Source organism: Lepus europaeus, chromosome 2 (genome assembly GCF_033115175.1).
Source record: "Lepus europaeus isolate LE1 chromosome 2, mLepTim1.pri, whole genome shotgun sequence".
In the NCBI taxonomy this organism is placed as follows: Eukaryota; Metazoa; Chordata; class Mammalia; order Lagomorpha; family Leporidae; genus Lepus; species Lepus europaeus.
Window position 1 is genome coordinate 13,141,946 of NC_084828.1, and position 143,584 is coordinate 13,285,529.

At 45.0% G+C, this 143,584-nt stretch overlaps 2 protein-coding genes and 1 long non-coding RNA gene across 6 annotated transcripts; 2 read left to right on the plus strand and 1 right to left on the minus strand.

Moving 5' to 3' along the window:
- Positions 1 to 12,781: 12,781 nt before the first annotated feature.
- On the plus strand, positions 12,782 to 79,040 carry SCAF4 (SR-related CTD associated factor 4). Of its 4 annotated transcripts, none has more exons than XM_062206137.1 (20): positions 12,782 to 13,204; positions 37,765 to 37,848; positions 38,457 to 38,501; positions 40,063 to 40,224; positions 42,100 to 42,235; positions 42,572 to 42,711; positions 43,321 to 43,497; positions 48,499 to 48,692; positions 49,004 to 49,112; positions 50,265 to 50,429; positions 50,914 to 50,987; positions 51,752 to 51,942; positions 55,027 to 55,127; positions 55,506 to 55,619; positions 56,630 to 56,786; positions 59,720 to 59,877; positions 61,713 to 61,878; positions 61,965 to 62,051; positions 62,210 to 62,401; positions 76,088 to 79,040. In XM_062206137.1, exons 1-20 carry the CDS (start codon positions 13,175 to 13,177, stop codon positions 77,038 to 77,040), a joined length of 3,435 nt encoding a protein of 1,144 aa, XP_062062121.1. In that variant the 5' UTR covers positions 12,782 to 13,174; the 3' UTR covers positions 77,041 to 79,040. The 4 variants fall into 4 exon arrangements, with proteins under 4 accessions (XP_062062121.1, XP_062062140.1, XP_062062112.1 ...); XM_062206156.1 differs by having other exon boundaries at positions 62,276 to 62,401; XM_062206128.1 differs by having other exon boundaries at positions 12,783 to 13,204; positions 50,914 to 50,999.
- Positions 79,041 to 79,169: 129 nt separating this feature from the next.
- On the minus strand, positions 79,170 to 86,151 carry SOD1 (superoxide dismutase 1). The gene is made up of 5 exons (XM_062206171.1): positions 86,016 to 86,151; positions 82,998 to 83,091; positions 81,238 to 81,307; positions 80,390 to 80,507; positions 79,170 to 79,487 (listed from the first exon to the last, which is right to left on the minus strand). Exons 1-5 carry the CDS (start codon positions 86,085 to 86,087, stop codon positions 79,380 to 79,382), a joined length of 462 nt encoding a protein of 153 aa, XP_062062155.1. The 5' UTR covers positions 86,088 to 86,151; the 3' UTR covers positions 79,170 to 79,379.
- Positions 86,152 to 86,326: 175 nt separating this feature from the next.
- Positions 86,327 to 94,352, plus strand: LOC133747188 (uncharacterized). Its single transcript, XR_009864288.1, has 2 exons — positions 86,327 to 86,429; positions 94,110 to 94,352. It is a non-coding gene; the product is annotated as an uncharacterized LOC133747188 (long non-coding RNA).
- Positions 94,353 to 143,584: the final 49,232 nt, after the last annotated feature.

The following is a 143,584-nucleotide window of genomic DNA, read 5'->3' on the forward strand; positions in this document are numbered from 1 at the left end:
TGGATTATCAACCTAAATACGAGCAGTAAGACTGCAGTGCTTCTATCTTAACACACACCAAGATTCCTCAGAACACAAAAAAGGCTTTAAGTAGAAAACAAATTAATAATTTTATTCCATAATAATTATGATCTTCTGGGAACTTTTGCTTCTGGTCATAAGGTAGTAACAGGGTCCCCCCCAAAAAAAACTAGAAACCTGGAAAACACATGGGAAATAACAATTTTCAGACATTGGAAAAAAGGTTAATTATTGACAAAAATTAGAATGATAAGGCACCAGCATCTCATATGGGCGCCGGTTCTAGTCCTGGCTGCTCCTCTTCCAATCCAGCTCTCTGTTATGGCCTGGGAAAGCGGCAGAAGATGGCTTAAGTCCTTGGGCCCCTGCACCCACATGGGAGACCCAGAAGAAGCTCCTGGCTCCTGGCTTCCAATGGGCACAGCTCCAACCATTGCGGCCATTTGGGGAGTGAACCAGCAGACGGAAGACCTTTCTCTCTGTCTCTCCCTCTCACTGTCTATAACTCTGTCTCTCAAATAAAGAAATAAAATCTTAAAAAAAAAAAAAAGTTAATTCAATACACAAAAGATCTCCCCAGAACTTGAACTCTCAAAAAAACCCAATTTGAAAAGCTTCATAGCGGCCGGCACTGTGGTGCAGCACATTAACACTCCACTTCTGATCCAGCTCTCTGCTACGGCCTGGGAAAGCAGTAGAAGATGGTCCAAGTCCTTGGGCCCCTGCACCATGGTGAGAGACCCGGAAGAAGCTCCTGGCTCCTGGTTTCCGATCAGCGCAGCTCCAGCCGTTGCGGCCAATTGGGGAGTGAACCAGCAGATGGAAGACCTCTCTCTCTCTCTGTGTAACTTTGACTTTCAAATAAATAAATCTTAATTAAAAAAAAAAAAGAAAAAGAAAGAACAAAAACCAGACTAAAATGGATGGGGTACTACATTGTACATCGACGGTCGGGACAGGGGCTGATCAAGTCACTGTTTCTCGTGGTGTCCATTTCACTTCAACAGGTTTCCCCTTTGGTGCTCAGTTGGTTGTCGCCGATCAGGGAGAACGTGTGATGTTTGTCCCTTTGGGACTGGCTTGATTCACTCAGCATGATGTTTTCCAGATTCCTCCATCTTGTTGCAAATGATTGAGTTTCATTGTTTTTGACTGCTGTGTACTGTTCTGTGGAGTGCATGTCCCATGATTTCTTTATCCAGTCTACTGTTGATGGGCATTTGGGTTGGTTCCAGGTCTTGGCTGTTGTGAATTGAGCTGCAATAAACATTAATGTGCAGATGAAAAAAAAAAAAAAAGAATGATAAGGCGTCTCATGAGAAACTATGCAAGTCAGACAATGATAGATGAACACACTTAAAGTACTGTGGGGACAAACCTTGTAAATGTAGAAATCTGTACCCTCGAAAAACAGCTTTCAAAAATACACAGGAGGGGCTGGCACTGTGGCGTACTGGGAAGCTGCCGCCTGCAGTGCCAGCATCCCATATAGGTGCTGGTTCAAGTCCAGGCTGCCCCACTTCCAATCCAGTTCTCTGCTATGGCCTGCGAAAGCAGTAGAAGATGGCCCCTGCACCGGCATGGGAGACCCAGAAGAAGCTCCTGGCTCCTGGCTTCAGATCGGTCCAGCTCCAGCCATGGCGGCCACTGGGCAGTGAACCAGCAGAAATGAAGGCCTCTCTCCCTCTGCCTCTGCTTCTATGTAACTCTGCCTTTCAAATAAATTAATTAATTTAAAAAAAAACAGATGTACAAGGATACTTCAAAAAAGTTCATGGAAAAATGGAATGAAAGGATAAATTTATTTTGATGCCAAAAATTTTGAAATCTATGAATACAAAAGGACTTCAAAAAGTTTGTGGAAAATGTGTATTAGAAAAAATGCATGGTTTTCAAAATATTTTTTGTACCAAAACAATCATTTAATTTTGTGTTTCCACAAGCTTCTTGAAGTGCATGCATAGAAACAGAGAACAACAATAGGCACAATGATTACAGAAGACATAAGGGCATAATATACATTACATGTGAAGTGGTATAAATTTATTTGAAAGTGGATTTGATAACTTAAAGCTGCAGAGTGTAAGCCTTAGATCAATGACTAAAAAGGGAGATATATGTACTAAGCTCATGAGAAAAACTTTAATACTAGGAGACAGGCTTTTGGTGTGGCAATGAAGATGCCAGTTAGGATGCCTGTGTCCCATATTGGAGTTCCTGGGTTTGAGTCTGGCTCCTGATTCCAGCTTCCTATTAATGCACACCCTGGAGGCAGCAAGTGATGGCTCAAATAACTGGGTCTCTTCTACTCACATGGGGTAATGGTGTTGAGCTCCTGGCTCCCAGCTTTGGCCTGGCCCAGCTCTGGCCATTTTGAGTATCTGTGGAGTGAACCAGTGGATAGGAGATCTATCTGACTGTCCACATCTCAAATAATTTTTTAAATACTAAATAATAGAAATTTCTATGCCAAAAGAAGACATATAGGAGGAAAAAAAAAAAACAGTGAGGAGCAGATAGGAAAAATAGGAAACATGCATCAGAACAGTAGATTTAAACTCAACCATCGGGGCCAGCGCTGTGGCACAGCAGGTTAAATCCCCGGTCTGCAGCGCCAACATCCCATATCCCTGTTCGAGTCCCAGCTACTTCACTTCTGATCCAGCTCTCTGCAACAGCCTGGGGAAAGCAGTAGAAGATAGCTCAAGTCCTTGGGCCCCTGCACCTGCGTAGGAGACCCGGAAGAAGCTGCTTGCTCCTGGCTTCGGATCAGCTCAGCTCTGGCCATTGCAGTTATTTGGGAAGTGAACCAGTGGATGGAAGACCTTTCTCACTTTCTCTGGCTCTGCCTCTCTCTGTAACTCTGTCTTTCAAATAAATAAAATAAATCTTTAAAAAAAAATGAACTCAACCATACTGATAACTACATTAAATGTGAATGGTCTAAATAATTCAGTTACAAGTCAGAGTTGTTAGATTGGATTAAAATCCAAGGCCCAACTGCATGCTGCCCATGAGAAATCCATGTTGACTATAAAGACTCAGGTAGGTTAAAAGCAAAATGATGGAAAAAACATACCATGCAAATACCAGCCACAAGAAAATCAGAATGGTTCTATCAATAGAAGACAAATCAAATTTCAGGACAAAGAATAATGTTGGAGATACACAGAAAATTACTCAACGATAAAAGGGTCAGTTCATGAAGGAGAAATGATAATCCTAAATTTTTATGGACCTAACAACAAAATATTGACAGAATTTAAAGGAGAAATAAATACATAATTACAGCAGAGATGTCAAATCTCCTCTCTAAGTAATTAGCATAATAAGTAGGCAAGAAATGAATAGGGATAGAGAACTCTTATATGCTATTAACCAACCTGATCCAAGTGACATTAATAGAACATTCTACCTAACAAGACCAGGGTAAACATTAATTCAAGCGCACACATAGAACAACCCACTAAATCACAGGCTGAGCCACAAAACACGTCTCAATTAGTGATCAACCACAGAAAGATATTTGAGAAATTCCTAAATGTTTGGAATTTAAAGAATATACTTCTAAAAATAATTAAGAGTGAAAAATCAATAAACTAGAAAGTACACAAACAGCTAATCAATTAAACTGAAAGTTGTTTCCCTGAAAATCAGCAAAACAGATGAATCTTTAACTAGACCTAACAAGAAAATAAATAAAAGACAGAAATGAGGACAAAGAAATGAGGAATCTCACCACAGACTAAAAGACAACATCATGAAAAACTTAATGCCAAGACATCAACAACCTTTAAATAGACAAATTTCTCAAAAGATAGTAATTATCAAAACTATCTAAGAAATAGAACACCTGGAGAGCCATATATTGATTTTAAAAAGATTATTAACATGAAACCTTCTTGTAACAAAAACTGTAGGCCCAGGTGGTTTCACTGGTGAATTTTAACAAAGTCTTAAGGAAGAAATATCAGTTCCACAAAACTCTTTCCAGAAAATAAAAAATGAAATACTTCTCAAATCAAGCTACCATGACACCAAACCCATTCCAAGAAGGCACAAACTACAGACTAATATCACACATGAACATAAGAAAATATTTTTAAAGGAATCATTGCAAATTAAATCCAGTAATACATAAAAAGGGAAATATCTCATGTCCAAGTCAGTGTATTCCAGGAATGCCAACTGACTTAACTAACATTCTAAAATTAAGCACTATAAGTCATCATGTTAACAGAATAAAATACAACAATCATATGATCATCTCAATGTATATGGTAACAGTATTTGATAAAATTCAATATTCATTTATGATTTAATAGAATAAAAATATTCCCAGGGAACTACTTGAAGGAAACTTCCTCATCCTGTTACAGGGCAGCTAAAGAAAACCCTCAGTGAACAACACAAGAAATGGTGTAAGAATGTTTTGCTTTAGAGATCAAACACAAAATAAGGAAGTCTATTCTCACTGCTTTTATTTGTAACACTGTAATGGTGGACTGGTCAGTGCAAACGAGAAAACTAAACAACAGACTTACACAGTGGCTAGCTGTCTTTATTCCCAAAAGACATAATCACATCCATAGAAAGTCTTAAAGAAATAACTTAAAAAAAAAAAAGCTCCTAGGACTAATAAGCATATACAAGATTGCAGAACACAAGATGAATATACAAAATCAATAACATTTCTCTATTAGAAACAAATAACTGGAAATAAATTTTAAAAACAATATAGCACACCAAAGCATGAATTATCCTGGGATAAATTTACAAAATATGTGCAAGACATGTTGAGATCTCAGCAAACACTGCTAAGAGAAACTGAAGATCTAAATAAATAAAAAGATAAATTGTCTTCACAGATAAGAAGACTTAATATCTCCCAAACTGATTCATAAATTCAATGGAAACCCAATCAAAATCTCAGCAGGCTTCTTGTGTTGTCTTGTTTTCACTTACCATTAACAAGATGATTCTAAAATTTTCAAAGAAATTCAAGATTATGGAATCAAACAGATTTTTAAAAATTTTTATTTATTTTTATTTATTTATTTTTTTTGACAGGCAGAGTGGACAGTAGGGAGAGAGACAGAGAGAAAGGTCTTCCTTTGCCGTTGGTTCACCCTCCAATGGCCGCAGCGTGCAGGAGCCAGGTGCTTATCCTGGTCTCCCATGCTGGTGCAGGGCCCAAGCACTTGGGCCATCCTCCACTGCACTTCCGGGCCACAGCAGAGAGCTGGACTGGAAGAGGGGCAACCAGGACAGAATCCGGCGCCCCGACTGGGACTAGAACCCGGTGTGCCGGCGCTGCAAGGCGGAGGATTAGCCTGTTGAGCCATGGCGCCGGCACATAAACATAAACAGATTTTTTTAAAAGAAGAACCATGTTGGAGATTTACACTAATAGATTTACTTGAATTACCAGAGAAATTAAGACATGTTGCATTTATATGTGAGATGGACATATAGATGAAGGGACCACAGTACAGAAACAGATCCACACATGCATGACCAATTATCAGCTTTTTCAACAATTGTTCTGGGACAACCGGATATCCCATTGGTGGGGCTGGGTGGGGGACGACCAAGCTCGACATTTACTTCACATCATATGCATAAATTAACTCAAAATATGATGCAGACCTCAACATAAATGCTAGATCATTAAGACTCAAGAGGAAAAATGAGAGGGAACCATTTAGTACTCTGTGGCTAAACCAAAATTCTTCAGTATGACAGAAAAGCATAAACAACAACAACAAGTCATCTATTCATCAAAATTAAAAATATATGGCAGGGCCGGCACCACGGCTCAATAGGCTAATCCTCCACTTGCAGTGCCGGCACACAGGGTTCTAGTCCCGGTTGGGGCGCCGGTTCTGTCCCAGTTGCTCCTCTTCCTGTCCAGCTCTCTGCTGTGGCCTGGGAGTGCAGCAGAGGATGGCCCAAGTGCTTGGGCCCTGCACCTGCATGGGAGACCAGGAGAAGCACCTGGCTCCTGGCTTCGGATCAGCGTGGTGCGCCCGCTGCAGCGGCCATTGTGGGGTGAACCAACGGAAAAAGGAAGACCTTTCTCTCTGTAAAAAAAAAAAAAAAAAAATACATATATATATATATATATGGCAGTAGGTGTTTAGGCTAGCAGATAAGACACCCACATCCCACTTCAGAGTAGCAGAGCACCTGGTTTCAATTCACTCCTTTCCCAACCCTGCTAATAAGCACCCCGGGAAGCAGCAGGTGAAGGCTCCAGGGGTTGAGTCCCTGAGGCCAATGTGGCCAATTTGCATTTTTGCCTCCAGATTTCAACCCCAACCCAGATTCAGTCATTGTGGCCATTTGGGGAGTGAACCAGTGGATGGAATTGCTGTCTCTCTGTCTCAAATAAATAAACTATTTTTAGAAATTGAAAACATCTTTTCAAAAGAAAATGAAAAGGCAAGTCAGACTGGAAGGAAATATTCCCAATATGTGTACCTAACAAAGGGTTGGATCCAGATAAATAAAGAACTCACACAATCCAATTAGATGACAAATGATCCCTTTTTTTTTAAAAGGGTAAAAGATTTGAATACACATTTAAGAAAACAAAGTGTATAAATAGCCAACAGACACTTGAAAAATACTCGACATCAACACAGGGTGTCAGACTCTGGGGGTGGGGGCAGCTCCAGGAGGAAGGAATTTACCTGCTTTTGCTCACCCCACAGTGCCTGACCATAACAGATGCTCATATTTATTTTGTGAATGAACAATGGGCAAGTGTTGGATTGGGATGCCCCAGTTCCAGAAAGACACATTTTTACTTAAGACTGGATTTTTAAAGCTTATTTGTGTATTTATTGATTATTTGAAAGGCGGAGCAAGAGTGAGAAGATATTTCATCCACTGGTTCACTCCCCAAATCCCTGCAACAGCCAGGTGGTGGGTGGGCCAGGCTAAAGTTGAGAGCCAGGAACTCCATCAGAATCTCACACATGGGTGGCAGCGACCCAGGTACTTGAGCCATTATCTGCTGCCTCTCAGGGTGCACATTAGTGTGAAGCTGGATAGGAAGTGGAGGTGGGATTCAATCTCAGGCATTCAGAAATGGGATGTGGGCAAAATAACCTGCTGTACCACAATACCCACAACATCCCCCCCGCCCCGCTTTTTTTTTTTTTTTTTTTTTTTTTGACAGGCAGAGTGGACAGTGAGAAAGGTCTTCCTTTGCCATTGGTTCACCCTCCAATGACTGCCACGGCCAGCGCGCTGCTGCGGACGCACTGCGCTGATCCAATGGCAGGAGCCAGGTGCTTCTCCTGGTCTCCTATGGGGTGCAGGGCCCAAGCACTTGGGCCATCCTCCACTGCACTCCCGGGCCATAGCAGAGAGCTGGCGTGGAAGAGGGGCAACCGGGACTAGAACCCGGTGTGCTGACACTGCTAGGCGGAGGATTAGCCTATTGAGCCGCGGCGCCGGCCACACATCCCCCTTTTTAAAGTTTATTCTTTTTTGAAAGGAAGAGCAAGAAAGAGCACCCTATCCAGTGGTTCACTTTCCAAATGCCCTCAATTGCCAGGGATGGACCAGGTTAAAGCTGGGAGCCAAGAACCCAGTCCAAGTCTCTCTTGTAGGTGGCAGGAACTCAATTACTTGACCCATCACCTGCTGCCTCCCAGGGTCTTCAGTAGCTGGAAGCTGGAATGACTTCCTAGAAGCAGGAACTCAAACTTGAGCACTCAGATATAGTAGGTGGGCATGCCCAGTTCCTTCCCCCATCCTCCTTGCCAATTCCTATTCTTAGGTAAGATAGGAAATGGTCAAGATAAAATGTTTTCCTTTATTACTGACTCATAGGCTCACTGTTGTACTCATGACCACAATTACCAATCCAAAGCATTTTAGGTTTGCTGCATACTTACTTGCATGATTTTTGTAATGAGTTTACTTACTATAAAAAGTAAAATATCTTCTACAGGGAGTCTGAGAAGTACTGAAAATTTAAGGAAAAATGAAGAATCTCTAAAAGCCCATCACTCAACTGCCACAGGCTTGTCCTTCTTGGAATTCCTGTTTTCTTCATTGTCCCACTATCCTGGCATCAACATAAGGGGCATGAGACAGAGGTTGTCAAGAAAAAGAGGTGGGTCCCTTGGAGATGGAAGGGACATATGTGGAATTTTCCAGCAGGCAGTTGGGAACACAGTTCCAAACCAACAGAGTTGAAGTCCCTACGTGTGAAGGCAGAGGAATCACAGAAGTGTAAGGTGAGCAACAAAGAGAGGAGAAAGCTGGTCAGAGAAAGCAAGCAGACCAGGGAGAATGATGTCTCATTCAACATATTTTTATACTTATTTTTATTCAAAGGATATAGGAAATATTAAGAAGAACTGATTTTCCCCTGGATCCTGATCTATACATGTTCTCTCTCCATGTTCTCTATACCTGGGGATTGTAGCTAGCTCCTTTCAAGAAAAGGTTCTGACATGTGAAGGGCACAGAATTTACCAGAATATCACTTCTTGAAGGCCATCTTTTCCAACTTCTTGGAAAAGGCCATCTTTTTGATCAACTTCTTTTGAAACGTCGTTGTTTACAGCAGCTCTTCAGTGCTATTTTCACATTCACATCATGAACAAATGGATCTGTTTAATTCCATGTTCTTTGGAAGAAGGTAAGTTTGCAAGTGGATAAAATATCTTGCTGATTTTTGTCAGTCACATCCATTTATGATCCTTCTTTTCAATAGGCTGCATCCCTACTGGTTCAAGGTCTCTAATCACAAAGGACAGTTTTTCACAAGCTTTTTCACTTGCCAAAAATTTCCTATGGGAAGATCTGACTCATCTGCCTGGAGAGGTAGAGGTGGAAGTCCAGCAGCAGCTGTGCAAATGGCTGCCAGATGTCCTAGAGCAGGTAGAGGTGCAGCTGTCTTCAGAACGGAAAAATGCTAGAGAAAGCTGTCCAGGTGCCCGAAGTCTCGCTGATAACACATAGTCTCCAATAGCTTGTAAAAGCTTCCTCCTCAGCACTTTCAACAGAAAAACAAAACCACTTTACCCAGAAAAGAGCCTCTTACATCTAAGTTATCTACCTTAAACACTTGGATCTTAGAAGTCAAATCTTGTTCTTTGTGCCTTCAAACCTTAGCAGGCTGATACCCAGAAAAATATCATTCCCTCATTCAAAGATCATTGCAGAGCTCAAAACTCAACACCTTCCCCAAAGACCTTTTCCAACCTCAAGACTTTACCCTGGCCTTAGGCCAAATGAACTCCCTGATGCACAGCAGGAAAGACTGCTTGTGTGAACTGGGGAGAGGGGGAACATCTCATTGGTTTGTGGGTCCCTTTTTAAGTTCCACCATGGTGCACAGAAAGAGGTAGGAGTAGGCAGGGCCACATGGTGTGAAAATGCTGCAATGCTTTTTTTCAAATAGCAATACAAGCTACAAGGTAAGAAGCACCACATTTTAGTGAGCATCATGGGAGCATTTAGTGGGAAATGTTCAGACCAGCTGGGAGGAGAGCAGGAATGTTCTTTAGCGTGGATCCTGGCAGGAAGCAGGTTCATCTGAGACAAAAAGGTAGTAATAAGTGATGAGTGAGCAAAACAAATGATGTCCCAACATCAACTAGGTGCAAATCACGCCTGCCTACAGGGAGAGGCAGGGAGGGGTCTTCTGTGAGAACAAAGGCCCAGTGTATTCGTTTCTTTAAGAATTATTTATTATTATTTATTTGAAAGGCAGAGGTACAGAGAGGCAAAGGCAGAAAGAGAGGTCTTCTATCCACTGGTTCACTCCCCAGATGGCCACAACGTTAGTAAAATGGTGCCATCTTCCCAAGCCCAGCCTGGCTTACTAGAAGTCTGTTGACCAGATGGCCCAATCACAATCAGCAGCTCCACCCCTACCCTAACGGGATTCACCACTCCCACTTCCTTACCTCTGCAAAGCTATATAAAACCTGTTTTCCCAATACAGGCTGCTGCCCTCTTGTGCACGGGGAGGCAGCCTGTCAGGTTTCCTCCACCCGACAATAAACCTTTTCCCTTACTCCAGTGTTTGTGTTTTGTGGGGGCCTTTCCTTTCACACAACAGCCAGAGCTGGGCCGGTCCAAAGCCAGGATCCAGGAGCTTCTTACAGGTCTCCCACGCAGGTGCACAGGCCCAAGGACTTGGGCCATCTTCCTCTGCCTTCCCAGGTCATTAGCAGAGAGCTGGATGGGAAGAGGAGTAGCCAAGACTTGAACCAGCACCCCTATGGGATGCCCGCACTGCAGGCAGTGGCTTTACCCACTATGCCACAGTGCTGGGCCCCCATGTTAGTTTCCAGATATATCCAGCTAACCATACAACTTAGGTTGTGCCCTGGCACTAGGCTGGAAACATGCTGTAGGTATCTTGGACTGCAACTGGTAGACCACAGGGACCCAGCTCTTTGAGCCATTACCACTTCTTCCCAGGGTCTGCATTAGAACGAAGCTGGAGTCAGGAGCTGCAGCTGGGGATCAAATCCAGGCACTCCACCAGAGGATGCAGGCGTCTTCAGCAGTGCCTTAACCGCTCGGCCAAGGGCATGGTCTAACGCAACATGGGTAGTGCTGAGGATGGCAACATGGATTTGGAAAACATCCTATCTCACGGGAGAGAGAGAGTAATAATGTAGAGATAGAAAGTGAACCTTGGGGCCAACGCTGTGGCATAGTGGACTAAACCTTTGCCTGTGCTGCCAGCATCCCATATGGGAGCCGGTTCTAGTCCCGGCTGCTCCACTTTCAAATCAGCTCTCTGCTATGGCCTGGGAAAGCAGTGGAAGATGGCCCAAGTCCTTGGGCTCTTGCACTCGTGTGGGAGACTGGAAGAAGCTCCTGACTCCTGGCTTCGGATTGGCATAGCCAGTTGGGGAGTGAACCAGCGGATGGAAGACCTCTCTCTGCCTCTCCTGTGTAAACTCTTTCAAATAAGTACATCTTAAAAAAAAAAAAAAAAAAAGTGAACCTGAGCATAACCATCTGGGATCTGTTGCTCTGAGAAATGATTAAGGGTATCTTTCTTTCACCTTAAAACAAAACAAAACAAAACAAAAACCAGCAAAGTCTTGCAGCTTCCTGGTGTCCTGACAGCCAAGTTTCTGTCTAACGTCTCCTGCCTGCCTTCCCCTCTGCAAAGCACAGCGGTTCAGCTTCAGCGCCTGCCCTCACCACTCCAGCCACAGTGCAGGACGAACTCCACGACTAAATGCAGCAGGCACCTTCTCATTCTGATCTTGCTGTGCGTCTCCCAGGCCTTTCCCACCTCTTCTTACCCCTTACCTACCTGCCTTCCCACGGGGACACCCAGATGTCCACCTCCTCGAAGCCATCTCTCCTCACTCCACACCTGTTTACTGCCTCCCAGACATCCTCCCGTATGTGTCCCAGGGGCAGCTCAAACTCCACCGGCCCCAGGCGGAAATCACCAGGCTGTGTGACCTTGGGCAGGTTACTTAACTGAATGAGGACTCACTCCCTCAACTATAAAACCAGGGCGGGACTAATAGCCACCTCCCACAAAGCTGGAGGCAGAGATCAAACAAAAGACAGAATAGCATGCCAGGTAGGCCCTGGCACCGGGCAACCGGTCCACAAGGAGTCACCATTACTCCGCCTTCCCTCAAACTCACGTCCTGCACTCCATCAATTCCTTAGGTGGCCGCATATACCACCACCTCCACCCAGAAGCCCTTGGCATCCTCCTTGACAATCCCACTTCCAGGGGCCAGGGCCGCCCCCCCCCCCCCCCACCGCTCCCCTGCGCCTCTCCTCTGAGAACATTCAGCACAATCCCATCTTTCTCAAATCTTTCAGTGACACCCGCCCCCCACGGCCTTGGGGATAAATTCCAAACTCTGACGAAGGGCAAAGACCCCCTTAGGGCCTCATCTCATGGTCACCCTCTCTCAGTCCACCTGACAGATCTCTTCCCTCCTCCTCCTCCAGGTAGCCTAGGTCCGAGCTACCTCCTCCGGGAAGCCTTCCTGGACTTGCAGTCGGCTATCTTCTTTGTTCCCCAAGGCTCTGTTAACCACTCTGGTAATTATCTGCTCGTTAGCCTGCTACACTGAGGTGTCCGTAGGCAGAAACACTCATTCAAGTCCAATCTCCCAACACCTACGGTGCCCGGCCAACAGCAAGGAGAGCGAATTAAGGCCCTGTTTCCGCCAGCGAGGAACCCACTCGGCTTCGCGAACCCACTCGTCCCCGCGTGGCGCACGGCCGCCCCGGGGTCCCCTCAGGCCTCTGTGGAAGCCGAGCGTCGGCGCCTCAGCCGGAGCACAACCAAGCGCGCGGACAAGAGCGGCCGCGGGGCCGCCCCGGCGCGGGCCGTTCCTCCGGCGGAGCGCACGGGAGCCTGCCCGTGCTCGCCCGGCGGGCCGGCCTGAGGTCCCTGCGCCCTTTGTTCGAGGCCGCCGAGCGCCGGCGGCCCCGCGTCCGCAACGACCGGCTCACAAAAACGCACCCCGGCGGCGCCGCCGCGCGGACGCACCAGCTCGTCCCCGGCAGCCCGCGCGCTCGCCGCCGCCCCGCAGCCTCCCGGGCCGCGGGCACCGCCGGCGGGAAAGCGCCCGGCCGCCCGGCGTCACGCGCCAGCGGCCGGGCGCGCGGGGCGGGGCCAGCGCGGGCGGGGCGGGGCGGGAGCCCGGCACAGGAAGCGCCGGGAGGCCCGAGCCGTCCCAGGGTGCCCCGCGCGGCGTGGACTCGGGCCGCTGCCGCCATCCCGCTGGCGAGAGGGGGAGCGAGAGAGAGAGAGAGAGAGAGAGAGAGAGGCCCGCCCGCTCGCCGGCCGGGCCAGTGTGGGCCAGTGCGTGAGGGCGCGGGGGCCGTGTCAGCGAGACGCAGGGCGCAGCCGCCGCCGCCAAACGGACATGTTGGAGCCCAGCGCCGCCGCCGCCGCCGCCTGTTCCTCAGCCAGCGAACGGGACTGAGAGCGGGCCCGCCACCCTCCGCCTCTGCCTCGGCCGCAGCCCCTTCCTGCCCAGCCTCGGGCTGCGCTCCGCTCGTCGCCTCCCCCCCAAGCCCCTAGGCCCGGCCGGTTCCTCTGCCCCGCTCCGCCGCGGCGCGAGGTCTATGTGACCGGCGGGCCCGGAGCAGCCGCCGCCGCCGCCGCCGCCGCAGCGCGAACATGGACGCCGTCAACGCCTTCAACCAGGAGGTGAGGGGTGTTCGGGGGCACGGGGTGCCGGGCCTGCTGCGGAGCCGGGGCCCGTGTCTCCCGCCGCCGGAGGTTTAAAGCTTTGGTCCGGGTGGGGACGCTTCCTGTCCCGGTTCCGGGGCGTCGGGGCCTGCGCGGAGCGGCCTTGTGGCCCGGGAGCGGTCGGGGCGACCACGGGAACTGACCCCACGCCCCTCCCCCACCGCCCACCCCGAGGGGGCACCGACCTGGGGCTGCCCTCCCTCGCCCGGCCCCGGCCCCTCCAACTTCTCCCTCTGTGGGATCCCGGCGCGCTCGCTCGCTCGCTCGCTGTGCCCCGCTCCCCACCGGGTGAAAGGCTTCGCGGTGCCGGGAGCCGGCCGGAGCGCGGAGCGCGGGCGGGCGTGTGGGGTTGGGGGCGGGGAGCGGGAGCATCTGCCGGTCGCGGGGCCGGCGGAGCGGCGGCCCGGGCTCTCCTGTTGCTCTGGCCGCGGCGCGTCGGCGCCTGGACTCTGATCCCGGGCGGCGGAGGGCGTGCATCCCCCTCCTCCAGGAATCACACACTTGGGAAATGGAGTTGCTAAACGCGGGGTGGCGGTGGGGGGAGGCTCCGTATCATTCCGAGTTGTGAGCATGACCCTCTTACAGGCTCTTTGGCCCCAGCGTGACACTTAAAAAAGTTGAATGGGAGAGTGCTTGCTCCGCCTTAGTCGGCGGGAAAGCCGGCGTTGGCCTCCTCTTCCCCACCCTCGCACCTTCTCCCGAGGTAGTTAATCCCAGCCCCCTCCTTCGGGAACATTTGCATGTGAAAACCTCCCCAAAGCGGGAACTAAGCTGCCTGCCCTTTTTAAAGTTCTCCGGTTGGATTCCTAATCATTCCAGGTGCTGCTTTTGGAGGGCAGAGTCGATCCGACCCGTTTATCCGGATCGATTTGGGAGGAGAGGGCTTGACCATTGATGCTTTAAAATGCGGTTGCAGAATGGGAAACCATCGTCAAGGGTTGAATTGGATTATCCTCCTTTTTCAAGTACTAAAGAAAAATCAGATGTAGTAGTTCGAGAGGTGTTGATGCGGCCTTAAAACCTTGCTGCATCTTTAAGTGAGATATATTATAGTTCCACTTGTGACAGCTTTCGTGCCGTAATTTTCCTACCGATTTGCAGTGACATAAGAAGGGACCCTTAGTTGTGAGCAGTTGAGACCATTTATTGCCATACAGATTATACAGAAAATGCTTCTTCTTCCGTTGATGGGTACATGAAAAGTCTTAAAGGTAATAATTGGGACTGCTATTGGATAGTGTCTTGTAGAAGGTGAATAGGGATGATTTTCAAAATATATTTCCTGATTTTTGACCGCCAGGGACTTTGGGATAATGCTGCATATATTTCAGGGTTCAAAGTTGAGTTTGTTTCCTAAAGGTAAAGTTTACTGGGATGTTGGTTCATTGAGGTCAGGGAGACCCCCGTCTCCTCCCCCCCCCCCCAAAAAAGGCAGCACCTATCTCACCGTAGCAGGTGCCTGACAGATACTTGAATGAGTGAGAATTAATGCAGATAACACAAGGATTGTTAAATGATTTCAAGCAGATTTTTCTCACAGGTTAGAAACTTAACTATTGAATGTTTTTAAATGAGTGAGGCTGCTTTTAACTGTATCCTTAGGAACAGAAATGTTTAGTTCTGGTTGAGGTATTTTTGAGGTTGATATCAAGCACATTAAACAAAGTATCTTAATCCTGAAAAAGTCAGTTTTTACTTTTGAAAAGCCAAAGTTAGGAATGGTATTGGCTCCTTGAAAAAAGAGAAATGCTACTGTGACCTTTCTTTTAAATGTCCGAAATTAGCGTTTTATTGTTCATTTTTCTCTTTAAGTAATTTTCATTTCTATTCCTAGTGTATATTAATTCAGATTGCTTTTACTTTATGTGTATGCTGCCAGTGCACCTCTCTTTTGCTAAATTGAAAGTTTCTTTTAGAGCAATTATTCTAACTTTACAACCCATCTTTTTGTACCTGTTTGAGTTGTTGTGCTTTTCTGCCCTTTATCAGATATTATTGGTCCGTTCCCAAATCATTTTCATTTGACAGACTTTTGAGAGCCTGCTCAGCTGTACAGCTGTATCCTGAATACTGAATACAGAGACTGCAGGTCCCTGTCACTGAGGTGTCTAATCTAAGGACTGAATGCATAGGCAAATAACTTTAATAAGTGATAGAAGAGCTTCCTTTGGGACCCTTGTAATGTACTGTGGCATGAACATGGGGGATCAGTGAAGACTTGGGGAGAGAATGTATCAGTTTCCCAAGTTTTCAATAATATTTTTGTTGAGGCAGAATGAGAGGGAGGAGGGGAGACAGCACACAGCCCCTGTCCCCCATCAACTAGTTGAGTCCCTAGCTGCCCACAGTGGTTCTGGGTGTTGGTTGGCTGGCACAGAACTGGGAACTCAGTTAGGTCTATCACATAGGTGGCAGGAACCTTCAACCACTTGAGAGTCTGCATTAGCAGTAGGCTGGGGCCAGAAACCAGGCATCCTAAAAACCAGAGGCTTAATTGCTAGGCCACCATCCTCTATCAGTTTTGGCATTTTCTATCAGATATTGGCAAGTTAAGAAACAGGGATTGAAGGGCAAACTGAGAAATAACTAGTAGTTTGTTTCCTGAGCCTGCTGGAAAGTAAAGGTGGTAGTTTGGGGCCTGACAGTTTCAGATCTATCTCATGTGTTTGAATTCCTTCTCCTTTCCTCCTCCCCTCTTCCCATCTCCTCCCCCTTTTCTTCCCCCTCCCCTCCTCTCTCCTCCCCTCTCTTTTAGATTCATTTATTTGAAAGGAAGCGCCACAAAGAGAAGGAGAGAGAGAGAGATCTTCCATCCTGTGGTTTGCTCCTCAAACGGCTGCAATGGCCAGGGCTGGGCCAGACTCTATCCAGGTCTCCTGTGTGGGTGCAGAAACCCGAGGACTTGGGCCATCTTCTGCTGCTTTCCTAGGCACATTTGCAGGAAGTTGGATTGGATGTGGAGTAGCAGAAACTCAAACTAGAGTCTGTATGGGATGTTGGCATTGTAGGCTGTGGGTTAGCCCAGTGTGCCACAGTGCTAACCCCAAAGGCTTTAAGTAGTGGAGTAATATCAGAACTGCTCGATTTATAGTGTTGCAGGAGGCAGAGACTTGAGGAAGATGAGCAGATTGGGGACTGAGGTAGGAGAGGTTAGTAAAGCCTGAACTTGACAAGTCTGTAGTGGAAATGGAGAAGAGGGAATCCTTGGTTTGTGGTAGGGTGTAGACACCTTTTGCCCCTAAATACTAAGTCCCAAGAGAATAGTGATACCATTAATGCAAGTCAGGCAGTCATTAAAGGTATATTTAATGGAGAAGAAAATATGTTTGATTTTTGAACAGGTTGACATGTATCAAATAGTCATGTGGAAATTTTTGGCAAGCTATTGGATATCTAGAATTCAAACTTGGAAGCAGCCAACAGATAGAAAGGAGATGACCAGGAAGCACTTGGATGCACATGGGAGAACATTGAGAAGGGGGAGAAAAAGGAAATTAGAACATTTATAGCCTGACACTTTGTATATCCAAAACATTAACTGCAGATTTGTGTCTGCTCCATTTCCAATCCAGCTCCCTGATAACGGGCTGGGAAAAGCAGCGGAAGATAGCCCCACAACTCTCTAGATACCCAGTTATAGATGAGGAAACTGATTTCCAAGGAAGTTAAATAATAATTCACCTAAGGACATACTGCCAACTGATGATAGAACTAGGATTTGAGTGCAAATTTCTCCATCTCAGTTGCCCTAAAGATAGAATTTTGCATGATACCAGAGGAGTCATTGTAAATTAAAAACTTCAGAAAAGGATACTGAAGATTTTGAGATTAATATAGTTTTAGTTGAGAGATGATGGGCGATGAGGAAATATGAGGTAGCAGATAATCTCTTTGGAAGTTTGGTTTTGAGGGAAAAGTTGCTACAAGGATAAAGGGAGGAGAGAGCAGGTAACAATGTAGAGTGCACTGGTGCCAGGCAGTTCATGGGCTTTTACTGTGTATGCAAGGATACATCATAAAGTTCATGGAAAAGTGGACTTTAAAGATCATTTTGATACAAAAATTTGAAATCCATCCATAGGTTTTGTCATAATACACATTTTGCATTAATTTTTTGGGATACCCCTTATATTGTAAGGTTTTAGCTTTAGTGATGTTCAAACCTTGGTCTCTACTAGATTGAGAGTAGAAGCTTGAGCATTTGGAGGGAATGGGGTTTAGAAAAGCAGTGTCAAACAGCAAAGAGGCTATGGTTAATTTGGAGCAAAACTGGATAAGAGGAAAGAGAAAGATCAGAAGCATAGGTAAAAGGAAGTCTGTCTTTGATACACAATAAGAAAGGTGAGATTTTTTAAAAAATTATTTGAAAGAGTTGCAGAGAGAGAAATTGTCCATCTGCTGGTTCACTGCCCAAATGACTGCACTGCCAGGGCTGAGCCAGACCGAAGCCAAGAGCCTCCTGCAGATCTCCACCATGGGGTAGCAGGGGCCCAAGCACTCAGGCTATCTTCTGCTGCTTTTCCCAGCCCATTATCAGGGAGCTGGATTGGAAATGGAGCAGACACAAATCTGCACCCATATTGGATGCCAGCAGCTCAGGCAATGGCCTCACCAGCTATGCTACAAGGCTGGCCCCAGTGTGTTTTGTTTTGGAAGATTATTTATTTGAAAGATAAGAGTGACAAAGGTAGAGACACAGAGTGATCTTGTGTCCTCTTTACTCCTCAACGTGCCCACAACAGCCAGGGCTGGACCAGGCTGAAGCCAAAACCAGAAACTCAGTCCTGGTCTCCTACATGTGTGGCAGGGACCCCAGTTTGGGCCATCCTCCAGTGCCTTTCCAGGTACATTAGCAGGGAGCTGGATTGGAAGTGGAGTGGCCTGGACTGGAACCAGCATTGCCAAGTGAAATGCTGGTGTCAAACAAGTGGCAGCTTAACCCACTGTATTGTACCAGCCCCAAGAAAGTTGAGATTCTTAAATATTTAACAGGATATTTGGAGAATTTTTGCAGCAAGGCATTATATTAAGTGTTGTGAAAGATCAAAAGATGAATGAAACAGAATCAGGGATCAGTTTCGCAGTTAATGTTTTTGGTCAGTGACTGAGGGTGGTCTCAAGATTGTATTGCCTAGTAGCATTGTAGCTGTTTGTGTTAGTGTGTTCTGTGGTGTTCACACAACAATACAATAAACGTTGAGTCTTTGATTCTGTTTATATACTTCTTAATGTGAAGAGTGGTGTTGGTAGAATGAACAAAAGTTATGGATTGGAACTCATTGTATTTTTAGCCTTTATTCAGTGTTCCCTTAATCCAGAAGAATGTCTTGCCTATCCCACTTTTTTGCACCACCTATAATTTTATTTTAAGCTGTTAATTAAAATGCAAAAATAGTACAGAGGAAAGAATTGACAGTTGTCCTGCAATGTGCTTTTTGGCTCAAACATTATTAACACTTTAGATTTAGTTCCTCTTTTGCTGACAGACTACAAGGAACTTTCTCAAACGTTATCTCCTTGTGTACATGTAAGAATTTCTCTAGGACAGGTCTTTTCAAACTTAGTTTTTTGACCCCTTTAAATTCATAGACGTTCAGGAGCACAGATTTTTTTAATTACTATTTGTGGGTTTTATCTACTATTGCATACCTTAAATTGAGAAATGTACTTAATTCATTAAAATATTAAAATTGGTAAAATATTAATTATTAAATAATTACAGATTATAATTACACATTAGCATAAATATCATTTTTAATGAAAAATAATGTTCCAAAACAAAAAATTAGAAGAGTGGCATTGTTTTACATTTTGCAAGTTTCATATAAACTTTGATTTAATGAAACCTTTACACTCACATCTATTTTTTCATTCATTCTCTTGTAATAACACATATCAGGTAGCCCTTGGAAAATACTATTTTATAATATACTTGTGAGAAAAATTAATTAAAAAGACAGGAAGTGCCTTAGTTACATTATAAAAACAGTTTTGACCTTAGAGACAACTGAAAGGGACTCAGACTCTGAGGGTTCCTTAGATTACTTTTTGCAGTTTTGAGGTGCTGAAGTGATACACATTTAAAGCTGTGGTGAAAAAAAAAGAAGAAAACATACATAGTAATTTACCTTTAAAATCAGACATAAATTATACTTTGTAAATATTTAATGTACTAATCAATTCTGGAACACTTATCCAATTGGACTTTCAGTCTTGACCCATCCCCCTGACCAAAAGGAACATTTCAGTGGGGGATTTGCTGCCCTCTACTATTTTCACTGTAAATTGTTCTGTGTGGCTATTAACATATTTGACTTGTGATGACTGTCTTGTAGAGTTTAGATAATCTGATGAGGATGCCTTGTTAGATAAATTTTTTAACCTGTAATTTATTTATTTTGAACATTTCTTCTCTAAGAAATGCACAAAGAATTCAGAGTTCTTATTGTGGAAGAGTGTGGAAGAAGACTAGGTGAACAGTTAAAGTAAAAATTGGAAATTGTTCTTGTCACATTTGACCATGTTGTGCTGTTATCCTTGGAATTTTTCTTTTCTTTATTTGTTCAAGAGACAAGAGAAAGTTCAGGAGACTCCCAAATGCCTGCAATGGCCAGGACTGAGTCAGGCCAAAGCCAGGAGCTGGGAGAGTAATCTAGGCCTCCCACAAGGGCAGCAGGGACCCAACTACTTGAGCCATCACTTTTTGTCTCTCAGAGTCTGCATTGGCAGGAAAAAGGAATTAAACCTAGATGTTCCAATATGGTGTATAAGCATCTCTCTCTCTCTCTCTTTTTTTTTTTTTTTTTTAAGAGAGAGAGAAAGGACTTCCATCCACTAGTTCACTCCTCAAATGACCATGATGGCCAGAGCTGAGCCCATCTGAAGCCAGGAGCTTCTCCCAGGTCTCCCATGCAGGTGCAGGGGCCCAAGGACCTGGGCGATCTACTGCTTTCCCAGGCCGTAGCAGAGAGCTGGATTGAAAGTGGAACAGCTGGGGCTTTAACCCACTGTTCCACAGCGCTGGCCCCAAGGCATCTTAACTACTAGACCAAATGCCTACCCTTCAGGAGTTTTTGGATGGTTAAAAGTTACAGTTTTCTTCCTCTTGAATCTAAGGAAATTCTTAATCTCTGCCAACATTAAGTCTTTTTTTGGTTTGTTTGTTTTTAAGATTTTTTTTTTTTTTTTTTTGAGAGATAGAGTTACAGAGAGAGACAGAGAGAAAGGTCTTCCATCACTGGTTCACTCCCCAAATGCCCACAGGAGCCAGAGCTGTGCTGATCCAAAGCCAGGAGCCGGGAGCTTCTTCTGGATCTCCCACATGAGTACAGGGGTCCAAGCACTTGGGCCATCTGCTGCTGCTTTTCCAGGCCATAGCAGAGAGCTGGATGGAGAGAGGAGCAGCCGGGACAAACCAGCACTCAGGGGATGCCAGTGTCACAGGTAGGCTTAGCCTACCACACCATAGCACCAGCCAGAAATCTGGTTTTATAGTGAAGTCTGGTTTTATAAAGAATTAGCTGGCTCTTCAGAGCTATCTGTAGCAGCATTTATTCCTGATGTTCTTTGTGAAAATATCCCTCTTTTTAGATACATTTTTGTTGAATATTTTGTATCAGAAAAAATGACATGCACAGTTAGCAAGGGATTGAGAAAGAGATGGGGGGTGGATTTGGTTACTAAATTTTATGAAACAGAATTCAGGGGCTGGCGCTGTGGCACAGTGGGTTAAAGCACCAGTCGGCAGCACTGGCATCCCACATGGGAGACCCGGAAGAAGGTCCTGGCTCCCAGCTTCGGATCAGCACAGCTCCAGCCGTTGCAGCCAATTGAGGAGTGAACCAACGGAAGGAAGACCTCTCTCTTGCTCTGCCTCTCTGTAACTCTTGGCTTTCAAATAAATAAATAAATAAAATCTTAAAAAAAAAATTGAAGCTAAAACTGTGTGTAATAATAGGAAATTGTATTGGTTTGTTTTACTTTTCCCCAAATTGTAGGTTGTTCTCTGCTATTAATCATAAACCAGTGTAATTTACCTCAGCACTCCAGGTAACTTTTCTCTAGATATCTGCACACATTCACATCTCATTTTAAATAGATCTTGGTAATATATGAAATGATGAACCTTTAGTTTTACTCATAACATTTGTTGAGACAATAGGCTAAGTCATTTTTAATGCTACTTCAGAGCAACAACATACTGCTTTAATGATAAGTTAAAAACAAACTGTATTAGCTTGTCAGGTAAATAGAATAAGCACCATACCTGTTAACAGTTCAAAATTTTGATAACATTGGTGGTTAATTAGTATTGTATTCTTGCCAAGCCACAGAAAAGGTAGAAATGGGTAATTATTGAATTTGCTTTAGGATAGGTCTTACCAGGATCTGTTTTGAACTTAGACTAAGAACTACATTTATGTGTTTAGCAGTGTATTGTGATTTGTTTGAGAACTAGAAGAGATTTCACAAACAGTATTATAATTGTACCTTCATCTTGTTCGGTATTTGGTTTATTGATTAAATTTCAAATAGCTCTTCATTTGTACTTGTAAAGACAGAGATAACTTGCATATAGAAATCTTGATACTCTAATGAAGCACTCAACACAGTAGTGAAGAATTAGAAGCTAGGGTATTTGCAGGAGTGGAGCAGGTTCTTTTTTTTTTTTTTTTCTTTTTTCTTTTTTGACAGAGTGGACAGTGAGAGAGAGAGAGAACGAGAAAAATCTTCTTTTTCCGTTGGTTCACCCCCCAATGGCCACCGTGGCTGGCGCACCGCGCTGATCCGAAGCCTGGAGCCAGGCGCCTTCTCTTGGTCTCTCATGCGGGTGCAGGGCCCAAGGACCTGGGCCATCCTCCACTGCACTTCCGAGCCACAGCAGAGAGCTGGACTGGAAGAGGGGCAACCGGGACAGAATCCAGCGCCCCGACCGGGACTAGAACCCGGTGTGCCGGCACCGCAGGCGGAGGATTAGCCTAGTGAGCTGCAGCGCTGGCCTTGAGCAGTTTCTTGATATAAATCTACATGCACCTGTAATCCCAGTTGAAAGATACCATAGAACAGTGGTGCAATAAATATGTTTGACATCCAGAGCTGATTTTTTTTCAAATACACCCCCCTTCAATAAAATTGTCAGAAATAATAAAATGAATAATAAAAGTGTCCAGAAAAGAAACTTGATTTTTTTATACATGTAAATACACAGAATAATACCAATTACAAAAAATTATAATGGGGAAAAAGTAGTTAATACTTGTGAAATGCATTAGTATGTTTTTTCAAAAAGTAAAATAGTATTCATAACTGGTCTGTCAGAACAATGAATAAAAATAATATTACAGGTTTTGTTGTGTTTTTTGTTTTTTTTTGTTTTTTTGTTTTTTTGTTTTTTTTTTTGCTTGACAGGCAGAGTGGACAGTGAGAGAGAGAGAGGGATCTTCCTTTTTCCGGTTATTCACCCCCCAATGGCCGTTGGGGCCCACACATCGCACTGATCTGAAGCCAGGAGCCAGGTGCTTCTCCTGGTCTCCCATGGGGTGCAGGGCCCAAGCACTTGGGCCGTCCTCCACTACACTCCCAGGCCACAGCAGAGAGCTGGACTGCAAGAGGAGCAACCGGGACAGAACCTGGGACAGAACCCTGGGTGCCGGTGCCGCAGGCAGAGGATTAGTCTATTGAGCTGCGACGCCGGTTTATTTTTAAGCCTTAACTTAAAGAGAATTGTCAGTGACCATTAAAATAGATCTTTACATAGTTGTATTTCCATTCAATAGACAGTTATAGCTAGGTTTTTAAATCTGCCTTGTAATTAAAGAGCACTTTTTGTTTTAATTATAAAAATTTGTACGATGAAGCAACAGATGTACAAATGATGAGGAAGGCTTCGGCATAAGGTTACGTTTGGCAGGCATTTATATAGCAGCCTGCTTCACAATACATTCTGAAATCACAATGTTACCCACCATGTTTATGATTCTAGTGACTTTGACATATTTCTTCCCTCAAAAAATTTCTCTGAAATGATTTTTCACTCATTCAATGTGAATTTCTACTATACCTAGTAAACACTGTTTTTGTAAATGTCTACTTCCGTGCACTTTGTTGTTTAGTAATGAAATTCTCTATTTTTTTTTCATGGTTCTTTGCTTTTACAGCTTTGTATTCTACTTTATATTTGTTCAAGGTTGATTCTGGCTGTTGGTAAATATTTGTGCCAGGAAAAAATACATCAGGGAAGAAAAATGGCACCCAGCTATCATATTTTAAATGCGCTGTTTATCACAGGATATATACTGCAGTGTCAAGTACAGGCGGAGCCTGAGGAAAATTCAGACTGTCCTGAAACTTTCTGCCCTGACTCTCCAAATGAGCAGGGAATCCGCATGAGTGGGGAACTGACCATGTGACTGGGGAGTTTCCTAACGAACTTCACTCAGAATTGATAGCTTATTAAAGGATATGTAATAAAATGCAAATTTGACATTTATGACATTGTTAAAATTCAGTAATAACCACAGCAATAGTTTAAAACTTAGTCTCGGCTGGGGCTGGCGCAGTGGTACAGGGAGTTAACGCCCTGGCCTGAAGCGCCAGCATCCCATATGGGCTCCGGTTTGAGTCCCGGCTGCTCCACTTCCTATCCAGCTCTCTACTATGGCCTGGGAAAGCAGCAGAAAATGGCCCATGTTCATGGACCCCTGCACCCGCATGGGAGATCCAGAGGAAGCTCCTTGGCTCCTGGCTTCGAATCTGCGTAGCTCTGGCCATTGTAGCCAGTTGGGGAGTGAGCCATTGGTTGGAGGACCTCTCCCTCTCCCCCTCTGCCTCTGCCTCTCCTCTCTCTGTGTAACTCTTTCAAATAAATAAATTTTAAAAAAATAAATAAAACTTAGTCTCTCAGTCAACAAAATATTTTTGGGGAAAGAATGTTTTATCCCTTATATTATTTAGAATTGTCACTGCTTGATGATAAAAGAACAAACTGGCTAAACATTTTATTATAGAGTCCCAAGCCAATTTACCTAGTTGCTGCCTGCAGACATTACCCTATGTACATGTGCTGTGAATAACAGCAGTAGTTGCCAAACCATACTGTCTAAGTCTCCCTCTAGAATAGCACCAGTGTATCTCTGTGCACTTTACCATGGGTTTTCCGCTTTGTTTCTTGCTGCCGACTTTGTAAGGGCTAAGTCTTAGCTAAAGTAGAATTATAGTACTCTACTTAAAAGAAATGAGTTGGGGCTGACATTGTGGTTTGGCACATTTGCTGGCATCCCATATGGGCACCCGTTCGAAGTCCAACTGCTCCACTTGTGATCCAGCTCTACCTGGGAAAACAGTGGAAGATGGCCCAAGTACTTGGGTCCCTGTCGCAATGTGGGAGAGCCTGATGAAGCTTCTGGCTTCACCCTGGCTCAATCCTGGCCTTTTGCAGCCATTTGGGGCATAAAGTAGCAATTCTAAGATCCTGCTTGAGGCTGGCACCGTGGTGCAGTAGGTTAATCCTCCGCCTGCAGTGCCAGCATCCCATATGGGCGCTGGTTCTAGTCCTGGCTGCTCCTCTTCCAATCCAGCTCTCTGCTGTGGCCTGGGAAAGCAGTGGAAGATGGCCCAAGCCCTTTGGGCCCCTGCACCCACATGGGAGACTGGGAAGAAGCTCCTGGCTCCTGGCCTCAGATTGGCACAGCTCCGACCGTTGCTGCCATTGGGGAGTGAACCAACGGATGGAAGACCTTTCTCTGTGTCTGTCCCTCTCACTGTCAGTAACTCTACCTCTCAAATAAATAAATTTTAAAAAATTTGCCTTCCATGTAAGTAAATAAATCTTTAAAAATAACAGAGAAACTTTCAGTAAGCAAATAAAATCTTTAAGTTTTAATGGCCCTGTATTACCCAGTTCACTCTAAATTAAAATATGCTGAAGATAAGTCACTTTAGAAAGGACAGCCAAATTTGGGATTCAGTTGGAGATATATCCAAGTCTTTCTAAAGGGCTGTTATCGTTGTCTAAGTTTAAATACATAAGGATGTATTTGATAAAATTAATGTAAATTTTTAAAAATTCATTTATTAAAAATATATGAAATGTCCTAAATAGCCAAATCCGTGGAGACAGAAAGTAGATTATTGGTGATTAGGGAGTTAAGGCAGGAATGGAGTGTGACTGATAGTAGGTATGTAATTTCTTTTGTAGGTGATGAAAATATCCTAAAATTAAATAGTGTTGATGGTTGTACAACTTTCTATATTACTAAAAACCACTAAATTGTGCACTTTAAAAAGGAAAATATTATGGTGTATGAATTTATCTCAAAGCCGTTTTAAAAAAACAAAAATGTTGTGTTGTGACACCATTTTTCTTGTTTTTCTTATTTGGTGTTTTTTGCTATCAGATTGAAGACAGTCTCCTGTAACTGCTACCTGGCTATGTAAATTTTGTTGATCTTGAATCTTACAAGTTATCTTTAGTTTTGAAGTGCTATTTTAAGAAGTGATCCAGTAGGGAATAGTTCAAGGGAAGGACAGGAAAAGAATCCTGCATGTGCTCATCAAACAACAACCAGGTGCTAGCTAATGGGTTAGGGTTTTGCATATGTCTTTATGTTCTCTGTATTTTAAAGGTAAGAAAACTAGATGAGCAACTTATCCTTAATGTTAGATTTTATAGAAAGGAAGATGGCTCAATGAGTATCTTATACATTTGAAGTTGGTAGTCCCTGATACCATCGAAACAGTACTTAGGGAAGGATTTGTCAAAATTCAAGAAAATACTTTGGCTAAATTTTTAAGTCATCCACAGTAATAGCATACACAGTTTTTTTTGTTTGTTTGTTTTTGTTTTTTAAAGATTATTTATTTGAAAGGGTTACAGAGCAAGGGGGAGAGAGTTCTTCCATCTGCTGGCTCACTCCCCAGTTGGCTGTGAGCCAGGAGCTTTAACTGGGTCTCCCACAAGGGTGGTGGGGACCCAAGCACTTAGATCATCTTCCACTGCTTTTCCCAGGCACATTAGCAGGGAGCTGGATTGGAAGTGGAGCATCCAGGACTCAAACTGATACCCATATGAGATGCTAGCTTTATAGGCAGTGGCTTTACCTGCTGTGCCACAGCACCAGTCCTGATAGTTGATGTGGGGTATTTTTTTTTTGAGTGGTTATACTCAGCAATTTGAATTTTTAATTTATGGATTTTAGAAATGCTAACTTTTAAAATTTCCCTCATATCATGTGATTTTATATTCTGGAACCAATTTTTATTCTATTAAAATCTAGAAGGGAATATTTATTTCACAAAAATATTTCATAGCCAACTTTGAGGGGACACAGAAGTTCACTATCCAGCATGATAAATGTGATCTTGAAATCTGGGCACCTGTGCTAGTGAATTAAAGCAATAGCAAGGATACAACATTGGGCATTTCCTAAAATTCCCATCTGCTTATTTCTTGAGTAAGGAGAGGGAGGAGCTATGGGCTGATTGCAACTCAGTGTACCTAAATGGAGGTAAGGAATGGAAAATGACCCACTGCTACATACTGGAGCTAAATGGGTTAAAAGCCCTGGTAAGGCGATTGCAACCTTGGGTCTCAGAGTGAAAAGTTTGGAAATTGTAGGGGAGGAACCAATGATTACATTAGGCTTACTTTATAGAGTAAGTCATAAATTAACCGCCTAGAAAATTAGATCAGCAAATGGTAACAGGTCTTGGGTAGAAAGAGAAATAATGCTGATGAAGTTTAAACTGTTTGCCATATTCCATTTTCCTAAAGCACATAGAAATTTAAGTAGTTCACCTAAAATGGTTTCATTTCTAATATTATAATTTTGCCCATAGTATGTATTTGTTTTGTAAAACATTTCTCTACATTCTGAAACTAGAGTAGTATTAGCAATAACCGTTTAATGTAGTTGTCTCCAGGCAATAATTAGATGGAAAAAGTATCTTTTCAGAAGAGATGATCATTGGCTTTTGTTAAAAAATTTAGTGAAAGGTCACATAAAGTGTTTATGTGTCACTAATAAACATTAAAGTTGTGTTGAATTTAACTCTTTGTTTGATTTAAGCTAGTGTGTCTGATAACATTAAATCAAATGGTTGAAACTCTTAATATCTGAATGTAATAAGGAGATTTGGGTGCCTACCAACCTGTTACAGTAAGTATAGTTTTGGGAAGAATCTCTATTTTTTTCCTTTAAATTAAACTTTGTAATTAAATATTAATAACAGAAGCTTAAGGGAAAATTGCTTTGTCATCTTAGAGGTCATAATAGCAAAAGAAATACTGGTTATAACTAGTATTATCCATTACAAAGTAAACTTAAAGACAGCAAATTTTAAAGATTCAAGGGAAAGAAAGATATAGATAAGTATTTCATTGGGAGGAATTTAAAAAGGAAATACTACTTGAGGAATTTAAACAAAAAAAAGTACGTAGCCTTTTACTTTTTGTCATTACCTTGAAATCCTAATTTCAAAAACAGGAAAAGGCATATTCTAGAATATACCAGTTTGTGATTTTCTGTCAGTTCTGTTAAATGGTTTGTTTTATGAATTTCAAGAAATTGCTTATCGCTAAGAGCCAAAACAGGCTCACAATTTATAATAAGTTAAGCTTCTTGCTGTTGTAAAGTGTATTATGTCTTTTGAAGAGTATATACCAGAAATTTCACTGATAGTGGATATGGCTGCAATGTGAGTAAATCAGAAAAATATAGGCAGGATGAGAGTACTGGGATTTAGCTGGCAGTAAATCTCCAAGGAATATCAGTTAAAATAATCCTACAAGTAGGATTTTTTTTTTTTTTTTTTTTTTTTTTTTAGTTTTTGCCTGTTGTTTTGATTTATTTATTTTATTTGAAAGGCAGAGTTAGAGAGAGGCAGAGGCAGAGATAGAGAAATCTTCTATCCGCTGGTTCACTCCCCAAATGGCCACAGCGGCCGGAGCCTATACTGATCTGAAGCCAGGAGTGCCTTCAGGTCTCCCACATGGGTGCAGGGGTCACTTGGGCTGTCTTCTGCTTTCTCCCAGGCCACAGCAGAGAGCTGGATCGGAAGTGGAGCAGCCAGGACTCAAACCACCACAGGGTTGACCCCTCATATTCTTTTGATTTTTTTCCCTAATTTTATGACTTGTAGGAAGGCATACAAGGTGAATGCATGAAATTTATAAGATGATTGGAACAGATACACTATCAAATAGCAGAAAATTATTTATACACTACATGAATAGATTGAAGGGGCTGTCAAAAACCAACACAGACAATATGAAGATGTAGTTTGATAGAGATCCCTGTGAAAACAATCTGATGATTTTTGTTGATTACACATGTGAGTAAACAAAGAATAAAGTGCTATTTAAAGAAGCAATACATAATACTACCACCCCCTCCAAAGACGTCCATGACCTGGTTCCTAGAAGCCACGAGTATGATACCTTATATGGAAAAGAGACTTTGGGGATATGATTAAGTTATGGGTCTTGAGATGGGTTGCTTAGGTTGGGTTATTTGGATGGACCCTGTGTCATCCCAAAGAACTTTATTTATACAAAAGAGGCAGGAGTCAGAGAAGGAAATAAGACAATGGAAGAAGAGACCAAAGAGGGGAAAAGATGCTATTCTACTGGCTTTGAAGATGGAGCAAGAGACCATGAGCCAAAGTTAGGTAGATACCCTGTAAAGGCTGGAAAGTACAAGGAACGATTGTTGCCTATAGCCTACAGAAAGAAATTAGCCCTACAGACACCTTGATTTTGGGTTAGTGAGATTCTGACCTGAAAATTTTGTTGTTCTTAGCCATGTGATCTATCATAATTTGTTACCATAAAAATAGAAAACTGATTAAAAAGCCAGTTCATTCTTAGATCACATTAACACCAGAGTACATCTGAATCCTGCGCATATTGGGATGTCATAATTCAAAGAAATTAATCAAGATAATCAGATCGAGAACCCTTCATGTTTAAGGAAGGCAGGCTGGTTTGGGTCCCAGCTGCTTCATTTCTGATTCAGCTTCCTGCTGGTGTACCTGGGAAAGCAGTGAAAAATGGCCCAAGTACTTGGGTCCCTGCCACCCACGTGGGAGAGAGACCTGGAAGAAGCTCCTGGCTTTCGGTTCATCCCAGCCCTGGCTGTTGGGGAAATGAACTAGCAGGTAGAAGATATTCTGTCTGTCTCTGTCTTGCAAATAAATAAATCTTTTTTAAAAATATTCAATGACGATGAGAGGAAAACATGCTAGTTACATTCAAACATTTTACCATAAAGAAAGATGTAGTTCTCAAGGGATAGAATTAGAACAGGAAAGGTAAGATATCAGAAGGAAGATTTGGGATCAGTAAAAAGAATACTGTAGGGACCAACGCTGTGACATAGAGGGTAAAGCTGCTGCCTGCAGCGCCACATCCCGTATGTGTCCTGGCTGCTCATCTTCCCATCTAGCTCCGCATTGGCCTACGAAAACAGTAGAAGATGGCCTGAGTCCTTGGGCTCCCACATCCTTGTGGGAGACTGCAAGAGGCTCCTGGCTTTTGGTGTCAGATCAGCCCAGTTCCAGCTATTTCGACCATTTAGTGGAAGACCTTTTTCTCTCCCTTCTCTGTAACTTTCAAATAAGTAAGTTCTTAAAAAAAAAATACTGTCACCACTAGAGCTGAGCAGTTGGAAATTATTAAGCCTGTACTGCTAGAGGATCTCTGCCAGATACAGTAAAAGCAGTTCTGATTTTGATTCAATACAAAGATCTCATTTTTTAAAAATTTTGATACTGCAGAGCCAGCGCTGTGTCATAGTGGGTAAAGGTGCTGCCTGTGGTGTCAGCATCCCAAATGGGCTCTGGTTTGAGTTCTGGCTGCTCCATTTCCGGTCCAACTCTGCTATGACCAGGGTCCTTGGGCCCCTGCACCTAAGTGGTGAACCCAGCGGAGGCTCCTGGCTCTGGACCAGCCCAGCCCTGGCAGTTGTGGCCATTTGGGGAGTGAACCAGCGGACATAAGACCTTTTTCTCTGCCTTTCAAATAATAAATAAATAATTTTTTTAAAAGAAAATTGATAGTGTCATTTTGCTGTAAAGATATCTCTGGCATTTGAATAGTAGATGGAATACAAAAAATTTATTAGTAAACCATAAAAGTTTCTGCATGTGTATGAGAGAGTGTATGAATATTGCTTATTTACTGTTATGTATCAGTACTGGGCCAAGAGATTTATATACAGTCATTATTTAAATCTAACAACTAAGGTGAAGTGAGAACTGTTAATCCCCACTTTTTCAAATTTAAAAAAAATCTTAAAAGGTGAGAAGTTTCTTACTGCTCTGGATTGAGTTTGTCTCCCAAAGTTCCCATGTTAGAAATTTATGCTGGAACTTTTTTTTTAAAAAGATTTATTTATTTGAGAGGTAGAGAGAAAGGTCTTCCATCTGCTGGTTCACTCCCCAAATGGCCACAACAGCTGGAGCTGAGCCGATCCGAAGCCAGGAGCTTCTTCCTGGGTCTCCCATGTGGGTGCAGAGGCCCAAGGACTTGGGCCATCTTCTACTGCTTTTTCAGGCCATAGCAGAGAACTGGATCGGAAGAGGAGCAGCTAGGACTAGAACCAGCGCCCATATGGGTTGCCACGCTACTGAAAGTAGCTTGGACCCCTATGTTGGAAATTTAATCCCCAACGTAACATGTTGAAAGTGGGTCTTAATAAGAGTTGATTAGGTCATGAGAGTTTTGTTTCTCTTGAATGAATGAATTCTGGCATCAAGAGAGTTGGGCTGTCAGAAAAGCTTTTGGCCTCCTTCTACCATGGGATGGCGCCACAGAAAGGCTGTCACAAGATTCAACACCTTAAAATCGGACTTCCCAGCCTCCAGAACAGGGAGATCTGTTTTCCTTGTTAATTGCCTAGTCTGTGGTGTTCTGATATAGCAACACAAAGCAAACTGAGGCATCATCAGGATTTACGCTACTGTGAATAAAAAGCAGGGTGGTGTGTTACTTTGACTAATCCCCAAACCCAGTCCACAGGTGTCAAAGGCCAAATGTCCTTATTCCTTAATTTCTCTTGAAATTCTTTTCTAGTATAAGAGATCAGACTGGATGCTTTCTCATAATTTTTAGAGTATTTTTAATCTTGGTCTTCTATATATTGTGCAGCAGGATGGCCGTTGTGTTTAGACTTTCTTAGAGTCATTCAGCTAATGATGAGGTAAAAAGCCAAACTCAAAACTACTGGCAAGTATTAGCTTTTCCTAGTATACTTAGGCCTTCTAAGAGGTTCTTGTACATTTTGGGGGCTGCTGTTGCTCTGTACAGGGGCATTTCATAGTTTCCTCTGGCTGTGATGGTAAGGGGATGCTGCAGTGTATTGCATTGTACACATGCCCTGTGCTGGGTGACGTGCTAGGAGTAGCATCACTTGCCCAGAGTCATTCACGTGGCCAGGCCCAAATTTGAAATCAGTTCTTTGGGACTCTCCAGAATATTACAGAGTCACTTGTTTTTCACTAGTAGATTTAGTTGAGATTATGTTAAATTTTAGGATTTTCAGACCTGATATATAAAGCTGATAATTTTTCCCCCTTAGTTGTGGTTTGTTAGCTGAACTTCAGTGTTGGTCAGAAATAATTAGAGCCTGAATTATCACTGCGTCTTGTGTCTACTCTGTGTATACCACTGTGTATATTGTAAACCTGATGAAAAAATGGTTTTTTTCCAGTGCGACAATGCTGCTTTTCTGTTTGTGCCTAAGAAATATGTTAACGGTTTAAAGGAATTTGCACGTTATTGAAAGGTGACTGGCAGTCAGTTTGAACCTTATGTTCCTCATTTCTTTCTTTTTTTTTTTAATTTTTTTTTTATTTTTGACATGCAGAGTGGACAGTGAGAGACAGAGAGAAAAGTCTTCCTTTTTGCCGTTGGTTCACCCTCCAATGGCCGCCGCAGCCGGCCCACCATGCTGATCCGAAGCCAGGAGCCAGGTGCTTCTCCTGGTCTCCCATGGGGTGCAGGGCCCAAGCACTTGGGCCATCCTCCACTGCCTTCCCGGGCCATAGCACAGAGCTGGCCTGGAAGAGGGGCAACCAGGACAGAATCTGGCTCCCCGACCGGGACTAGAACCTAGTGTGCCGGCGCCGCTAGGCGGAGGATTAGCCTGTTGAGCCACGGCGCCGGCCAATGTTCCTCATTTCTAAACTAAAACATTTTTCTCTTGACTCAGTGGCTTTCATATTTTTTTACTACAGTCCATACAGTAAGAATTATAATTTACAGAGAATTTTATAAAACAATACAGCCCTTTATAAAACAAATCAGCCCTTCTTACCCAAGGACTCAACCAGTGGCAGATTACCAGTGGTAGATTATAGATATTCAGGAAAAAAAATCAGCAAGTTTCCAAAAGCAAGACTGGTGCTACTCCAAGCAGTATGTGGAATCCATTTGAATATGAAATTGTAAAGATGGTTTACCATTTCACAGATCCTCTGTCTTAGTGCTTGTCATTTGGGCATTGTTCATTCTAAGTCTCAACTGTGTGCAGTGTAGTTAAAGTACACAGGAGAATGTGCATAGAGTTATGCAAAAACCGTGACATTGAATATAAGGGACTTGAGCATCTACAGATTTGGCTACCCACAGAAGTTTTTATTTGTTTTGTTTTTGTTTTTAAGATTTATTTGTTTGAAAAGCAGAGTTAACAGAGAGGAGAGACAGATCTTCCAGCCACTAGTTCATTTCCCAACAGCTGGGGCTGGGCGAGGCCAAAGCCAGGAGCCTGGAATTCCATCTGGGTCCTCCATGTGGGTGGCAGGAGCCCAAGCCCTCAGGCCATCTTCTGGTGCATTTTTTTTTTAATTTATTTTTTATTTATTTATTTGACAGGTAGAGTTATAGACAGTAAGAAAGAGACAGAGAGAAAGGTATTCCTTCCATTGGTTCACCACACACACACACACACACACCCCGTGGCTGCTACGGCTGGCACTGTGCCGATTCGAAGCCAGGAACCAGGTGCTTCTTCCTGGTCTCCCATGCGGGTGCAGGTGCCCAAGCACTTGGGCCATCCTCCACTGCCTTCCTGGGCCCCAGCAGAGAGCTGGACTGGAAGAGGAGCAACCAGGACTAGAACCCGGCACCCAGGTGCATTTATAAGAAGCTGGATCAGAAGTGGAGACGCCAGGACTCAGACCACAGCGCATATGGGATGTTGGCATTGCAGGTGGCAGCTAAAGCTGCTGAACTACAACGCTCCCCACAACCCACCATGCTCTCTAGTAGATCTTGGAACAAGGATACCAAGGGACTACTTACCTGCTTTTACTGTGTACAAAGCTGTTTTATTTTTTACTCTACACTAAAAGCTCAGTTACCACACAGAACTTATTTTTACAGCTTTTTAATGGATTTCAACTCAGTTTGAAAAACACTGCTCTGGAATGTGTCTGGAATTCTTTTTCAGCAAAATTACATGTCATGGTAGTACCAAGGTTTATCAAAAGTTTGTGGAAAAGATGTTTATTTTATTGCAAAACAATTTTAAAATGCATGCGCAATTTTTGTTCATAATACACACTTTGTGAGCTTTTTAAACATTTTTAACTTAACTACATAGTCCATATTACCATCTTTATTATCTGTACCATTCTTTGATAACATAGTCTAGGTAATTTCTTTATTGTTTGTACTTGAAAGAACTCAGATTTGAAAATTGGTCGATTACAGATTAAATCCTACCATTTAGTTTTATGACAGAACAGGTTCTTACATCCTAGTACCTTCATCTGTAAAATGGGCTTATAACATGTAACTCACCAAAAAAGCTGTTAGTATTTCTGTCCAAATGGGCAATGTCAGTGTACATGGTTACCAGTAAAGTGTATCAATTCATATCCGTTTCAACACCATGTTTAGGTCTGTGTCCAGTGAAGACACTGATGAATTTGTGCTCAGAGAAGTCAATAAAATACTAGTAACTAGGGCCAGTGCTGCGGCATTAGCAGATGAAGCCACCTCCTGCAATGCTGGCATCCCATATGGGCGCCGGGTTGAGTCCCGGCTGCTCCACTTCCAATCCAGCTCTCTGCTATGGCCTGGGAAAGCAGTGGAAAATGGCCCAGGTCTGTGGGCCCCTGTACCCATGTGGGAGACCTGGAAGAAGCTCCTGGCTTCAGGTGGATGCAGCTCTGGCCATTGCGGCCAATTGGGGAGTGAACCAGCGGATGGATGACCTCTCTCTTTATAAATAAATCTTAACAACAACAACAACAAAAAACCTAGTAACTTTGAGGGCCATTCTGTGGCACGATGGGTTAAGCCACTGATTGCAGTGCCAGCATCCTGTATCAGAGTGGCAGTTCAAGTCCCAGCTTCACTTCTGATCCAGTTTCCTGCTAATGCACCTGGGAAGGCAGCAAAGGACGGCCCAAATACTTGGGCCCGTGCCACCCATGTGAGAGATCAGGATGGAGTTCCTGGCTTCTGGCTTTGGTTGGCTGCCATTTGGGTAGTGCATAGTGGATGGAAGATCTCTCTCCCTCTCCCTCCTTTTCTTTGTGTGTCTGCCTTGCAAATAAATAAATCTAAAAAATAATTTTCATTGAACTTTAAAAGTTAGTTTTTTTTTTTTTTAAGATTTTTATTTATTTATTTGAGAGGTAGAGTTGCAGACAGTGAGAGGGAGAGACAGAGAGAAAGGTCTTCCTTCCGTTGGTTCACTCCCCAGATGGCTGCAGTGGCCGGAGCTGTGCCGATCCGAAGTCAGGAGCCAGGTGCCTCTTCCCGGTCTCCCACATGGGTGCAGGAAGGAGCCCAAGGATCTGGGCCATCCTCCCCTGCTTTCCCAGGCCATAGCAGAGAGCTGGATTGGAAGAGGAGCAGCCAGGACTAGAACTGGCGCCCATATGGGATGCCGGCGCCATAGGCAGAGGATTAACCTACTGCACCATGGCGCTGGCCCCAAAAGGTAGTTTTTTACAAGTGTTGATAAAGAACAGAGAGCATCTCAAACCTAAATATTGTGGAAGCTTTATAATGGTAACAGGTAAAGGACACAAGAGTAGTCGGCTATAAAGCTTTGAAACATGGCTCTGTCTATGGATCAGACATTGAGCTTGCCAGTTATGAAGGTCTCATACTTGTTGAATGAATGAAAAAATAAGTCAAAAATGCATTTCCGCTTCCCTACTTGCTATTTCCTTAACCAGCTAGAATTCAGAATCATTTTTTTTTTTAAACTGTTATTTGCAGCCACCAAATTACACAGTGAATAAATAAGGTTTGGGTTATATACTGATTACCCTCTTATGACACTGCCAAGTTTTTTTGTTTGTTTGTTTGTTTGTTTGTTTGTTTTTGACAGGCAGAGTGGACAGTGAGAGAGAGAGAGAGAAAGGTCTTCCTTTGCCATTGGTTCACCCTCCAATGGTCTCCGTGGCCGGCGCACCGCGCTGATCCGAAGGCAGGAGCCAGGTGCTTCTCCTGGTCTCCCATGGGGTGCAGGGCCCAAGGACTTGGGCCATCCTCCACTGCACTCCCGGGCCAGAGCAGAGAGCTGGCCTGGAAGAGGGGCAACCGGGACAGAATCTGGCTCCCCGACCGGGACTAGAACCCGGTGTGCCAGCGCCACAAGGCAGAGGATTAGCCTGTTGAGCCATGGCGCCGGCTTGCCAAGTTCTTTTAATTTCTAGGATTCCACTTGGCCCTATGTTGTGTTTATATATGTGGCCCCTTTGCTGCATTGGCAATTTTGGTATATACTAGGTAATATACTTGTATGTTCCTGGTGCTCCTCCTACAAGCTCCTTTTCACCTGTCCTCATGGCTTTGATTCTACCACCTTTTAGTTCTACTCTGGGCCTTTCTTCATGTCCATGGTCTCTTCACAAATTTGATCAATTGAGCAGCATTGTATGAGTGCTGTTAGTAGTGTGAGCTTTAGAACCACAGCTTTTTATTTCAGATCATTCTTGGACATCAGCTAAAATATTTAAATGTTTTTGAATATCATCTCAAAGCAGATACCTCTTCAGATACCTTAATCTGCATGAATGATTAGATAAAATAATACAGTGTACCACTTAACTCACTGCTGCCTGGACATAGTAGGCACTCAAATCTTGGTTCCCTCTTCTCAAAGTCTTCTTTTTTAAGATCTATTTACTTGAAAGGCAGAGTTACAGAGAGAGAGGCAGGGAGACAGAGAAAGAAGTCTTCCATTCACTGGTTCTCATCCCCAAATGACCACAGTGGCAGGGGCTGGGCCAGGCCAAAACCAGGAGCCAGGAACTCTTTCAGTTTTCCCATGTGGGTGCAGGGGCCAAAGTGCTTGGGTCATCTTCCACTGCTTTCGCAGGTACATTAGCAGGGAGCTGGATTTGAAGTGGAGCATCTGGACTTGAACTGCCACTAATGTGGGATGCCAGCATCAAAGAGCCAGCTTTAGCTGCTGTGTCACACACCAGCCCCTTCTTTTTTGAGATTTATTTGGAAGGCAGAGAGAGAAAGAGAAGTCCTCCATCCATTGGTTCATTCCCCAAATGACCACAATGGCTGGGTCTGGGCCAGGTGGAAGCCAAGAACCTAAAACTCCAGTCTGGGTCTCCCACGTGGGTATCAGGGGCCCAAGTTCTTGGACTGTCCTTTGCTGCCTTCCTAGTGCATTGACAGGAAGCTGGAGGATCAGAAACAGAGCAGTTGAGACCTGAACCAGTGCTCCAGTAAGGATGCCAGCCTGGCAGCTTGACCTGCTGCACGATGCTTGCCCCTACAGCTTTCCTTAAGGGATTGTAATAATACCCTTCAGCTGTCTCTCAGGTTATAGCACCTCAACATTTTCTTGCTGGTCTTTGCCTGAGTGATAGTTGTGCTTCTGTATGGTATAGTATATAAAAATTTTTTTAGGCGCTAGTTCAAGACCTTCCTGCTGCACTTCCAGTCCAGCTCTCTGCTGATGGTCTGGGAAAGCAGGAAAAATCTCAAGTATTTTGAATCCTGAACCAACCATGTGAGAGACCTGGATGAAGCTTCTGGCTTTGGGCTGCCTCAGCACTAGCTGTTGCAGCCATTTGGGGAGTGAACCAGAGGATGGAAGATCCTTCTCTCACTGTCTCTATCTCTCCTTTCTCTCTAACTCTGACTTTCACATAAATCTTTAAAAAAATTTTCTTCCCTGGTTCTATACATGTGTTTATTCCAGTGGACCTTAAAATTACTTGAAGTTCTGCAAAATTTCAGTGAGATTTGGTTTGAAATTACATTAAATGTTGACAGAGCCATACTGTTGCTACATTCAGCCCAGAAACCTGCTATATTGCTTCCGTTCAAATTATTTGTAAGTTTTTGGGCAAGATTTTGTCTTTTCTTAACAGTTAACAGTTTTACATATGTTTTATTCTAGGTTCATGACTTTTCTTTGCTATATTTTCAGTAATATGATTTTTCCAGTTTTCTAAGTGGTGATGCAAGTATGTAGAAAAGCTTGTGCAGATTGTTAAGCTTTTAGTTCAAGTCTTTTTGTTTTTTGTTTTTTAAGCTCTTCTCACTTATGGACATGAAACCTCCCATCTCTAGAGCCAAGATGATTCTTATCACTAAAGCTGCTATTAAAGCTATTAAGGTAAGAATAAAATAAATGTATTTATATCTGAATGTTTTTGACATTTTGAAAATGTTGTTAAACTTGAGAATTAATCTTGTAAGTTAGTTCATACCTGAAGCAGAGTACTAACCAGCTTCTCCTGGCATCCCAGTGATAATACTATGCATTTGTACTGTGCTGTTGTTTTACATTTTTTTTCTCTACTTCGTTTAATTCTTGTAGTAGAGTATTGGTTTCATTTATATAAGAAGAAAAAAAAGAATTCAGGCTCCATGGAATTAAATGTTACAGAAGGGCCAAGAACAATAGAAACTGCATTGCTTAGTTCCAATTCCATTGTTCTTGGCCATTCTGTAACATTGCCTAATATCTTGCTTTATGAAAGCCTATTAATTAAAAAATCCAAGGACCTTGTATTTAAAGCAAGTTTTGTGGTTTTGTATTGTAGATAAATCAGATTTGTTATTTAAAATATTTTTCAACTGTTGATTATAAATTGTTTCTCATGGTTCATTCAACACTGATAATTATTCAGACTACAAATTTCAAGGCTTTGAGTATTTTCTGATTATAGCAACTGTAGACATGTGTATGCTGGAAAGTAACTGTTTTTTCATTCTTTTCAGCTTTATAAGCATGTAGTTCAAATAGTAGAAAAGTTCATCAAAAAGGTAACTATTTCATGATTAACTATTTATTATGAGTATTTCTAATTTACTTTGTAAGTTGTAATTTGGTTACTTGCTTTTAAAGGCCACTCTATAAAAAATTAGTCACTAAAGGTTATTTTAATCACTGAAATTTAAACACAAATTTTTAGCAATACCATTGATGGAGTACTTACTTGGAGCTTGGCACACCACAGAACATGCCTCACAACTTTTATTTCTATTGGGCAAGACATTTCTCTGAGCCTCACATGCCTGCTCTACCCTTTGTCCCATTTACTTTGTTGACATTTAACTCACCTTTGACTATTTTATATAAAGTTACCTTGGGAAGTAACTGCTTCCATCAGAATTAGGCCATTGTTCAGTTCTTAGTATGTTGTTCTATAACTGATCAGCTCATGTAGGTCTTAGTAGAGGACTGAGAATGGAAACTTAGAGAGCTTGGTCCCTGAAAAAGAGTTGTGCCATGCAGTACATTCTGATAAATGTTGTGGAGACATCTCTAGTCCATGGCCTTTGCACACTGACTTGGGGATACAAGTTAGAGCTCCAGCAAAAAGCAAATGTCAGTAGAAGAAAATCAAGGTATAAATAAGTAAAATGGAAAACACAAATTACTTCCATACCACTGTATATGATGGGCCTAGACTGACCTTTCCTTTTATTTATTTTATTTTGAGTTTTTATTTATTTGTAAAGCAGAGTGACGGAGAGGAAAGACAGATCTTCCCCTGGCTCAATCCCCAAATGGTCGCAGCATCCCAAGCTGGGCCATAGGCTGAAACAAGGAGCTTGGAGCTCCATCTGCCATGTGCGAGGTAGAGCCCAAGCACTTGGGCCTTCTGCTGCTATTTTCCCAGGAACATTAGTAGGGAGCTGGATGGAAGCAGAGCGGCAAGGACACAGCCAGTGCTCTGAGAATGGATTCTGGCATCCTAAGTAGTAGCTTAACCTGCTGCATGTGACGCTCATCCCCTTTTTGATTTTTATTTCCTGGGGCTAGCATTGTGGCACAGCAAGTTAAGCTGCCACCTGGGGTGACACTATCTCATGTGATCACCATCTCCTGCAAGTGCCTGTTCAAGTTTCCACTGCTCCACTTCCAATCTGGCTCCTTGCTAATGCGCCTAGGAAAACAGCAGAAGATGGCCCAAGTGCTTAGGCCTCTGCTATCCATTATTTTCTTGATGTGATGTTAAAATAAGTTTTAAAGGTGAAAATTGTCTTTTTGAGCAGGATAAATTGGAATAGAGACTATTATAAGTGATTTTGTATGAAAGTAGCTTAGGGGTTGATAATATTGTATGTTAGGTTGATAATATTGTATATAGAGGGATCAGAAAAGTAAAATGTTGGGGGTCTAGAGTATCTATCAAGAGGATGATAGAGTGTGTAGACCTGTGGGGTATTTAGCAGGTTACCCAGCTAGATAACTGAAATATTTCAGTAGTTTCTAAATAGTCTCTGGATTAATACATAAAGTTGTATACATATGAGATTGATAGGTGTCAAATTGTGATTTTACTTTTCTTATATTGATTTTGTGTCTTTATCTTTGCAGTGTAAACCAGAGTACAAAGTTCCAGGATTATATGTAATTGACTCAATTGTGCGACAGTCTCGTCATCAGTTTGGAACTGATAAAGATGTTTTTGGGCCAAGATTCTCTAAAAACATAACCGCCACATTCCAATATTTGTATCTTTGTCCATCTGAGGATAAGGTATGGTTTATAATGTTTAATTAAATCTTGTATTCTTAGGGGTGTTTTTTTTTTGTTGTTGTTTTGTTTTTTCTTAAGAGTTATTTGTTCATTTGAAAGTTAGTAAAGTTAGTATTACACAGAGAGAAGGAGGGAGGTCCCCCATCTGCCGATTCACTCCTCAATTGGCTGCAATGGCTGGAGCTGGGCTGATCCAGAGCCTCGAGCCTCGAGCTTCCTCCGGGTCTCCCTTGCTGGTGCAGGAGCCCAAGGACTTGGGCCATCTTCCACTGCTTTCCCAAGCCACAGCAGAGAGCTGGATTGGAAGTGGAGCAGCCGGGACTCAAACAGGTGCCCATATGGGATGCCAGCACCACAGGTGGCGGCCTTACCTGCTATGCCACATGCCAGCCCCAGTTTTTCATATTTATCTATTTTCTTACGTTGTCCTTCAAGGATGTTTTACTGTTGAGACAGGAAAGGAACCAAAAGTATAAAATCAAAGAGTGGAGTTGTAGTTGCCAGGAGCTGTTAGGAAGGGAAACTGGGGACTTGGTAATCAATGGGAATAAAGTTTTAGTTAAGGAAGAATAACAAGGCAGGAGTGTTGATCTTGTGTTGAATGTTCTTACGATAAAATTTTTAAAAATTAAACATACGAGGCCGGCTCAATAGGCTAATCCTCTGCCTGCGGCGCCAGCACCCCGGTTTCTAGTCCCAGTCTGGGCGCCGGATTCTGTCCCAGTCGCTCCTCTTCCAGTCCAGCTCTCTGCTGTGGCCTGGGAGTGCAGTGGAGGATGGCCCAGGTTCTTGTGTGCTGCACCTGCATGGGAGACCAGGAAAAGCACCTGGCTCCTGGCTTCGGATCAGCGCGGTGTGCTGGCCACAGCAGCCATTGGGGGGTGAACCAACGGAAAAGGAAGACCTTTCTGTCTGTCTCTCTCTCTGTCCACTCTGCCTGTCAAAAAATAAATAAATAATAAATATACAAAAGGAGCATCATCTTGCTTTAAGGAGGAAAACAGTTGAAAAGAGGCATTTGTGTAATTGACAAGGGCATTCTGCAGAATAGAAAGTCAATGCTGATCTCAGATTGTTGCTTCTTCTGGAAAGGGGCCAGGGATTGATTGTGAGGATTAAATGGTGTTCATTGCCAATTAGGTCACAGTATGTAATTCTTCAGTACACATGTAGCTGGTTTGACAGTTTGCTATAGAGAGGTAGAAAAACACGACACCTATAGCAGCTGGCAGGAGAATCACACTGGCACACATACTCAGAATGTATCTTAATTGTTAATATTCATCACATTTTTCTTTTAATTCTTGAAGATAACTTGTTTTGTTTGTGTTTGTGTGTATTTTAAATATATATTTACTTGAAAGGCAGAGTAATAGAAAGAAGGAAAGACAGAGACACAGATCTGCCATCTGCTGGTTCATTCCACAAATAGCTGCAAAGGCCAGAGCTGGACAGATCTTAAAGCCAGGAGCCAGGAGCTTCTTCCAGGTTTCCCTCATGGGTTCAGGGGCCCAACTTGGGCCATCTTCTGCTGCTTTCCCAGGCTTATTAGCAGGGAACTGGATCCGAAGGGAAACATCTGGAACTCGAATGGACACTTATAGGATGCCAGCACTGCAGGTGGTGGCTTAACCTGCTATGGCCGCAATGCCAGCCCCAAGATAACTGTTTCTTGTTTGTTTTTAATCAGTGAGGGAGTTTCTTTGTAACCATAAATACAATGAAAGTTTCAAATAATGTATTTCTTTTTATTCTCTAGGTCTGTATGTGTTTCTTAGTTATAATTCTGATGTATATGTTTCCTTTTTTGGTAAGAAGTATAACAGGAAATATGCAGTATTTACTAATGTTTTTGTGTTTTCTCTCACACAATAGAGTAAAATAGTCCGTGTGCTGAACCTTTGGCAAAAAAATGGAGTGTTCAAAATTGAAATTATTCAACCACTTTTGGACATGGCAGCAGGAACCAGTAATGCCGCCCCAGTAGCAGAAAATGTTACCAATAATGAAGGTATAATCACATGTATCTGTGAGCTTAGATGATACAATTATTGGTACATGAAAGGTTTTAGAGTCTATATTGGTGGAATTTTCCCATTATGAAGGAAACTTGAGTTTTCATCTTGGATGCTGTGATTTTCTTTCTATAATTGTATTTCTAATAAAAACATTCCCTTCTGGTTCTTGTTATAATATACTCCAGGACCACACACTATATATATTATATATTTTATTGTATGTTAAATTGGGTGAAATTTTACTTAACAAAGACACTTAATGGGGTTTTAAAACGAGAAATTTGTAGATTAACATTTTCTTGGGCGTTAATGCCATTCTCTTTTTTTAGGCTCACCTCCACCTCCAGTAAAAGTTTCTTCTGAAACCCCACAAGCCACTCCAAACTCCTTACCAACTGTCCCACAGTTGCCCAGCTCTGATGCTTTTGCTGCTGTGGCTCAACTGTTTCAGACAACTCAAGGTCAACAGGTAAAGCACCTACTCAAAGGTTAAGTTGTTAAAAAGGCTAGGAACAGTTGGCAGTTCTCGTTTTCCATTTCTCATGGGTGAGCACATTCAAGGTAGAAAATGTCTACTTTTCAACTAGAAAATCTTTCACTAGGGAGGCAGTAACAAAGATAATAGTGAAAATGAGAAAGTGAAAAACAAGGGAATAACATGCTTAGAAATAGCAATACTCCTTTGAAGAGAAATTCAGAACTACGAAGTGGCCAATGTTGTTGTTCATAATTCTAGTATTTCTGATTGATTTCAGAGTTGTTTCAATTAGAAAGGTTTTTTTTGTTTTCTAGAAAACATACTTACTTTGTTCACAATTCAGTGTGTTTTCTCTTCTCTTTGACCATCATTTTATATCACTGGGGTTGTCAAGATGCGTTTTTAAAGTTGTTCTGTGCAGCTTGTATCTCTAATGTATTCATTCACAACAGACTTAACCATTAATAAAAAGTTGATGTTTTTTCCCAGGTTTACTCTGTACCTATGCGATTTGAGTCACCTTTTTTTTTTTAGTAAATTAACTTTTGATACTATGATTATACTTTGTTGTGTGGTTTATCAGTTTTCCCGTTCTTTAAGCTTCAGCAGATCCTTCAGACTTTTCAACAACCTCCAAAACCACAGTCTCCCGCCCTTGACAATGCTGTGATGGCTCAGGTTCAGGCTATCACAGCTCAGTTAAAGACAGCTCCTACACAACCACCTGAACAAAAAGCTGCTTTCCCCCCACCTGAACAAAAAACTGCATTTGACAAGGTACGCTTCTCTCACATAACCCACCCCACTGTTTATATCACGCAACTTGGATTGTGGGAGTTAGCCCTTCTTTGTGGACTGTTCATTTTGTTGTTTGTGATTTGAGGGATCTCCCCCACCCCTTGACATCAAAGCATTGATTATTTTTTCTAGTTGGAAATGTAAAACATGCTCATTTCTGCTATTTTTCAGAGTAAAGAAAATAAACAAGAAAACTCTTTGTTAATTCCCATACTTGGAGATTACTGCTAACATTTTGCTTTATATCTTTACAGATTTCTTAGGATATATGCTTTTCTTCAGTTGGTCATAATCTGTACTTGCTTGTTTAGATCTTAATACTCTTGTCTCTTTTTGATATTGAAGTTAATGGATTTAGATCTGCATTGTCACTGAATGCATGTTAATGGTATTCCATTATCTGGACATGATATGGTTTAAATCTCATTCCCCTGCTGATAAACATTCAAGTTGTTTCCAGTTTTTTGCTGTTAGAAACATTTCTGTAGTGGGTTGGTTCGGTATCTTTCAGCTAATCTGTAGGGTCTTCTGATTCTTTTTTGTTCATGAAACTGCCATTAAGGAAATGGGTAAGCATGAACATGCACAGCCCAGATCATCTTCCTGTTAAGATTTTAATCCAAACAGCTATACTCTTGTTGATTTTATGTTCTTTCTGCTTCTGGGATTTTATGGTTATATGAAGTTCATTTTTCAAGTTTTACTGCAAAAATATATAGAAGTAGGAAATTCATAGAACTGTATCTTTCATTCATCGTCTTAAAATTTGCTTCTTTCTAACATTCTAAGATAGAAGAACCTTATTACCAGTGGTCCCAAAATACTAGTTTTCATTATATCAGTGATTTATGAAAACTATTTATTAAAGATTAGATAAGTTTGTTGCATAAAAAGGGAATGCATGCTTGTAGAGTATATAAAACAAAAGTACAGAAAGGTATAAAAGAAAAAGAAATAATTGTAAACTGCTTTGAACAAATTTGTTTATATATGTTCTTCTACACCTATTTCCTTACACATGTGAAAATAAATTCTTGGATATATAGATTTATTAGTCTTTTGTTCTGTGCCATAATTAGAAGAACTCTCACTGTATTTAAAAAGAACCATATTTTCTTCTTGTAGCTTCATATTTTTGTTTATGTTTGTTTAGTACCTCTGGACTTTTAGAATATGGTTCAAGATAGTTAAATTTTAGTACTTTACAGCCAGTTCTTCCATGCTACTTTTTCATATACCAGATTCCGTGTGTTTATGTCTATCTGGAAGTTGTTCTGTTCTACTTACATATTTATTTATGCATCATACCAGATGAAACCCTTAAATACTATCTTGCATTTCCAGATATTCCCTCCCACTTGCTCTTTTTTATACTCTCTTTGGCTTTTTCTTGATCATATGTATTAGTCAGGGACCTACAAGGGAACAGGACCAGTATTTATATCTAAAGGGAGGTAGGTAGTCAGTCCATTAGTAAGAGACCACCAGGGAAAGGGAACCAATATTTACATTGAGAGAGGGGTGTCCAGGGAAGCAACCATTGTTTATATCTAAGGATAGAATGAAAGGATGGAAAGATGGATAGTCAGGAGGAAAGAAGGTAAGAGATTTTTTGTTCTTAAGGAATTGACTCGTAGTTTTCAGTTCTGGTAAACTGACATTTATAGGACAGGTCAGCAGGCTGGAAATGCAGGTAAGAGTTTACATTATAGGCCTAAGTCTCAGTTCCACACGGCAGCTGACTGGAAACTCAGGCATGATTTCCATGTTTTGTAGTCTTGAGAGATGCTTCTGTGGAAAACCTAAGTTCTTGTCCTCAAGGCCTTCAGCTGATTGGTTGAGGGCCTCCTGTAATGACGGGTAATCTGCTTTATGTAGAGTCTGCTGATTTAAATGTAAATGTCATCTAAAAATTACATTCATAACAACATCTAGATTAGTATTTTCCAAATAACTGTCATATGAAGTATGTGGAACAGGCATTGTGGTGCAGCAGGTTAAGCCATCACTTCAGACACCTGCATCCTATATTGGAGTGCTGGTTCAAGTACTGGCTATGCTACTTCCACTCTAGCTCCTTGATAATGCACAGGGGACTCCGTGGATGATGACTCAGGTACTTGAGTTTCTTGCCATCCACATGAGAAACCTGGCTGGAGTTCCTGTCTCCTGGCTGTTGTACCCATTTGGGGAGTGAACCAGCTGGTGGAAGATCGATCTCTACATTTTTCCATGAACTATTTACAAACCCTTGTGTAACCTAGCCAAGTAGACACAAAAAATTAGTCATTGTAACACACTTTTTTCAGGTGAACTTTAGCATAAATGTTAAAATTACTTTTTTTTTTTTAAGATTTTTTATTTTTACTTATTTGAGAGGTAGAGTTACAGACAGAGAGAGGGAGAGACAGAAAGGTCTTCCCTCTCTGTTGGTTCACTCCTCAAATGGCCGCAACAGTCAGATTCGTGCTGATCCGAGCTGGGAGCCAGGTGGTTCTTCCAGGTCTCCCATATAGGTGCAGGGGCCCAAGCACCTGGGCCATCTACTACTGCTTTCCCAGACCACAGCAGAAAGCTGGATTGGAAGAGGAGCAGCCGGACTAGAACTAGTGCCCATATGGGATGCCGGCGCCGCAGGCGGAGGATACTGTACATGGCACTGGCCCCATGAATTTGAATTTGAAGGTTAATTTGGGAAGCACTGGTAGCCTCACATGCAGGCTATATTTTTATAATTTTCTTTATGTGTGTCATATACATTTCATCTTTCATGCTTAGATTTCTAGTTTTTGTTTTACATTTTAATTTTCATTTTCTTTGAAAAACAAACCCACAGAGATCTCCCATCTGATGGTTCCTCAAGTATTCATAAGTGCCAGGGCTAGGCTAGGCCAGGCCAAAGCCAGAAGCCAGTAACTCCTTATCTGGGTCTCTGTGGGGCGGGGGAGGGATGTGTGGGATGTAGGCTATCACCTCCCACCTCCCAGGGTGTACATTAGCAGGCAGCTGGACTAGAACCAGGTAGTCCATTACAGGTTGCAGGCATCCCAAGTGACATTTTAACTGCTGTGCCAAATGCCCACCCTCCTTGTTGTTTTTGTTTTTATTTTTAATTTATTTGAGAAAGACCTCCTATCTGCTGGTTCATTCTCCATATTTTGGCAGTGGAGCAGCCAACTGCCAAAGCTGAGAGATAGGAATTCATTTTGTCTTCCACATTTGTGGCAGGAACTCAATTTCAAGAGTCATCACCACTCTGTCCCAGAGTCTGCATTAGCAGGAAGCAGGAATTAGGAGTTAGAGGCAGGCATCAAACCCAGGCACTTCGATATGGGGTACAGGCATCTTAACTAGTGGCTTAACTGCTAGACCACACCCATGGTCTGTTAATGTTTCATAGTACTTTTCATGTGGCTTATGATTCCATATAAAAAGACTATTAATTTTTATTTTATCTTTCAGATATTAATGTTGATTCTCTTGAATTTTCTAGGTAGCTATTAAATTTGAATTTTTGTCTTCAACATCTGTGCCTATTTGTTTTTCTTTTTTTTTTTTTTTTTTATTGTACTGGTGGCCAAGACTTCCAGAGAAAAATTGAGTAGAAGCCATGATAGTAGGCATTTTTAGCTTGTTAATTTGAATTACAGTTCCTTTAGTATTTCACCTTAAAGAATTGACCAGTATTTGTTAGTTATACCAGCTTTGGGGTGGAACGGAATATGTTTTTCATTTGACTAAAATGGTCTCTTTTAAGCTAATTGCTGATAATAATTTTTCTACTTTAGCTGCTTTACATATTTTCAGTTACCTCAAAAAGCAACTAAAGGGGCTGGTGTTGGAGCATAGTAGATTAAGCTGCCCCTTGCAACACTGGCGGCCTATATCAATGCTATTCCACTTTAATCCAGCTTCCTGATAATGTGCCTGGGAAGACAGCACAGGATGGCCCAGGTGCTTAGTACCCTACCACCCATGTAGGAGACTAAGATGGAGTTCTGGCTTTGCCCTGGACCAGACCTGGCTGTTGTAGCCATTTGGCGAGTGAACCAGTGAATGAAAGATCTCTGTCTCTCCTTCTTTGTCTTCCATATAAATAATTTTTTCCAAAAACAAATGTCCTGATTTTCATTTTTTAAGTTAAAGTTTCTAGCCATTCGAGGTTAGCAGTAAAGTTCTAATAAAGAAGCTAGTGTTAATGGGCATGAAATTCCTTTGTGCCCTGGTTCTATATTCATATTTTTTTAAAGATTTATTTATTATTTTATTTGAAAGGCAGAGTTACAGAGAAGCAGAGAGAGAGAGAGGTCTTCCATCCATTGGTCCACTCCCCAGATGGCCACAATGGCCGGAGCTGTGCTGATCCAAAGCCTGGAGCTTCCTCCAGGTCTCCCACGCTAGTGCGTGGACCCAAGGGCCTGGGCCATCCTCCATTGCTTTTCCAGGCCATAGCAGAGAGCTGGATTGGAAGTGGAGCAGCCAGGACTCGAACCAAAGCCCATATAGGATTCTAGCAGTGCAGACGGCAGCTTTACCTACTATACCACAGCACCAGCCCCTTATTAGTGTATTCTTGAGCAGTTATATATGGACATTTTTCTTTATGCACTCATAGTGTTGAATAAAGCAGTTCTTTTTTGTACATTTTATAGATGGCTGAAAATGCACACACCCATTGGCACCCATTTTCATGCGCACAGAATTTATACTCTAGGTAGATGAATATTAGAAGAAAGTATTAGTTAATTATGAAATAAGTGGAAAATAAGTAAAAAATGATGCATTTATATATCTTTCCTAAAATGGCATTTTTGTGAAATTTATTTGTGAACCAAGGTTCTCAGAGTCAAGTAGAAAAACAAGATTGTATGCAACAGTGTGGTGGGTTATAGATGATGGTAAACATCTGTTGTTTAGCATTTTCTATGCAGTGAATCACAGTCTGAATTATAAAATGAAACATTGACGTCCCTATTCCAGAAGCTGCTTGATAGATTTGATTATGATGATGAGCCAGAGGCTGTGGAAGAATCAAAGAAAGAGGAAACTGCTGCTGTCACCACTGCAGCCCCTGCTGCCGTTGCACCTGCTGCCGTTGCACCTGCTGCGCCTGCCACCACAGCCCCTGCTGCCGCTGCGCCTGCTGCTGCCTCTCCTCCTCCACAGACACCCTTGTGAGTTTCAGATTTTTTTCTTTTTTAAATTCCTGGACAGATAGGAACTTAAGTAACTTAAGTTAACATTTAAAATTTTCAGTGGAGTCATTGTTTTGTATGACGGTGGTGTTAATGATCTTTCTTATGAATGGGAAGAGGATCCTGTGAGAATTAGAATAAAAAGTGACTTTTGCATTTGAGATAATACTGAGTATATGAATTAATTATTGGCAAATGCATGATTCAGCAAAATGTTGATTACTTATGATGCCTGAATAATATTCATTGTACGTCTATAGTATACATTTTATCATTATTCACATTTTCAGCGGATTTCCTGGAGATGCCATGCAGCAGCCAGCATACACACAACATCAAAATATGGATCAGTTTCAACCTCGAATGATGGGAATGCAGCAGGATCCGATGCACCATCAGGTACAGGCATTTTTGTTGTAACTCAGTTTTAGTTTTGGTTTTGGTTTTTTTTTTTTTTTTAGATTTATTTATTTATTTGAAAAAGTTACATAGAGAGGCAGAGAGGTCTTCCATCTGGTTCACTCCCCAGATTTCCACAACGGCCAGAGCTGTGCCAATCAAGCCAGGAGCCAGGACCTTCCTCTTGGTCTCTCATGTAGCTGCAGGGTCCCAAGGACTTGGGCCATCTTCTACTGCTTTCCCAGGCCATAGCAGAGAGCTGGATCGAAAGTGGAGCAGCCGGCACTCAAACCGGCACCCAAATGGGATGCTGCTACTGTACGCGGCGGCTTTACCTACTTTGCCACAGCGCCGGCCCCGTAACTGAGTTTTATTAAGTCGATCTGTTCATTAGAACACACGTTTACACTTCACAGATCTCTATTACTTAGCTATATGATCAGCCAAGTAGCACTATAGTGCTGCTGCAGTAATTACATCTTTTACAACAACCCATGGGAAATAGTCTAAGCAGCCTTACCTTACTGAGAAAAGCTCTTTAAATATGTTCATTTTTTATTCATATTGTATTTGATTAGTTCTGTAGAGTTGGTAATGTGATAAGATGATTTTATTTCTTGTTGAATGAAGTTTTAATAGTTATTTTATGAGCCTCTTTAAAATATAAAGAAAACCTATTAAGATGTTTCCAGACAGTTACTGAAAGTTTAATAGTAATTTAGAAAGAATAGTTTGTAACATTGTAATTACAGTTTTCTTTGTTTTGATGTTTGAATTGTACATGCAGAAATGTTAGGTTATAATTTGCTTTCATTGATATTTTACTTGAAACCTAGTGAAAACAGACCATTTGCAATTGTAGTTCTAAGTTCAGCCTGTTGCATTGCATTCTTATGTAAATGAAACTGTCTAAGTATATAAAATAAAACCTGTATATTAATAATTTGGAAATTATATAATTTTTAACCATATACTTGGGTATGTAATGGTTTTCTGGACAAAGATTGTACTTCTAAAACTTTTTAAGCAATGTTGAATAACCTTGATCAGAGTTTATTGAAGATATTTTAGTTTTACATAAACTAGAATTTTTCCAGATTATTGGTAGCTGCTACTTAAAATCAGCTCATTCACTTTTTTTTGAAACAAAAGGTTCCACTTCCTCCTAATGGACAGATGCCAGCATATGGACTTCTTCCTACAGCATTTCCTCCCATGGCTCAGCCTGTGATTACTCCACCTCCGCCGGTGCAGCAGCCTTTCCAACCTACTTTTCAGGCACAAAGTGAACCACATACGCAGAAGCCACATCAGCAAGTAAGATTTCATTCTGATATTGATGATCATTATGGTTTCCTTGTCTTACATGCAAATTCCTGTTTATTTGCTTTCTGTTTTCATTTCATTTTTTTACTATGAAGAAAGTCCTTGGACTTTTTCTGTGCTCCAACTTTTTACCTAGTGAATAGATGTACTACTACCAAAGTCCATAGAGTTCTAAAAGGATAGTGATGCGTATAAAAGACTCAACCAGTGCCAGTTCCCCATGTTAGGTGTTGATTTATTAGAATTATATGCAATTTACCTGATATCCAGAGATTTCTTCTAATCCTCTGAGCTGTATTAAAAAAATTTTTTTTCAATAATGGCCAGGATGTTACTAAACTAGTTATTTGGTCCTAGGTATAATATCAAAAGGCAAGAGGTGGTGTGTTGGTTGGTTTGTTTCTTGTTTTTTTTTTTTTTTTTTTCTCCTCTTTTCCACATTCCTCATTTCATGCTTGTTTTTGTTTTATTTCAGGAAATGGAAGTAGAACAGCCTTGTATTCAAGAAGTTAAACGGCATGTGCCTGATAACCGAAAATCAAGATCTAGGTCAGCATCCAGGTAATTTATAGAAAATGTTTTTCCAATCCTGTAGGTCTTAAAGACATGGAGAATTAAAACAAATAGTATTCTTTTCAAAGATTTGAAGTGTTACTATATAAAGAATCCAGGGTTAGTCCTTCTAAACCACATTTTTTCCTTTCATTTGAGTGACATACATAGTGTTAGAATTATATATTCAGAGTTTCTTTACAACTAACAAAAGTGGAAGCATAGCAGTGCTGCTGTGGATTATGCTTTTCAGTTGTTTAGGTATGAATGGAAGCAGCTGATGTAGTTGGGTCCCTGCCATGCACATGGAGACTGAGGTTGAGGTTTTTTGGTTTCGTTTTAAAGATTTATGTATTTGAAAAGCAGAATGACAGGAGAGATGAAGATATCTGCCATCTCCAGGTTCTTTCCTCAGATACTCACAAATGGCGGAGGTGGGGCCAGGCTAAAACCAGAAAGATACCCCAGTGATGGAAATTAGCATCTTAAACTGCAAGGGCGTAATTTAGAGTAGTACCGGGGATACTAAAGACAAAAACAAGAGATGCTTTTATAAATTGGCAGTGTTACTTATTTCAGCTATATTCTATAATGCTTTCTAACTTCATAAATTTTTTAAAAATCTTTTAGGATTAATTTCCAGCTATTCATGTCTTATGTAAACAATGTTACTTTCCTGTATTTTCATACTAATTTATATGCTTATATTTTCTACTTTATCTCCATGTGTTATCTGTTCTCTGTCCTCATGAAAATATCAGATCACCAAAAAGGAGGCGATCTAGATCTGGTTCCAGATCTCGGAGGTCTCGCCATCGACGTTCTCGATCTCGCTCCAGGGACAGACGCCGACATTCTCCTCGCTCTCGATCCCAGGAGAGACGCGATCGAGAGAAGGAGAGGGAACGAAGACAAAAGGGCCTTCCTCAGATCAAAGCAGAAACTGCCAGTGGTAAATAAACCTTGATAGTCAAACTTTCTGCTTGTAACTGTCAGAAAAGCCATAAATGAAGTATTGTGTCTGTTGATTTTTACTCTAAATACTGCTTTATTGAGTCTTACTTGTTGATGCATTCATGTATGATTTTTTTTTTTTTTTTTTTTGAGGGGTGAGGCCAGCTATAAGGCTTAAGGAGAGGACTGAACCAACAGTAATGAGTGATAGCTTGTCTTACTTTTGTATACTAAAACGTCATTACCTAGCTCTGCTGTATACAATGGATAGGTTGTCTAAGATCATTATTACTGAGCAATTTACCATTTGCAGAATATACTAGCTTGCAGTATCTCCTGAATCTTGCTGAATGTTTTCAGAATATACTTAGTACAATGTGTTTCTCTTGATAGAAATATTGTTAAAAATTTCGTGATATGAGGAGTCTTCAAAAAGTTCATGGGAAGTCTGTGTTATGAAAAAACTGTGCATGGATTTCAGTTTTTTGTGGGGTTGGGTTTTTTTATTTATTTATTTATTTTTCTTTTTTGGCACCAGAATAAACTTAATGTAACATATCTGAATAGGGATCTAGTTAGAGGCATTAAGACATCAATTTGAAAATAATTCATATCAGAGCAACATGAATTCTGCTAAAATTGAAGAACAGACATCAGATTTATGTTGTAAAACTTCGGTGAAAGAAAAGTGAAATCATTGATATTTTACCAAGTTTATAGGGTCAAGGCCCCCAAGGAAATTGGCCATTTCCAAATATATAATTCATTTCAGCTATGACATCAGTTTGTAAGGAAAACATAAATATTGTGTGCTAATTGAAGATTGACCATTAACATCAGAAACATGAGCCGACACTGTAGACATCTCAGTTGGTTCAGCTTATGCAACTGTGACTGCAAAATTAGAGTGGAACGAGCCTCTGCTCAATGGATGCCAAAACTATCTTGGGCAGATCAGTTGTGGACAAGAGCAGATCTTGGAGTGGAAATTTTCAATAAGTGGGGTCAAGATCCTGAAACATTTCTTTGAAGAATTGTAGCAGCATATGAATCATGACTTTACAATCAGTAGCTAGCAAGAAGTGGAAGTGGTCTTGTCAAAGCAAAAGACGACCTGTCAGGAACAGATGTCATGATAGTTATTTGGGGAGAGGGTCCACACGTTTTGCTTGTTGGCTTTCTGAAGAGCCAAAGAAAAATAATATATGCTCGATTATGAGAGTATTTTCAAAAATTTACCTAGAGCCTTCGCAGAAAAATATCCAGGAAAGCTTCCCCAAAGAGGACCATGGCAATGGTCCTGGCTCAGTATCCAACTCTTTTTTTTTTTTTTTTCCCATATTTGTTTGAAATGCAGAATTGCAGAGAGAGAGATGGCAAGACAGAGTTTCCATCTGCTGGTTCACTCCCCCAAATGACTGCAGACAGCCAGCGTTGGGCTAGGCTGAAGCCAGGAGCCAGGAAATCCATCTGGGTCTCCATCTTGGTGGCAGGTACCCAAAGCACTTGGGCCGCCATCTGCTGCTTTCCCAGGTGCATTAGCAAGGAGCTGGATCAGAAATGGAACAACCAGGACGTAAACCAGTGCCCATATGGGTTGCCAGCATTGTGGGAGGCAGCTTAACCCACTATGCTATGGCACCAGCCCCTTTTCCTAATCTTTACACCACAGTGATGGCTCCTAAAGACTTTTAAAGAGGTGTAGTGAGTAAAGCCATTGTCTGTGGTGCTAGCATCTGTATGGGCTATGATTTGAGTCCTGGCTGCTCCATTTTCAATCCAGTTCTGTGCTGATGTACCTGGGAAAGCAGCAGAAGATGGCCCAAGTCTTTGGGCCCCTGTACTAACATAGGGAATCTGGAAGAAGCTCCTGTCTCCTGGTTTGGATCAGCCCAGCTCTGACCATTGCAGCCATTTGGGGAGTGAACCAAGAGATGGAAGGTCTCTCTTTCTCTCTGTAAATCTGCCTTTCAGATAAATACTTAAATCTTTAAAAAAGAAGAAACTCCTGGCTCTTGACTTCAGCCTGGCCCTGACCCAGCCCTGCTGCTGTGGCCATTTGAGGAGTGAACCAGCAGAGAGAAGATTCCTCTGTCTCTCCCTCTCTATAAATAACTCTGACTTTCAGATACATAATCTAAAAAAATTTTTGTTTAAGTCTTTAAGGGCACTCATTTTTCATCAGCGTAAAAAAAAAAATCATGCATTAACATGATTAAATTCCTAGGCTCATCCATTCATTAGGAATACACTGAATGGCTGGTACCGTCACTTACAAAAGTGTCTTGGACTTTGATAAACTTTATGTTGAGAAATAAAGTTTATATTTTTAATTTGTCTTCTTTTAAAATTCAACTTGTTCATTTTTTAAAATATATTTTATTTTTATTTGAAAGGCAGAAACAGACCTCCTATTTTCCAGTTCACTTCCCAGATGCCAACAACAGCCAAGGTTGGGCCAGGCCAAAGCCAGGCCAGGCCAAAGCTAGGAGCCAGGGACCCAGTCCAGATTTCCCACATGGGTGGCATGGAACCAACTACTTGAGGCAGCACCTGCTCCCTCTCAGAGCACATGTTAACAGGAAGCTAAAATGGGGAATGGAGCTAGGATTCAAACCCAAGCAATCACAAACGGGTACAGGTATCCCAAGCAATGTCTTAACCACTATACTAATGCCTGTTCCTGATTTTTATCTTCAATTCCATTTTCCCCCAAACTTTGTGAAGTCCCCTCATATTAAGGCATGTGTAAAATTTGTAACTCTTTTAAGGCCTGTTACTTAGGTGCTTCTACATAAGAGAAAAGCTACAAACTCATGAGTTAGAAAAGGACAATTGCATATAGTGAAGAAAGCAGTGAAATGTTGGTAATCGAGAGATTTGGGCCCACATCTACTTCTGCTGTTCACTGACAGGGTAACCATGGATAAGTTCCTGCTTCTCTGGCTTCAGTTTTCATGGATGAAATCTTTAAATCTTCATTAAAGTCCAGTTTTTCCAACTCATGTATAGCTTTCACTATCATGTACTCTGTTACTCATTGTCAAATGTGAACATTTTTATGATTACAATTTATTTTAAGTTTGCAGTACTACACTCTGGGTAGGACAGCTGGACAAAAGGACTACTCAGCAGGATGTTGCCAGTCTCTTAGAAGAGTTTGGTCCAATTGAATCCATTAACGTGAGTATTCCATAACTGGCTAGATGTGATATATGTCATCTCACTTGAGATTCAAGTATCAGTTTATGCAGCTTAATAGAAGACGTGGCTAGACGTCAGGTATTCTGAGTCCATGTTCAGTATTTTCTGCATTTAACTTTTCTTGGATAACCAGGTTTAAATTAAAACCCTTTTTGTAGGAATATCTTTACATAACCAAGTTTGGAAGACTCAACTGTCAGTTGAAACCAAAACTGAATTGCCCATTTATAACAATTTTTTAACCTTAGCTTTTGGAGCAGCCAGTGGGTAGGAGGGTATTCACACAAGTCACTTTGTATTATATCTTATTGCTCTTTGATTTTGTTATCTTTCGTAATGCTAATTTTTTTGGAGCAGATGATTCCTCCCAGAGGTTGTGCCTATATTGTAATGGTTCATAGGCAAGATGCTTATCGTGCGCTGCAGAAACTGAGCCGAGGAAACTATAAAGTGAACCAGAAATCCATAAAGGTATGGTTTTATAGACCTTGTTGCTAATTTTTAAAAAATATTTGGAATTATTGTATTTATTTTTAAAAATTGTAATTTGAGGCTTAGAAATAGGTTTTTTAACACTGAGGTGTTTTATAGGCTTTTTTTTTTTTTTTTTTTTTTTTTAATAATGTTGACCTGACCCTTTAAGACTAACAAAATCTCTTGGTCTGGCCCTGACAAGGTTTCTGCAGGCAAGACTTAAAATTTAGTAAATCTGTAGCAGGCTAAATTTGAAGTTGATAAATTTTGCATGGCCCGCAAATGATGTTCCCCACGCCTGCCCTACAAGAACTATGTTTAATTAACATGAAATTTTAAATGTCAGTTAACATGGCAGAATTTTTGTGTGTGCGTGCATGGATTCCTCAAGCATAGTTATCAGTGCTTTAAATATTATGTCGTTTAGTAGTATCTTAAAAATAAAAAATACTTGGCTGTACCTCATTTTATTTTTAAAGTTTGCCCCCTAATCTTAGAATTAAGTGAAAAATAGTTACCAGAGAGAAGGCAAAGATAGAGGTACCATGGGTGGTATTCTCATTAGGAACCCAAGTCTGTGCTTCCTCAGTGTCCTTAATGCCCCATTCTGCTCTTGGATTGCACCGCAGAAGGATTTTATCTGATGTTGAGATACCACAGAACTTCAGCAGTAGTCCTCAAAGTATGGGGCCATAGAAGAAACTTGAGCCTTTCACTGATAAATTTCTTCCTTTTCTCTGAATTTTATGCTACCTGATTTTAGGGTAGGTGGTGGTGAGGGAGTTGTTAAGGAGCAGATGCCAGTGAAATTTTCATCCAGAGTCCAAATGGAAATAAAAGGGAACCAGTTCCATAGTGAAAATAAGACTTTGAGTGAGATTCCAGGATAAATCTGGCTTAGATTGTTACCTGTTGCCAAAGTTGGAGAAGAATCATCGAGAATAATGAAATCTCAAATCTTAAAAACTTCTCTCTTTTGTTTTATATTTTCATAAATGATGAAATAGATTGCCTGGGCCTTGAACAAAGGAATAAAGGCAGATTATAAGCAGTATTGGGATGTAGAACTTGGTGTTACATATATTCCATGGGACAAAGTCAAGCCCGAGGAATTGGAGGGATTTTGTGAAGGAGGAATGCTGGACAATGACACACTTAACCCAGGTAAAACACTGTTGTTATTTCTCTTACAACTTATTTATTTGCTAAGTGTAATGCATGTAACAAATCAAATGTCTTACTTATTCTTTGCATTAAGAAAGTCTCTCCATTTTAAAATAATGGGAAAAATAGAGTAAGTTAAAAGCTGTCTTTAACCTTATGCAATTTAAATCTATAGGAAGAGATGCAAACACAGGTGAAATAATTACTGATTATGTGCTTAACTGTTCATTTCAGAATTAAGTAGGGCTTATCTGAACTCCCTGAGAAAACTAAGCAGATCCAATCAGTCTTAAAGTCACTGGTGTCATGTTTTAAATCTAGCAGTTAATAATTATTTCTTTCACAAATTTTCAGTGTCCAGAGAAGCAATCATAAAAAGCTGTGTAAGATGAGGAGGTGCAGTTATTTGTGGGCATGGATATTAAAAATGTTAGATTGGCCGGCGCCGCGGCTCACTAGGCTAATCCTCCGCCTTGCGGCGCCGGCACACCAGGTTCTAGTCCCGGTCGGGGCACCGATCCTGTCCCGGTTGCCCCTCTTCCAGGCCAGCTCTCTGCTGTGGCCCGGGAGTGCAGTGGAGGATGGCCCAAGTGCTTGGGCCCTGCACCCCATGGGAGACGGGGAGAAGCACCTGGCTCCTGCCATCGGATCAGCGTGCTACCGCGGCGGCCATTGGAGGGTGAACCAACGGCAAAGGAAGACCTTTCTCTCTGTCTCTCTCACTGTCCACTCTGCCTGTCAAAAAAAAAAAAAAGTTAGATTGACAGATTGCAGTTTGAGAAATGGCATCAGAGTGTACAGGAAGGATCTGGAGAGTTGATAGCAGGAATAAGGAGGAGTATAGGGTGGCATGGAAAAATAGATGAAAATAAAGGAAACTTCAAGCAGCAGTTGGTGGTTTGGGAGCCAAAAGGAGGTAAAGCAGTGTCATACTATTCCCACATCCTGCCTCCTCCCTCCATAAAGCCTTTGCTTAATGATAGAGCCAGGGTTCTGTTCCAGCAAACAGGAATCAAGGGCCTTCAGTGTGCCAGTCATCTGAGGGGCTCTAGACCAGGTTAATAAATAAGACCGTGCAATCGTGGACCTTGTGGTGCAGTGGAGGGTTTATAGAAGTTGGGAATATAGGAGAATCTGATGGAAAGCAGCCCCAGAGGACAGAGCAGACCTTCTGTTTTCACTTGAATAGATGATGATGTGAAAACAGATTGAAGTTTATATGTTATTCTTTAATATTAGGGAAAGGTTATTCAGGAAGTGTTAGGTATCTTTTTAAAAATACCTGTGGCAGGCCGGCGTCACGGCTCACTAGGCTAATCCTCCGCCTTGCGGCGCCGGCACACCGGGTTCTAGTCCCGGTCGGGGCACCGATCCTGTCCCGGTTGCCCCTCTTCCAGGCCAGCTCTCTGCTGTGGCCCGGGAGTGCAGTGGAGGATGGCCCAAGTGCTTGGGCCCTGCACCCCATAGGAGACCAGGAGAAGCACCTGGCTCCTGCCTTCGGATCAGCACGGTGAGCCGGCCACAGCGCGGCGGCCATTGGAGGGTGAACCAACGGCAAAAGGAAGACCTTTCTCTCTGTCTCTCTCTCTCACTGTCCACTCTGCCTGTCAAAAAAAAAAAAAAAAAACCTGTGGCATAGCAGGTAAAACTGCTGCCTGTGACACCAGCATCCCATTTGGGTGCTGGTTTGAGTCCCAGCTGCTCCACTTCCCATCCCTCTCCTTGCTAATATACCTGGGAAAGCAGCAGAAGATGGCTCAGGTGCTTGGACCTTTGCACCCACATGGGAGACCTGGAAGAAGCTCCTGGTTTCAGTCTGACCCAGCTCTGGCCGTAGCGGACATTTGGGGAGTGAGCCAACAGATGGAAGATTTCTCAAAAAAACTTAAATCCAAATAAGACATACTTGTGGTAGAGAACATAGGCTGCAAAGATGGGTTGAATTCATCCCTGCCACTTACTAGGAAAGTGACCTTTGCCATACTGTCTTTGCTTTCCTCATTTATGAAGTGGGAATATTAATGCTATCTACTTAGAGGTCATTAAGAGAATTGACTAAGTTACTGTGTACAGGTGGTTATGAAATCGGAAAAGACCCCCTAAAATTCACACTGAAATGTGGCCCCTTAAAGTTCCCTAGGAATTCTATCTGGGGCGCCACATGTGCTAACAGAATTTGGGGTGCCTTACGATTTCAACACGGGCTTATTACTAAATCCCCGATATTAATAAGCCCGAGACGGTTCTTGCCTAATATTTAGACAAGAATCTAAATACCGGCACAGATAAATGAGGCAGCATGGTACGTTTTAAGCTTTTATTTAGTAAGAAAGAGGCATAAGAGAGTGAAAGCTTTGTTTAAGAGAGAGGGGTAATTAGGGGTTCATACGGAGCACCAGGAACCAGCCACGTGGAAGAGCATCTAGGCCAGGAAGCCTAGAGCACATGGCCCGAAGGCCATGCGCCCTGGAGGCGCGGGGCTACAGCAAGCCCCTTCCTAGCAAGAAGCCAGGGAGAAAGAGCAGGCCAGGCACACTGTGCCCCAGGCTTTTAACCCACTCCAAAGGGGAGTGGTCAATTAACCTGATTGGTTGGTTGGCACCCCTGTGCAGCCAGGTGGGGGAATGAGGCCACACAGGGACATGGCAAAGGCATCAGGTAGGAGCATGAGGTCACACGGGGCGTGGTTTTCCAGTTCACAAATCTGATCAACTCCAACCTGTATGCCTTCCTACTTCAGTTTGGGCAGTGCCTGACACAAAGTAAATGTTCTTTTATGTGTCTTATAGTGTTAATCATTAAATAACTGCTAATTATAACATTAGCATAGGAATTTATTTAATATGTGAAATAAGCATTTTTCATTTTTGGATTTAAAGTTGTAAACTAAAAATGGTAAACTCTTATTGTCACATTTCGTTAATTCTTAATAGATTGGAAAGGAATTCCCAAGAAGCCTGAAAATGAAGTTGCTCAAAATGGAGGTGCAGAAGCATCACACACAGAACCAGTGTCACCCATACCTAAACCTTTGCCTGTGCCTGTTCCTCCTATTCCTGTTCCTGCACCTATAACTGTACCACCTCCACAGGTGAGGATATTTAAATTTAAGTGAAAGATCCCTTTATAAATCTTACTGTTGATGTACACTTAGATTAATAGTCAACACGAGCACGTGAATGCCCATACAAGCTTTTCATATTTTGATATCCGATCTATTACTTATAAACTCTTAAACAGTTCTTTTCATAAATGTTAGTAAAACTGGACTATATTACTGTTTTATTCCGTGTATTACCGTCTGATGTCCTAGGCATGAGATGTGAATTTAGGAAGAGTGGGGTTACTTCCCTCCCCTGCACCACCCCTCAGCGACAGCTACTTTTTTGAGGGAAAGGGAGTTTCTTAATCTTTATTTCGAGTGGTACCATCATGAAATGTTTAATGGATGATTGAAAACTAATTTAGAAGACCAAGTAACGTAAAGGTGTATTTATATAAAGTCTTTGCTGTCAGGTCAACCAACCAGTTTCTTAAAGGGGGAAAAGTCCAGATTCTGGTAAATCTGGGTTTGATTCCCAATTCCATTATTTTTATTCAGCAGTTTGGTTTTGGGTGTGTCCTATCTGTAAGTGTGTAAATTCCCTTTGCTGATATTGGCTTTAGTGTTTATCCAGTGTCAGTTGTTTTGAGGGTAAAATGAGATAGTGTGCTCAACATGTTTCCTGCTGAATAATGAAGAACCTTTTGGTGAAAATTATAAATAACTGTCCCATATTACAATTCTGTGTGTGTTGTTCTAGAATTTTCTTGACTTTCACTACCTCACTTACTCAGGTACTCAGATTTTTATCGGGGAGAGGATGTTTAACCTAGCAGTTAAGGTGCCTGCATCCCACATCAGAATGCCTGGGTTCAGCTCCTGCCTCCCACCAGTGCAGACCCTGGGAGGCTGCAGTGATAGCTCAAGTAATTGGATTCCTGCTACCCACATGGGAGGTCTGGATTGCACTCTTGGCTCCAGCCCCAGACTAGTCTCATGCTGTGTGGGCATTTGGAGAGTAAACAAGGGAATAAAGGTCCTCTCTTCTCTCCTTCCCTCTTCCCTCTCTTTGTGTCTGCCTCAAATTTAAAAGGAATCTGAAACAAATCTGAACTGTCATAACACTGAGTTGCCTGATCTCTTGATTTTTCTCCAGTGGAAAATGATATGGTTTGGTACCTGCTTAGCTGTGGTATTTTTAAAATAAACTCCCCAAATTGGCAAACTCTTTAGTTGACCTTCTGGCTATGCCTTTCCAGTGCAAGTTCCAAGGAAAATTCTACACATAACAACATTCATTTAAAGTAGCCTGAATAATCCTTTCAAATCGATCTCTTTTTCCTTTGTAAAACAATAGGTAACATTTTGGGGGAATTTGTGTCAGTGTATGTGTCAGGAACTAGCATTTAGCATGTATTAACATTTAAATCCCCATCATTATGTGAGGTTGGCAACATTTTCAAGTTTAAATCGCTTGCTCAAGGTCACACAGGTAGCTGAGAGAAGGGACAGGCAATTGGGCTGCAGAACCTGTGATCCTGGCCTCTGACATAGATTGTCAAGTAGCCATTCTTACAGATATGTTTTCAAAAGTTACTTGAGTAGAGGGTAGAATTTTAAGGTGTAGTGTGCTTTCAGAACACCTTTGAATTCTGACACAATTCTGAAACACACTGCAAATTTGCTACCAAATTTGGTAGCTGAACTTTGATTTCTATCATTTGAAGCAGGTACAAGTTTACTATTATAGGTATAACAAACACAAATTTAGAAGCATCTGTTTTTTCAGTAAAAAGATACTTTCTTCCTCTCTCCTCACTGTATGGATGGGGGGAGGATGGTTAGATACGTGGCTTCATTTTTTTCTCTTCTTCACTTTCTAGGTCCCACCACATCAGCCTGGTCCTCCTGTAGTTGGTGCTCTCCAGCCTCCCACATTCACACCTCCTTTGGGAATTCCCCCTCCAGGTTTTGGTCCTGGTGTTCCTCCACCCCCTCCTCCTCCACCATTTTTGCGCCCAGGATTCAATCCAATGCATTTGCCACCAGGTACACTAAGTTGTTTGAGAAAACATTCTTTTAGAGCCTGAAGTGTAGAGATAAAGCAAAAGGTTGACATTATTTTCTTATTCTAGGTTTTCTTCCTCCTGGACCCCCACCTCCTATAACTCCGCCAGTATCCATTCCTCCTCCTCACACTCCACCAATAAGCATCCCAAACTGTAAGCATGTTCTTCCTTTGTGTTCACTGGTCCTCTTGAGCTGGGGGTAGGAGGGAACTCCACGAACCAGGAGTAGGGTCTGTAGTATGGCAGAAGAATGTTGACGGGGGCATAAGTAATTATTCAGCTTCACATGTTGATGTAATTATATTCCTTAGCTACTATCGCTGGTATAAATGAAGACACTACAAAAGACTTATCTATTGGAAATCCCATTCCAACAGTGGTGTCTGGGGCTAGAGGAAATGCCGAGTCTGGTGACAGTGCGAAAATGTATGGCTCTGCTGTGCCACCTGCTGCACCCACGAATCTGCCTACCCCTCCTGTCACTCAGCCTGTTTCACTTCTGGGTAAGTTAATTCTGTTTTTATCATTTTTGTTCCTCCCTACCTCCCAGTTAGGTTTTCAAAAAGCAGTGCAAATTTTGGTAAAATGTTTTCCAAGGCCAATATTTTTCTTTGAGGAAGATCTTAAATATGTACACTTGGTCTTTACCACGATACAGCCTCAAAGACGAAAATATGTTTGTTTTGAATAGAAACTTGGATTTGCATTTTTAATTTGATGTAGAATAATGCTGGATATCTATGCAAAGGAAGTGCTATAGAATCCATGATTAATGTAACCCCTGACTCTTGCCAGCTTTAAAAGAGATATCTCTTTGACAGTGTTAAATTGGTTTGGGTTTTTTGGTTTTTCTCTCTGTCTGGACCAGTTTTTTTCCATATGAAAACCCTGGGCTGGCAGAGAAGTCATCTTTGCATTGCAGTAAATGGCTTTGTTTTCTAACTGACAGTTGCAAGCCTGAGAAGCCACTTTCCCCTGGTCCCTCAGGTTTCTCCTGCCGGCCTTTTTCTGTTGCACTCTTTCCCCATACTCATTGCTGCCAGCAAGGGAAGTGTAGGTTAGGTTGTTTACACCTTTTAAGAAGGCTTTCCCTTACTTGCTTAAAGAACACCGGATACTACAGTAGACCATCTTTTACTTAATAAGTTGTTATATTTGAGATTGTAGTAATTAACAGTTGATTCTCCTAATGGAGAATTAATACTTCCTAAAAATTGGAACATTCTAATTCTCTGAGCCTATTGTGTCTTTTCAGAGGTGTGTGTGTGTGTGAATACACATTTGCTTTCTTAATTTTGCGATTTTTGAGGAAAGAATCTATTAGTTATTCTGAGATGTAGGACTGTGGGATGGGTGTTGCTTTGTAATAGGGGGTGTTTACTTTTCACCTGTACTTTCAGTAATGTTGGAAATTTTTTTTATTTTGTGCATGTACCATATTTATAATAAAAATCAATTGGATTTGAAATGGCACACTGTATTGCTGCCCTAAGACTGAAATTAGTCTGATAATAAACTGTTTTCCTTAATGCACAGATTGGGCAGTGGTAAAAGTGACTTGAACTTAAAATTGGTCAAAAGTAATACACAGTATTTGTAAGATGGAAAATAACGTGATAAATGAACAAATTCTTTACAAGGTCTGTGTTAGTAGGACGAAATGGGCTATGAGCTGCAAGCACTAGCATCTTTGTCATGCCTTTTTTTTTTAAATATTGATAATAAGATTGTTTTACCAGAATCAGAATCTGAATCAGGTAGAATTTTGTGATCAATGCGTTTCCTCCACATCCTTTCTACCCCACATCCCCCTGATTATGATTTCACTTTCAGTTGAAAGTTGCTAGTTTAAGGACTATTTACAAAGTTGCATGCATTTGTACTTTTTCTCTGGCTTACTAAATTCATTGAGTGAAGATTTCATGATTTCCAGAGTTTAATAAGAAGACCCTGCCTTTTGTTTCTTACTACTTATCATAAATTTAACCTCTGCTTCAAACATCTGAAACAAAATAAAACACAGGTAAAAAATTATTAAGCTTTAAAAATAGGTTAGTAAACTAAACACTGCTAGGAGAATCATTAAATTACAAATCTTTCCTAACATTCATTATTACCTAGCACACCTAGCCAGGTGTCCTTCCTCTCCACACTAGATGGAAGTTCCATAAGGGACATTTGCAAGATGTGTTAAGAGAGTAGATGGACAGTTTTCAGTGTGGGACTGTTTATACTCTACCTCTGATGATTATCTTTTTTTATGACAAATTAAAATAAAATTCTGAAACCTGAAATTATCACAAATCCAAAAAGTAAAGTTTGGTATAAGGTAAAACTGAAAACTGATTAAAATAAATGCTTTAACTAAAATGCAGTTTAGTTCCAAACATATGAAAGCCTTCTGTTTGCCTTCATTTAAAAACCTTGAAAATACTTACTACATAAATTTTGACCTTTTTAAAAGAGATTAGTTTTTTTAAATGTATATGCAGATAAAAGTGGATTTATCCGCCACTGACCACAGTCCCCCCCATTTGATGAGGGAGTGTGGTGGCGACTGTGCAATGGTAAAGGGTCAGTAGTAATGAAGGGGTTTTGTTGCTGTCTCCTGCTCGACGGGTTCTAGCACTGCACTGCTTGATGTCCTGCTGGCACACTCATGTTTTTTTTATGATAATAAGAGGTTCTGTTAGAGTAGCCATTAAGTCTAGAAGTTGATAAGAAACTTCGGTTTCCTAAGCTATGAAGGGGAATAAAAATGAGGCTGACACACCAGGGTGTCGTGGTGACTCAGTGGGCAACACATAAAACACCAGACACAGAGCCTGTCCCAGGGTAGGCACTTAGTGAACAGTGGGTACCCATTTCAGGTAAGAAATGTCCTGGGATATCCTTAGAACTAAGAGAAGACTGCCTATGCCTCACAATTTTAAAACCGTATGACTGTAGCTGGGATTCATTTTAAACAGTATTTGTTGGCAGACAGGAAGCAAACTTACCAGGAAAGGTGTCTTGACATACTTGCCTCAGATGTTTTCAGGGTAGATTAGACCAGATTGTAAGTTCATACATGTTAAAGATCCATTCACTGGCTTATTGAAAATACTTGAGTGTTAGTCAAGGTGCTGTTTCATTGTATCTATATTTTTCCCATTAATAATATCCAGTAGTTTTCTTATAAAGGAGAGTAAATGTATCTTGAGACGTGAGTTCTTGGATCTTAATTTCTGAAATATGGCAGTATTTCTAAAGTAACAAAGGTCATATACACGTTCAGCACATTTCTAAAAATCTGGTAGTAAGGCCTGGTTATACTGGGAAGAGGCAGTGGGATGCCTTAAAGATGGTTTGGTTTAAAGATTTTTCAGTATCATCAGACTTACGTATGGGTGTGAGTTTGGGAGTAATGACTGCCAGTTTCTGGAGGTGGGCTGGGCTGTCCTTTGTTGAATTTAGAGAGAACTCAACTTCTTTATCTTAGAGATTTTAATTCTTTTATTAATACTGATAATCTGAAAATATAAAATTACTTATAGAATATTTGTGCAATAAGAACTCACTTACTTGATTTTAAAGAAATCTGTTCTTACTACCTCACAGGTCAAAATAGCTAGAATAGGTGGTGGCTCATAAAAGCAAAAAGTAACATTCTCCAGTTGGTCCTTTAGGGGAGAAAGAGTATTAAAGATGACAGCAATTCAGTTCATTCTCTTTACTATGTAAGTGTCTGTAAGTTCTCTTTTCAAATGCGTTTGTATAATATGTATCTCTAATATGTATACAGTATATTTTTATTTAAAAGTTCATTGTAAATGTGAATTTTGGGTTACTTTGGTGTTGAAAACAATAAAAAATTTTAAAAAATGTTTGTTTGTGTTACCTATATCTACTCTATTACCAGGATGTCCAAAATATATTTTCAAGCAAAAATTGTTCTAGCTTGAACTCGCACCTTTTGTGGGGCCTTAAAACCCCTCTTGACAAATACACTTAGTATGAAGTGACTTGCCTGACATTTATTGCTATGTTACCATAGATGATGGTATAAATAAATAAGAATTGTGTATTTTTAAGATCATTTCCTATTTATTGGTAGTTTTTATAACCACAAATTAGTGGACTCTGTGCCGAGTTGTTATGCACTGGTGTGATGCACTGTAGTCCCTGAATGGGTGCAGTAGTAGGCATTTGAGTTGGTGATTCCAGATTCACATACCTTAAAAAATGATTGTGCACAGAATTGGTTGTTTAAACAGGTGTGGTTTTTGTCCTTTGTGCTCAGCTAAGTTGATCCCTAAAAATGCCTAGAAAATTAAAAACTGCATTGGCAATTTCAGTAGTTGCATTAAACTAAATATTTGATTTTTGGTCATTTCAGTTGACTTTAATTTGTATGCCCTATTTAAAATTATATAATTTTTAATAGTGATTTTTAACATTTACCTTACAACATTAGAGTGCCAGTCTACTAGTGTACTAGTCACTGACATTGAAAGGAAAATTCTGAAAAGTAGTTTCAAAAATATGACTAATACCTAATTTTTATAAAGTTTGTATTTTAGTTTTTTTATTCTGAATTTTATTATAATGTTTGGTTACATTAAATTATAAGCAGGAGGGCAGTGTACTTGGATTTGGTTTGGTATCAGAAAATTTGTTGGCTCTGTCTTATGAAAGTGTTCTTTGAAAGCTTTAGAATATTTAAATTAGTTCTCCATATATTGCATCATTTTGTTGCACTAGTATTACATAATAGAAACAGTTCTTAAACACATTATAGTTCCTTTAACTTAGTTTTACATAGTTCGGTGGATACGTTGGATAATTCAAAATCGTGATCAGCTCACAGCAAATGTTTGCTTTGGGTATGAGTTCCTATATGAATACATTATATTACCTCAGAAGGTGAAGCACATCAAGCAAAAGGTGGAGAGGAGACTTGAAAAAGCTTGAAAGTGCTTATCCTCTTCTCTCCATGTCCCCTTGATGCAACTATAGAATGCAACTTGAAGAATTGTTTTTTAAGAGTTATTTTATGAATCTGAAAGAGATATATATAGGGAGAGAGGTCTTCCATCTGCTGGTCCACGCCCCCAACTGTTACAACAGATCCCCAATGTGGGTACAGAGTCCCATTGCTTGGGCCATCCTCTAGCACTTTGCAGGCATCTTAGCAGGGAGCTGGAGCAGAAGTGGAGCAGCAAGCTCAACCCACTATGCCACAGTGCAAGCCCTGAAGAATGTCTTGTAAATTTAAATCTGAGGGACATCTTGAGGAAGATGGGAGTGGCAGGAACTTTAAACTCTTGATTGAGTTTGGGTAGACAAAGATACTGTGGTGATGAATTTCAGGTAAGATTTTTTTTTTCCTTCCAGCAAACATTGAAAAAAAAAAGTTGACTACAGATAACCAAATTCAGTGATAGAAAGTTAACTGTACACTTCTTCACATCTTCAGTGTTATTGAAACGTAATGTATCCTTATACTAAAAATAGATGAGACATCTCAGTATACCTCTATCATATATTACTGAAAATGCAAATATCTCTCAAAGATTTGCTGACATTTTAAGCCTGATATTTCTGTGTATAATCTGAAAGTATAATGCAATCTGAAATATGCATTCTGTCATTATTTGAAATGTGTACTCCCCAGATCTCAGAACACAGTACTTTTTACTATAAGAATCATTGGAAAAGATTTCCAAAATAAGTATGCCTAAGTGTTACTAATTGTTCAAACTAGGCAAAGGAAATACACGTGATGGTTCTAGTGGTTTTTTTTTTTTTTTTTAAGGTCTGAAATGAGAAGAGGAAAAACACTTTTTGCTGATTAAAAATTACATGTTTTGCCTAAGGGTTTTTGGGCATTGGTGGAAGAGATATGAATGGTTGATAGATCTTTTTCTGCTTGTGAGAAATTTCATTTTAGATTCATGTAAAATGCCACAGTGACATTGTTTTGGAGCTGCAACTAGGAGCAGAAAATGGAAAGAAAAAGGCAACCTTCCTCAAAATTCAGGTCCTCCTAGATTTACTCTGGAAGAACTCACCCTGGGCAGGAGACCCGGACCTGTAGCTTCAGTGCTGGAACTCTCCTTGATGAGTGCGCTCATCACCTCTGCAACCACAGCCCATCCATTCAGAATATATCCGTTCAGTACCTGCTGGGTACCAGACAGGTGTCCTCTGAATACTAAAGACATGCAAGTGAACAGAATGAAATCTGCCTTCCTGGAGTTTATACTCTTGTAGGGACTTAGATAATAAAAAACTCACATGGAGATGCTTCCATGGAGACGCTAAAGCAGAGCATGGTTAGGGGATTTAAGGCTGTCAGGTGGGATGTGCCATTTTAATTAAGACAGCCTGGGAAGAGTTAACATGGAAAAAGAAATTGAATAGAGAAGAGGGGAAGCCATGTAAATACAGAGGAGAGGCATTTCTGTAGAGGGGAGGACTGAAGTAAGGAAGCATGAATTCAGAGGGAACTTGGCTTGTTTGGCTACAAGGGGCTGGAATGGAAGAGAATAGCAGGAGATCAGTATAGAGGTTTTCAAGGGCACAAGTGTGAATGCAATGGGAGGTGGTATAGGGTTTGAATTGTACTGTGACCTGATTGACATTTTTAAGGCACTACTATGGCTGTTCTACAGAAAACCTTAAGAGTTGCTGAGAGAGGGCAGGGGAAGCTGTGTTTGGATGCTGCTGCAGCAGATAAGATGTGAGCTAACACTTCCAGTTGGGCTGGTCAGTGGAGGCGGTAAGTGGTAGGAGCCTGAATGTCTTAAAGGGTAGAGCTTTCAGAACCACTTTATTACTTAAATAATGTGAAAAAAAAGAATCAAGAGTGACTTCTGTACCTGAGCAGTTGGTAGAAGAGCATAATTGGCCATTCCTGAGATGGCACAAATCTGTAGTAGGAGAGAGTTTGGGGAAAGGATATCAAGTTAAAATATTGGATATTTTATATACCAAGGTGTAAATGTCATGTAAGCAATTGAACAAAATCTAGAGATGGAAATTCTGGTGTCATTAGCAAATAAGGGAAACATGTAAAGCCACACAGTGCCAGCCTGTGAGGTTATCTAAGGAGACATACATGAATCATGAAGTGATCCTCATTTTACAGCTGGGGAAACTGGAGGATAGGAAGATGAAGTAACCTTCCTAAAGTCACATAGCTGGAGTTGCACAGCTAGAACACAAGGTAGCCTTACTCCGATGGGAGCCCCCTTAACCACACCCTATGCTGCCTGAGCCAACAGAGGGTAGTGAGAAGGCACAGGCAATAGGCTAGGATACAAATGTAGAGGGAGATGTTCTGGAAGCCACTTGAAGGGAAATTCTGGGAACATGGGAGAGATGACATGACATTTGTAGGTCAAAACAGCACCGAGACTTGCCAGCTAGGTTTAATAAAAGTAAAGGTACCCAGTGAGCTTGAGGAACTGGGAAAAATCTCACTGGAATGATGGTTCTAAAGCCCAATTCTACAGGGTTAGGAGGGAGTGAAAGATGAAGAAATGGCTATGATTATGATTTTGAACACTGCTGAGATGTGCTGGGGATGAAAGGTGAGGGAGGTTTTTTAAACATGGGAAGAACTACAGCATTAGAGAGTCGGTAGTGGGCAGGGTTTGGCTGCAGGAAAGAAGGGGATATATAAGCTTGGTTCTGTGGGGAGAGGGGGAGGTGGAATAAAGGGTTTGGAACACATGGTCACAGAAGGAGTGATATGGAAGCTGATGAATAAAACATATGTTCCTGCAATGGAAAGAAAGTGCTTACACATGCTACAACATGGATGAACCATCAAAAGAAGCCACATGAATGAAGCAAGTCAGAGGACCACATACCATGATTCCACGCGTGTGGAATGTTGAGGATAGGGAAGTTTGTGAAGACAGACCGTAAGACGATGTGGCTGCCTGGTTTGGACCTGGTGGGGATCTAGAGATGATTGTGATGGCTGAACACATTTAGATATACTAAAAACCATTGAGCTGAGCAACATTCCTGGGTGAATTACAGGCTGTGTGTGTTCTACCTCACCAAAGTTGTTAGAAAACAAACCAGTTAAGAATAGACAGGATTAAGAAACAGGAATATATGAAACATCCCTACGATGTGAGAGTGAGTTTGCTAGGAAAATATGAAGTTGCTGGCCAGAATTAAGGGCGTTCTTGTGCTTGTAGTTAGAGAAATGTCAACAGACCAGTCAGTATGTTGGAAGACCAATCCCCAGCCATGTTCAAGAGGAATTTTATAGAAGCACTGCATTCCAAACCTGTTTTGAGGTTTTTCCAGACAACTATGGTGAGGGAGATCCGTGGATTCCGAGGCAGGTAAGGAGGAATGCAAGGACACTGGGTGTGAGTCTGGTGGGATTGAAGGTTGTCCAGGCAAAGGGTTCCAACAGAGGAAGGACTTGGAAAGGGGGTGGGTGTGGGAGAGTAGCTCCTAGCAATCAAGAATTTGGAAGTCATACAGTCACTGGTGATGAAACAGGGCCTAAGGCGGGGGCAGAGTGAGGCACAAGCTCATTGGCCAGAAACAACTGACTCCTTGCCTTTTCTCTACCCTCCTTCACCTTCTCACAAAGCACATCCCTCTTTTTTTTTTAACACTGCTTTTAAATCAACTTTATTAGCAACTGTGACCTTTCATGGCTACATGGCGCCATTAGTTTGTGTCAGTATTTGTCCAGCTGTCAGCGCTTCCCCGTAGAGATGCAGAGTGCCAACCCTTCCATTCCTTTGGTACATTTAATAGTTATGTGTGTTTTCATTTTCTAATTGGAAAGGGGTAAAAACAGGCTTTGCGTAAATCTGTGTTCAACTAAGTATGTGTTAAAATCTCTGAAAGAGGATATTACTTTCAGGTCCTATACGTTAGAGGGGAGTTTTTTTCCCCCCTTAGACACATTTGGCTGCTTTGATCTGATTTTTTTAAGTGACACACAACTATACATTTTATGAGGCATAATGTGATAATTTGATACCCGTGTTCAATGTATAATGATCAAATCTGAGTAATTAGCATTTCTCCTTGAATGTGTATCGTTTCTTTGTGTTTGGAATCAATGAACTTTTGCTATTTTTGTAACAGTTGTCTTTTCTTTATGAAATCTTCCAATGAACTGATAAATTGGTTGCTTCCACAGTCCTAGTGTCTTAAATTTTGTCTCCCATCTGCATGCACTCTTCTTGACAGAAAGCAGCCCTATTCACGTGCTTTTTGTATTGCTTATTTGCATGCTGCTGAAATTGCAGGTTCCTGCAAGACTCCAGCCTAGAGATCTCTCTCTCACACACCCAACACCCCCTATATCTATTTAACTTGTTCTTCACGTAATCCCAAATACCTTTGCTAATAAATGGCGATGGTATCCTCCCACCCTTATTTTAAAATAGTATGTATTTGAGAGAGAAAGGAAGCTTCATTAATTCACTCTTCAAAAATCCACAAGAACTGAGGCTGAAGGCGAGGGTTGGAACCACAAATGAGGTCTCCCATTTGGGTGGCAAGAAGCTCAATCACTTATCTGTATTAGTAGGAAGTTAGAGTTGGGAGCTGGAGATCAAACCCGAAGTACTCCTGTGTGGGATGCAAGCTGCTTAACCCATCAGGCTAAATCCCCACTCTAATTCCTGAGATCCCCTTTTTCGATCATTATAGGAAATAACCTGTTGTTTTGAGCTATAAGCCTAGTATATTAAGCTGTTCAAATTTGAATTTGGACATTTGGGACTATCACTTCTTTGGTCTGCCCCGAAGCCTTGCTGTATTAGGAATTTCAAGGTCTTCTCAGATATGTTTCCCAGGTCTGAGCTTTTGGGTTTTGTGTGTACACTGGTGAGTTGGCATGCAACTCTTCCCTTCTGAGGGCATGGCAGCCCAAGCCCCTGTGACTCAACTCATCTCCCAGCCCTGCACTGGCACCTCCATCCACTCACTTGCTAAGAGCTGTGTTCATCTCTTCAACCCTGTCATCCTGCCCACTCGACATCTTAAGTCTATTGCTAGTCCCTGGCACTTCTGCTGGTCCTCTTGTCACTGTCTGGATTAAGAGCCCGGATGCCCTCCAGGCTCCTCCCCCTCCTTGGCTCACTGCACAAACAGGACCATTCATCCCTGCTCAGAATTCATGAATGCTTTCCCCTGCTTCAGAGTCCAGGTTCCTTGTCATGCCATAAAGGCCTTTGAATCGCTCTGGCCCACCTCATTAGCCACAAAAACCTCTTCATGTTTTGCCCAGTTTTCAGCCAAAGTCATTCTGTCGTTTCTGTGAACACTTCACTGCTTCACCTTGCTAAGGTTTTTCAGAAGCTGTGACGAGCAGCATCCACCTGTACTCACAGTGGCCTAGAATGTTATCCCATTCCTCTGTAGCCCATCTCCCCTCTGCCTTGGCACTCTGGTTCACACACCAGCTTGTGTCGCTTCAACCTTTGTGTGGCCACACCAGCCTGCACCATATCCGTCAGCATTTGGAATTTGCTTCTACTAGACTGTCTTTGAAGAGAACTACGAGGTTTTATTTGAATCCCCAACCTATTATGCAAAAAATGTTAAGTCATATTAACTCTGGAAAACTTGTCAGTGATATTGCATATCCATCATGCTTCCAGAGAAACTGAGTAATTACTGTGAATGCCCATTTGACTAAATAACTCACTGTATTCCACTGGTATATGCATAATGCCAGCTTCCCCAATATTTCAACTAGCATACCTACCAAAGGCTTCTGCCACCTGGTATATTTTTAGTTAACTTATTAGAAAAGTAATATGTGTTCACTACAAAAGGGTAAAAAAGAACTACAGAGAAATCCATAATCTGCTTTTTAAAAATTATTCAGATAAGTTTTTAAGTAATTTCGTAATCGCCGTTGGCATACAGATAATTCTTGCTATAATCCAAAACTATTGCTAATTTTATAGCTTTTTTTTTTTTTAAGACTTATTTATTTGGAAGACAGAGCTTCAGAGAGAAGGAGAGACCGTGAATGTGAGGTCTTCCATCTGCTGGTTTACTCTTAAAATGGGGGCAATAGCCAGGGCTGGTCCAGGCCAAAGCTAGAGTGAGGAACTCCACCCAGGGCTCTCATGTGGGTGCAGAGGCCCAAGTATTCAGGCCATCTTTCCCAAGTACATTATCAGGGAGCTGTATCATGCAGCCAATAGGACTTAAACTGGTACTCATCTGGGATGCCAGTGTCGCAGCAGCACAGCGCCAGCCCCTATAATCTGTTTCTATGGTCTGAAGGCCACTTGGGAATACAGGAATATTAGGGAATAAACTTTGGTGGTCCGTAAAGGGTTTAAAGGTAAATCTAGCCTGATGCATCTTTCATGCATGACTTAAAATGCAAAAGAGGGTTTGTGAGTGCACAGTATTTTAAGCAAACCCCAAATACAAATATCCACATATGTGGAGTAAATGAATTAGACAATTTTTTCTTTGTGAAAAATACTGTGCTTTGTGGAAGGTTCAAGTGTGTGACTCCTAATAATATTCAACCCTGTTAAATCAGTCTGTGTATACCAGTGGAATATAGTGGGTTACTCAGTCAATAATAGTCATTATGTATATATATAAGTGTGTGTATACCCTCAAGCCAGGCGAGATGGCCTTGCGTCCTTAGGCCACTGTCATCGGTAGTTGAAACCAGGGCATCATGGGGAGATAGGACTGCCACTCTAACCTATTGCTCTGCCAAATTTGCTGTTTCCTTTTGAAGACTCCTAGACTCAATTCTCATAAGATACATTGAAATCCTCTGACCCCATTTTTTTCCTGGATTTCTTGGATAACTGGCATTGGCACCAGAATGTGCCACACTGTCCTTCTTAATAGGATACACATATTGCACTTCTAATACAAGATTATGGGAAAGTGAAGTTCAGTTTGTGTATTGGGACTTCTATTGAAAGGTTGTACCCAGCATGTATAATGTATAATGTTTGTTTTGAGGTAAAGTCCATGAATGCTGGGACTCTTCCCTTAAAAAGTGGAAGCAGGGACATGTCTTGGCTGCTTTGGTTGTCCAAGTTTATGCGATAGACTCGGGAAATATTCACTGAACATGATGAACAGTGTTCCCCTTGGCCACTGAGTTCATTTTGATCAGAGGAACGGGGTAGGTGGTGGTCCCTTGCTGGGAGTTTGTGATGGGCTGAGCCATTGCCTCCTATATCCATCTCAGTGGCTGGCGCTGTGCTGTGCTGATCAGCAGTACTCAACCTTGGACCTGACATTCACACGCTCAGTGGCTATACGACAGGATAGTGGATATTGAGGGAACAGGGGGAATTGAGATGTTAATAATCAGAAATGGAAAATGTTCGTTTTTGTAGTTAAGTAGTTAGTGATAGAGAAGATGTATCCTGTTCTAAACAGATGTGTGCAGTATTCATTGCAGCAGTTAGCCAAGCTGTACGTTGAGCTCACTCTTAGGAATTTTATCCCATTTGACCTCAACAAGCGACAGGTATTATAACTGTGATGATTTTATAAGCCACAAATACTGAGGCACATACCCAAGATCACTCCTGAGTAAGACTATATCACCAGGTTGGTTTTGGCATTTTTAAAAAGGGTATTTTGTTTAATTCAGTGCTGAGGCTGGTGACCCTTCATGACAAAGTTACAGACTGGTGTAGAGTACTTTTCCAGGTCCACTTTAGTGGTTACCGTTTGACAGAACAGTATTGAGCCAAATATTATGAACAGTGAAACTGAAATAGAAATTCTTGTTTATCAAAGTAGTATGAACTTTTTATCCAGAAACTAAGGAAGCGTACAGGGTTTGTTGGTTTGGTACAGCAGGAGGGAGGAAGAAGTTGTAAAATCCCGGAATAGTAAGGTGCTGGGGAAGATGAAAGTACTTAGAACTAAAGTCCCGCATTGCTTTTCTGTCAGTGTCATGCAAGTATTTCTCTCAAGTTGCCGACTGGTCGTCATAACCCATCTCTCGCCCAGAGACCCTTCTGCAGTACCTGGATCAGTAGCACATTCTGACAATATCTGGAAGGTTTTCCTTTACCATAGAATATGTACATTTGCAAAGAAAGAAATCGAGACACGCTGGCGCCTTTCTCATTTACCTGGTGATCCGCAGCATCTTTCCCTCATAGCTGGCAGTGATGGGTTGTTGAACCTGAGTGACCTTCATGTCAAATGAGCAAACCCTTGGGGAGTGGGAGAATAAAACCAGGATATCACTGTTACTTTGAAGAATGAGTGGAAGGTGAATGGCTGAACACTCAGCATTATTGCGCAGTCATGTTGGCCTAGGCAGGTTACAGGTTGTGCCATGTGTTGAAAAAGGAACCATAAAACATTTGTATGGGGGTCTTTGTTTTATAACTTATTTAAATGATGCCTTGTAACTGCATGAGATGCTTTAATAATGCAGACTAAGTGTAACGTGGAATTAACCCTGGATTTTCTAGGTCCTTGACCTAGTAGTCAAGACAGAACCAGAGTGGGCATTTGACCTACTGGAAGACTTGATGCAGGTTAGGATGCCCACATAGCGTATTGAAGTGCCTGGGTTGAGTTCGCAGCTTTAGCAGCTCATTCCAGCTTGCTGCTTTTATAGACCCTGGGAGACAGCTATCCCTGCCGTCCACGTAGGGAGCCTGGATTGAGTTACCAGCTCCCGGCTTCACTCAGGTATAGCCTGAACCATTGCAGCATTTGGGGAGTGAACTGGGAATTGTCAGCACCCTCTCACTCTCAGATTTAAAAAACCAAACCAAACACTTGGAGTCTACGATTTTGTAAGAGTGTAGCTGAAATCCCATTCAGTTGATTGACATAGTTATGCCAGTCCCTGGAGTGTGGGGGACCTGGCACCTTCTGTTTCTCAAGTGTGTCAAGTGTCAGGGGCAGGAGAGGGGGGAATCGAGGGGCAGAGCTCCCAGTGAAGGTACCAGAATTTGCCATACTTTTTGCAAAAATTGGTATAGAAAAGTTTTCAGCTTGTTAAAGTCCTCTACCCATAGAAGATACTTGAAAAATGAGCCCTGGGCTATGACTGGGTCTGTGCTAGGCTGGCAAACATCATGGAATTGGAAGAGTCTGGGTTGACTTTCATGTCTTTGAACTCCTCCACAGGAAACAGCTCAAAGTAGAATGACACCTTGCGTGGCGCTTACATTTTCACTATTGTCTTGCAGGCACTCAAGGAGTGGCCCCTGGTCCTGTGATCGGACTCCAGGCCCCATCGACTGGTCTTCTTGGCGCCCGCCCCGGCCTGATCCCGCTCCAGCGCCCTCCCGGGATGCCGCCGCCTCACCTACAGAGATTTCCTCTGATGCCCCCGCGCCCCATGCCGCCACACATGATGCACAGAGGCCCACCTCCGGGACCGGGGGGCTTCGCCATGCCTCCACCTCATGGAATGAAAGGCCCCTTCCCACCACATGGCCCCTTCGTTAGGCCTGGGGGAATGCCAGGGCCAGGCCCAGGGGGTCCTGAAGACAGAGATGGAAGGCAGCAGCAGCAGCCGCAGCAGCAGCAGCAGCAGCAGCAGCCGCCTCCGCCGCAGCCGCAGCCACCGCCGCCGTCACAACAGCCGCCCCCAGCCCAGCCGCAGCAGCCGCAGCCTCAGCCGCAGCCGCAGCAGCAGTTTAGAAATGATAACAGGCAGCAGCAGTTCAATTCAGGTAGAGACCAAGAAAGGTTTGGAAGAAGATCTTTTGGAAATAGGGTGGAAAATGACCGGGAACGGTATGGGAACCGTAATGATGATAGAGATCATAGTAATCGTGATAGGAGAGAGTGGGGAAGGAGGAGCCCTGATCGGGACAGGCACAGAGACTTGGAAGAGAGAAGTAGACGCTCTAGCGGGCACCGAGACAGAGAGAGAGATTCTAGAGATAGGGAGTCTCGTAGAGAGAAGGAAGAAAGCCGAGGAAAGGAGAAGCCCGAGGTGGCAGACAGGGCAGGTGGGAACCGAACCATTGAGCCCTCCGTTAGCCAAGTGGGAAATGTAGACACTGGTGCAGAACTTGATAAGGGCGAGTGCGAGTCGGCAGTTGTAAAACCTCCTGAAGAGTCACCTGCTGAGGCTACCTCATCCGTTGAACCTGAAAAGGATTCTGGCTCAGCAGCAGAGGCTCCTCGTTAGAGACTGGAACTTGTGGATATGACAGTGGCGCGTGGAGTGTAGAGCTTGGGGTGTACAGATGCTGTATTATATTTGCTCCTGCTACATCACAGCCCCACAGTAGCCGGTGGGGAACTGTAAGCAATTTGATTGCTTCCCTTCTATTTAAAAATAGCCACAAAATAACAAAAAATACTGAGAATATGAATAAAATATTACCCCTTTTGCTGTAACTTTTTAAAAGTTTTGACTTTAAAAAGTTTACAAATCGTAATTAGAAGTGCTATTTTTTTTTTTTTTTAATTTAAGACAAGGTAATGGTGAAAGCTCCTCAAAACAATAGGGATGTTTTTAATAAACTCTATTTTCGTAACAAACTTTAATGTGTGCTATTCTTCCTACACTGCACTAAGGTGGGGAAAGGATTGTTCACCATCAGTTTGAGCTGTTAGACTTACCTGATGGAAGTAGACATTTTTTATGTAGTTATTTTCAAAATTCGTTTGTGATGCTTTTGATTCTTCGCATTGCAATCATACGGTGAAGGCTAGTGGTTTTATGTTCATTGAAAAGCTTGTGTTTGCAGTTTAATCAAGGTTTCCCGCCCATTGGCTTTATCATAAATGTTGTCCTTGTAAAGAGTTTGTTGGGGAAAAGCTGGACCCCCACATTACACCTTGTACTTATCTGATCGCCTGGGTATTATGTAGACAACTGGTTTTTTTTGTTTTTGTTTTTGTTTTTTACCATCCCATTAAAATCTTCAAAAGGGTAAAACAAAATCAAGGTTAACATTTGCAACTAAAAGATTTTTGTCTGATATTCTGAATGTTTAAGGACTTAAATGTAACTGTTTCCTGTGAGCCTTGCCTGTTGCCTTTCTTTGCCACCTTTGACTGCACTGCTGGGGAGAGGTAGACTGGACTTTCTGCCCCGTAACATGCCTTTTACCTGTTTTGGCGCAAATTTAGGGGGTTAAACTAGGAGAGAGAGTTGTTAACCTAAGAACTATCACACCAGGACATCCAAAGCCAAATCAAGCCTGACAATAAAGCAGCTTCATAAACTGCTGTTCCAATGCCACCACCTGGTGTCACACCTTCCCAAGGATTTATGGCCTTTCTGAAGCTTTTTCTCCAAAACTGTTTTTAAAGCTGTCTTGGTCTCAGTGTACTGCTGAGCAGTTAACTCATTTTTCACCCTCACCCCCAGGCTGCTTTATTGCTTTGATTTTAAATAGTGCTGTGCAGTTTTTCCAGGGAAAATGTTCTACCTAGGGCACTGTTCCTGTACTCCTGACTTTAGAAAGTAAGGGAAGGTGTGTGGACTGAAGTGCTAAGACCTCTCCTGGAGAAAGTGTTAAAAGTCCGAACTGAAACTGGTTCTGAAGAGAAAGTCTCATCCGTGGTGTGGAGACCGAGGATCCAAGGCCGCCATTTCCAACTGAAAAGTATTGAGACCACCCTGTTTGTAACATACTGGTAGTGTACAGGCCTTACCTGTGCAAACAGTAGTGAGCCTGCTACTGTTTGTAAATACCCATTTTAACCACTCACTATGAGCACATTATTCAGCAGTTTAAAGAACTTGAACATGCTACTGTCAGTCTACCTTGGGTTTTTCTCTCCTAAGCAATTTGCTATATTGCATAAGGTACATGGTATATTTCTGAACAATCAGGATGGTCGCTTGTTCCTGGAGCAAACCTCTAAAATAGAACATGTGCCATCTGGCAGAGAAATTAACCTCATAAATCTTGCTTGCAAACCAAGGCTGCCACCCACCTTTCACAGGTTCGCTAAAGACTGTGTACTTTACAGAAAAGTTTGTAAGTCCTTTACATGAATGGAAATGCGAAGTGACTAAGCATTTAGGACTAAGCATTTTAGGTTTCCCAAAGTAAAGCTAGCAAAGACAGCCTATGCGTCTGAGCTGTGCCTTTGGGGTGCTATCAAGCAGTATTACAAAATCTGTTCCACTCAAGCTCCGAGTAAATGAGGATCAGCACTAACTCGAGTTTTCAGTTTGGATTCTTTAATAGGCTCAAAAGAAGTGCCACACAGTGTTTATTCACAGGGCTGCAGGAGAACTGAATGCAGACAATCAGTGTATACGCACGGGTAATTAAGTCTGGCAAAATACACACATCATTCAGACAGACATTTTAATTATGAGTTTTATAAAACCATACAAATCTTCCAAGGATTCAGAAATCAGTTTCATCACAGGTACTGAAAGCAACTGAGGAAACGCCACTGCATGACACTTGCAGGTGACTGTTTAATGTGCATCAGGTTACAGGTCTACAACCAGCAGGCAACAGATGAGCTCTTGGGACTTAGACCACATGGCAGGAATGTTTAGGGGGCTATCCCAATGACACCACAGGCCAAACGACTGCCGGCGTTCCCGGTCTTTGTACTCTCGTCATTTCCACCTTTGCCCAAGTCGTCTTCTTTCTCGTGGACCTTTAAGAAATATTAAGAACGTGTAAGTGGGCTATAAGGCAATTAACACCTCTGTCCAACGACACCCAAAGACTGAACATCAAGGTCAAAAATCATCTGCCAAGCAGAGGAACCACTAACATTTAATTCAGCAGTTTAAAAGGAGCAACTACTACTCCAGGCTTGCTCTGGGCGGAGCAACGACACACCAAATGCTAGGTAAGCGTTGCGCTCTCACAAAACATTGAAAACCACCATTTATCACAGGCTACAACAGCTCCTACTCCTCCATAATAAACTTAATAACCTTAGCTACACTAGTCACAAAAGTACAAATTGCTTTAAAAAAAGAAAAAGGCAAATGAAAGTAAACATGTCAAAATTTCATGCCTAATGAATGTCACAAGTCTATAAGAATCCTAAAAAACCATGCAGCAACAGTACTTTAAATTTTCTGTTCATCTAACATTTTTAAGTGATTTCCCACTTCACAACTACGGCTGAAGAAAATCCTGAGAGTGACCTGAGGTGACAACAATGTCCCGCCCTCAGGAGCAGGCGAGGTGCTACAGATGGCGACCTCATGCTGACGTCCATCCCAGAGTGTGGACCTAATGAGATGTCCTCCTTAACTACAAGGAAGGAGACCCAGCTGTGGCAAGATGTGGCCATTTCAAAACTAATGACTAGTTCTGCTTCCCCATTCAGGTCTAGGATGACCAGTGTAATCCACATCTTACCACTACAGTGTTATTAAATGACCGAAATAAATTACTTCTAGGCTTTCTTCCAGTTTTGTAACCCACACCAAAAGCACAATGTATTTAGACCTTTAGAAAACAAACTATTAGGAATCTGTGGAAAAATACACGACTGAGTGTTGGAAGAAACTCCATGCCCACCCGTACTACACGCAAACTTACCACCAGCGTGCGGCCAATGACGGACATAGCTCCCGAGAGTGAGATCACAGGATCTTCAATTAATACATCAGCCACACCATTGCTGCCTGCAGTCACATTACCTAGGTCGCCCACGTGCCTAACGTTGAAGAAGCATCAGAGCAATCAGGACACCTCATGGGCTAAATTAAAACTTTACTAAGTACGTGAGGGCTGGGCTAAATGGTGTAGACAGCATGAAAGACCCACTTCCCCAGTTTGATATAATTTTGGAAACTAAGTAAGACATTCTAGACAGTTCTTCAATCAAGGCTTCAAGTCTACAAAGTACCTCTGATCTCAGTGGTCAGTTACCAAGGGGTAAACTCAGTGACTGAGTTATGTTCAGTAACTATTGCCCTCAGGCCTCTTATAAATTAATCCTTGTCTTGTTGCATCTTCCCGAAAGGCGTTCGGAGGACATTTATGTACAAATGGAATCTCATCAGTTTTCACTGTCACATTTTTACCTGCAAAATCTTCCTGTGTTTCAGAATGCTGATTTATTTTGCTACTGGCTGACAGTACTGTTACTCATGGCATTTCCTGTATTAGTTCCCTTTGGCACTTGTATTAGTTCTGTATTCAATAAATGCTACAAAACCAAATTGCTTTAAGTGTCCCCATTTGTCAACTCCTTAGCCCAGGGCGCCGGCCGGAAAGTGTCCCCATTTGTCAACTCCTTAGCCCAGGGCGCCGGCCGGCTGCTGCAGGAGTAGGGTGACCACTTACTTATCCCAGCATGCCATTTCCTAGCAGTGTACCCGACCAACCCGATACCCATCTCCGTGGACATCAATGCATTAATAACCATGCATCTTGCTGCTCACCTCTCTTCATCCTTCGGTCCCCCATGTTTTTTGGACAGAGGATTAAAGTGAGGGCCTGCACTGGTACAGCCTATTTAAAAAAGAAAGAAAAACAGCTAACTTATGCGTCAACATGCCAAACTCGTAATCATCACCACTGCTGAAATCTCCAATGGAGAAAGCACCAACCTACATCCTGACTTCAGGACTAACAAGATAGGAAGCAGCACTTTAGCGTAAACAATGTGAGCACGGAGCAGAGAGGTTTTTGTTGTTGTTTTTTTAAAGATTTAGTTACTTGAAAAGCACAGTTACAGAGAGAAACAGCGAGATTCCATCCGCTGGTTCACTCCGCAAATGGCATCAATGCCAGGAGCTTCTTCCAGGTCTCTCATGTGGGTGGAGGAGCCCAAACACTTGGGCCAACCTCAACTGCTTTCCCAGGCCATCAGCAGGGAGCTGGATCACAAGTGGAGCAGCTAGGACTTGAACCAGCACCCATATGGGATGCTGGCATCATAGGCGGTGGTGTAACCCACTATGCCACAGCACTGGCCCCAAGAGACCAAGTTCTAACTACAGTCTGACACTAGTAAAGTTAACACCCTTTTCTGGACTTTGGCCTCTTTGGTAAGGAGGCCATGTTGATCTTCAACAGCCCTTTTATTGTTAAAACCCCAGGGTCATGACCCTAGCTTTTAAGAAGGTAGCATACCCAAACTCCAAAAAATTCACTGCCCCCACAGCATACTATCAAGCAGCTCTCCTATCTGTGACTTGGTGCAAAACAGCGCTTTGTGGCCAAGGGCCAAGGCTGCTGTTGTCACCCACCTCCAGGGGGCAGCGTTCTGGCTGTATCCAGTGTAAGTGGCACTCCTGTGTACCAGGGGATGCCGCTCACACAGAACACAACACTGCAGTGTGGCAGGTCCTTCAGGTCCTTTCTTGACATGGCTTTACTTAGCAGCCAGTGGCAAGTTTCCATTGTACACCCCACAGCTCAGACCCACAGAGACTTAGACAGGCAGCTTGTAGGAAGCAGCACAAGTCAAAGCTACACAGTACCTTACCAAACCAGGAACAGGAACCAAGGTGGAGATTTTTAGTAATTACTCAAATAGGTAAATCAGTATGTGGAACAAAATTATGTGACAATAAAAGCAAATTTTAGCAAAAAAAATCAAGTTCTCATACTAAGTCTGTTAACCTCAGAGTACTCAAACATGTCAAAAAGTCACTAAATGAAATTAAACACAACAGACTTTTGTTCACTTGCTTCCAGTCTCCAAACAGGGAAACTCACTCCCCAAAGCACCAACAGCCAACATTCTAAGTTACTCGTCCCACTCAGGTCCTTGTGTCAGGGGGTAGAGCTATTCTTATAAATGTAATGCAACCAAATGCAAACCCAGGACTTGAAGCACCCACCCTGAAACCCAGCTCATGAATCACCTGGGACCGTTACCAAAGGATAAGAAAGGAGCCTATTTTTCTGTTTGTTTTCTAATTTTCCATTGCATTGTAAAAAACAAAAAACAAAAAAATCTCATGAAGCTGTAACATACTCATGACTTTAAAAAAAAAAAAAAAAAACAACTTCTTCCCCTTCCTTTCTATACTTCAGGAGTCAAAGAACAGCTTGGGAGCTGATCTCCTTAAAGTACTTTAGCAGCATTTAAAAAAATAAACCTGTTGCAAGCTCTTACTGCTCAGGCGGACTCTACTGCGTCCTGTGTATCTTACAGGTTCAGCTGGCTGGGTCGCCAGAGCAGCACACTCACCTTGCGTATTATCTCCAAACTGGTGGACATGGAATCCGTGCAGGCCTTCAGTCAATCCTGTTATGCGTCCCTTGACCACCACGGGCCCTGTTCCCTTTATTCAAAAACAAAAGTGTGGCAAGTCAGAGAAAGCAGCTGCTTCTCCACGGCCGATCCACTGTTCCCAGACACAGCAAGGGAGAAGTCTGTCCTCTCCGTGGCCCGCCACTCTGTAGCCTGTGGGCCTCCAGCAGGTTGCTTACCTGGAGCACGCAGTGCGTTCTAACACTGACTGCCCCGGAGTCCTGTGGCCAGGTTGGCATGATACAGCAGATACAAAGCTCCCAACAGAACGTACCCCAAGGTCAGACTTACACTGGGACTGAGTGCTCTGCAGGGCCCCCTCCCGATAGGCACACGCTGATTTACAAGATACCTTTGGGTAGGCTCTATGTGCGTGTGATGAATCTACATGCACCTATCAGACTTTTCAATCCAAAGAGTCTATGTCACCATACGCTCAACTCCTGGCTTTCTTCACGGACACGCTCTTCCCACATACAAACACTGCATACAAACATGCCTTTGAAAAAGAAAAAAGGACCCAGCAAAGGTCCAGCTGGCTACCCTGGGACCCGTTCTCCACTCTCACTTGGTGGGTATTGTCAATTTCCATCACAGTCATTTGTGATTAGTAGCCAGAAAATACCCTACCCCACAGCCCCTAGAGAGAACAGGTCTAGTCTAACCAGAGAGACTGTTTTAAGTATTTTTAGGCAATGGAGCCTAGATAAAAACTCCAACACAGGAGAGAATGACGACACGCTAAGGCAGGTGGGAAACCTGCAGCATGATTTCCATGCAGGCCACGGTGCTGTGTGGCCAGACACAGAAAACCAGGGAAGCTGCTGTTACCGCTCGCTCCCCAAAGATCTCGGGGACTATACACACGCACAGCACCAACTCCACACCGTCACACACACACGGCTCTCCTTGTTTTTAGCTTGGTTTGCTTTCCATTAGCCCAAGTCGACAGTAAGACGAGGCACGAGGCCTTGAGCTCAGAAGAGACCCTGGCTCAAAGTGTCTGTTGGGAAGACTGCTTCCCTTCGTTTTCCCTTGGGGGAACAGTAACTGTGCTTCTCCCCAGCACCACCTCTGGCTGTGGCCGCACTTTGAACAGAGAACGCTGTCCACAACAGGCAGACAAGGGCAGATTCTTCCAGACCGCTCTGCACAGGCAAGGCAGACGGCACACGAAGTCGATCCAGAGCTGTGGGGTTACAATCCTACAGGGCACAAGCTGCTGCCCTAAGCAAGGAAGAGGGCTGGGAGGCAGACAGGAACACAAACGGTCCAGCAAGCAGGGCAGCCCTCTGCGAAGACAGGCACGGCTGAGCACACACCCAACCCTTTCAGGAGCTAGGAACCTGGACACCCCCCACACACACAAACTAACCTTGAACACGGAATAGGCCAAACCAAATACAGTTTATAGCCAACTGACTACTTCTGCCTATCTGTAGTGCTGGAAGACTAAACCCTCCAAGGGACTTTATCAAGTGCAAAGGGCAGCACCCAAGTGAAGTCTGGAGCTGAAACCAGGACCCGTGCCAGACACTGGGGGAAGGTGCAAGACTGACAAGAACCCAGGCCCACCCCCAGGGCCTCTTCCCGCTTCCCGGGGCCCGCTCCCAGGGCCCCTTCCCGCTGCGAGGCATCTGAGGCTCTCCAGACCTGACTTCCCTGCAGACCCGAGGGACCCAAACAAAGCCAGGCAAGAGAAACGCAGCCAGACGCACTCAGGCCAGAGCCCCTTCCTCACAGTGTGGAGCCAGTTCATGAAAACACAGGCACTTGAACCCTCACTCATCCCTTAAATACTCTCTCTCTCACAACGCCTAGGCTCAGTGCAGGAGTTTCCCACAACCTGAGCTTGTGGGGACAATCTTATCACAAGCACCTTTCTCGTGGAGTTTTCTGATAACGAGTATCTCTGCAAAAATTTCTGTAGAGTCTTTATTTCCCACGATTTGAACCCACTCAGCAACCTCAATGTCAAAGCCACTCTGCAGAGAATTTGGCCAAAGGAGTGCTCCAAAAACAGGTAAGTGCCGATCTAAGGTATAAGCTCCAGGTTGCTGCAACTTCCAAATCCCCCGGCCTCCGGAGAGTAATTCTCCACCTTAGGTGCACGGTCAAATCACCCTGGAAATTCAAAATAGTAACGCTCAGCGCGCACTAGAGCAAATTAAGACAAAATTGGTCTGGGGCCGAGCCCTGGTATCTGGGTTTTTTGTTTGTTTGTGAGAATCTGCGCTCTGGAGAATTCCCAAGTCAGATGTCCGACTTTTGCAGTTTTGAAGGCAAAATCAATCAATCAATCAATCAATCAATCGTTTTCCAAGGCCATCCTCTTGGCCTCTGCCGCCTGACCACGACCTGGCTCTCAGGCGCCAACACGCTGCCGTAAATAAAGTCACGTAGGGCCGCTGCGGCGTGTTCGACCAGTCAAACCTGTAGACCTGGGGCAATGACCCTGGGACTGAGGGGACGCCGCGGGCCGCAGACCCCGGGCCTACAGCGCGGGAGCCAGAGAGGCGGCCCCAAGCGGGTAACGGACGCGGCGACACCCACGCGGGCCCGGCCGCACGCGCCACGCCTGGACCTCGGGGTGGCGGCGGGTGTGTGTGTGTGGGGGGGCGCCCACGGACCCCCCCCCCCCGGGCGGCAAACCAGGGCCCCGCGCGGGTCTCCTCCGCCTCGCCCTCACAGACCCCGCGGCGGTCGGCGCCCGCGCGCCAGGCCCGGGCGCTCCAGGCCCGCACCCCCGCCCAGGCCCGGCCCGGCCCGGCCCCGCGACGCCGCCGCCGGGGCCCGCCCGGTGACTCAGCAGTTGGCGGGCGGCGGTGCGGGGCGCCGCGCGGCCAGGAGACGGAGGAGCCCGGCGGCGCGGACCCCGGCCCGGCGCGGCGCCCCCAGCCCCGGCCCGGCCGGCCGCCCCGTCTCCGGCCACAGGCGCGTCCTCCCGGCCCTTGCCTTCTGCTCGAAGTGGATGGTGCCCTCGACCGGGCCGTCGCCCTTCAGCACGCACACAGCCTTCGTCGCCATGACTCCCGAGCGGCGCGCTCCGGTCCGGGCAGCGAGGGCGGCGGGAGACGCTGCAGGACGCGCCGACGCCCCCCCCCCCCGGCTGCTTTATAGGCCGCCGCGCCGCGCCCCGCCCACCCTGGCCCTGAACCAATCGCCACCCGCGCGCTCAGCCCGCCCCCTCTACGGCGGCCTCGGGGCGCGAGTGGCCCGGGATGACCGGGGGCGGGGCCGGGGCCGAGGCCGCGCGTGAGGGAGCCGCCGGGACCCTGAGGGGAAGCCGGCTCTCCGCCCCGAGTGGTGTGGCCGGCGGTGGCGACGGCCGGAGCCGGGACACCGAGGAGCACATGTTATGCCGTGAAGGTCTGAATCGCTCTGTCTGGAGACGTTAGCTGCGGCGGCTGGCGCTGTGGCGCAGCAGGCTAAGCTGTGGCCTGCAGCGCCCCTGGGAGTCCCGGCTGCTCCGCTTCCCATCCAGCTCCCTGCGAATGCGTCTGGGAAAAGCCGCGGAGGGTGGCCCCGGTGCCCGGGCCCCTGCACCCCTGTGGGAGACCCGGAGGAAGCTCCTGGCCCCTGGCTGCGGCCTGGCCCAGTACTGGCCATGGCGGCCATCTGGGGAGTGAACCAGCAGATGGGAGAATCCTGTGTCTTTCCCTCTCTCTTACGCATGACTTTCAAATAAATAAATCAAAAAAAGAAAAAAAGGAAATTGGGACTGACTTAAGTGGATGATTTCTGTAGTTTCCTTTTTTTTTTTTTTTTCAATCTTGGTGTTTTTGGGTTTTTTTGTTTTGTTTTTTTTTTTGCTTTTTAAGATTTATTTATTTGAAAGACAGGGTTAGAGTGAGGTAGAGAGAGAGAGAGCGAGAGCGATGTCTTCCATCCGCTGGTTCACTCCTCAAATGACCGTAATGGCCAGAGCTGGGCTGATCTGAAGCCAGGAGCCAGGAGCTTCCTCAGGGTCTCCCACGCGGGTGCAGGGGCCCAAGGCCTTGGGCCATCTTCTACTGCTTTCCCAGGCCACAGCAGAGAGCTGGATCAGAAGTGGAGCAGCCAGAACTGGAACCGGCATCTAGGAATGGCGGCCTTGCAGGCCGGGGCTTTAACCCACTGTGCCACAGCGCTGGCCCTGTAGTTTCTGGTTTTTGTCTGTTTTTAGTTGTTGTTTTTTTTTTTAAGGTATACTTATTTATTTGGAAGAATGAGTGATCTGCTGGTTCACCACCCAGATAACCACCAGGAACTCCATCAGGGTCTCCCTCATGGGCGGCAGGGTCCCAAGCCCCCGGGCTGTCCTCTGCGCTTCCCCAGTGTGTTAGAAGGGAGCTGGATAGAAGGGAAGCAGCCTGGACTTGAGCCAGCGCCCCCTTGTTTGTGGTTTTGTCATGGTCAGTACAGCCTGACCTGGCTCATAGTGCCTCTGGTGTGGTTAGAATTCTGCATTCTTAGTTGCCCTGATGGCAGGACCACACAACCCTAAAGACAACAAAATGACGTCTGTTTGGCTTCCACATAGCTCCCCTGTTTCCTTCCATCTGGCTAAGGCCACATCACACAGGCAAAGGGTAGAGGATTAAATGACTTAACAGTGCCTGCATGCAGTAGGAGAGGTAAATAGTACATACACTTTTCATGCAAAACATTTCAAAAGCATGAAGTGAGGAGACCAGTGTTGTGGGACAGCAGGTTAAGCCGCAGCCTACCACGCCAGCATGCCCCATCTGAGCACCTGTTAGAGTCCAGGCTGCTGTACTTTCAGTCCAGCTCCCTGCTAATGTATCTGGGAAAGCAGCAGAGGATGGCCCCATTACCTGGGCTCCTGCCAGCAACGTGGGAGACCCGGATGGAGTTCCTGGCTCCTGGCTTCTGCCTGGTTCAGCCTCAGCCACTGCAGCCATTTAGGAAGTGAACCAGCAGCTAGAAGATCTCTATTTCTCTCTTTCTCCTCCTTGTCACTCTGCCTTTCAAATAAATGCTTTAAAAAAAAAAAAACTAAGCAAGCAGAAACTAGTTTATTTAAGAATCAACATATGTTTACTTGTGCACTTAAAATATTTATATAGGAGACTCTGGGTACTTCACAAGAGTGTGAATTAAACTTTTACTAGTGTTCTTCTTTTAGAATTTCACATGGTGGAAATATGTGCAACAATATGGCTTAGATTTTCTAAGAATCTTCCCCATCTGGGCCAGCATTGTAGCAGCGCTGTGAGCTGAGCTACGGCCTGCAATGTGGAAATCCCATATAGGAATGCCAACTGAGTCCCAGCTGCTCCACTTCCGATCCAGGTACCCTGCTGATGTCCCTGGGAAAGGGAGCTGGATCAGAAGTGGAGCAGCTGGGACACGAACCGGCGCCCACGTGGGATGCTGGCATTGCAGACGATGGTTTAACCTGCGCCAGTCGTCAGCCCTGGATTTACTTTGTTTTTTTGTTTGTTTGTTTGTTTTTTAAGATTTATTTCTTTATTTGAGAGGCAGAGTTACAGACAGAAGGAGAAACAGAGAGAGGTCCTCCATCTGCTGACTCACTCCCCAAATGGTTGCAACAGCTGGAGCTGGGCCCATCTGAAGCCAGGAGCCAGGAGCTTCTTCCAGGTCTCCCATGGGGGTGCAGGGGCCCAAGTATTTGGGCCATCCTCCACTGCTCTCCCAGGCCATTAGCAGAGAGCTGGATCGGAAAAGGAGCAGCCAGGACTGGAACAGGTGCTCATGTGGGATGCTGCCGCTGTAGGCAGAGGTTTAACCTACCACGCTACAGTGCTGGCCCCAGGATTTACTTTTGAGCCAGACAAAATCCTGAGGCCTAATTTCAGCCCGCTGTGAAAGAACCAAGAACAGGCTGCTCGGGCCATGTTTGGGGTACACTTCTGTGCATTTGTTTTATTTATTTAGACCGTTGGACTCTCCACTAGAGAAACATGATTTGCATATTTTGTCATCCTCTAGAAAGTGTGCATATTATTTGTAATTTTGCCTGTGGTTCTTTCTGGTGTTCTGCAGGTGCCTGGAACATGCTAGGCCCTTGCATACTTGCATAAGCACACAAATGCCTGCCAAAGGGCCTTTGCCCTGGGCCAAAGGTTCTTAGGGTTCCAGGAAGTTCGAGAGGGAGATTTCGGTTCATTGTAAACGTGCCAGGAGAGCAGCCCGCCGATACAAAGCAGTGCAGCAAGTCCCTCCTATGTTGAAACATTCAGACCAAGCTGGGCTGCCCAGTGCTAGGGTCCCCAAGAGGCTTTACAGCCTGCAGGATCCCAGGTGCTTTCGTGGGTCTGCCCTCATCCCTGGCCAAGGAGGTCCCTGGCCTTGCCCAGCACGCTTCAAATAGTGCTTCTCCGTCCTTTCTGACACAGCACAGCCAGATTCCCACCCAGAACCTTGCCTCTGCTCCAAAACCACGGTCATGGAATTTAGCTCTGAGATATTTCACAGTGCGGTGGCTCTTAGTGTTCGTGGGGGCTTGGGTCCAGGACCCTACTGATAGAAAATTCCATGCATGAAATATAAATACAAAATACTTATGAATATAACATTACTTAAATATTATAGTACTAATAATATGCTATTATTTTAATACTAAAATAAATATATTTATTATTTTTAATTAATTTATTTATTTTAAAGAGTTACAGACAGAAATCTTCCATCACTAGTTCACTTCCCAGATGGCTACAATGGCCAGGCTGGGCCAGGCCAGAGCCAGGAGCCAGAAGCCTCCTCTGGGTCTCCCACATGAGTGCAGGGGCCCAAGCACTTGGGCATCCCCTGCTGCCTTCCCAGAAACATTAGCAGGGAGCTGGATTGGAAGCAGAGCAGCCAGGACTCGTTGAACCAGCTCCCATATGGGATGCTAGCACTGCAGGCAGCAGCTTAACCCACTGTGCTACAGTGCTGGCCCCATTAAATATATTAATATAAAATTCCATAGAACTTGCCCATAACCTTGGCACATCCCTTGTATGCTTTAAGTCATCTCTACATTACTCAGAACACCTAATAAACTTTCCATGCTATGTAAGCTGTTGTTACACCGTATATTGTTTAGAAAATAAGGGGTAGAAAAGTCTGTTTGTATTCAGTTCAGATGCATTTTTTTTTTTTTTGACAGGCAGAGTGGACAGTGAGAGAGAGACAGAGAGAAAGGTCTTCCTTTTGCCGTTGGTTCACCCTCCAATGGCCGCCGCGGTAGCGCGCTGCGGCCGGCGCACCGCGCTGTTCCGATGGCAGGAGCCAGGTGCTTCTCCTGGTCTCCCATGGGGTGCAGAGCCCAAGCACTTGAGCCATCCTCCACTGCACTCCCTGGCCACAGCAGAGAGCTGGCCTGGAAGAGGGGCAACCGGGACAGGATCGGTGCCCCAACTGGGACTAGAACCCGGTGTGCCGGTGCCGCAAGGCGGAGGATTAGCCTGTTGAGCCACAGCGCCGGCCCAGATGCATTTTTCTTTCCTGAATTTTTTCCATCGGGAAGTCCGTGGCTGTGAATCCACGGATTGTGTCCTCCTGGTGCAGGGGACGTGGCCTCAGCGCTGCTGTTTTGTGCCGGATAGCTGCTTGTGGCAGAGGCTGTCCTGCACATGGGCTGTCTCATAGCTTGCCTGCTTTCTCCCTGAACGTGCAGTAGCACCCTTCCCCATGCCCCCCAAGCCCTGACAATCAAAATTGCCTCCAGATGTGGCTGTCACCCCCTAATTGAGAACTGTTCTTGTAGGACCCCAGAATTCCCTGCCCAAAAGGCTCTGAGCCTGAATGGGCCAACCAGGAACTGTGCCCTACAGTCACATAGCTAGGCTTGCCCCCAGGCTCCTCCCCAGTGTGCCAGGGGGCCAGCGCCAAGGAAAAGGGACAAGGCCAGGGCCAGGCAGCCACCTCCCCCCACGAAACTCAAAGTCCAAGAGTTCCAAATCTCAACCTGCCTTCTGGGACTTAGTGGACGTGTATTTGTGAAAGCAGGAAGCTAGAGTCTGTTTTATTTAACTGTGTTACCTGGATTTGTGACATCTAAATATTTAGCCTGTGGTCTGAGGGCCTCTGTGCTCTTGTCTCAGCCTTGCCAATGTCAGGGTGGGTTATTTAGTCCAACCGTGATGTTGTGTGATCCTGTGGCTTTGGGGAGCTCCTGCTCCGTAATCCAGCTGCAGAGTCCTTGTGTTCCAAGCTGTGATATCAGTGACCAGAGCACTCAGACATGTGTTTCTGAGACGTTCGCTCTTGGGGCCCACGTTGTGGTACAGTGGATTAAGCCACTGCCTGTGATGCCAGCATCCCACATCCAGGCACCGGATCGAGTCCCAGCAACTCCACTTTGGATCCAGCTCCCTGCTAACGTGCCTAGGAAAGCAGCAGAGGATGACCCAAGTCCTTGGGGCCCGGTTACCCATATAGGGGACCCAGATGGAGTTCCAGGCAGGTTTTAGCCTGGTCCAGCCTCAGCTATTGTGGCCATTTGAGGAGTGAACCAGTGGATGGAAGACCTCTTTCTCTCTATGTCTTTCTCTCTCTTTCTGTCACTCTGCCTTTCAAATAAATAAAATAATTTTTAATAAAAAATATTTCTAAACCACCTAATCACTTCTTAAAGACCACTCCTCCCAGCATCACTACAATGGCAACCAAATCTCAGTGTGGGAGTGGGCATTTGGCATGTCAAAGTGCCTGGGTTCCAGACCCAGCTCTGCTCCCACTTCCAGCTTCCTGCTGATGTGACACTGGGATGGCTCAAGTAGCAGGGTCTTAAAATTGTGTATATATTTTTAAAGATTTATTTTATTTATCTGAAAGACTTACAGAGAGAGGTAGAGACAGAGAGAGAGGTCTTCCATCCACTGGTTCCCTCTCCAAATGGCCACAACGGCCTGAGCTGAGCCTATCTGAAGCCAGGAGCCAGGAGCTTCTTCCAGGCCTCCCATGTGGGTGCAGGGCCCCCAGCACTTTGGCCATCCTCTACTGCTTTCCCAGGAGTATTAGCAGGGAGCTGGATTGGAAGTGGAGCAGCTAGAACTCGAACTGGTGCCCATAGGGGATGCTGGCACTGCAGGCCAGGGCTTTAAGCCACTGCACCACAGCGCCAGCCCCTGACCTTGTGTATATTTTTAATATATGCATTACATTGCTATAAGATACCTAAGAAGTGACAACCATGATTATCATCGGAAATGGACGGCTTATCTTGGCACTTTGCATCGCATGAGCAAAATGAGCCTTTGTTTGGATAACTGTAATCACGTTTTTGTTAGATCTGGTCAGGGGCAGTTCCTCGCTGAGAGACCAGAAGCCCCACAGGAGGTTTAGCAGGGACAGGTGTGCTCCTGTGTACCTGCAGGAGTGGTAGATTGGGAGGGAGTGGGCGGAGCCAGAAGGAGAGGCCATGTGGGAGACAAGGTAAGGGCCTTGCCTGAGACTCTCACCGCAGGGAAGAGAAGGGAAAATGGACAGGACCCCACGCTCTAGATGTGCGGGGTGAAAAAGAAGAGGCCAAGGGCAGCCCGCAGGCTTCTGGCTTAGGTGACTGGTGGACTCCGGTGCGATTCACCAGGGGAAGCAGGAACAAGGAGCTGGGTTCAGGACACACAGCATCTGGGGCTCCTGAGGAACCTGGGAGGGTGCAGCAGATACAGAACTGAACCTCAGGCTCATTCCTGAATCTGAGCTCCATGCTAAACTTCACACACATGCCATTCAGATTCGTAGTGAAAGGTCGTTCTCTGTTCCCTTTAAGGGACACAGCTTTCGTTGTGGTCCTCTACCACGCTGGGTGGGCGGGGGCCTTGCCAGCCATGTCACCCTGAGACTGTGTGGTGCAAACCGTCCCGTTAGAGCAGTGAGTCATCGACTTTACTGTACATCAGAATCCACCCCGCAGGCTTGTTAAAACACAAATTGCTTCCTCACCATCACTAGTCATCAGGGAGGTGCGTATGCAGATCACAGCAAGATAGCACTTCACACCTGTTAGGATGGCTACTCTCAGAAAGCTAAGACATAACAAGCATTGGCAAGGATGGAGAAAAACGGGAAACTTCATACACCTCTGGCAGGAATATATACCCATGCAGCCATGATGGAGAGCGATCTGGCAGTTCTTACAAGAGCCACCACAGAACCCCGTAACCCCTCTGCTGGTGTGCACCCAAAGGAAATGATATCAGCACTTTGTAGAGATGTCTGCACTCTTATGTCCACTGCAGCATAGTTCACAGCAGCCAAGATGTGCAAACGATGGAAGTATCCACGGACAGATGAATGGATAAAGAAATTGTGGCATATAGGAGTCCACTTCAAAAAGTTCACAGGCTGGCACTGTGGCACAGCAGGTGAAGCCGCCGCCTGTGATGCCAGCATCCCATATGAGCGCCGATTCAAGTCCCGGCTGCTCCACTTCTGATCCAGCTCCCTGCCAATGTCCCTAGGAAAGTAGTAGAAGATGACCTGAGTACTTGGGCCCCTGCCACCCATGTGGGAGACCCAGATGGAGTTCCAGCCTCCAGCTTCGATCTGGCCCAGCCCCCATCTCTTGGAGGCATTTGGAGAGTGAACCAATAGATAGAAGATAGTCTCTCTCTCTCTTCTTTTCTCTCTCTCTCTCTCTTCCCATCTCTCCTGTCTCTGTAACTACCTTTCAAATAAATAAATAAATTTCTTTTTAAAAAATGTTCATGGAAAATAGAATTAAAACTGTTTATTTTGTGCAAAAAGCTTTTGAAATCCATGCACGTTTTTCTTTTTTTTTTTTTCTTTTAAGAGTTACCCTTTTATTTTTAAAGAGTTACAGAAAGAGAAAGGGAGATACAGAGAGAGAAGGAATCTCCCATCCACTGATTCACTCCCCTAGATGGCCCAACCGGTGCCCATAAGGGATGACAGCACTGCAGTTGGTAACTTTACCCGACACATTTTTAATAATATTCATTTTCTATGAACCTTCCGAAGACCCTCATATACACAGATTTCAAAATATTTTTGTGGGGGCTAAGCCTCTGCCTGTGGTGCTGGCATCCCATATGGGTGCCAGTTTGTGACCTAGCTGCTCCACTTCCTATCCAGCTCTCTGTTATGGCCTGAGAAAACAGTGGAAGATGGTCCAAGTGCTTGGGCTCCTGCACCCGCATGAGTGACTCAGAAGAAGCTCCTGGCTCCTGGCTTCAGATCGGCTCAGCTCCGGTTATTGCAGCTATTTGAGGAGTGAACCAGCAGATGGAAGACGTTTCTCTCTCTCTCTCCCTCTCTCTCTCTCTCTCTCTCTCTAACTCTACCTCTCAAATAAATAAATAAAATCTTAAAAATATATTTTTGTATCAAACTTATTTTTAAGTTCATTTTATACCAACTCTGAGGTATCTCATATATGCAGTGGATATTTTTCAGCCTAGAAAAGGAGCTATTGCCATTTGCAACAACATGCATGAGCTTGAAGAACACTATGCTAAGTAAAATCAGCCAGACCCAGCAGACAAAATGCTGCATGATTTTACTTAAATGTGGAGCCTAAAAAACAAAGTCACATCCACAGAAACCAAATAGAATGGTGGGTATTGGGGGTGAGAGGGAGGACAGAAGGAAAGGAGGAGCTATAGGTAAAAGGATACAAAGCTACAATTACATAAAATGAATGGGTCTGGAGATCTAAAGCACAGTAGAACTATAATTAATAATAATGGATTGCAGCTCTCTGCTGTGGCCTGGGAAAGCAACAGAAGATGGCCCAAGTCCTTGGGCCCCTGCACCGACGTGGGAAGACCTGGAAGAAGCACCTGGCTCCTGGCTTCAGATCAGCGCAACTCCGGCCGTTGCGGCCATTTGGGGAGTGAACCAATGGAAGGAAGACCTTTCTCTCTGTCTCTCCCTCTCACTGTCTGTAACTCTACCTCTCAAATAAGTAAATAAAATCTTAAAAAAAAATAATAGATTGAATGAGAGGCCTTGCAAAAGTTGGTGGGAAATGTGTATTATGGAAAAACTGCATGAATTTCAAAATTTTTGGCACCCAACTATACATCTTTTCATTCCATTTTCCATGAATTTTTTGAGGTGACTTCATATAACAAAAATTCAGAGTAGACTTTTTCAAAAGATTTATTTAATTTATTTGAGTCATATAAAGAGATAGAGACAGGGAGAGGTCTTCCTTTTGCTGGTTTACTCCCCAAATGGTCGCAACAGTCAGAGCTGAGCAGATCCAAAGCCAGGAGTCAGGAGCTTCTTCTGGGTCTCCCATGCAGGTAGAGGGGCCCAAGGACTTGGACCATAATCCACTTCTTTCCCAGGCACATCAGCAGGGAGCTGGATGGGAAGTGGAGCAGCTGAGACTCGAACTGGTGCCCATATGAGGTGCTGGCACTGCAGACCAGGGCTTTAACCTGCTGCACCACAGCACCAACCCTGAGAGTAGATTTTAGGTGCTCTTAAACACAAAGTTAACCACAGAAATTGATGAATATGTAAATTTGCTAGACTGTCATAATCATTTCATTAGGTATATGTATATCAAAACATGTACCTTAAATATATATAGTTTTAAAATTTATAGTGGGGCAGGAGTTGTGGTACAACAGGTTAAGCCACCACTTAGGATGCCCATATCGGAGTGCTGTTCCGGCCTTTTAAGGAGTAAACCAACAAATGGAAGATCCTGATTCTCTCTCTCTCTCTCTCTCTCTCTCTGTCTCTCTCTGTCTCTCTCTCTCTCTTCCCATCTCTCCTGTCTCTGTAACTACCTTTCATCTGCTCCCTCCCCAGGTGCATTCGCAGGGAGCTGGATCGGAAGCAGAGAAACCAGGACTCAAACCAGCACTCCCATATGGGATGCCGGCATCACAAGCAGTGGTTTAACCCACTGTGCTACAACACCAGATCCTATCAAGACGTCTGCAGTAACAAAAGTTCTGGTGGGCCAGGGGTTGTGCACTGGGTTAAGTCTCACCTTAGGAGGCCCACATCCTGTATCAGAGTGCCTGGTTCGAACTCTGGCTTCTCATCTAGATTCCTGGTAATGTGTCTTGGAGGCAGTAGATGGTGGCCCAAGTACTTGGGTTCCTACCAGCCACATGAGACTCAGATGGAGTTCCTGCTTCCTGGCTTCAGCCTGGTCCAGCCTTGGCTATTAACAGCATTTAGGGAGTGAATCGACAAATGGAAGACCTCCCTGTCTCTCCCTCTCTCTGTGTCACTGCCTTTCAGATAAATCTTTAAAAAAAAAAAAAGTTCTGAGATTACTTTGGGTATTTCTTTCAAGTTTATTCACCCATTCCCTCAACAAATACTTGAATACCTATTATGTATTTACCATATAGGTTATGAAAATAAACAAAACAGATGAAAACTCCAACATAATTGACCCTACATTATTATGAATTATAAAGGACCAAGTAACATAGGAATAAGGGCAATAGAGAATAAAATTCAAGGATGGAATAAAGGGCTTTTGGGTGTCGGGAGTGGTGGAATTGTTTTAAAAGTCCCATCTTGGAGCCAGCGTTGTGGTGCAGTGGGTTAAGCCTCCACCTGCAGTGCTGGCATCCCATATGGACACCAGTTCAAGTCCCGGCTGCTCCACTCTCTGCTAATGACCTGGGAAAGTATTGGAATATGTTCCAAGTGCTTGGGCCCCTGCACCCTTGTGGGAGACCAGGAAGAAGCTCTTGGCTCCTGGCTTTGGACTGCCCCAGCTCCAACCTTTGTGGCCATTTGGGAAGTGAACCAGTGAATGGAAGACACCTCTCTCTCTCTCTCTCTCTCTCTCTCTCTCTCCTCTCTGTCTCTCCCTCTCTAACTCTGCCTCTCAAATAAATAAATCTTAAAAACAATAAAAGAAAAGTGTCATCAGTGGGGTAGGTGTTTGTCACAGAGGTTAAGAAGCCTGCATCCTGTGTCAGAGTGCCAGGATTCCAGTCCTGGCCCCACTCCCAGTTCCAGCTTCCTGCTAATGTGCACCCTGGAGGCAGGAGGGGTTAGCTGAAGTCCTTGGGTCCCTGCCACCTGTGTGGGAGGCCTGAATTCTGGGCCCCAGTTTCAGCCTGTCCCTGCCCCTGCTGTTGAGGGCATGTGGGGAGTGAACTAGTGGCTGAGAGCCCAGTTTGTCTGACGTCTGCCTTTCAAATAAGCAAAACAAGTAAATAAATATTTTGAGACAAAGGCTGTGTTTTGTTTGGGACCATTAAGTTCCCCAAGAGTCGGTTGAGGCGTCCGTTTCCCCCATTGGTATTATAGAGTCACTCTCTGTGGCACAAAGATGACTTCTACTGACAGAGGAATGTACCAGTTAAAAAAAAGAGAGAGAATTGTTGCTCCCTCCTCCCAGAGGACTTTTTTTTTTCAATTTTAAAGATCTTTACTAAGATATAATTTAGACATCATTAAGCTCTCCTCCTAGCTAGCAACTGCTACAATGCATTATAGAGCATTTCCTTCCACCCGGCAAGCTTCCTCGTGCCCTGTGCTTAGTCCCCTCCTCCACCGTGTCTTAATCCATTTGGTGCTACTGCTATTACGGAATACACAGACGGAAATTCACAGTGAGAGGTAATCCAGGGCTCACGGTGCTGGAGGCTGGGGGGTGGCCTCGGATGAGGACCTCTCTGCTCAGGCTGGGATCTCCCCATGGCAGAGGGGCAAAGAAAGAGGGTGAGGGGCCGGCGCGGTGGTGTGGCAAGTAAAGCCGCTGCCTGCAGTGCTGGCATCCCATATGGGCACCGGTTCAAGTCCTGGCTGCTCTACTTCTTATCCAGCTCTCTGTTTTGACCTGGGAAAGCAGTAGAAGATGGCCTAAGTGCTTGGGCCCCTGTACCCATGTGGGAGACCCAGAAGAAGCTCCTGGATCCTGGCTTCGGATCAGTGCAGCTCCAGCTGTTGCAGCCAACTGGGGAGTGAACTAGCGGATGGACACAGACCTCTCTCTCTCTCTCTCTCTCTCTCTCTCTGCCTCTCCTCTCTCTGTGCAACTCCAACTTTCAAATAAATAAATAAATCTTTAAAAAAAAAAAAAAGCAAGAAAGGGCGAGAGAAAGCAAGGGGCAGAACTGGCAGCATCAGAACCCCCCTTCCACTCCGTGCTAATCCATCTAGGAGGGTGGAGCCCTCACAACTGATCCACCTCTCACAAGCTCCAGGTCTCTGTTGCCTTGGGGATGAAGTTTCCAGCACGTACTTTGTGGGGGACACCCTCAAACCACAGCACACCCTAAGCCCAGTCATTGCTGAATGACTTGCTGTCTGTAAATTTGCCTTTTATGACGTTTCACATAAATGGAGCTCTAAGATACACAGTCTGTGGCACCTGGCTTCTGTCATTTAGCGAAATGTGTGTGATAGCCTGTGGACTGTGTTCCCTTCCTGCTTTGTCTAAATTGCATGGAAATATGGCAGATTGTCTTTCCACCCACAAGGTGGGCTGAATTCTGCCCCACCCCACCAGACCCCACCCCTGATCCATAGGTTGAAGTCCTAATCCCCAGTACTTTGGTTTTCTGTTTTGTTTGTTTGTTGAAGATGTGTTTATTTGAAAGGCAGAGTTACAGAGGGAAAGGGAGAAACAACAGAGACAGAGAGATCTTCTATCCACTGGTTTGCTCCCAAAATTGCTACAACAGCCAGCTCTAGGCTGGGCCAGAGCCAGGAACCAGGATCTCCATCTAGGTCTCCCACATGTGTGGCAGGGCCCCAAGCACCTGGGCCATCTTCCACTGCCTTCCCAGGCACATTAGCAGGGAGCTTGATTGGAAGCTGAGCAGCTAGGATTCAAACCAGCAGGTGGTGGCTCCATCTGCTGCACCACAACACAGCACGTTTTGATTCTTCTTCTAGCTTCCAGACATCCAGTCCCTGTCGGAGGCCACCCGACAAACCAGACAAACCACACGGAGACGCAGCACTCAGTCAATTTATCACCACGTTTATTGCCTCATCGCGTTCCAGGCCAAGGTAGGGGGCCCGGCGATGAGGGACTGGAGGCCGTCTCCCTGAGGAAACTCTTCAACCTCCAGCCCCGAGCACACAGAAAGACAAGGATATATACCCCAGGCCCCATACAGATAACATTCATTGTGTGCAATCATGCATAGCACAGGAACGAAACAAGTTTACAAGGTAGCAAAGATCAGGGTATAAGCTCTGCTGATAGAGCAAAGAACATCATAAACCTTCATCAGAAGTCACATCCTGCCTGCAGGAATGTGGGACGAAAAGTCTTGTGCCTTCAGAACAATAAGCACAGGAAACAGGATTAGATAAGGGACAGCCTCAGCCTGCTGCATCTCATGTCGGGCCAGGGCCACTAGCCCCGACATCTCCCCCTTCTTGTTTGTACAAGAATGGCATGGTGTTTATGGTAACCGGTGTCTACACTGTCCAGAGGGCCGCGGGGGAGGATCCATCCCCCACAAGTCCCTCGGGCTAAACGCTGAACGGCATGGGCTTGTGCCTGTCTTAGGTGCCCTGCAGCTCTTACTCTGCTTACCCGTCATCAAGGATACAGGAAGCATGTCCTGTCCTCTGTCTTAGGTTGCTAGAGAAGCCTGCAAGTGCTTACCCGTCATTGACTACCGGTCCACCCTAAGAACAGTGTAGGAGCAAGCGGTCAACGAGGCAGTTAGGGAGAGAGAGACCGAGGCTTCCACGGCATATCACATACCGCAGCCCCCTGTTTTAGAGAGTGTCCTTGAGGGTATGTACTGTCCTTTTGATAGCCTCTCTGTTTGTGCACATTGGAACGGTGGGAATGTTTGGTTGTTTTACTTTACATCAGTCTACAGGCAGGGCTAGGCAGGCAGGCAGAAGACAGAGGTTGTGGGGGCCAGCTCCCCACAAGTCCCCAGAACTGTGAGACAACAATACATTTCCATCCTTTAAGCTGCTCTGTTTGGGGTACTTGGTTAAGTACCAGTTAGAATCTTGGGGTCAGCATTGTGGCTCAGTGAGTTAAGCTGTTGCTTGTGACATCAACATCCCATCTTAGAATGCCAATTCGAGTCCCAGCTGCTGCGCTTCCAATCCATCTCCCTGCTAATGCACCTGGGAAAACAACAGAAGATGGGCCACGTACTTGGACCCCTGCACCCATGTTTGAGACCTAGAAGAAGCTCCTGGCTTTAGGAGTGAACAAGTGGATGGACGATCTCTCTCTCTCTCTCTCTCACTCTCTCTTTCTCTCTGTCTCTCTCTCTCTCGGCATTCTGCCTTTCAAATAAATAAACTAAGTATTTTTTTAAAAGATAAATTTATTTTAAAAAATTGAAAACCATGCATAGTGTTTCTGTAATACACACTTTCCATGAACTTTTTTTTTAAAGATTTATTTATTTATGTGAAAGGAAAAGTTACAGAGAGACAGAGGCAGGGAGAGAGAGAGAGGTCTTCCATCTGCTGGTTCACTCCTCAAATGGCCACAACAGCCGGAGCTGTGCCGATCTGAAGCCAGGAGCCAAGAGTTTCTTCTGGATCTCCCACTTGGGTGCAGGGACCCAAGCACTTGGGCCATCCTTTACTGGTTTCCTAGGCCATAGCAAAGAGCTGGATTGGAAGTGGGACTTGAACCGGCGCCCATATGGGATGCCGGCACTGCAGGCAGAGGCTTTACCCACTATGCCACAGCGCCGGCCCCTCCATGAACATTTTAGACCACTATATGCAATCTGTGAAGACTTACGGCTTCATTTCTCTTTGGTCTACTTTTAAAACTTTTGTTTCATTTTTTTAAAAAAAACTTCTATCTGCTGATTCACTTCCCAAGTGCCTACAACTGCCAGGACGTGGCCAGGCCGGAGCCAGGAGCCCCGAATGCCACCAGTTCTGCCATGTGAGTGGCAGGCACACAGCACTTAGGCCATCATTTGGGCCATCCCAGGATGCGTTAGTAGGAAGCTGGATCAGAAGCAGAGAAGCTGGAACTCAATCCAGCTTAACCCACTCCACCACAACTCCACCCCTGTCTATTTGTCCTTTTAATTCTGTCGGTTTTGCTTCACATTTTCAAGGCTCTGCATTTAGATACGTATGTATTCATGATATAGTCATGATTCTCATGCTTTCTGGACATAGTGGCTTTTTTTTTTTTTTTTTGTGACAGGCAGAGTGGACAGTGAGAGAGAGAGAGACAGAGAGAAAGGGTCTTCCTTTTTGCCGTTGGTTCACCCTCCAATGGCCGCTGCGGTCGGCACATCTCGCTGATCCGAAGCCAGGAGCCAGGTACTTCTGGTCTCCCATGTGGGTGCAGGACCCAAGGACCTGGGCCATCCTCCACTGCCTTCCCGGGCCATAGCAGAGAGCTAGCCTGGAAGAGGAGCAACCGGGACTAGAACCTGGTGTGCCGGCGCCGCAAGGCAGAGGATTAGCCTGTTAAGCCACGGCACCGGCCCATAGTGGCTTTTTAAAAAATTATTATTTCCAAGTGTTCTCTTTGTTTCCAGTAATATTTCTTGCCTCAAAGTCTGTTTCAGCTGAGACCCACACCAGCTCTCTTACAATGACTGTTGTCATAGTCTACAAGTATCTTTTTTTTCCATCATTTTACTTTCAGGCTACTTGTGTCACTGAACCTTAAGATGTGCCTCTTACAGACAGCCTGGAGCTGGATTGTGCCTTTCTTACCTAATCTGAATCCCTTTTTAAAATTAGAATGTTTAGACTCTGTGGTACGCTCCTGAAGCTCACAGGTCACCAGGGAGTCACGGACAGGAAGCTGCAAAGACTATGGGTGAGTCACTATGGGTGAGGTGATGCCAACCCTCTCCAGGGCCTGCTGCAGGCCGAGGCCCAGGTGAGGGAGTTGGTAACTGAACCCTCCAGCCAGCTGGTGCAGTGGGAGGCAGAGGACAATGGCACACCCTGGACAGTGGTACCAAGATGATGAAGAAGATGAAAATAACATAGATAGGAAACCTCGTTCAGGTGGATCAACTGCAAAATGACCCAAGCCATCCCCTTACTAGTAGCTTTTATGAAATTTTAGGCACTGCTGCTCTGTCCTCATTATTCTTGACATTGAAAGAAGACTTGCACTCTAGATTGGGAAAGCGTTTCTTTTGTTTTCCAGGACAACTTTGCCAAGGAGAAAACTGTTTCTACTGAAGAATGATAAAATGAGTGTTTAGAGGTGAAGTCCGGGGGCTGGGGCTGGGGCGCAGTAGCTTAAGCTACTGTAAACCAGTCAACCAGTGGATGGAAGGTCTCCCTGTCTCTCCCTCTCTTTCTCTGACTCTGCCTTTCAAATAAATATTAAGAAAAAAAAAAGACATCCAGAGATGGCACCATTCCATGAACATGAAACGCTGTCCTGATGTCTTTTGCATCTTAAGAGCGCCAGATGGCACGCACCTCTGAGCTGTGATATGTTGTATGTGCAAGTACATATAAGGCCTTAAACAATCTGTCAATGGTAACCTGGGTATTTCCCCTCTTTCTCTAGCCATGCTTTGTTTTTACCTAAAAAGGGATTATCGAATCTTTGAAAAATATATATTCCTAAAATTTAAAAAAATTAGAATGTTTGGATTATTTGCACTTAATTAATACTTCATTTCTATTTATATATACCATTTTGCTAAATTTTTCTATATGTCTCCTGTCTTTATGTTCCTTTTACCTTTTTTTGTGTGTTAAATAAATTTTTTAAAAGATTTATTTATTTATTTGAAAGTCAGAGTTACACAGAGAGAAGGAGAGGCAGAGAGAGAGAGAGGTCTGCCAACCGCTGGTCCACTCCCCAGATGGCCACAATGGCCAGAGCTACGCCAATCCAAAGCCAGGAGCCAGGAGCTTCTTCTGGGTCTCCCATGCGGGTGCAGGGGCCCAAGCACTTAGGCCATCCTTTACTGGTTTCCCAGGCCACAGCAGAGAGCTGGATCAGAAGTGGAGCATCCGGAACTCGAACCGGCACCCATCTGGGTTGCTGGCACTGCAGGTAGTGGCTTTACCCACTTCGACACAGCGCTGGCCACGTTAAGTAAATATTTTTAACATACTATTTTAATTCCTCTGTTAGTTTTTTACACTTGTTTTTCAGAAAAAGATTTATTATTTGAAAGGCAGAGTTACACAGAGATCCTCCATCTGCTGGTTCACTCCCCAAATGGCCAAAATGGCCAGAGCTTGGCCAGTCAAAAGCCAGGAGCCAGGTGCTTCTTCCTGGTCTCCCACGTGAGTGCAGGGGCCAAGCACTTGGACCATCTTCTGCTGCTTTCCCAGGCCACAGAAGAGAGCTAGATTGGAAGTGGAGCAGCTGGGACTTGAACCGGTGCCCATATGGGATGCCAGCTCTGCAGGCAGCAGCTTTACACACTGCGCCACAGTGCTGGTCCCTAGTTTTTGCTACTTTAAAATTAATTTTATTAGTCATGATTTTATAGGTTATAACATGCATTTCTTACGACAAGAACCATCTCAAAGCTTTTCAACTTTGTTTAGGTATGATAAAAATTGTATATATTTTTAAAAAGTGTACAACTTGATATTTTGCTAATACTCTGCATCTTAACTTATTTAATCTAGTTAAGTTAAATACAAATTTAATTCTGGTAAACATTGGCTCCAATATTACAACTCAGTTCTGTTCCCTATCCTTTGTATTATTACTGCCACAGTGTTAGATTCACACGTGCTATAAATCTAACAATACAATAGTATGGTTATTGCTCTATAAAATCTAATGTTCTTTGAAGTTGTTGGAGCTGGCACTGTGGCACAGTGAGTTAAACTGCCACCTGTGAAGCCAGCATCTCATGTGGGCGCTGGTTTGAGTCCCAAATGCTCAGCTTTCCATCTAGTTTCCTACTGATGCACATGGAAAAGCAGTGGAAGACGGCTTGAGTCCTTGGACCCCTGCCACCCATATGGAAGACCCGATGGAGTTCCTGGGTCCTGGCTGTTGCAGCCATCTGGGGAGTGAACCAGCAGATGAAAGATCTCTCTCCATTTCCCCTTCTCTCCCATAACTCTGCCTACAAATAAGTGAATAAATCTTTGAAAAAGAAAGATGTTGAGAGGAGAAATGAGAAAGCTGTATTTACTGAGTTGTCTTAGTCCGTGTTGTGTTGCTGAGGCTGGGTTGTTTGCAAGGGAAGGAGGAGGGCCTGGCCTCCCAGTCTGGGAGGTGGGGAGTCCAAAAGCATAGCACCAGCATCTGCTGGGAATCTGGGCCAAAAAGGGGCAGAGGAAGTGGGCAAGGGCAGGAGAGAGGCAGACGGGAGGCTGACTCACTGCATAACGGCCTCTTCTTGGCAAATAGTCGGCAGCACCTAAGCCAGTCTGGAAAGAATTCGCTCAGTCTCTTAGGAAATACACTACTGCATTCCCAAGAGCAGTGCCCCCTGGACCCCTTCAACCTCCCACTAAGCCCCGCCCCTTAAAGGTCGCCTCAGCTGTCGGAACCGGGACAATGGGGACCAAGCTTTCATCACAGGAACACTTGCAAGGGGCAAACCACATCCAAGCCACAGCAAGAGCCTCTTACATCACCCCTCACATATTGACCATCTCCAGTGCCTTTCGGTTCTTCCTGACATCAGAATTGCTATCCGATGTCGTAAGGGACGGGAGGACAAGACCGAGTGCCGCTGTGCATGGGCACCACCGCTAGCCCAACCCCAGCAGCTCAGCTTCCCACACCCACGGGCTGTCCTGCCCCAGCGGCGCCTCCACACCCGCAGGCTGCAGGAAGCAGGGGAAGCCCCGAGGAAGGACGCCTCAGCCTCTGCTGCTCCTCCCCAAATTCGGCACAGTTTCAAGCTTCCGTGCGTCTCAGATTGTCACGTGCCTTTGGTCGACTCCAAAGCACTGAACAGATCGTTCTTACCCACTTTGTCCGGCTTTGTAGTCACTTTCTCGGGGAGGGGACTCTCTGGCCTTTTTCCTTGGCTGCAGCCAAAGCCTGCTTGCACCCCAGGTGCTTCTGACGTGGCAGATCTTGGGGGCAGCTGGACGAGAGGCTGCAGGGAGTTCCCGGGGAATGGCAGCACTGCTGGTCCAGAACCGCCTGTCAGAAACCATTGCTTTATTGAACTCAGCTTCTTTTAGGTATTGAAGCAAACCGCCTAGGTAGGGATTCGCTGTGAGCACATATAAAACTTTATTTTAATAAATTGTCTAATAGGGCAGTTCAGAGATTTCTTTATGGGAGAATTTTTTTTTTTTTAAATTTTGATTAGTTTGAGAAGGAAGGGAGAGAGAGAGGCAGGGAGAGATCTACCATCTGCTGGTTCATTCTCCAAATAACTGCAGTGGGACGGCTGAAGCCAGGAACTCCATCCAAGTTTCCCACATAGGTAGTAGGGACCCAATCACTTGAACCATCACCTGCCACCTGTCAGAGTCTGCATTAAAAGGAAGCTGTAGGGGCCAGCGTTGTGGCATAGTAAGTAAAGCTGGTGCCTGCAAGCCCAGCCTCCCATGTGGGCACCAGTTCATGTCCCCACTGCTCCACTTCCAATCCAGCTCCCTGCTAATGCACCTGGTTAAGCAGCCAAAGATGGTCCAAGTGCTTGGGCCCCTGCACCCATGTGGGAAGCCCAGTAGGGCTCCTTGCTCCTGGCTTTGGCCTGGCCCAGCCCCTGCCATTGTGGCCGTTTGGGGAGGGAACCAGCAGATGGAAGATCTTTCTCTGTCTCAGTCTTCTCACTCTGTAGCTCTGACTTTCAAATAAATAAATAAATAGATAGATAAATAGATCTTTTAAAGAAGAAAGAGAGAGGGAGGGAGGAAGGAAGGGAGGAGCCTAATATTGTGAATGTTGGGTTCAAGCAAGTCCTTTCCAGGGAGACTGTGTTCAGCCCCAGGCTGAGGGTCCTTAATGCAGGTGACCCAAAACAACACAGGTGGATGAATTTATCTCTGTCCACAGCGTCAGCCTAACTGACACAACAAACAACAACCAGAGAGAGACACACACCAACTCTCCAAGGAACTCTCGCATTGACTTGGGAGTAGCAGAGCATTGCGGTGGGAATGCGTGCGCAGCAGTGAGCCTCGGGCATAATCAGAGGCTGAGGCGCGGGGAAGTTGTTGAAGGCAAAAAGGAGGAGGAGATTGCATCAGGAGCTGTGTAGCAATAATCTCTGGCCACTGTGATTAAGAGGCAGGTGACGTGCATCTGCGCGTCTGAGGTTGAACGGCAGCGGCCGGCTCGACGACCTTGCAGAAAGTGCTTTTTGTCCACTGCTCTGGTGACCTCTACACAAGGTTGTGGCTCTGGCAGCGTCTTGTGTGAGCGTTGCTGTATGCGTGGGAACCCTCTCAGAACCTTGATTCGTCTGTTTTGGATGAGGTTGACACAGGTGACTCCAGTGTGGTTCTGACAGCTTCCATATTCCTTTTGCAAGGGAGTCTCAGTCACACTGGACTGCTGGAATCCTCCAAGCTCTGCCGCTCTCCTCCAGAACCGCCACCCTCAGGTGGCGGGGATGCGGGTCCGTCTCACTGGTGACTACTGGGTCTCCTCCACTTCCCATTGTCCTGCTCTGGGATGGGTACAGGCGTGTGTTGGTGGAGGGCAGGCAGCAGTGAGAAGTGGCACCCGCTATCCACGCCATGGCATCAGCGTCCTTATTGGTTTCTGCTGCGGAGATCCGGGCGAGTCTGGTTCTGGACGGTGACATCTGCGGTGAGACTCATCCCTTCCACTGCCCTCTGTGACCATCTGCCATTTGCTTCTTCTGAGTCCCCACCTTCCCCTGCCCCACCCAGGAACCTGGAGCCCACGGGTGCTAGGCACATGACAGATAGGGCTCCTGGGACTTCCCTATCCCGACACCTCCCTCTGCATGCAACTGCTCAGCCCCCAGCTGCCGAATCAAAATGTCTCCATCTGGGCAGCTCCAGGCTCTGCCCCTCCTCCACCCACTAGTGCTCTTGAGGTCCTAGTGCATTCCATTGCTACCAACGTGTTTCTGACGCACACCTTTGGAACTCCAAGACTGGGGAAGGGAGGTTCCGTGTGGCCCAAGCAGCATGCTAGCTCTGCAGCTCTCTCCTTCCCCTCTCTGTCCACCGGGGACGATCTCACACCTCAGCTACATCGAAAGGCACAGAGGGCTGGGAGCTCCCAGTGACTCAGCCCGTGCCTTGTTTCTGACTCAGCAGATCCGGGGTTTGTGACTTTCAAACAAGTCCCTAGCAGACGCTGGCGCTTTGGCCTCCGCCCTGATTCGTGCTAGTCCTGATTTATAAACTTGATCGTCTTTTTGTGAGACTTGATGCGTTGTTTGTGCATGGGTACTAAAAGCACTGAGAAAATCTTTCAACACAAGGTGTTTTTTTTTTTTTTTTTTAAGATTTATTTATTTATTTGGAAGTCAGAGTTATACACAGAGAGAAGGAGAGAGGTCTTCCATCTGCTGGTTCACTCCCCAAATGGCCACAACGACCAAAGCTGCACTGATCCAAAGCCAGGAACCAGGAGCTTCTTCCCAGTCTCCCATGTGGGCGCAGGGGCCCAAGGACTTGGGCCTCTTTTACAGCTTTCCCAGGCCCCAGCAGAGAGCTGGATTGGAAGAGGAGCAGCCGGGATGTGAACTGGTGCCTATATGGGGTGCTGGCACTACAGGTGGCAGCTTTACCAGCTATGCTACAGCGCCAGCCCCAACACAAGAGTTTCAAAACCATTGTCTTCTAAGGAAGAGTGACTGATTTATGGCCCAGACTGGGACACTTTTGAGAGTAAGATGCCACTAATAATACTGCAAGGCCACAAGTGTGAGGGGCAGGCATTTGGCAGAGACATTAAGACACTCTGTGGGAGCCAGGCACTGTGGCTTAGTGGGTTGAGCCCCTACCTGCAGGGCTGGCATCCCTTATGGGCACCGGTTCAATTTCCAGGAACTTCACTTCCAATCTATTTCCTTGCTAATGGCCTGGGAAAGCAGTGTAGGATGGCCCAAATCCTTGGGCCCCTGCACCCATGTAGGAGACCTGGAATAAGCTCTTGGCCTCATACTACTTAGGATGCCCACATCCCCTTCTGGAGAGCCTGGTTTGAGTTCGGCTCTGCTTCAGCTCCAACTTCCAGCGAATGTGTACCCTGGGAAGCAACAGATGGTGGTTCTAGTACTTGGGTCCCTGCCACCAACATGAAGTCCTAGACTGAGTTCCTAGTTCCTGGCTTTTGCCTGGCCCAACTCTCAATATTGTAAGCATTTGGGGAGTGAGCATCTGATGAAAGACCTCTGCCTTTCAAATAAAATGAAAATAAATAAATAAATTAATTAATTAAAAAACAGGAGACCATAGTATGGATGAGACTATCTCAGGCAAACCAGGATATCTGATGACCCCATGCTAAGACCGCAAGAAAAATCATCTTTGGAACTCAAAGCAATTACTGATTTAAGATGACCAGCCTTGCCTGGCCTTGGACAAAAAGACCCGTAGGTCAAACTTATGTGTGCCAGGAAATTGAGTTAAGAGGGAAAAATACTACAGCAGCTTAATATTTTCAAAATATCATCCCTTGGGGCCAGCGCTGTGGCATAGTGGTAAAGCCGCTGCCTGCAGTGCCGGCATCCCATATGGGCACCTGTTTGAGTCCCAACTGCTCCTCTTCCAATCCAGCTCTCTGCTGTGGCCTAGGGAAGCAGTGGAAGATGGCCCAAGTCCTTGGACCCCTGCACCCATGTGGGAGACCCAGAGAAAGTTTCTGGCTCCTGGCTTCAGATCGGCCCAGCTCTGGCTGTGGCAGTGATTTGGGAGTGAACCAGTGGATGGAAGACCCCTCCCCACCGTCTGCCTCTGCCTCTCTGTAACTCTGACTTTCAAATAAATAAATAAATAAATATTTTTAAAAAATCATCCCTCTCATGTCTGCGTGTACTTCAAAAAAAAAAAAAAACGTGGAAAATGAAAAGATAAGTTTATTTCAATACCAAAAATTTTGAAATCAATGCATAATTTCTTTCTCACATGCATTTTAATTAACTTTTTGAAGGTAGCTCTATGCATAGATTTCAATTTTTTTTACCTAAATAAACCTGTCTTTTAATTCCATTCTTTGCACATTTTCTGAAGGACCCCTATGTATTTGGAATGATCCACCTTTAGCCCCAGAGACTCTGAGCAGCTGGAAACCCCTTAAGACAGTTTGCCTTTTGCTCCAGGCACCAGCCCCTACCAGCTCGCTCCCCACTCCCAGATGTCCTTAGCTATTCCTGGGTACACTCAAAGGGACAGCTCACGTGTGCCCACAGACCACAGTGCCGGCTGCAGCCACACGTGGCGTCCGTCTTTTTCTTCCTCTCCTGCTCTGGCTTCTTGTTCCCACCCGTCACTCACAGGGCCAGGTGGGGAAGTTTCACCACTGCCGCTGTCCATCATAAGGACACCCAATCCCACCTGAGGGTGCTGTCTCCAGACACTCCCTAGCTCTCACAGCTGGGTTCTCTGCCAGGCAAGGGGGAGAGCCTCCCCGCAGCTCCCTGCCACACTGGCTGAGGCATTTAGAGATGGGATTTCCTCACTTGCTTCTTAAAAATCTTAACTGGTACACAAAGTAAGGGGGCTCACTGCTCTCACACACGGTCTCTAAGACATATTTAGTTTTCTTGTTTTGACAAGAATAATATTTTCTTCCTACGCCACTCGATCGGGACTCTCCCCTTTCTGATGTCCTTACAACGTGTATTTTGAGTTAACTCTCCAGCCCATTATAGAACAGAGTTCTATAATGTTCAAGTGCTGTTTTTGTTACTCTTGGCAATGAACCTGTTTTGAAATCTATAGTGATCCTGTGACACCTGCATTAACTTTCCCTAGAATGGAATGCTGTTTATCGTCTTGTGAAGCTCTTTATTTACATGGGAATAAAAACTGAATCAATTTGAAGTGAGGAATCCAATCCATTTTTACAAAAGGAGACGAGTCTAACCAGTTCAACAGGGTTCTTTCACAGTGGAATATCCTGTTTTGTTTTGTTTTTTTTCTTTAAGATTTATTTATTTGAAAAGCGGAGTTACACAGAGGCAGAGGCAGAGGAGGGAGAGAGGTCTTCCATCTGCTGGTTTACTCTCCAGATGGCTGCAATGGCCGGCGGAAGCTGGGCTGATCCAAAGCCAGGAGATTGGAGCTTCTTCCAGGTCTCCCATATGAGTGCAGGGGCCCAAGCACTTGGGCCATCCTCTGCTGCTTTTCCAGGCACAGTAGCAGGGAGCTGGATTGGAAGTGGAGCAGCAGGGATGCTGGCACAGCAGGCGGTGGCTTTATCTGCTATGCCACAGCACCAGCTCCCCTGTTTGCTTTTAAAATGAGAAATGTTTCAGAAATATTGTCAATAAACAGGCTTTTTCAAAGAGAAAATCATATTTCAAATGTGTCTGAGGCCTGACTGGGACAAAGGGTGTTTGAGGTGAAAGATGATTTATCCTCCAATGCATTATTAGTTATGAACATTTTGTAATAAAGAGAGCAGCCTCACCACCTGGTAGATCTGGGGTCCAGTGCCGACTGTTTACTCTCTGATGTTCTTGGGTCTCAGTTTCTTCCCCTGCAAGGTTAAGCATTAGCTAGATGTACGGGTTTCCTACTGCTGCAAAACAAGTTATAACAAACTTGGCAAATTTCCTCTCTCACGTTTCTGGAGGTCAGAAGTCGGATGGGGGTCTCGCTGGGCTAAAATCAAGGTGTCAGCAGCCCTGTGCTCTTCTCTGGGGTCTCTTGGAGAATTCACTTCCTTGCTCTTCCAGTATCTATCTGTGATTTGCATTCCCTTCGCCCACCTTCAGAGCCAAAGCAGGAACCACCGAGTCTTGCTCACGCTGCATTGGATGCGAACTCTTTTCTGGCTTCTCTCACTTTGAAGGACCCTTGTTATGGTGTTGGGCCCACGCAGATACCTCAAGATCAACTCTTTATTTTTAAGGTCAGCTGACCAGCAACCTAAATTCTACCTGCAACTTTAATTTCCCCTTGTCACGTAACCTAATGTATTCACAGGTTCTGGGAATTAAGGGTGTGGACGGCTTTTGCAACCATTATTCTGCCTACCATGTCAGATAATCTCTAAGATCTTTTCAATTAAACATTTTATGGAAAAGTACTAATAAAATTGTCTTCTTTTAGCTTGGCTTTCGAGAGCAATGAATAAAACCCAAACTGCTATACCTATGGAAGGCAATGGGATATTTTATTTGCTTAAATTTTATTTTGTTTTTGAGAAAAGAACTACGTTCATACAGTTCAAGATCAAAACATTGTTAAAAAATAGAGTGGGAATGGGTATTTGGCTCAATGATTAAGTTGCCGCTTCTGACACCCATATCTCGTATTGAAGTACCTCGTGTAAGTCCCAACTCTGCCTTGCAAATAAATGAAAAGTTTTAAAAATTTAAACATTTTTAGAAATAATACAATTAACTGCTCATATTTCATCTCTAGTATATTACCATTTTAAAAAACCAGATTTATTGATTTACTTGAATGGCAGAGTTATAGAGAGAGAGGGAGAGACAATGACCAAGAAAGAACTTCCATCCACTGGTTCACTCCCCAAATGGCTACAACAGCTGAGGAAGCCAGGATCTCCTGTGTGAGTAGCAAGGGCCAAAAAATTGGGGTCAACACTTGCTGCTTTCTCATGCACCTTCGCAGGGAGCTGGATCAGAAGCTGAGTATTGAAAAAAAAAAAAAAGAAGAAGAAGAAGCTGAGTATTGGAATAACCAGAGCAAGCCCAGGGGACTCAAACCTGTGTCCAGATGGCTTAACCCGCTGTACCCAATGCCATTGCCATTTTTTTAAAAAAAGATTTATTTATTTATTTGAAAGTCAGAGTTACACAGAGAGAGGAGAGGCAGAGAGAGAGAGAGAGAGAGAGAGAGAGGTCTTCTTGGTGCAGAGTCCTGAGTTAGCACATGACAAGGAAGAGCAGGAATCTGTCTATGTCTCTCCTTATGAAGCCAACGTGATTTAATCATGGGCTCGACCCAACAACTTAATCCAATCCAATCACTTCCCAAAGGCCTCACTTCTATTGTTTTTTTTTTTTTAAATCATTACTTATTTGAGAGACAGAGAGAGAAGGAGAGAGAGAGACAGAGACAGAGAGACAGAGATCGTCTATTTGCTGGTTAATTCCTCAAATATCTGCAACAGATGGCTGAGCCAGGCCAAAGCTAGAAGTCAGGAATTCCATTCCGGTCTCGTAGTGTTAAGGCAGCTGGGTAGATATGAGCCTATGTGTGTAAGAGGGGATGAAGAAAATGGGAAGAAAATAAAGTGATGTGCAGTAGAATGAGGAAACAAGTCTTGAACGCAGGACCTCGCCTCTGGTCTGTCCGCCTTCATTCAAGGTGTCCTTGACTGCTCTTTATCAAAAGGAATTCACTGAACTGAGGGAGTAAGACAGCTGGTCCCACAAGATCGTAATCATCGGACTGAAGGAGTCACTTTCTTCTATAACAGATAAGAACCTTGGTGGCCAACATTGTCTGGAGGTGTTTGTTTAGGGGAATTCCACATCTAAACATCCCCAGCCACACTTTTCCAGAAGAGGGGAAAAAAAACAGAGGACCCAGACTCATGTCCATGACAACCCCAGTCTGCACGCACACTGGGCTCTCAGTCCTTTATACCCACCTGGTCTATCAGCTGCAGGAGTTTCAATCTCTTCACTTTTTTCAATAAAATTTTTGCTAATTGCCTTCTTGTCTGCTCATTCATTGGCCACATAGTTTGTCTTCGATAGAATAAGTTCCTGGGGTTTAAATCAGCGGTGACAGTAGGGACCCATCCATGTCAGCCATCATCTGCTGCTCCCCATGTTCTTCAATGAGCATCTGTTTTTTAATTTAATTTATTTATTTGAGAAGCAGAGTTACAGAGAGAGAAAGAGAGAGAGAGAGATTCCGTCCACTGGTTCACTTCCCATATGGCTGGAACAACTAGAGCTGGGCTAATCCAAAGCCAGGAGCCAGGAACTTCTTCCAGGTCTCCCACATGGGTGCAGGGCCCCAAGCACTTGGGCCATCTTTCATTGTATTCCCAGGCCATCAGTAGGGAGCTGGGTTGGGAGTGGAACAGCTGGGACTCAAACTGTACCCATATGGGATTTCAGTGCCGCAGGAGGAGGCTTAGGCTACTGTGCCACAGCACCAGCCCCTCAATGGGCATCTTAACATCTCGACCAAACACCCACCGCAGACTCCAGTTCTAAACACTATAATTGCATTAATTTTCTGCCTCTTAGTACCATTAACATAAGACTTTGGAGGCCAAGCTTTCAACACGTAGGCCAAACTAACATCCAAACTATAGTGTCTACCAATCTGAGAGGTGAAAAAAAATCTCATTTTTAATTTCCATTTTTTCAATCTTTCATGCAAATGGGCACATTTTCACATATTTCTTGATTCTGTGTTAGATTAAGTTGTCATTTTGTTCCTCTTCCCTGTCGGGCTGCCAGCCTGCTCTTCCTGCTTTTTGATGTCTTACACGCATACTTCGTAGCTCACAATCTTTGCTTATGTTCTCACTTCAAATGGAACTTGATCTTTTACGTGAAACTGAAGCAACAGATTATGCGAAATTATATATCAGCAATGAAGGGTATTATCGTTGCAATGTTGAAATTGTATGAGGCAGCCTTTGTGTGTGTGTGGGAAGTACTGAATACGATTATGATATGCCCGATGGGTGCAGTTTGTGGGGGTACACACACACGACTGTGACGAGTGCACAAGTTGCACCAGAAACAAGCGTGTGTGAAAGCATGTCAATGAGTGGGACTTTATAGGAATCTGGCCGGGTAAAAAGCCCCTCCCTCTGTTAAAGGAGAAGCCTTCCGTTAACAAACTGGCACCAAGTACTTAACCGACCCCTGCCCACCCTTTCTCTTCTAAATACAGACTCACTTTTAACCTGGAACCACTCCCCCTCCTGCAGGCTGTAGAGGAGAATGGGGGGATCTGTGCATGCCCTCAGAGTGGGTGTGTCTTTAAAGAGTGTGGATGGCTTGAGGGGCAATGAATTCCTACCCTCCCCCTCCAACTCAAGGCCCCTAGGGTGCAGGTGCTGTCTGCCAGGAAGAAAGACTGGATACCAGGGTACGGGCTGCAGGCATCCAGGAAGTGGCCAGTGGAGGGTAGAGGCATTGTGGGATGGTGGAGGGCTTCCACCCTTAACTTTTGCTCTCTGTTCACCTTAATTTTCTCCCTGAACTAGGACAAAGGAACTATTTGCTCCTTTTGTAAAGTTTAAGAAGCTGATTACAGGGGCTGGTGCACCAGGTTAAGCATCTGCCTGTGACACTGCATCCCATAGGAGTGCTGGTTCGAATCCTGGCAGCTCCATCTCTGATCCAGCTTGCCTGGGAAAGCAGCAGAAGATGGCCCATGTGCTTGGGCCTCTGCCACCCACGTGGGAGATCTGGATAGAGTTTCTGGATCTTGGCTAGGAGCTGGTCAAGCCCCAACCATCAAGACCATTCAGGGATTGAACCAATGGAAGATCTCTCCCTGTCTCTGTCTCTCTTTGTCATTCTGCTCTTCAAATAAATAAAATGATTTTTTTTTTTTTTGACAGGCAAAGTTAGACAGTAAGAGAGAGAGAGACAGAGAGAAAGGTCTTCCTTTTCCGTTGGTTCACCTCCCCAATGGCCGCCACGGCCGGCGCGCTGCGCCAGTCCGAAGCCAGAAGCCAGAAGCCAGGTGCTTCTCCTGGTCTCCCATGCGGGTGCAGGGCCCAAGGACCTGGGCCATCCTCCAATGCCCTCCCGGGCCACAGCAGAGAGCTGGACTGGAAGAGGGGCAACCAGGACAGAATCCGGCGCCCCAACTGGAACTAGAACCCGGGGTGCCGGCGCCACAGGCAGAGGATTAGCCTGTTGAGCTGCGTACATTCAGCTTGTTTAAGTGCTGTTTGGGCCCTTCATTTAGGAGAGAAAAGGCTCAGAAATGTCAAATCAACTCTTCTCACACATCCATGTGAGCACCTGGAGATTTTGTGCAGGCTCCCACACAGGGGTTCAGGACACTGGGGCATGCCTGGAATTCCGCACTTCCAACAAGCTCTGTGGGCTGCCCCATGGTGAGTAGCAAGGGTTAGGTGGCCTGCCCAAGGCTGCCCATCCGGGACTAGAACTCTGACTTGCCACCTCCCACTAGGTGGACTTGCTCTTGCCTTTTTCTTTCAGCTGATGTTGGCCACTGGTGGCAGATCAGAGCCACGCAGATGGGGCACTCCGCCTGCGTTGTCTGCGACCGCCTGTGTTGCTGGCTAGTTCGACGTTGATGTGGAAAATGGTTTATTTCAAAACCACAGCAGATGATTCTGTTGAATCTCAGCCCTCAGTAGAGCTGTGCTCCCCACCCTCCCCCCCAGCACTTATGCAACCTGTTGTGTAACAGCTGCATGAGATGATGGCATTGTTCCTCTGCAAGGAATTTGCTAGAAAGGAGCCCTCCAGATGGGAAGGGCATTCTTCCTTTCTGCTGAGAGCTGGGGCCATGGAGGGAGCCACTGAGGGTCCTCCGAGGCCACCGTGGATCTCCAATGTGCCACCGAGCACCATCCTTTAGGGTGTTCTGTGCCCCACTCCACAGCAATGCTCTACCCACATCATTGCTTCTCACCCTCACAACCACCCTGAAGGGGAGGCCTCATCCACCCCTTACATGGATGAGGAAACGGAGCCTCCAGCTCACTAAGTTTGCATACCTGGAGCTCAGAGCTTTGTCCCTCGGATGCCAGAGTGATGTGGGCAAGGGTATATGAATCTCACTGCAAGTTCTCGTCTTACACAAAGATAAGATTACTAAGCGCAGACACAGAAAACATGCAGAGTGAGGTAGGGGTGGTGCCTATAGATGTGAAGGCGCCTGGGGATTCTGTGAGTTCCATGTGGAGCACAGAATCCATGCTCCCGTGATGGCCTCCCTTGGATCCTGGAGGAAGCAGGTGCATTCCAGGAAAGGGGGCTCTGTGGTGGAGGCACAGGTTGCACTGGGGTCTTGCAGAGACTTCAAGCTCTCACAGACCCATCTAGCTGCCTGCCTATTCACATCACATCAAGAGTCCTCGCTGTGTGCTGACGGTTAGGGGCCAGGCTTGGAGGAAGGCCCTAGGAGCCTTCCAAGGGGTTCCAGTGCAGCTGCCTGAGGCCAGCGGCCCCACAGGTGAGGATTGTCGTTGTCCTTACTCTCCTGTGACTAAACTCCATTTTATCTTGAACACTCACTCCCAAGGTGGGGAGGCTACATCTCAGGCAGTTTGGTTAGTTTCCACATTTTCTGCGGGCAAGTCAGGGCCTCATTAACAAGTTCAAGATTTTTTTTTATTATTCTTTTCTTTCCTCACAGAAGCTCTTTGTAAAAATTAGCCTTTTATTTATATGAGAGGCAGACAGAATGATTTATTCCCCTTAAATGTCCATAATGGCTAAGACTGGGCCAAGGCCAGAGCCAGGAGCCAGGAGCTCAATGCAGGTTTCCCTGTGTGGCAGGGAGAGAACCAAGAACTACAACATCTCCAGCTGTGCATTGGCAGGGCACTGGAGTGCAAACTCAGAGCCAAGACTGGAGCCCAAAGCCTTGAATGTAGTATGTGGGTGTCTTAGCCTCAAGGCTTAAGGCCCATCCTACCCGAGAACCTCAACATTTCTGGCTCGTTCTCATCCTTCAGTCTTTATTTATAGATTGCCTTATTATTTTTTTTAAGATTTATTTATTTATTTGAAAGGCAGAGTTACAGAGAGGCAGAGAGAGAGAGAGAGAGAGAGAGAGGTCTCCCATCCGCTGGTTCACTCCCCAGATGGCTGCAGTGCTGGAGCTGCGCCGATCCAAAGCCAGGAGCCAGGAGCTTCTGAATCTCCCAAACGGGTGCAGGAGCCCAACGCCTTGGGCCAATTCCACTGCTTTCCCAGGCCACAGCAGAGAGCTGGATCAGAAGTGGAGCAGCTGGGACTCGAACCAGTGCCCACATGGGATGCCAGCACTGCAGGCGACAGCCTTACCTACTATGCCACAGCGCCGGCCCCTATAGGGCCCCTTCTTTAAAAGACCACTCCTGACCAAACTAAAAACACCTGCCCAGTCACTGTGTAGCAAGCACTCTCTCACTCTGTAGGCAATGGCCATGTCTGATACTGGCTTCTTGGCCATTTTTGTCTTTTCTGTCTCCCCATCACCACTCTGACCAGGAACATACTTCTCTTGATTCCATTCTTATACATTAAATAACACCAAGTGAGGCTCAAGTTCCCCAAATTTTTTATTATTATTATTATTTTTTTTGACAGGCAGAGTGGACAGTGAGAGAGAGAGACAGAGAGAAAGGTCTTCCTTTGCCATTGGTTCACCCTCCAATGGCCGCCGCGGTTGGCGCACTGCGGCCGGCGCACCGCGCTGATTCGATGGCAGGAGCCAGGAGCTTATCCTGGTCTCCCATGGGGTGCAGGACCCAAGCACTTGGGCCATCCTCCACTGCACTCCCTGGCCACAGCAGAGAGCTGGCCTGGAAGAGGGGCAACTGGGACAGAATCCGGTGCCCCGACCGGGACTAGAACCCGGTGTGCCAGCGCCGCAAGGCGGAGGATTAGCCTAGTGAGCCGCAGCGCCAGCCAAGTTCCCCAAATTTTGAGTTTGAGGTTTATTTTGCTTTTGTTCATAGAATCAAAGGAAGAGCCAAAGAGAATGGAAGTCGTGGAAAGAATAGAGCATGGGCTTGGGCGACCAAAGAGATGAGCCTCTTCCCTCCTGTGGAAGACAGCCTAGTGGTGTAGCGAAGCTGTGGGGTGATGGGGTGCTGTAAAACACTTTCTCCCGGCCGGCGCCTGACTTTTGAAGAAACCACTGTGTTTGTTTGGGGCCCCCTCACCCATGTCCATCTCCCTTTCCTCTCCCCCACTCCTAAATGGTAGGACTTGGCCTTATCCCTGACGTCCTTTGCCCCAGTGGGGCTGGAACGTTTTTCCACCTGCCAACATCAGTCCTGTGGCTAAGATCCAAAACACGAGTGAAGAGGTGAAACCACACCTTGTGCACAAAGTGCAAGCTGGCTTTTATCAACACAATCTCACTGGGAAATGCAGCCAGCTAGAAAGAGGTTTATTGGTGCCTCAGATTCCTTGTTCAAAAACATTTGCCTCCTGCGGGCCGGTGTGCATTCCATATGGGCTCTGGTTCGAGTCCTAGCTGCTCTACTTCCCACCCAGCTCCCTGCTAATGTGCCTGGGAAAGCAGCAGCAGATAGCCTAAGTGTTTGGGCTCCTGCACTATGCGGAAGACACAATTAAAGCTCCTGGCTCCTGGCTTTGGACTGGTCCAGCTCCAGCTGTTGTTGCCATTTGGGGAGTGAATCAGCGATGGAAGACTTCTCTCTCTGTCTCTTCCTCTCTCTCTCTATAACAAGTCCGCCTTTCAAATAAATATATCTTTAACAACAACAAAGCCTCCTGAATTGAAAATCAGCGCCACCTAGTGGTCAGAGAAGGCTATTGCGGCCGCCTGCGCCAGCACCAGGGTTCCAAGTAGCGCTTTTCTTCTGCATTAGATGAGGAGAGAAAAATATTGGGTGTGAATTTTTAATAACCAGAACATACTGTAACTTTCTTGCAGAATGACCATCCTCATAGGTATTTAGGTATAGAGGCTGAGCTTTCCTGGCAGGGAACTCCCTTCCTTCCTTCCTTCCACTCCCCCTTTCTCCCTCCCTCCCTCCCTCCCTTCCTCCCTCCCTCCCCCCTTCCTCCCTCCCTCCCTTCCTCCCTTCCTTCCTTCCTTCCTCCCTCCCTCCCTCCCTCCCTCCCTCCCTCCCTCCCTTCCTCCCTCCCTCCCCCCTTCCTCCCTCCCTCCCTTCCTCCCTCCCTCCCTTCCTCCCTTCCTTCCTTCCTTCCTTCCTTCCTTTTTTCTTTCCATCCATCCATCATTCATCCATTGGTGCATCAATCTATCCATCCTTCCATCACTTGTCTGTCAATAAAACTGCCTAGGGGCCAGCCTTGTGGTCCAGTGAGCTAAACTGCTGCCTGTGATGTTGGCATTCCATACTGGAGCATTGGTTTGAGTCCCAGATGCTCTACTTCCAATCCAGCTCCCTGCTAATGTGCCTGGAAAAGCAGCATAGGATGGCCCAGGCTCTTTGGACACTTTTGGGAGACCAGGATGGAGTTCCTGGCTTCTGGCTTCAGCCTGGTCCAGTCCCAGCCATGGTGGCCATTTGAGGAGTGAATCAGCTAATGGAAGACCTCCATCTCTCTTTCTCTGACTTTCAAATTGATAAATATTTTAAAAAGATCTATCCATCCATCCATCCATCCATTTATCTATTTATTTATTTATCTAGTTGTTTGGTACAGCATAATAATAAAATATTAAAAATGACCAAAATGACTATATTAAGAAATTGTTTGAGGGGCCAGAGTTCTCAGATTGTGCCACTGCCTACAACACTGCCTATATCCCATATGGCCGTCGGTTCAAGTCCCAGCTGCTCCATTTCCAATCAGCTCCCTGTTAATGCGCCTGGGAATAGCAGCAAAGAATGTTCCAAGTACTTGGGCTCCTGCCACCCACATGAGCGACCTGGAAGGCTCCTGGCTTTCGCCTGGCCTACCCCCATTATGGCCATTTGGGGAGTGAATCAGCAGGTGGAAGATGTCTCTCTCTCTATCTCTCCCTATCTCTCTTTAAAATAAATAAGTAAATCTTCTTTTAAAAAAAGAAATCATTTGAATAAATTACAATATGTCCACACAATTGAATACCATATCACTGTGGAAAAAACACAAAACATATCTATTAACTGATACAGGATGAAATCCAGAACAGATATTTATGTGCCCACATTGACAGTAGCATTATTCTCAAAAGTCCAAAGTTAGAAGCAACCCAAGTGCCCATCAATAGATGCATGGATAAACATATACAACAGACACATATTTACCACAGAGTATTATTTAGCCTTAAAAAGGAACAAAATTCTGATCCATACTACAACACGGACAGATCTTGAAGACAATATGCCAACTGAAATTAGCCAATGACAAAAGGTTAAATACTACAGGATTCCGCCTACAGGAAGTAACTAAAATATGGGAGATCATAGAAGCAGAAAGCAGAAGGGTAGTTGCCAGGGGCTGGGGCCTGTGGAAATGGGGAGTTATTTAATGGGTGTTCAGTTTCTGTTTTGCGAGATGAAACAGTTCTAGAGAGGAGTCGCGCAGCAATGTGCATGGACTTAATGCTAGGTAACTGTACACTTAAAATAAATCTTAAGGTAAAGGTGGTAAGTTTCATGGTGTGTGCATCTTACCATTGTATTTAAAAACAGTGTTGCAGGCTCCAGGGTGACACTGTCAAGGGTGACTCTCATCCTCACCACCAGTTAGCCATGTGGCTGTTACGTGCATGGAATGGTGACAGTGTCTCCCTCGTGGGTCATTTAGCTGATTTACTAGGGCAGTGTGCACAGAGTGTGGTACCTGCACCGGTTGTGCAGTCTTTGCCAGGGGCCATCACTGATGCTCTCTGCTCTTCAACCTCACAAGCTCAATGTCTTATTCTTCATTCCCAGTCCTCCTCCTAGCTACCTAGACAAAGAGGAAGTTGATCAAATTGTAAAAACAAGATCTTCATTATCATAGTCATCGTTAGCAAATCAACGTAGAGACGGAGGGTGCACAGTAAACTACACTTGTGCCATACGGCAGCATTTGCATGGAGCCCACAGCCCACATGACCCCTCCACATCCATCTTAAAGAGGCAGATGGTGGCCGGTGCCGTGGCTCAACAGGCTAATCCTCCGCCTTGCAGCGCCGGCACACCGGGTTCTAGTCCCGGTCGGGGCGCCGGATTCTATCCCAGTTGCCCCTTTTCCAGGCCAGCTCTCTGCTGTGGCCCGGGAAGGCAGTGGAGGATGGCCCAAGTCCTTGGGCCCTGCACCCCATGGGAGACCAGGAGAAGCACCTGGCTCCTGGCTTCCGATCAGCACGTTGCGCCGACCGCAGCGGCCATTGGAGGGTGAACCAACGGCAAAAAGGAAGACCTTTCTCTCTGTCTCTCTCTCTCTCACTATCCACTCTGCCTGTCAAAAAAAAAAAAAAGAGGCAGATGGCTTCCCTGGTGCCCCCTCATTTCTTCTGCAGATACAGTGCCTTCTAAATTGTGTTCCTAGGGCTGGCATTTTGCCTACTACTTAAGACACCAGTCAAGATGCCCAAGTCACCTGTCAGAGTGCCTGAGTTTGTTATCTGGCTCAGGTCCTGATTCCAGCTCCCTGCTAATGCATATTCTGGGAGCCAGCAGGCAATGGCTCAAGAAGTTGGGAGACCTTGACTAGGTTTCTGGCTCCTCACCTCCTCCCCTCCTCACCTGGCAACCAGCCCCAGCTCTTGCAGGCATTTGGGGAGTGAACCAGCAGATGGGAGAGCTCTCTGCCTCTGTCATTGTCTCTCAAATAAATAAATTAATTTTTTTTTATTTAAAATTCATGAAAATGAACTTTAAAAAAGTAAGTTAATAGGGGCTGGCATTGTGGCATAGTGGGTGAAGCCACTACCTGTGACATCCCATCGAGTCCCAGCTTCTCCATTTCTACTCCAGCTCCCTGCTAGTGGCCTGGGAAAAGCAGCAGAAGATAGCCCAAATGCTTCAGCCCCTGCTACCCACGGAGACTCAGATGAAGCTCGTGGCTCCTGGCTTCAGCCTGGCTTAGCCCTGGCTGTTGTAGCCATTTGGGCAGTGAACCAGCAGAGAGAGAGAGAGAAGTGTTCCATCTGCTGGTTCACTCTCAAATGGCTGCAATGGCTGGAGCTAGGCCAGTCTGAAGCCAGGAGCCAAGAGCTTCTTCTGGGTCTCCCACATGGGTACAGGGGCCCAAGGACTTGGGACATCTACTGCTTTCTAGGCTATAGCAGAGAGCTGGATGGGAAGTGGAGCAACCAGGACAAGAACCAGTGCCCATATGGGATGCCAGCATCACAGGCGGCAGCTTTACCCACTACGCCACAGTGCTGGCTCCCAATTAATTTTTTAAAAAATAAGTTAATAAAAATAATGTGTAGTTAGTCTTCTTGCAAGATGACTGCTCTAACAATGTGGATTCTGCCAATTGGATTTTGATTATGCTGGTATCCTTCATGAAAACAATTTTTTAATTGTTTATTAGAAAGGCAGAGAGACACACAGAGATCTCCCATTCACTGATTCACTCCCCAAATGCCCACAGTAGCCAGGGTTGGGCCAGGCCAAAGCCAGGAAGTGGGGTCTCCATCCAGGTCTCCCTCAGGGATGGCTGGGATGTAATGACTTCAACCGGCACCTGCTGTGCCTTCTAGGGTGCACATTAGCAGGAAGCGGGAATCCAAAGCTGAGCCAGGACTCAAACCTAGCACTTTGATAGGAGGAGCAGGTGTCCTAAACTGTGTCTTACCTGGGCCAAACACCCACTCCAATATAAACTGGCTTTAATTGGATTTGAAATTCTTTTTTTTTTTAATGATTTTGTTTAATTATTTGAAGGTAGAGTTACAGACAGAGAGAGGAATGCACAGAGAGAAAGGTCTTCCATCCATTGGTTCACTCCCCAAGTGGCCACGACAGCCTGAGCTGGACCTATCTGAAGTCAGGAGCCAGGAGCTTCTTCCAGATCTCCCATGTGGGTGCAGGGGCCCAAGCACTTGGGCCATCTTCCACTGCCCTCCCAGGCCATAGCAGAGAGCTGGATCGGGAGTGGAGCAGCCAGGACACAGTCCAACACCACAGGCAGAAGCTTAGTCTACTACGCCACAGCACCGACCCCTGAAATTCTTTATCATAAGAAATTTCAGCATTACATTGAGGAAGGAGGAAAGAGAGCTATTGAATTCTTTAAATATAATTATAAAGTAGCTTTATTCAAAACAGTCAAGAAACTGGCAATAATCTCAATGTCTGAGAACAGGGAAATTATGGTATATTCACCCACTGGAATACCATCCAGTAAAATACAGGAAAAAGGAATAGACCATTGAGATATGCTCCTGGCTCCTGGCTTCAACCTGGCCCAGCCCTTGCAGCCATTTGGGAGTGAACCAGCAGATGGAATATCTCTATAGCTCTCTCTCCATCTCCCTCTCTGTAACTCTGCCTTTCAAATAAATAAATAAATCTTAAAAAAAAATTAACTCAGACCAAAGTCTGCTACACAGTATTCATGACCAAGCAGGCACAACAGTCAGAAGCATTGTCTTTCAGCTCCTTAATGTCCAGCTGCCTGGCCTATTGGTTCGCCAGTGGAACCATCCAGGAAATGTCAACTCCGGGCAGATGCAATATCTCTGCTCTCATGACAGGACTTGGAGCTGAAGAACAAAACCTTCCAGCAATTATCTGCATGAGGTCTTCAAGAGTCCTCACTCCAGCTCCATTCAGAAAGGTATGGGATGCTACCCTGGCTCCATTCTCCCACCCTGCCTGTGCTTGGTAGGGGCCCACAAGGTGCTCCTCGCTCATCTGCACGTCTGAACACTACAGGTCTCATAAATGAAAACTACTTCCTACCACACATTAGCTAATTAACAAAGCCTCTGCTGTTGATCAGAGATAAAATAGCTTGAAGCTGTGACAGCTGACTCTGGACAACAGAATTTACATTCTTTACATAAGCAATTTTATTTATTCTTCTTTTTTGAAGATTTGTTTATTTATTTGAAAGGCAGAAGGAGAGAGCAAGAGTGAGCGCGAGAGCAAGAGAGAGAGAGAGAGAGTCCATTGCTGGCTTACTCCCCAAATTACTGTAATAGCCTGGGCTGAGCCAGGAGCCTGGAACTCCATCGAGGTCTCCCATGTGGGGGCAGGGCCCCAGGTACTTGGGCCATCACCTACTGCTTTCTCAGGTGCATTAGCAGGGAGCTGGATCTGAAGCTGACCAACCAGGACTCAAACCTGTGCTGCAATATTGATGCTGGTGTCGCTGGTGATGGCTTAATGTGCTGTATCACACCACCAGCCCCTGACATTTGGTTTTAACTTCAGAGTTTGGAAAAATGTCAAAGCTGCAGAAAAGCTGCAATGTTAAGACAATGAGCTTCTTTATATCTTTCGTCAAAATTTACCACGTGTTAACATTTTGTCACATTTGCTCACACCCACCATTTATTCACATACAAGGGCATTTCAAAAAGTTCATAGACATGTGGAATCAAAAGATAAGCTAATGGGCCTGGTGCTGTGGCTCAGCAGGTTAAAGCTGGGACCTGTGGAGCCAGCATCCCATATGGGCACTGGTTCGAGTCCTGGCAGCTCCACTTCTGATCCAGCTTTCTGCTATGGCCTGGGAAAGCAATGGAAGATGGCCCAAGTCCTTGGGCCCCAGCACAAGCATAGGAGACCTGGGAGAAGCTCCTGGCTCCCGACTTGGGATTGACCCACTTCCGGCTGTTGCAGCCATTTGGAGAGTGAACTAGCAGATGGAAAACCTCTCTCTCTCTCTCTCTCTCTGTAACTCAGCCTTTCAAATAAACAAATAAATCTTTTAAAATAGATAATTATTATATTTGAAAGGCAGAGAGACAGAGACATCCACTGACTCACTCCTCATAGGCTGGCAACGGCCAGGGCATTACTCAGCCAGGAACCCAGAATTTGTTCCAGGTCTCCCACGTGAGTAATTCAATTTCCCACAAACTTTTTGAAAGACACTCTCGTGTGTGTGTGTGTGTGTGTGTGTGTTTACATCTCTCTCTCTTTCTATCCTGTATATGAAGAAAGACTTATTTTTAATGAAATTTTAATTTGTAACCTTCACAACTAAATAGTTTAAGAGCAAAAACATTCTCTCATGTAATCATGGGAAAATCATGACAGTCCAGGAATCACTAATCCCCCGGTTCTGTGATCTAATAAATCGCCCATTTTTTGCAGTTGTCTCTGTAATATCTTGTATAATCCTTTGTTTCCAAGGGAGGCTTCAACCCAGGTTAAGCAGGGCATTTACTTGTCAGCTCTGTTCAACCTCCTATAACCTGGCACAGCCACTCTTGGATGGTTGTGAGGAGGACAGGCACACAGCTTTGTAGATGAATCTGATAATGAGTTTATGGCTTCCCTGTCATTGTTCTGGTTACGCGTTTTGGGCACATACCGCCAAAGTGGCGGCTTCAGGACTGACATGATGTCAGTTTGTCCCGTTGTCAGTGCTGTGAGTGCTGGGCACTTGCTCTGATCACCCTTTTGATGGCATGCAGCGTGGTTTTTCTCACTGTGTAGGCACCTTTGCTTCTGTGTGCTCAGTGAGTCACCGGTGGGATGATGTTGTGAGCCTATGTGAATATCTTGGTCTGAAACAAACTCACCCAAATTGAACAAACTTGGACCTTCAAAAAACAGAGCACTTGGCACAACCCTAAAAGTACACCCACACAGTGCTGCACCCGCTACCAGGGTAGGCAGAACAGGGGCTCTTAACTGCTGTTCCCAAGTGGTCCTTGGATGGAATTCTAAAGGTCTTAATCTTGGCTGGGAAAGCAATTATGCTATTATTTCTTTTTACCAACCTCTTGTGGAAATTGAGCATTTCCTTCAATTATAAATGAGGTGACAAAACAGAGTAATACCTATGACAAAGTCACCCATCAAGATCCCAGATACTTCCATATCACATCTATTATTTGCACTCATCACTCTTGAAGCTGTGGTAGTTATTAGACTCACCACCAGATCTTGTTATTGAATGCGTTCATAAAGAGAGTCATATGCATTTTTTTTTTTTTGACAGGCAGAGTGGACAGTGAGAGAGAGACAGAGAGAAAGGTCTTCCTTTTGCCGTTGGTTCACCCTCCAATGGCCGCCGCGGTAGCGCGCTGCGGCCGGCGCACCGCGCTGTTCCGATGGCAGGAGCCAGGTGCTTCTCCTGGTCTCCCATGGGGTGCAGGGCCCAAGGACTTGGGCCATCCTCCACTGCACTCCCTGGCCACAGCAGAGAGCTGGCCTGGAAGAGGGGCAACCGGGACAAGATCGGTGCCCCGACCGGGACTAGAACCCGGTGTGCCGGCGCCGCAAGGCAGAGGATTAGCCTGTTGAGCCACGGCACCGGCCAGTCATATGCATTTTATGCCACAAGTTTAAGGTACATTTTGGCGGTAGAATTTTAGCAATGCTTAGCAATGCTTCCTTTGCAATCCTACATATCTTAGTTTATGCACCTAAAACCATGCCCAGGGGGCCAACTTTGTGGTGCAGTGGATTAAGCCACCGCTTGAGATGCCCATATCCCAAACTCTCTCCAATCCAACTTCCTGCTAATGCACCTGGGAAAACAGCACACGATGGTCCAAGAACTTGGATCCCTGTCACCCAGGTGGGAGACCCGGATGGAGCTCCTGGCTCCTGCCTTTGGCCTGGCCCCGCCCTGGCTGTTGGGAGCATTTGGGAAGTGAACCAGAAGATGGAAGATTCTCTCAGTGCCTTTCAGAAAAATGCAGCATTTGTTAAAATGCTGTGCGAAGGAGTCCCCATCATACAGAAAGGTTAACCGCTCTGTCCGTCTGTTCTCTAGCTGGTTCTCCTTACGTTTCCAGAATCCTCTTCTGAAAACAACAGCTCTCCTAGCTTCCCTTCTGGCTTTTGGAACATTTGTTGCTTTGGGCACAAGAATAAACAAAATCCCTTCAAAGTTTGGCACAGTCTGGTCTGCGCGCCCCATCTGCCAGCCCTCGGGGTGCCCCAGGCTCTGCCTCTGCTTAACTCATCCCCAGCGCCTTACTCCTGTTTTGGGAAGCCACATACCTCTCCTCTGCCTGCAGAGAAAGCCTGCGGCTCTGAAGGACGTAACGGCTGCACTAAACGCCTGTCCTGAGACCTTCAACTTGACCGTTGCTTTACCAGCTGTCATCCAGAGAACTCACTACATGGTGGCTTTGTTGGCAAGGGGGCAGCTGATATTCTGAGCATACTGGTGTGTTGAGATATGACACACAATGTTACCTTTGAGACATTTGTCCTGAACATGTTTCCTATTTTTGTAAGACTTTAGAACTAAATTCCAACCCAAAAGAGATATGGAAGACAAGCGAAATGATTTCATGAAGAAGCAACCAGCCAAACCCAGTCTGGAACACATCCTGCAAACTAACTTGGTTTTCTTGATAAGAAAATGGCATTAAACAATGGGGAACTGTCCTGCAGTAGTCCAAACAAACCAACCTTAAAGATTGTTTATGGAGACATTGGATATGACTGTAGGTAAGATGATATTAGGCCGGCGCCGTGGCTTAACAGGCTAATCCTCCACCTTGCGGCACCGGCACACCGGGTTCTAGTCCGGGTCAGGGCGCCGGATTCTATCCCGGTTGCTCCTCTTCCAGGCCAGCTCTCTGCTATGGCCCGGGAAGGCAGTGGAGGATGGCCCAAGTCCTTGGGCCCTACACACGCATGGGAGACCAGGAGAAGCACCTGGCTCCTGGCTTCCGATCAGCACAATGCACCGGCCTTAGCGGCCATTGGAGGGTGAACCAACAGCAAAAAAGGAAGACCTTTCTCTCTGTCTCTCTCTCTCTCTCATTATCCACTTTGCCTGTCAAAAAAAAAAAAAAAAAAAAAGATGATATTAAAGAATTCATTTTCTTATATGTGACAAAGGAATGGTGGTTATGGAAAGAATCGTCCATCTTAATTAGGGTTAAAATGCTATAATGCTTGTGATCTACCTTAAAATATCTTGGAAAATTATACCAGACAAAATATGTAACAAAAATGGCAAAATTTGGGGGGGCAAGCTTTTGTTGCAGTGGTTAAGTGACCATTTCAGACACCTGCATCGTACAGCAGAGTGCCTGGGTTCGAGTCCTGGCTCCACTTCTGACTCCAGCAGGATACACCCTGAGAGGTAGCAGATGACAGCTCAAGTGGCAGGGCCCCTGCCACCCACAGGGAGACCCGCATTGAGATCCAGACTCTGGGCCTCAGCCTGGCCCAGCCCCAGCTGTTGCAGGCACTTGGGGAGTGAACCAGCTTTGACAAAATCCCTGTCTCTCCCTCTTGCTCTCTCTCTATGTGTCTTTCAAATAAATAAATATATTGGGATTGGCACTGTGGCTTAGTGGGTAAAATCGCCACCTGCAGTACCGGCATCCCATATGGGTGCTGGTTCTTGTCCTGGATGCTCCACTTCTGATACAGCTCTCTGCTATGGACTGGGAAAGTAGAAGATGGCTCAGACAGTTGGGCCCCTGTACCCACGTGGGAGACCAGGAGGAGGTCCTGGCTTCCGATTGACACAGCTCCAGCCATTGCGGCCATCTGGGAAGTGAACCCGTGAATGGAAGACTTCCCTGTCTCTCTCTGTCTCTCTGTCTCTCCCCCACCCCTCTCTCCCTCTGCCTCTTTGTAACTCTGCCTTTCAAGTAAATCTTTAAAAATAAATAAATATAATTTTAAATTGATTTTCTCCATTGCACGCAGCAAGCAGTCTGTGGCATGATACTAAGCACTCTGTCCTGCACCAGCACATCTCTTCGTCTTTCACATAACTATGAAGAATGTCCCGTGAATCAGTTATTTCACTAAAACTTGCCACGTGGTAAGTGCACACGGTGATTCTTCTACATTCAGTAGCTAGCATCCTTCTGTAAAGCAGAACCTTCTCCCACCACCCAGGTTACCCTGAGATACGGCTCCTCGCAGAAAGGCAAACTAAACATTTGGTGCTTCTCTTTGACAACCAATCATCAGAGTAAGGAGCTACTTCTAACGGAGACAAATGTGGTATTTGGGGGAGGGATTTTTCTTATTGTTAGGTATCATAATGAGTTCTTGGTTTTTGGCTTTTTTCTCTAGAGTCTCAAATAAAGATGGCCTTATTTATTTATTTACATACCTTTTAAATCATAATTACCATTTTCAATTTTATTCATGTTGCTATAAGAAAGTTTCATTACTTTTTTAAAAAAATATTCCAAATCTCAACTCTTTTTTAAAGATTTATTTATTTATTTGAAAGTCAGAATTACACACAGAGAGGAGAGGGAGAGGGAGAGAGAGAACGAGAGAGAGAGAGAGAGAGAGAGGCTTTCCATCCGCTGGTTCACTCCCCCAGATGGCTACAATGGTTGGAGCTGGGCTGATCCGAAACCAGGGGCCAGGAGCACCTTTCAGGTCTCCCACATGGGTGCAGGGGCCCAAGGAATTGGGCCTTCTTCTACTGCTTTTCCCCTGGCCCCCATTTGGAAGACCTGGATAGAGTTTCATGCTCCCAGCTTCAGCCTGGCCTGGTCTTCCACCTGTGGTTCACTTTCCAAATGACTGCAATGACCAGGTTGGGCCAGGCTGAAGCCAGGAGCCAGGAGCATCATCCAGGTCTCCAATGTGGTTTACAGGGTCCCAGTGATTTGGGCCATCCTCCACTGCTTTCCCAGGTGCATCTGCAGGGAGCTGGATGGGAAGTGGAGCAGCCGGGGCTCTAACAGTCTCCCATATGAGATGCTGGTGTCACAGGTTACAGCCACTGCTTTACCTGCTACACCACAGTTCCAGTCCCTTTATTCCTTTTTTCAAGAAGTTTTTTGTTTTTTCTTAAGATTTATTTTCCTAATTTAAAGATGGAGTTACAGAGAGAGAGAGGGAGAGATAGAAAGATCTCCCATCTGCTATATCACTCCCAAAATGGCTGCAACAGCTGGACTGGGCAAGGTTGAAGCCAGGAGCCAGAGGCTTTATACAGGTCTCCCACGTGGGTTCAGGGGCCCAACAACTTGGGCCATCTTCTGCTGTTTTCCCAGGCACATTAACAAGAAACCTGATCGAAAGTGGAACACCCAGGACTTGAACTGGTGTCCATATGGGATACTGGTGTTGCAGGCAGAGGCTTAACTCATTATGCCACAATGCCAGCCCCTCTTTCCTTTTTTTTTAACAGAGTTATTGATTGATTTGAAAGGCAGAGAGAGAAAGAGAGAGAGAGAGAGAGAGAGAGAGATATTTTTCTATCTACTGGTTTACTCCTCCAATATGTGCAAGGCTGGAGCTGGGCCAATTCAAAGCCAGGAGCTAGGAACCCAACTTGGGTCTCCCACATAGGTAGCAGGGGCCAAAGCACTTGGGCCATCCTCTGCTGCCTTCCCAGGCCGTTAGCAAGGAGCTGGATCAGAGACGGAGCAGCCAGGACTTGAACTGGCGCTCTGATGTGGGATCCAGGCATTGCAAATAGAGGCTTAACGCACTGTGCCACAACTTGCCTTCCATGAGTTTCCTTCCTTTTCATGGCTGAATAAAATTCCACAAGTAGACCACATTTCATTTATCTGCTCATTTGTGAACAGACATTCGTATTGTTTATTATTATTCTAGATGCTGAAGGTGTGTCACCCGGGGCAGTGGGAGTTCCCTCTTGTTGGTCCTGAGCATTCTGATGGGGACACCACTGATCTGTGATAATTATGGAGCCATTGTGGGCTTGTCTGGCTCAATCCCTGCCAGAGACCTGGAGCTTGGCCTTTGTCAAGCAGTCTGGATTGCTTTTTGTCGGGAGTGGCATCTAAGCACCCAGATGCAGGTCTGTACACTAATGGGCCTCAACTTCCCTACCAGATTCTAGTTCTCAAAAAGTGCAGCCACATTCTGTTTCTTTGATAGAACAGTACGTGACTCATAGCAGCCATGAAATCCATTTTTATGCCTTTAGATTTTAAGACATCTTCATTTTTATCTGTATTTATTTATTTTCATTTTATTTGAAAGGCAGAGACACAGAGTCAGAGAGAGATCGTCCATCTGCTGGTTGATTCCCCAAATAGCTACAACAGCCAGGGCTATGTCAGGCCAAAGCCAGGCGCACGGAATTCAGTCCAGATCTCCTGTGTGGAGGACAGGGGTCCAAGTACTTGAGCTCCATCTACTGCCTTCCAGAGGAAGCTGGACTGGGAAAGGGAGCAGGATGTGAACCCAGGCTCTCTGATAGGGGATCAGGTGTTGCAAGCAGTGAAGCAGTATCTTTAAAAAAAAAAAAAAATTTATTTATTTATTTATTTGAGAGGCAGAGTTGGAGAGAGAGGGAGAGACAAAGAGAGAGGCCTTCCATCCACTGGTTTACTCCCTAACTGGCTGCAATGGCAGGAGCTGGACTGACCTGCAGCCAGGAGCCAGGAGTTTTTCCCAGATCTCCCACATCAGGGGCCCAAGCACTTGGGCCATCTTCCACTGCTTCCCCAGGCCCTAAGCAGAGTTGGAAGAGGAGCAGCCGGGACTAGAACCAGCACCCATATGGGATGTGGGCCCCACAGAGGGAGACTGAGCTTACTATGCCACAGTGCTGGCCCTAAGCAGTATCTTAACCACGGTGCCAAATGCCTGCTTCAGCATGGTCATTCTTGATTATAGCTTAATGCTCATGACTATAAATGCTTGTAATTTCCAAGTGAGTTAGACTGAAAGATGTCCTTGTAATTATACTGTTTTTAATATCTAGGCTCGAAGACAATTAAGAATAAAACAAAAATAAAGTGACTTATAAACTACAGCAATGGCTATAATGCGTGATTATTTTGTCATTGTGCCATCGTAAAACTTTATGTAAAATAAAACAACAGACAATGTTTCTATATTAATTAGTTATTGCTGCTAACAAGTCATGCTGTATATAGTGTCTTAAAAGAGATAATCTTTTTTAGGCCAGCGCCGTGGCTTAACAGGCTAATCCTCCACCTTGCGGCGCCGGCACACCGGGTTCTAGTCCCGGTCGGGGCGCCGGATTCTATCCCGGTTGCCCCTCTTCCAGGCCAGCTCTCTGCTATGGCCCAGGAGTGCAGTGGAGGATGGCCCAAGTTGTTGGGCCCTGCACCCGCATGGGAGACTGGGAGAGGCACTTAGCTCCTGGCTTCTGATCGGCGAGATGCGCAGGCCGTAGTGGCCATTGGAAGGTGAACCAACGGCAAAAAGGAAGACCTTTCTCTCTGTCTCTCTCTCTCTCTCTCTCTCACTATCCACTCTGCCTGTCAAAAAAAAAAAAAAAAAAAAGAGAGAGATAATCTTTTTATCTGTCGTGATTTCTGTGGCTCTGGAATTTGAGAGTGCGTTGCCTGGGAAGTTCTGGCTCAAGGTCCTCATGAGGTCTTAGTCAGATATTGGCAGAGGCAGGGCTGCCGTTGGCTGGAGGCTTCACTGGGGGTGGAGGATCCCCACCCCCAATAGGCATGGGGTCTCTGCTACCCACAGGGGAGACCAAGATGGAGCTCCAGGCTCCTAGCATTGGTTTGAACTAATTTTAGCCAGCAGATAGAACATTCTCTCTATTTCTCTCTCTCTCTCTCTCTCTTTCACTATCCTCTTCAAATAAGTAAATCTTTTAAAAAACAATAGAACAGTTATCAGAATTTTCCACGTGTGGAGAATTTGACAGGTATAAAACCACACTTGAAATCTTTAGTCTCAGAAATAGGGAGGCTAAGAATGAAGCTGCCTCCTTCCAAAGAACACATATGTTGCGTTACACGTCTGCTTCATGTCTCACACAGATACAGCATGTGAAGTGTACATACTATCATGCTATGAGAACTAGCTGGCTATTAAGATCCTAGCTGAACTCAATTTGGAAAGTCTTTCTGTGTTATGACTGTAAACATTAAGGATGTTATTTTTGAGTATAGCATAATTACTTCTTCATCTCTGTAAATATCATCTGTCATTTGCTACAAGTTTAATAACACTTGTGGGTTTTTGCTAGTAAATGAAGTTATGTTCTGTTCACTGGCAAATCAATCCTTTTTTAAAAAGGCAGATTTATTTATTCATGTACTTGAAAAGAAGAGCAACAAAAAGAGCAAGAGTGAGAGCAGGAGAGAATGAGAGATAGAGAGAGAGAGAGAGATCTTTCACCTGCTTGCTTACTCCCTAAATGGCTCAACAGTTGGGGCTGGGCCAGGCCAAAGCCAGGAGCCAGGAACTCCATCTGAGTCTGCCACAGGCTGGCAGGGGCCCAGACACTTCGGCCATCCTTCCTGCCTTCCCCGATGCATCATCAGAAATCTGTCTTGGAAGCAGAGCAGCTGGGACGCAAACCAGTACTCTGAAACGGGATTCAGGCAGCCCAAGCAATGGCTTAACCTGCTGCACCACAGCACCCACCCTGGAGCGCCAGTTCTTTCATTTTCTGTATTCTTGGGAAGTATTTGGAGTCAGACCGATGGTTTCCAAGCCTGGCCTTCAGGGCCTACATCTGCAGGCATCACCATAATGAAATACCCAAAACAAGCTAATTGTAAAGGAAGGAGGTTTATTTGGGCTCATGGTGTTGGAGGTCTACGGTCTGAGACTGCTGGGGGAGTTCTGAGGCTGCCCGCGGACAAGATGCACATGTGTCTGTGTCTTTCCTCACGAAGCCACCACAGTTCCACCCTAACAACCTCATCCAATCTCATCACTTCCTAAAGCCTCACTTTGAAATACATAACTGGATTAAGACTCCAGCCTCTTAGGACCAGGAACGTAAGACTCTGGGGACCCATGTGGGAGACCCAGATGGAGTTCCAGGCTCCTGGCCCAGCCCTAGCTTCAGACTGGCCCAGCCCTAGCTTCAGAATGGCCCAGCCCTGGCTGTTGTGGCCATTTGGGGAGTGAACCAGCCAATGAAAGATCTCTCTCTCTCTCTCTCTCTCTCTCTCTCTCTCTCTCCTCTTCTTCCTCCTCCTCCTTTTTGTCATTCTGCCTTTCAGATAAATAAAATAGATCTTAAAAAAATAGAGTTTGGGGACCAAGCCTGTAACCCACAGACACTTGGGGCACACCCAAACTAATATTCAAATCATATCCTGCACTAAGAGCAGATGGTCTCTCACATTTCTACCTACACTCCAATGACTGCTGACCACTTTGGGGCCCTTAGGAAGAGGCCTCAATGCAAAACTGGGCCATTTTTTCAGTGCACCATAGTCCCAGGAAAGTATTTCATCAAATCTGACAGTAGCCCAGGCCATCATTCTTACTGTACAGTGGAGTAACATCAACATCCATTTCCACAAAACTTACATGAAATTTTCTGTGTATCCATGTGGATGACAGAGACAGGGAGAGTGAGAGAGAAGGGAAGAGCTGCCATCATGAAGGAAATTTTTGCCTGCTATTCCCCAGAACAAGCTAATGTCCTGCAGTAGGAGGCAGACTGAGGTTTAAAGCAAATATTCCCCACACGCTCTCAGTTTCTAGATCTTTCCCACGGACAGAGCCTCTCATCTCCAGAGTGTGATTCTACCATGTTCAAATGCATATTTTTGCTACAACAAGGCTCTGTATGCCCAAATAGTAACTTCCTCTGGTGTTCAATGCAAACAAACACAGAAACACCAATCCATCCATTTCTAACAACAGGGGAGGGGTCTAATTACTTTCAATAAATTATTTATTTATTTGGGCCGGCGCCGTGGCTTAACAGGCTAATCCTCCACCTTGTGGCGCCGGCACACCGGGTTCTAGTCCCGGTCGGGGCACTGATCCTGTCCTGGTTGCCCCTCTTCCAGGCCAGCTCTCTGCTGTGGCCAGGGAATGCAGTGGAGGATGGCCCAAGTGCTTGGGCCCTGCACCCCATGGGAGACCAGGAGAAGCACCTGGCTCCTGCCATCGGAACAGCGCGGTGCGCCGGCCGCAGCGCGCCTACCACGGCGGCCATTGGAGGGTGAACCAACGGCAAAAAGGAAGACCTTTCTCTCTGTCTCCCTCTACTGTCCACTCTGCCTGTCAAAAAAAAATTATTTATTTATTTGGAAGGCAGAGAAGGAGAGAGAGGCCTAGACAACCGCCATCCACTGACAAATGCCTGTGATGGCCTCGGCAGAAGCTGAGAGCCAGGAATGCAGTCCAGTTCTCGCTCGTGGGTGGCAGGGACCCAACTCCTTAAGCCATCACCAGCTACCATTAAGGGTCTATGTCAGCAAGAAAGTGGAACCAGAAGCCACAATCAGAACCGGAGCCAAGGATGGAACCCAGGCATTCTGATGTGGGGTGAGGGTTAGTTCATGCATCAACATGGTGCATACGAATGGCCCCCATATTCAGACCTTGCTGAGGTTCAAAGATTCATTAAGGTAATGTTAGCCATACTACCTTCTAACCTTATCTATAGTCTTTACAACTAAAGTGCCTGGGGCCGGCACTGTGGTATAGTGGGTAAAGCCGCCACCCGCAGTGCCCACATCCCATATGGATGCCGGTTTGAGTCCTGGCTGCTCCACTTCCAATCCAGCTCCCTGCTAATACACCTGGTAAAGCAGCAGAAGATGGCCCAAGTCCTTGGGCCCTTGTACCCATGTGGAAGACCCAGAAGAAGTTCCAGGCTCCTGGCTTCAAATCAGTCCAGCTCCAGCTGTTGCAGCCATTGGGGGAGTGAACCAGCAGATGGAAGACCTCTCTCTCTCTGCCTCTCTGTAACTCCACCTTTCAAATAAACAAATCAATCTTTAAAAAAAATAACTAAAGTGCCTGAGAAAGCAGATGCTGTTGTTTTATCCCACAAAATGGCTGTATTAGAGTTCTGCAGAGAAACTGAACTAATAGGATCTGTGTGTGTGTGTGGGTGTGTGTGCGTGTGTGTGTGTAGATATAGAGAGGTACCTATTTATTTAAGGAATTGGCTCATGTGATGTGGAAGCTGGCGAGACTGAAATCTGGCTCTGATGTGACCGCTGGAGTCCGGAGAGAGGCTGGAGACCAAACGTCCCCTCTTACAGCCTTCATCTGACTGGATGAAGCCCACTCACTCCATGGAGGATAACCTTCCTCTTCCAAGTTTGCTCATTAAATGTTGGTCACATGTGAAAAGCCCCTTTACAGCAACATCTAGGCTGGTGCTTGGCCACGCTGTGGGTGCCACCACCTCGCCACCTGGACACAGACAATCCGCCAGCATGTTGGTCACAAAGGGAGCCACTGAAGCCACAAAAGCTGCACTGGCTGAATGGTAATGAAAATGTGGCACATGCACAGTGGCATACTTCTCACCAAAGGATGAAATCTTGTCACTCACAACCGCCTGGATGGGCCCAGAGGTCATTATGTTAAGTGGAATAAACTAAACACAGACAGGCAAGTAGCTCGTGATCTCACTTACATGTGGAGTCTAAAGGAAAGGTGACCTCACAGAAACTAAAAGTACAAAGGTGGCCATGAGGGAGTGGGGGAGGGAGGGATGAGAAGAGGTTGACTGATGGGTACTGAGTTATAGCTGGGAGGAGTAAGGAGTTCGGGGGTTCTGTTGCACAATAGGGTGGCTATTGATAATATTAACATATTGTACACTTCTCTGTTAAAAAAAAAATGGCCAGTGTTTGGTGCAATGATTAAAATTCCACTTGGGGACCAGAGCTGTGGTGCAGTGGGTTAAAGCCTCGGCCTGCAGCACTGGCATCCCATATGGGTGCCGGTTTGAGTCCCAGCTGCTCTGTTTCCAATCCAACTCTCTGCTATGGCCTGGGAAAACAGTAGGAGATGGCCCAAGAACTTGGGCCCCTGTACCCATGTGGGAGACCTGGAAGAAACTCCCAGCTCCTGGCTTTGGATCGCCTCTGCTCTTGCTGTTGTGGGCAACTGGGGAGTGAACCAGTGGATAGAAGACCTACCTCTCTCTCTTTCTCTCTCTCTCTTTAATTCTTTCAAATAAATAAGATAAATATTTTTTTAAAAATCCACTTGGCACGTGGCATCCCATAAGCACCAGCTCTGTCCCCAATTCTAGCATCCTGAGAGGCACCAGATAGTGCACCAAGTATGTGGGTCCCTGCCACCCATGTGGGGGGCCCGGATGGAATTCTGAGCTCTTGGCTTTGTTCTGGCCCAACTCCGGCTGTCACAGGCATTTAGGGATTGACCCATAGCAGACAGAAAATCTCTGCTTCTGTTTCTCTGCCTTTCCAATAGATAAAAATTCTAAAAAACCTAGAAGATAGAATTTTGGATGTTTTCACGATAAAGATGCTGTTAAATGTTTGAGGAGATAAATATTTATGCAGATTGGACATTACACAACATGCATTGAAATGTCATATGGTACCCCACACAAATACACTGTTTTTCTATGGCTGTTAAAATTCTTTTAATAAAAATTTTAAGGTAAAAATTAGCTTTTAGATGAAAACAGCCCAATTAACTCCTACACTGCTTTCATTATCTTTTCTTAGTCAACAAAAGCAATGGTTCCTGTTTGACATACAGAACTGAACTCCAGCTGAGGGAGCGAAGCAGTCACTACCTCCCTGTGGCTCATCAAGACACCCTTCCTGGAGCTCCCACCGACAACTGTTGCCCCATAAAACAGAGCAGAAGTGGAGTTTGAAAACGAGGTTCCCCAGGAGGATGCTTTCTTTTTCTATTAAAATGCATTTATTTACTTGAGAAGCAGAGTTACAGACAGAGAGAGGGAGAGACAGTTCTTCCATCCATTGGTTCACTCCCCATATGGCCGCAATGGCCAGAGCTGAGCTGATCTGAAGCCAGGAGACAGGAGCTTCTTCTGGGGCTTCCACGCAGGTGCAGGGGCCCAAGGACTTGGGCCATCTTCTGTTGCTTTCCCAGACCATCAGCAGAGAGCTGGATCAGAAGTGGAGCAGCCTAAGGCCGGCGCCGCGGCTCAATAGGCTAATCCTCCACCTTGCGGCGCCGGCACACCGTGTTCTAGTCCCGGTCGGGGTGCCGGATTCTGTCCCAGTTGCCCCCCTTCCAGGCCAGCTCTCTGCTGTGGCCCGGGAGTGCAGTGGAGGATGGCCCAAGTGCTTGGGCCCTGCACCCCATGGGAGACCAGGAGAAGCACCTGGCTCCTGCCTTCGGATCAGTGCGGTGCGCTGGCCGCAGCGCGCCCGCCGCGGCGGCCATTGGAGGGTGAACCAACAATAAAGGAAGACCTTTCTCTCTGTCTCTCTCTCTCACTGTCCACTCTGCCTGTCAAAAAAAAAAAAAAAAAAAAAAAAAAAAAAAAAAAAAAAGAAGTGGAGCAGCCGGGACATGAACTGGTGCCCCTGTGGGATGTTGGCACCACAGGCAGATGCATAACTTGCTGTGCCACAGTGCTGCTCCCTGCTCCCGGGAGTATTCTTAGAGCCATAGAACCCAAAGGCGTGCTATCTACTGAGCAGTTACCAACGTGCAGCCTCAGGGGCTGGCATTGTACACGCACCAGGTTAAGCTGCCACCCATGACACTGACACTGGCATCCCATAAGATCATTAGTCCCAGTCCCAGCTGCTCCACTTCCAATCCAGCTTCCTGCTAATGTGTGCCTGAGAAAGCATCAGAAGATGACCCAACTGTTTGGGCCCCTGTCACCCATGTGGAAGACCCGGATGGAATTCCTGGCTCCTGGCCTCAGCCTGGTCCAGCCCTGACTGCTTTGGCCATTTAGGGCATGAACCAGCAGAGGGAACATCTCTCTCTCTCTTTCCCCTCTCTGTGTGTGTAACTCTGCTTTTCAAATAAAATAAATAAATCTTTAAAAAGGGTTGGCGGGAGGGCTCCTGCCAGGCAGCAAGGCCCAGGAAAGATGCCAAAGGAGGTGCAGCCATCTGTGCATCCATCTGGGGAAGTGAGGCCACTGGGAATCCCCATAATCCACGCTACTGAACAGACTTGATCCCTTCAAAACCAAAGATGGGGCTGGCATTGTGGCAGGTGTAACAGGTTAAGGCACTGCTTGCAAGGCTGGCATCCCATAGGGGCACTGGTTTGAGTCTTGGCTGCTCCACTTCTGATCCAACTCCCTGCTCATGTGCCTGGGAAAATAGTGGAAGATGGCCCAAGTGCTTGGGAGACCCAGAAGCAGCTCCTGGCTCCTGGTTTTGGATCGGCCCCGCTCAGCTCCAGCTAATGCAGCCATTTGGGGAGTGAACCGGCAGATGGAAGATCTCTCTCTGCCTTTCAAATAAATAAAATAACTCTTAAAAAAAAAAACACCAAAGATGTAGGAAGAAATCTATAATCGATTTGTAATTACCCACCGTAGCCTGGTAGAATGCCAAACAGGTTGAGCATGAATTGTCCGCTTCGGGGAATTCGCTCAGCCAGGTTTTCTAAATCACAAGGAGCCCACAGTGGTGGCACAGAGCCAGGGCCTCTCATCGACAAAGTCCAAGGTGGTTTCCACCTTTGCGCCTGGGTTGGCTGCATTTATGGAGTCAGCGGATTTCTCGTCCACACTCAGCGACCTCCTTGAAGTCCTCCGTGATTTGCCCGGTAGATGGAGAGAAGAATGACGTCACAGAGCATGACCCATGCAAAGCCAGGCACGTTTCAAGTCCACCAGGCTCCGGTTTCTGCCCTGGATCCTAGTGGCATCAACAATATTACAACACATTCCCGACCAACCAGAGACAGAGAAATCCCACCGTGACCCTGTGAGCCCCCCTCCCGCCCAGAGGGGAGCCCATGAACAGAGCCATTCGGTGACTGCAAACTCAGCATCCTAGCAGGAAGCCAAAGGAAACCTCAGATAGAATCCCGGAAAGGAGTGAACAAGGCAGAGCAGTGTGTGGGCCTGGCAGATCCAGCTAGGGACGGCCACCAGGGGCAGTGGAGACACGGGGAGGAAGAAGGCTGACCCAGCCTCGTGAGGGCTGGAGCTGGGGCGGAGCCAGCACTGCTGCCAGACACAGGCAGGTCCAGGGCGGGGCAGGGTAGGGGGAGAGGGGGGACGGACACCTCTCTCTTCCTGGCCTCTGATCTCTTCTCAGGGCCTCTCACTGGCCACGCCCACAGGAAGCCAAAGGGAAGAGAACCCTGAAAATGAACTCACAGAGTGCGGGGCTGCCAGGGGTCACAGAGCAGGACGGAGGTGGGAAAGAGACGGGAGCCACAGGGCAGCAAAGGACCCGCAGACAGCGCTCGCACCTGGTGTCTTAGGAAGCAGCCTCACCCAGACCCCTTTCACACCTGGTTAAAGCAGTTGCCAGCTGCACCTGTCAGCCCGTAAAAACCAATACCGAATGGCTTAGTCTGTGTCCTGTTGCTCTGGGTGATTTATAAAGAAACAAATGCGCTTCTTACAATTCTGCAGTGGCTGCCCCTGGCAGGGCCTTCCTGCTAGCAGGGACATGCAGAGTCCCAACGCCTATGGCGAGCGGATTCTGTAACAGGCCCACGCCCCGGATAACCCGCTGATCCCTTTGCTCATGCGTGGCTTCATCCATTTGCAAGAGCAGAGCTCTCATGATCCAGTCAACTCCCAAAGGAGCCCCATTCATGTGACTTTGGAGGCAATGTTTCCAACACGTGAACTCCAGAGGACACACCCAAACCACAGCAGCACCTGAGAAAGTGTTACTCTGCCCGTATTATGGCATCCTTAAAGACACAGGCACAGGGTGAAGGTGGGAGGCTCTGTCTTGGGGCCTGGTGTCGCTGGAAGGACACCCTCAGGTCCTTTGTGAGGTCTGTTTTTATTTATTTAAGATTTATGTATTTACTTGAAAGAGTTACACAGAGATGGGAAGAGACACAGAGAGACACTCCCAAAAGCCACAACAGCTAGGGCAGGGCCAGCTTGAAGCCAGGAGCCAGGAGCTTCTTCCAGATCTCCCACACTGGTACAACGGCCCAAGCACTTGGGCCATTTTCTGCTGTTTTCCCAGGGAGGTGGATCGGAGGTGGAGCAGCTGGGTCTCAACCGGAACCCATGTGGGATGCTAGGTTCACAGGCAGCAGCTTTACCTGTTAGGCCAAAACACTGGCATCCCCTGTGAGGTCTTAGTGAGAGGAGGCTCCCAGGAGGAGGGGATGAGATGAATGGTCAGGGAAGACACTTGGCCAGGGAGGGACCTCACCTGCTGGTTCTGACTCCACCCCCTGGAATGTGACCAGGCAGGCACAGCAGTAACGAGGGATTGCGAGGACATGAAGCAATGGACCCTGGGTCCATGGCGTGGCACAGCTGCTCCGCTTAACACAGTATTGCCCACTGCCAGGTGGACACCTGAAAGTGGGGACTCAGACATGTGTTCATGGCAGCATTATTCACAATGGCCCAGAGGAAGCAGCCCCAGGAGTGGCAGGTGCACAGAGTGAACCTAACTCAGTCTTAGAGAGGAAGGAATTCTGACAGGTGAGGACATGCTGCTGAGTGAATCAGGCCAAATGCTGTAAGATTCCACTGATAACAAGGACGAACAGTAGCCAACGTCTTCGATACAGGAAGTGGAATAGAGGTCACGGAGGTCACAGGGGCTGGGGGAGAGCAGTATGGGGAGTTACTGTTTAATGGGTACTGTCCGTCTGGGATGATGAAGAAGCGCTGGAGGTGGATGCTGATGAAGGTTGCACAATGTGCGTGTGCTTAATGCCATGGACCTGCCTGCTGAAACATAGTTAAAACAGGGCTGGACATTTGGCACTGCAGTGAAAGTGCCACTTGGGGGGCTGGTGCTGTGGCGTAGCAGGTAAAGCTGCTGTCTGCAGTGCCGGCATCCCATATGGGTACTGGTTTGAATCCTGGCTGCTCCGCTTCCAACCCAGCTCTCTGCTATGGCCTGGGAAACCAGTAGAAGACGACTCAAGTCCTTGGGTCCCTGCACCCACGTGGGAGACCCGGAAGAAGCTCCTGGCTCCTGGTTTCAGATCAGTGCAGCTCTGGCCATTGCGGCCAACTGGGGAGTGAAAGTGAACCAGCAGATGGAAGATCTCTCTCTCTCTCTCTCGATCTCTCTCTCTCTCTCTCTCTGCCTCTCCTTCTCTCTGTGTAACCCTGACTTTCAGATAAATAAATAAATCTTAAAAAGCAAAACTGCCGCTTGGGGACAGCCGCTCCATACAGCAGTGTCTGAGTTCCAGTCTCCACCCCATCCTGACCCCAGCTTCCTGCTGTGTGCACCCTGGGAGGCAGTGATGGCTCAGGTGGTTGGGTCCCTGCCGCCTGGACTGAGTTCCAGGACACTGGCTCTGTCCTGACCCACCTCTGGCCAAGGCAGGCATTTGAGGAGTGTACTAGTAGATAAGAGCTTTCGCTCTCTTTTTCTCTGCCCTTCATATAAAATGAAAAAAAAAAAAAGTTTTGATAAAACCCTGTTGTTAAAAACAGTGAAAATGGTAAATTTTGTTATATGTACTACCACATTAAAAAAAAAGAGCAAAACCAAAAAACACCATAGTTGTGGGGCTGGCACTGTGCTGTAGTGAGTTAAGCCTCCGCCTGTGTCACTGGCATCCCAGATGGGCACCAGTTCAAGTCCCAGCTGCTCCTCTTCTGATCAAGCTCTCTGCTTTGGCCTGGCAAAGCTGTGGAAGATGGCCCAGTGCTTGGGCCCTTGCACCCCTGTGGGAGATCTGGAAGAAGCTCCTGGCTCCAGGCTTCGGACTGGCCCAGCTCCAGCCATTGCGGCCATTTGGGGAGTGAACCAATGGACAGAAGACCTTTCTCTCTGTCTCTCCTTCTCACTTTCTGTAATTCTGCTTTTCAAATAATAAAAGCAAAGATTTATTTATTCACTTGAAAGGCAGAGTTAGAGAGAGAGGGGAAGAGAGTTACAGAGTTACAGGGAGAGGAGAGAGATCTTCCATTTGCTGGTTCACTCCCTAAATGGTCACAGCAGCCAGGGCTGGTCCAGGCTGAAGCAGGAGCCAGGAGCTTCTTCCGGATCTCTCACAAGGGTGACAAGGTACCAGGGACTTAGAAATGAAGGTCTCAGCTGGACTGGAAGTGGAACAGCCGGGACTCAAACTGGCACCAATAAGGGATGCCAGTGGGTTTTACCTTCTACGCCACAATGGCAGCCCCAACAAAAATCTTTAAGCCTATATGATATGAGGGTAAAATACATAGGAGATACTGATCAGGAAGAAAGTTGAAAGAGAAAAATAATGAGGCAACATTTCTGGCTGTTAAAAAGCCTGTTCACTCTCTTGTAAATGGATAGTGGTGGGTATCAAATCGTTAGGAGATGGAGATTCTGTCAGACACATTTTAAAGTGACCTAAAACAGCATAGGCATTTGGTGCAGTGGCTAAGTTGCTGCACGGGATGCCCCATCCTATATCTCTCATATCAGAGTCCTTGGGTTCAAGTCCCTGCACCCTTTCGGATCCAGCCTCCTGCTAACGTGTCCCCGGGAAGACAGCAGGTGATGGCTTAAGGACACGGGTCCCTGCTTCCCTCATGGGAGACACAGACTGAGTTCCTGGCTCCTGGCTATGGCGTGGCTCCATCCTGGTGGGCATTTGGGGAGCGAATTGGCAGATGGAAGATCTTTCTTTCTCTTTCCCTGTCTCTCTGCTTTTTAAATAAATAAAGTCAAACAGTGGTGGAATTGTGGTGTAGTGGGTAAAGCCACCGCCAGTGATGTTGTCATCCCACTGGGCTCCAGTTCAAGATCCAGCTGCTCTACTTCCCATCCAGCTCCCTGCTCATGCACCCGGGAAAGCAGCAGCAGATGGCCTAAGTGCTTGGGTCCCTGCACCCATGTGAGAGACCTGGAAGAAGCTTCAGGCTCCTGGCTTCAGCCTGGCCCAGCTCCAGCCGCCGTGGCCATTTAAAGAGTGAACCAGTGGATGGAAGATCTCTCTTTCTCAGTCTCTCTCTCTCTCTCTCTCTCTCTCTCTCTGTAACTCTGCCTTTCAAATAAATAACATAAATCACTTTTTTTTAATATAAAATCTAACTTCCTGCTAATGTGTAACCTGGGGA

Excerpts from the sequence above, each read along its gene's own strand:
- SOD1 (XM_062206171.1), bottom strand. The coding sequence starts at position 86,087 with ATGGCGACGAAGGCTGTGTGCGTGCTGAAGGGCGACGGCCCGGTCGAG. Across the intron at positions 83,092-86,015 it reads CCATCCACTTCGAGCAGAAG|GGAACAGGGCCCGTGGTGGT; the intron begins GCAAGGGCCGGG and ends TTTTGAATAAAG. Across the intron at positions 80,508-81,237 it reads GGACCGAAGGATGAAGAGAG|GCACGTGGGCGACCTAGGTA; the intron begins GTGAGCAGCAAG and ends CTTCAACGTTAG.
- SCAF4 (XM_062206128.1), top strand. The coding sequence starts at position 13,175 with ATGGACGCCGTCAACGCCTTCAACCAGGAG. Across the intron at positions 51,000-51,751 it reads AGATCTAGGTCAGCATCCAG|ATCACCAAAAAGGAGGCGAT; the intron begins GTAATTTATAGA and ends TGAAAATATCAG. Across the intron at positions 62,402-76,087 it reads TCAGCCTGTTTCACTTCTGG|GCACTCAAGGAGTGGCCCCT; the intron begins GTAAGTTAATTC and ends ATTGTCTTGCAG.